The 143,141-nt window shown below is 38.6% G+C and overlaps 6 protein-coding genes across 15 annotated transcripts; 3 read left to right on the plus strand and 3 right to left on the minus strand.

Annotated features, from left to right (window-relative positions):
* Window positions 1-2,326: 2,326 nt before the first annotated feature.
* On the minus strand, window positions 2,327-23,029 carry LOC117303466 (axonemal dynein light chain domain-containing protein 1-like). Of its 3 annotated transcripts, XM_033787681.1 has the most exons (29): window positions 22,916-23,029; window positions 22,060-22,272; window positions 21,571-21,758; window positions 21,369-21,475; window positions 21,031-21,145; window positions 19,581-19,666; window positions 19,263-19,319; window positions 18,561-18,669; window positions 18,059-18,133; window positions 17,737-17,831; window positions 17,175-17,267; window positions 16,764-16,830; window positions 16,293-16,330; window positions 15,924-16,044; window positions 15,419-15,687; window positions 13,953-14,003; window positions 12,128-12,215; window positions 10,725-10,907; window positions 9,655-9,663; window positions 7,677-7,728; window positions 6,512-6,728; window positions 6,176-6,269; window positions 5,577-5,767; window positions 5,274-5,370; window positions 4,927-5,094; window positions 4,391-4,483; window positions 3,920-4,066; window positions 3,686-3,801; window positions 2,327-3,511 (listed from the first exon to the last, which is right to left on the minus strand). In XM_033787681.1, the coding sequence occupies exons 2-29, from the start codon at window positions 22,196-22,198 to the stop codon at window positions 3,124-3,126; spliced, it is 3,453 nt and encodes a 1,150-aa protein (XP_033643572.1). In that variant the 5' UTR covers window positions 22,199-22,272; window positions 22,916-23,029; the 3' UTR covers window positions 2,327-3,123. The 3 variants fall into 3 exon arrangements, with proteins under 3 accessions (XP_033643572.1, XP_033643574.1, XP_033643573.1); XM_033787683.1 differs by lacking the exon at window positions 13,953-14,003 and having other exon boundaries at window positions 12,128-12,218; XM_033787682.1 differs by lacking the exon at window positions 9,655-9,663.
* Window positions 23,030-23,094: 65 nt separating this feature from the next.
* LOC117303276 (gem-associated protein 4-like) lies at window positions 23,095-33,248 on the plus strand. The gene is made up of 14 exons (XM_033787436.1): window positions 23,095-23,676; window positions 24,212-25,211; window positions 25,602-25,698; window positions 25,821-25,902; window positions 26,211-26,393; window positions 26,699-26,806; window positions 27,442-27,594; window positions 28,307-28,676; window positions 29,359-29,480; window positions 30,240-30,318; window positions 30,641-30,723; window positions 31,073-31,271; window positions 31,458-31,591; window positions 32,675-33,248. The coding sequence occupies exons 1-14, from the start codon at window positions 23,242-23,244 to the stop codon at window positions 32,975-32,977; spliced, it is 3,348 nt and encodes a 1,115-aa protein (XP_033643327.1). The 5' UTR covers window positions 23,095-23,241; the 3' UTR covers window positions 32,978-33,248.
* A 53-nt stretch (window positions 33,249-33,301) lies between these two features.
* On the minus strand, window positions 33,302-37,189 carry LOC117303278. Its single transcript, XM_033787437.1, has 3 exons — window positions 36,473-37,189; window positions 35,060-35,161; window positions 33,302-34,439 (listed from the first exon to the last, which is right to left on the minus strand). The coding sequence occupies exons 1-3, from the start codon at window positions 36,941-36,943 to the stop codon at window positions 34,368-34,370; spliced, it is 645 nt and encodes a 214-aa protein (XP_033643328.1). The 5' UTR covers window positions 36,944-37,189; the 3' UTR covers window positions 33,302-34,367.
* A 471-nt stretch (window positions 37,190-37,660) lies between these two features.
* LOC117303097 (DENN domain-containing protein 1B-like) lies at window positions 37,661-73,111 on the plus strand. Of its 6 annotated transcripts, none has more exons than XM_033787179.1 (23): window positions 37,661-37,767; window positions 42,699-42,763; window positions 43,580-43,673; window positions 44,276-44,389; window positions 44,698-44,767; window positions 45,957-46,055; window positions 46,743-46,796; window positions 47,504-47,565; window positions 47,959-48,007; window positions 48,424-48,570; window positions 48,850-48,951; window positions 49,827-49,952; window positions 50,543-50,644; window positions 52,374-52,464; window positions 52,730-52,836; window positions 54,609-54,641; window positions 55,286-55,321; window positions 57,256-57,315; window positions 58,221-58,376; window positions 59,629-59,720; window positions 63,767-63,944; window positions 69,629-70,361; window positions 72,823-73,111. In XM_033787179.1, the coding sequence occupies exons 1-23, from the start codon at window positions 37,751-37,753 to the stop codon at window positions 72,846-72,848; spliced, it is 2,613 nt and encodes an 870-aa protein (XP_033643070.1). In that variant the 5' UTR covers window positions 37,661-37,750; the 3' UTR covers window positions 72,849-73,111. The 6 variants fall into 6 exon arrangements, with proteins under 6 accessions (XP_033643070.1, XP_033643071.1, XP_033643073.1 ...); XM_033787180.1 differs by having other exon boundaries at window positions 52,730-52,824; XM_033787182.1 differs by lacking the exon at window positions 55,286-55,321.
* A 4,800-nt stretch (window positions 73,112-77,911) lies between these two features.
* Window positions 77,912-90,058, plus strand: LOC117303488 (guanine nucleotide-binding protein G(t) subunit alpha-3-like). The gene is made up of 8 exons (XM_033787709.1): window positions 77,912-78,898; window positions 80,442-80,484; window positions 81,889-82,030; window positions 83,196-83,356; window positions 83,594-83,722; window positions 87,320-87,449; window positions 88,617-88,770; window positions 89,286-90,058. The coding sequence occupies exons 1-8, from the start codon at window positions 78,670-78,672 to the stop codon at window positions 89,471-89,473; spliced, it is 1,176 nt and encodes a 391-aa protein (XP_033643600.1). The 5' UTR covers window positions 77,912-78,669; the 3' UTR covers window positions 89,474-90,058.
* Window positions 90,059-100,176: 10,118 nt separating this feature from the next.
* Window positions 100,177-142,706, minus strand: LOC117303497 (protein crumbs-like). 3 transcript variants are annotated; one of them, XM_033787718.1, is made up of 21 exons: window positions 142,511-142,706; window positions 132,930-133,463; window positions 130,952-131,089; window positions 126,338-126,556; window positions 125,541-125,894; window positions 124,670-124,780; window positions 123,288-123,372; window positions 122,011-122,238; window positions 121,324-121,469; window positions 119,417-120,314; window positions 115,505-116,892; window positions 114,304-115,065; window positions 112,682-113,595; window positions 111,399-111,467; window positions 110,489-110,750; window positions 109,627-109,749; window positions 106,668-107,015; window positions 105,237-105,482; window positions 104,672-104,893; window positions 103,678-103,949; window positions 100,177-101,318 (listed from the first exon to the last, which is right to left on the minus strand). In XM_033787718.1, exons 1-21 carry the CDS (start codon window positions 142,575-142,577, stop codon window positions 101,100-101,102), a joined length of 7,605 nt encoding a protein of 2,534 aa, XP_033643609.1. In that variant the 5' UTR covers window positions 142,578-142,706; the 3' UTR covers window positions 100,177-101,099. The 3 variants fall into 3 exon arrangements, with proteins under 3 accessions (XP_033643609.1, XP_033643610.1, XP_033643611.1); XM_033787719.1 differs by lacking the exon at window positions 130,952-131,089; XM_033787720.1 differs by lacking the exon at window positions 106,668-107,015.
* Window positions 142,707-143,141: the final 435 nt, after the last annotated feature.

The raw sequence follows: 143,141 nt of genomic DNA on the forward strand, positions 1-143,141 counted from the left end.
GTTAATCTTAGTATTCTTTAAGTATTAAGTTTGACATCGCACGTTTATGTGATTGCTCCTGTTTTTTACAAATCTATTTATTTTTATATGATTTTACTGTTTTTTTGTGTATGAAGATATTTTACTGTGTTTTTCTGAGAGAGAGTTTCCAATGATTTTGTCTAGTTTAATGGGTAACTGCAGTATAACCTTCAGAGAGTTTGGAGTTGTTGGAAAGTACGAGACAAAACTTGAGTAATTTTCATCAAGTACATTATAGGAAAGCTCCACATTGAAGATTTTCCAAATTTGGCAACAAAAATGCCGAAACTGTACCTTTAGTGGGTATTATTACATTTTCATGACTTGGGTCATTTAACTTAAAGGAACGTTACAGAATTGGTAAGAAACAAAAATCGTGAAGATCACAGATTTTCATTCAAACTTACACGGTCTGATGATGATGGTACATGTACATGTAGTAGAAAATATCCCTTGAAATATTTCTGTCTGAAATGTCATATTTGATGAGAAATAAATAATCTAATTTCGTGTTTGGAGTGTATCGCTCAGGGAGCGTTTTATTTGTTTTTGTTTTGGCATCGATGCAATGCAACATTTGTAATCGGTTTTTCACTATTCTCTCGTGACCGAGATGGGCGATCGATCTCAAACTTCTACAGGTTTGTCAGTTTATGTAGGCCTATGTGGTGGGTTACATAAAGTGCTTACACTGCCAGCAACGTTTTTGCTAGCAAAACTAATTCTGTAATGTTCCTTTTAATAGACTAGCAGTTAATCTGCCTTGGGGAGTCAGCAGCAATACTAGTTTGTGCATGATCCAATTAAGTCCGCTGTTTGGATAAGAAATTACATAGAGATAACAGGTGTTAGTTGTCGGATGAACAGGATGTTTTAATCTAGCCTCTTTAATTAATGGAGCTTTTCAATAGTGAATTCAAAAGAAATTGAATTTGATGGAGATTTTGTTTTTATATTTTGTTTTTTCTGTTCAAAATGGCCGCAAGAAAGTACTACATTTGTGTAAGACAGCCTAACGATTGTACAATTTTGTTTGTCAACTAAACTGTTATATTTTTTTACCACTGCACTACTTATATCATACTTCTTTTTTACTACTTCTTACTCTTTGAGAATATTCAAAAGCATGCCATTTTGCATCTACAGTTTCAGGTAATTTTGGGTCATAATTAACCGTTCATCAAAATTGTTAATACTAATATTATATGTAAATGATTGACAAGTATATAACACTTTTTAAAATTTAGTTTTTAAGAAAACTTGAAAAGACGTGTGTGTGTTGTTGTAAGCTCTATACTAATTTGGATTTATGAATTTGGCTGAGGTTGTGAAATAAATTTTCTTAAAGGGCTATATAATACATATAATTATAAACAAAAGTCACCAGCTGCCAATGTTAATTCTTCTACTTCACGTATCTCAAACAACATTTTATAGTATAGCAGTACTTCTCAAAACACTATTATTATTTAAGTTGTAAATTTGTGTGTTGATGGAAAACACTGCATTTTTTTCCCAAATGAATATCCCATAGAAGAAAATCAATGCCTCTACATGTAGTAGCTACCGGGCAACCTCAGTAGTCTAGTTGGTAAGACACTGCTCTAGAATTGCAAGGGTCGAATTGCAAGGGTCGTGGGTTCTAATCATGCCCGTGATATTTTTTCACAGGACTCGGGGAAAGTACTGCGTATACAGTGCTAACACACGTAGGTGTATGGGTAAAAACCAATTTAATATTCTTTATCCCTCATGCAAATTTAACATCTCTTATTAAAATCAATGTTTGTTCTCAATAGAAGCGCACTGGACTTGAGCTCTGAGGCTTCTGATCACATAAAAAATAATCTCTCAGAATAAATAATTGTGCTGGTGGAAGTCAGTTTTTAATTCACAAAACAAACCGCATATCAATCTATATACAAGAATTGTACAAAATATAAATCAACAATTTATAAATGCATACGTACAAATGTTTTAGTAATCCAGGTGAAGTATTTCAAATGATCTTTAAATTGATTTTGTTTTGCATCCTGAAAGGCTTTCACAGATTTACAAATAACTTACAGGGTTTACAGAAGGTAGTGGTGAAATACTTCTCTTGAAATATTAGTCCATGAAATGCTTTACTTTTTGAGAAAACATTAAAACAATATCAATTCTTGATATCGAGATTTACAGATTTATTTTAAACACATGTCATGACACGGTGAAACGTGCGGAAACAAGTGTGGGGTTTTCCTGTTATTTTCTCCCGACTCCGATGACCGATTGAGCCTAAATTTTCACAGGTTTGTTATTTTGTATATAAGTTGTGATACACGAAGTGTGGGCCTTTGACAATGCCGTTTACCGAAAGTGTCTAATGGCTTTAAATGGATCGTCAGCTCTATTGGATAATCAGGCCCAGTCTGCAATCCAATTTTTTTTAAATATAAATTCAAAACAGATGTGCCAGAGTACTACTAGGCTAGTTTTTACTTGAAAACTGCAAAATCATGTCGTCAATTCCAGAAGGAGGAACATCAGGGTGATTTTTCATAACATTGCAACAACTTTTGCTCAATAAATTTGACTATACAATTGAAGCTTGACAAAACTTTGAATACAGTAAAAATGAAGTTGACATCTGAAAAAAAAATAAAGTATTCGTAGATCTGGACCCCCCAAAAATTGTTATTTTAAAATTTTTACATAATCCATTGTTCCTGATTAGTTTGTATCTGGATGACGTGTAATTCATGTACCAATTTGAAAAAAATTACCACACTAGTGTTGCATATGGATATGGACCATAGAAAGAGAACCTGGAGAACGCTAAGCTTGACTGCCCCTTGTGTCAGCTGTAGACACAGGTTTATCACACCACCTGAAACGTGTGTATGGCAAAATAATCATCATGTGAGCGCACATAGACAATGTCTAGGTGTGGTCATAGGGCAATGATCATGACGTCTCCTGTATGGCAAAACAAAAATGCCATCGATAAAATTGGTCTCACGATGAAATCGCACGCATAATGGCGCAATCAGCGTTCTCTGGTTCTATTTCTATGCTATGGACGGATTGCTGTATATACAATGGCAGAAGTAGACCTTCAAATCACTTGCCCTTTTTAGAGCGTGATGACCCCCGCGACCCCAAGCCTGACCTCGAAGATGAAGCTTGGGATGGAGGTCGTACCTGCTGCTGTTGGGACGGGGGTCTCCGCCCTGGGGTTGACGGTGGGGTGTCTGCCGCTCCTTGCTGTTGCGCTCCGGGGGAAGGAAGAGCAGGGGATGTTGAGGAGCTAGTTGGCTGAGGAGTGGTGCTGGCAGCTTTTACCTCACCAGGGATGGTGGGGGTCTCTGCCGCTTTCTCTGGGGTAGGGTTAGGGTTAGGAGTGGCGCTACTCCTCGAGAGGGCTCGTAGCTTCCCTTGGGTGTCTCGGAGCTCATCTTCAAGCTCGGCCATGCGGTCTTCGGCTTTTAGAGCTCGCTCTTCCGTTGCGCTGTCAAAGCAAATAAATGAGAGAATAGAATTATTATTGTTAGGCCTAATGGTTTATTTTATTTCAAATCAAAACGCAACCAAAAGGTTTATGCCATTCAAAGTTTCTATAAAGTTAAGAAAATTGAGATAAACAATAAACGTGTTAGCTGTAAACTACTTTGAATAAACTTACAGTAGCTGGGCTTGCAATGTCTTGACAGCCGTCAGTGCTTCGTAGGCTTTCTCTGTATCAGGAGTAGGGGTACGAGGGCCTGCTTCAGCTTGCAAAGCTGCAATACGGGGCTGCAACTGTGGGATATATCGGAAACAATTCAATGAGCTTCTCTTCAAAATTGTTTAACATCAAGTCTTTAACCCTTTTGCAGCCAGAAACGGATTGTACTAAAAATGCCACTCAAATATCTACCTTTGGAGGTGGTCCGTTGGGTTCCTCTAGTGATAGAGTCCGTACGTTATCATCATGACCTATGGCCTGAACCTCGCTCAAGTTGACCTCTTGACTGAGTGATGACTCTTCTCTTTCTGCAGGGGTCACTGCCACGGAAACCTGCTCCTGAAAAAAAACAGACAAACAAATATTGATTGTATACATCATTACAAGGATACATCAAGTGATGGTTCTAAATTTACACGTACCTATTTGTGCTCGATGTAAAAGGCATAAATAAGGGACTCAATGTGCGGTGAAGAGGTTTATTACTAGTGGTTTAAACCCAACGTGGCCTGGTTCTTGATAGTTTTACCAAGACAAAGTCGAGGTAAATTATCAAGAACCACTAGTTGAAAACCGATTCAACATACTTTGATTCCCATTCCTTAAAAACCTTTTCAGTCAAAAAACATCAACACTTATGGTCAAAAAGTAAAATAAATTTACCTTTTCTGCAGAAGCAGGAGTCTTGGGTTGTGTCTCTGACAGGACAGTTGGTGCAGGGGTCGCTGCGTCTGGGGTCGCCTCCGAGCCAACAAGCTGTTTGGAAATGAAAGAGACATCATGGATACAACAAAAAAATGAACTCAGGGCTCAAATTTAGGGGGAAAACCAACGAGACCCCATGGGTTGGGGCTGTATTGAGCATTTTTACTCCACCGGAAATAATTTTTATAAGACCAGAATCAAAAAGAGAAGACAAAAAATGTGTCTGTACAGTTAAACAAATGAGTAAAAATTGGAGTTTAAAAAAGGCGTAAGAGAACAAGTATCTATTTTTTTTCTAAGGGTAGGTAGACTTTACAGAATAAATAGGTAATTGTGAGACTCAAAATATTAAACAAACACGAGACCTCCAGACTTGATGTTCAGTCATTAAGGTCACTGCCTAACGCCAAAGTCGTCGGCTTTGCGGGCCTACATGTAAACTTTGAGCCCTTTCTACTCTGCTCGTCTTCAGGAGAATGCTTGACAATACCTACCTCAGCACCGTCAGGAACTTGAGAGATTGGCGCAAGCGTCACAGCAACATCGGACGTTATTTCTGTGCTCCCTGGAGTAGGTGCAATCACTGGTACATAGTTTGGATCAAGGCATCGGAGATCCTCAACTAGTATTGTTGAAGTGTGGATCCATTCTGCACACTCGCCCTTCATACCGAATGAAAGAAATAACAACAGCATAAAGTTTTGAGGCATTGCATGGTGAGGTAGCGAAGGGTGTGTTTTCACGGCTGTAAACAACAACAGTTTCGGTCATTGGACAGTGATTGACCAATGCCCAATGCAACCAAAACTTTATTGGCCAGAATGCGACTATGGCTACGTACCTTGAGTTTCTTTAAATCACGTAGTTCATGATCAGCATCTTCTGCTCCTTCATCCAGCCTCTTCTGCATTTCTTCAGTCACAATATTGGAACAGCAACTACATGATATAAAATCAAACAGACTATTGACAATCCTTGCTCAATCTAGTGGTTCAAACAAACCAATATATTTATACATTTATAGACCATAGAAGACCAAACTACAAATACACAAATTCAAAGAATTTTACTTTCATCATTTGTTGTTATTAACTGTCTATGAAATTAAGGAGGGTTTTTTCTTATAAAGGCCTCATCAACTCACCCTGTAATATAATTTGAGAATCGAGTCAACTTGTCAAACATCACCGCAGACTTTTCCTGAATTTGTGGAATGGTGTCCGTGGTCGCCATACTACTCTCCACAGCCTCTAGTGGACTGTCGGGTTGATTGGGTGCCAGACGCAGCAGCACTTGTATAATCCAATGGACCATTTCTGCATGGAGTGTTGCTACCTGTTGATATCGGGACAAAGATAAATTGTTGCATGGGTAAGAGCAGGGGCCAATTTCATAGAGCTGCTTAAGCAAAAAAATTTGCTTAAGCACGAAAATAGCTTGCTTATTTTACACATGTTACTGGCAAAAATTTCATGCCATATCCTTGCTTGTGACTGGTATTTAGCTGTTATTCACTTAGCATAACAATTGAGTGGAGTCTTGGCCGATAAACTGATTTTACTAAGCAAGGATTTTGTTTGCTTAAGCAAAATTTTGTGCTTTTAAGCTTAAAAGCAGCTCCATGAAATTGGGCCCAGAGAATTTTAAAGGCAAAGTATACCTTTGGTTTTTCCAAGAACTTAATTCAAAATTTGAGTCGGAGTGACTCAGGAGTGCCTGTCTGAAATGGTGTGACATACATACCTGTTCAACTAGCTTTGAGTCTTCACTGTCGATCCCATTGGTGGTGCTAGAAAGCCATTTCTGGGTGCTTCGGAAAACGTCATCCATCAGAAGTCTGTCAAGAAACCAATCAAATCATTCTCTTAACTCAAACCCAACAAGAACAATTCTTTGTTTGTTTGTTTGTTTGTTTGACTTATCTTGTTTTGATCTTTGTTTGATCTGTATAGTTTTATAACAAAATTTTAGTCTTATGAATTACTCCCAATCTTTGTTTTGTTCAGTGTGACCCAGCCTGCAAGCTTTTGCGTTTATGGGTGATGCCTCCATACATTTTCAGTCTGAATTGGAACTTACTGCTCATGAGGTTTCCCCGCTGCTTTTAGCTCCTCCTTCTGCGTGCTGCCGACGCACTCGGCTGTCTCTTCGATTGTGACTAGCCAATCACTGAAGAGCTCATAGAGTCGCATCCACTCCCCGTCGATTGGCATAGCGCCCCCGTTTAAGATGGAGTTAAGCTTGGTGTCCCAGCTCTCTAGGGCATTGGCGATTTGGATGAATCCCTTGGCAGAACCTAGTAAGTCCAGAGGGTAAACAAAAATCAATGAAATAATGGCTTCTGACGGGCACCCCCGAACAACAGGCATGTGAGTACCTATCAATGAAAAAAGAGGAAAAGAGAAAACTGGACAAGAAAAAAAGAGGAAAAGATACTATTCCTATACTTTTGTACACAGAAAGTGAAGAAAAAAAGAGGAAAGTCAAAACCCCCAAAAAAGGAAGTCGCACATGCCTGAAACAAAGATGTTGACAAAATAGGGAGACTGCCAACATGGCTAGATAAGCTCAGTTGGTAGAGTGCCGGCACGATAACCAGGAGGTCTTTGGTTTGAATTCCGCTAAATAATTTTCTCTGCTCAACCCCATTTGAAATAAAAAAGAAGACCTTGTACAGAAGTGGGGTGTCGTGGCCGAGCGGATAAGAGCATCGAATTCAAGCTCTGGTGATTCTGTTCAGCGGAATGTGGGTTCGAATCCGGTCGTGACACTTAGTTCCTTGAGCAATACATTTCGAGACCTCAAATTCTAAACTTGAGGTCTCGAAATCAAATTCGTGGAAAGTTACTTTTTTCTCGAAAACTATTGCACTTCAGAGGGAGCCGTTTCTTACAATGTTTCATACTATCAACCTCCCCCCATAAGCCACTTCGGAATTGCAGCTGCGCATGTCTGTTACTGCTGACAATGGGTTTTGCCTATCTCCCGTGACCTTTTGACAATACCCGCTGGTATTGTCAAATGGTCACGGGAGATAGACAAATTGCGTTGTCAGCAGTAACAGACATGCGCAGCTGCAATTAGAAGTGGCTTATTACTCGTTACCAGGTAAGGTTTTATGCTGATAATTATTTTGAGTAGTTACCAATAGTGTCCACCGCCTTTAACATATAATCTTGCTTTGCATATTTGGACTCTTTGAATTTCTATCTTTTGGCAACTCTGATTGAATAAATTTACTCACCATTTTCACCATTTACCCTGATGTGAAACTGCTTGTGCAAGGTATCACACTCCTAAGAATGATGGCAAAGATAGAAAAACAGAAAAGATTGTTACAATGATTATGACAATCTTTGCAGACCTTGAAGAACAAAATACACTTCTAAGTTACTCCGAATTTACTTTCTTGACTGAAAATACATAATTATTCCAAAGTATCCAGCAGGTATTGTTTCATTTGAAGTAAGTGCAACTTTGTATCATGTTGAAGCGATTGTGGAACGGCCAACCATTGTGTGAATGCGTGAATTTTTGAACAAAATCTGTCTGACAGCATAAACTCATCACCAAGGGATCATTTGTTGATTGTATCAACAATAAGGCAATATCTGCAGTATTGTTAAATATGATAAAATTTTTAGTAAAAATAATTCCAGTAAAAGAGGAATACATTATTAAATCTGCTGTGAAAATTTAGTTCAAGGAAATTGAGATAGAAAGTTATTGTTATTTCTCTGCAAAATGAATTAGCATGCAATGATGCAAGACAAATACACAACGCTGTATCCAGTGCCATGAACAGATGGGCCCCAGCCCTCTCCCTCAAACGAACATATTCTGCCACTAATTGCATCTGAGGAAAGAACTGAATCTTAAACGCAGAAAAAGTATGATAGTTTTAAAATATGGGGAAAACATTTTGAAAATCAAAGTAAAAAAAAGAAAAAAGATGGAGTATAATTCATTGTTAGGAAAGGAAAATGCAAAGTCGGGCTTACAATGAAGTATACACTAAAACTTACAGGTAAATTTACAGAGAAATGTTAAAAAAGGGAACAGAGAAATTTAATAAATTAAGAAAATTGACAATGAAGAATTTAACAGTTAGAAATTTGCAGAGGCACTTTAAGAAGGCAAAGGTGGACGATAAAAAGCAAACGTTTCTTTGTCAGTTATTTACCTGTTTCACGGCCTGTTTGTATCGTAGCAAGCATGCAGTGCAATAAAACAATAAGCATTAGAATTCATAACATAAGGGTGCATTTACAAATCGCAAACAAGACAATTATAGACATCCATTGATCAAAATCTTCAATATAAAAAAACATACTGCACTCACTGCAAAAATTATACCAACTTGTCATATAAATTGTTGACCATTTAAAAAATTTACAAACTTTGGTTAGTTTATATCACAGCAAACAATAAGACACTCACCAAATGAAAATTTGAATTTATGAAGGTTAAACCAAGACAAAGAGAACAAAAATATGAAAATGAGAATTTAACTAAATGATTTTTTTGTAAATGGGGGGTTCCACGACCCAATGTCATGAAGCATTAAGCACCTGGGCCCAATTTCATGGCTCTGCTTACCGTAAGCACAGAATCGGCGCTTACGAAAGCAGGGAATTATGTGCTTAGGGCAAGCGTATTTTACAGGTTAGTGGCGAATTTTGGCGTCTGCGTGTGCGTACTCCACGTAACTATGCATTCTTTGCTTACGAGGTTAGCACGGAAATTCAGCGCTTGCACGTAAGCGGGGAATCGTGATCGTAAGCGCATAACTCAGCGGTAAGCAGAGCCATGAAATTGGGCCCTGCTAGACACAGAAGAATCTTGCTTAGCAAAAACAGGTAACAGCGAACATTATATACAGTTTACATTGTCCCGACTGGAGCCCCACTCATCTTTTGGTTAGCAAAGAAACTAGTTAAGCAGTGTTTTCTGCTAAACGGCTATATGAAATTGGGCCCAGCTAGCAATGTTCTCTTTAGAGCTATAACACACACTTTTAGCTATAGAACAAAACCCATAGACAAACATGAACAAAAATTGCATGCAGAAAACATGGCAAACAAGTGTCAAAACATACACTAAAAGAACTATTTTAAGGAATATGCAAGCAAAATCTTAGCAATTTGGGAATTCTCTAACTTAATCAAAACATTTACAAATGTACAAATTCATTCATGCATAATTTCAATGTGACCTTTTACCTCAGTTAGCTGGAGTGAATAGAATAGAGTGCGCATGTTAAAAAAAAGGAGAAAATGAAGACAAAAATTATCAATAAAATATGAAGACATCAAAATTAGTTTTGATAAAATACTGAAATAAAAGAGGAAACAAGTTGTTCTGCTGAAAGTTGCATGTAGGACAAAGGGCACAAACAAATGATGGCAGTTACTTTACATTTATACTGTGTTAAAGACAGTAGACACTATTGGTAATTGTCAAAGACCAGTCTTCTCACTTGGTGTATCTCAACATATATGCATAAAATAACAAACCTGTGAAAATTTGAGCATCCTTCGGTCGTCTAAGTTGCGAGATAATAATGAAAGAAAAAACACCCTTGCCACACCAAGTTGTGTGCTTTCAGATGCTTGATTTCGAGACCTCAAATTCTAAACCTGAGGTCTCGAAATCAAATCCACCGAAAATTACATGTTTCTCGAAAAACTACGTTACTTCAGAGGGAGCCCTTTTCACAATGTTTTATACTATCAACCTCTCCCCATTACTCGTTACCAAGTGAGGTTTTATGCTAATAATTATTTTGAGTAATTACCAATAGTGTCCACGGCCATTAAACAGTATCCTACAAGGTATGCATAGCTAAGTTTTGAAGTATGAGACCTATTCCTTTTACATATAGCACTATTCAATGGTTTATAGGAGGTGCTGTGACCAATTGTGCAGCCAATCAAACCAGGAAGACTGGAGTCGGATTCCTTTTCTTTAACAAGTAGTGCACTGGTTTTTTGTGGCAAGCACAACACAATTCACTCAGGACCTACAGCTTGATGTCCCATCCAAAGGACAAAGCAGTTATGCAAAGTATTTTGCTCAAGGACAAAACTACAACAACTTCAGCTGAGTCCAATGCTTTTAACAGCTCGACCTGCCTTTTCTATATTGCTCTACAATCTATAGTTTGTATATACTCAGCGCCTTGAGTACCTTGTTTGGTAGATACGTGCGCTATACAATACTTCAATATTAATTATTATAAGCTGTACAAATTTAAAATACTTCCACCATTCAATCTTTGCGCCTCTCTTACCTTATTCAATTGTAGTAGTCTCTCATGCTCTGGATAATCAGATCCGTTCTCCGGCCGATGACGGTTGAAGATGTGAAGAGCCACCTCCGTCCACATCTCCACCTGTTTCTTAATGGTATACATGCCCTCCTCAAAACCCAACAAGATGTCTCCTCCATACTTCTCAACTTCTTTATTCAGTTGCTGCAGCAAAATATTAAGATAACAATATTTCAGCTTTACCCTTTGTAAGTTTTTGTGAGGCTGAGTAGCCATAACCTCAGTTTGTAAGCGTAGGTTCTTGTGAGCTTACTGTAGTTAATACTGGGTTGTATAATGATACAGAGACTCACGCTCGGTCGCTCTGGCTCCTCTGGTCTTACTTGTCACAAAAGTCCTCAGAATCACAGGTCCTTAGGTAGACTCAATGACGGTTATAAATGCACACTCAAAAGACTAATAAGTTGGGATTCTTATGCCTCATGGTGTTGATTATTCATACTCGGAAATCAGACTGATTGCATCACGCTACCCCGAAAAGCACGCCCGCAGTGGGCACTCTTAAGGTGCTAGTATCACATGACCCGGCACATTAGATTTACCCAGTCCTCCCGGCAGTGCTTCAACTGGCACTACATTACATTAGACAGACATTGTAGGGGGATTTTTAGGTAGGATCTGTACATGTGGGTGTTTTGACATTGTGGGGTACACCCACAAGGTTGTTAAAGCCATTGGACACTTTTGGTAAACAGTATTTTCCAAGGGCCTACACTTTGTGTATCACAACTTATATATAAAATAACAAACCTGTGAAAATTTAGGCTCAATCGGTCATCGGAGTCGGGAGAAAATAACGGGAAAACCCATCCTTGTTTACGCACGTTTCGCCGTGTCATGACATGTGTTTACGATAAATCCGCAATTCTCGATATCGAGAATTGATAATTGTTTTCATGTTTTCTCAAAAAGTGAAGCGTTTCATGGAATAATATTTCAAGAGAAGTCTTTCACCACTACCTTCTGTAAACCCTGTAGGTTATTTGTAAATCTGTGAACTTTTTTTCTTTTTTTCTTTTCTGTTCCGAAAGTGTCCACTGGCTTTAACAGGACAAATTAAAGAAAAAAGATCATGGATAACACCTGGGGATCAAGCCCACAATGTCTCTATACTTATTATGTCTGGGGCTGAGAAGCTTACCTGCATTGTTAGAAACTGCATTTGTAGGTTTTTGCTGGGCTGAGTAGAAACCTGCATTTGTAGGTTTCTGTATAGTGACCCGAAAATTGTAAGTTTTTGAAGGGCTATTCGGTGTTTGTAAGTTTTTGTGGGCTGAGTAGCTACCGGCAATTGTAAGTTTTTGTTGGGCTGAGTAGCTAGACTGCTATTGATATTTTCATTCATGGAGTACGTGTATACATACCTCTTCCCATGAGCGAATATCATTGTATAACGTCTGAATCATCTCCATCTTTGGTGCTTGGATCACTGTGTGGATGTTCTCACTACATCTGCTATAGGAAATAAAACACAGTTTACAATTAGCAGATTGAACATTGCGTTAGTCATTAGATAAAGGTCACCGTGGTCTAGTGGTTAGACTGCAGGACTTGCAAACAGACTGCAGGATTTGCAATCACAAGGTTAATAATAATAATAACCGTATTTATAACGCGCCTTTTGCCAGAGGATACAAAGCGCCAAGTATTATTACTGCAAGGAGTTTGAGATATAAGACCTAGTCCTTAGCAACCATGTAATGGTTTACAAGGTGCTGTGGCGCAGTATGCTGCCAATCCAGCCAGGAACACCGGGGCTAACCCCTTCTCTTTACGATAAGTGCACTGGGTTCTTTTACATTCGTTTACACAACACATGGGACAAACAGCTTTACATCCCATTCGAAGGACGAAGCTAAGTGTCTTGCTTAAGGACACAAGTGTCATGGCTAGGGATTCGAACCCGCACTCTGCTGATGAGAAACACCGGAGTTTGAATTCAGTGCTCATAACCACTCGGCCACGACACAATCACAGGGTTGTGGGTTTGAATCCTACCAAGCTAATCGGTTAGACTGAAGGGCATGCTATCACAAGGCTGTAAGTTCGAAACCTACCATGCTAACCGTTGATTTCACAATGACTAGAATACGTATCGTTGTCTTGTTTACTGAATAGACCGATCCATTAAGCTCCGCCCCATGGGGTATTGACCAATCATAACGTAACGAAGGTCCGACAAATAAGGTCCGACATGCGTGCGCGTATCTTGACGTGCGCGCCGGAGTTGTGCAGAAAGGCATTGGAGAACCCCACGTGTTCTTGCTCACATGTGCATCGTGGGCGGAGCCTACTGGATTGGTCTACTACAAGTTCTTGATTTGTGTCATAATCACAGACGTTAAACCAATGAGAGACTTTTTGGACTCTTGGTGGCAGCAGACTTACCAGGTAAAATCCATTGTTCTCGATAATGTACGCATGCTCAGACCTACGTAAACAGTGGAAATTTACCTGGTAAGTCTGCTGCCACCTAGCGTCCCAAAGTCTCCGATTGTATCAGAGAGATTGGCTTTTGCCAGCTTGGCATTTAAATACCCTTGTTGAGTTTTCACCCTTGTTGAGATAATGTAAACAAACAGGTCATGGACATATTTATAATGATGCCCCTATCTTCCACACTAAAAAGTTTGGCGTCAACCAAAAAGGAATGAAATAGTTGTAACTTTCCCTGACATGCCTGAAATCATTTTGTGCTGCGAGTGGAGCGTGTATGTAAAGGCATTAGGGTACAATTAGAAAGATTATTTTGTGAGATGCTCTGTGATATGTGATTAATCAGTTTGTAGAGGGTGGATTGAGTGGTGGACATGGTGGATAGTGTGATGGGTGGGGTGAGTGACGATGACTTTTTTTCAAAGGCAGCCAAGACTTGAATAACCAATAGTCTGTGCAAGGGGTGACAATTTGCTCTCTCATGGAAAACCAAAACTGAGTTCCTAAAAGAAACACTTGTACAAAACCCATGAAACTGTTGAGATCCATGGATACAACAAAATCACAAACAAACAAACAAACACTTCAACAACAAAAACAAACAAAGAAACACTAAGAACTGCGTGAAACACTTCAAGCCTCTATGGATGTCGCAATCCTAGTAAAGTTGATGAAGCTACTGTACAAACTATACATGACTCATCATGCATCATGACACACTGCAATCAGAAATGCTGAAAAGCAAAACATCACCTGGATTCTCTGGTAGTCGAGGCCGATACCAGACTGGCTTCCGTCTGAATGCTTGCGATTTAGGACAGATTAGAGTTCTTGTTAGTTTTTTATGACTCATTAGTATTAATTTTTTAAGGAAGAATTGCAAATAAAGGATTTGAGGCATTGCATGGTGAGGTATAAACATATATTTGGTTTGCGGTAACACCATGTGTGTATCTACTTGCCAGGTAGAGTTTGTTCTTAGAGAACTGTCTTGCTTAATTCTACTACCGCGGAGTAGATTGTTCGGGTGTTCGGGAGACTTCTCAGTTCTGAAAAGAACTGTCCTGCTAATTATTATCTATTACATGGGCAGATGGTATAGAAATAGGCTGGGACTACTACTTTAGCTAGTAGGATCGTAATTAACTGTACTCATGAATCTACTGAATAGTAGCTTTAGCCCAATCACTTGTGCAATATTTTAAGTCATTTTAATTTATCTACAAGTTTAGGTTTTATTTATTTATTTATTTCCCTTTAAATTTAATTTAATTTAATTTATTTTTTATTCTTAATATATATTTATCATTTTCTATTGGTTTTTAATTTTCTGCTTTTATTATTGCTTTGTGTACTATATTATGTTAAATCTATATTAATTTTATTGAGTACCCCAGATGTGGGGCAACAGATCTACGGATCATAGTGTGTATTTGCTTTTGTTGTCCCTTGCCCAACTTGGGGTATAATGTTGTCAATGTATTTTGTTTTGTACTGTTATGGCGAATAAAATAATAATAATAATAATAATAATAACTACCGCGGAGTCAGTTCTTGGGTTGGTCTCAACGTTTCGACTAGCTTGCTCTAGTCATCGTCAGAGAATTGAAATCTTAAACAGGTGGTTACTTAAGGTAAGCTTCATGTTTTTTTTAGGTTTTCCAGGGTTATCAGAGGAACACATAACCTCTCCTCTTGTTCAAGTCTGCGATTCTCCAAAGCAAAATCAAATAGGAGACTTTGGGCCAGTAGGTGGCAGCAGATATTGTGGGTAATTTTCCATTGTTTTTAAGGTACTATGAGCATGCACATTATTTTGATAAATGATAGATTTGCAAAGTCGGTTTGCTAGTTGCCACAATTAAAAAACTCAGTCCAGAACTTTCTGTGTTTAACAGTTTTATAAAATTGGGCTCTCTCTCAGGCAAACAATATTGCTTATTATCGTAATATCCTTTATAGACTTTAAGGTGATCATTTGAGTGCTGCATGCTTCCCAGGTTATACACAATAACTTGGGTGTGATCCCGGCTTCACGGCAGTTACAAATTATATGGCTTCTGACTGGCATCCCCAAATAAATCCGGAGTTTGTTTGTTCATTTCCTACTCAAGCCATCTTTTTCTTGTCCAACCCCAAATAATTAAAAATTTACCCAAACAGATTCCCTTCAGGCTCATTACTTGATATTTCAAAAAATAAATTGTTTAAAAACTCACACAACAAAAGTGTCAAACTCTCGTATCCATCTCTCGATTCCTTTCCGGATTGAACCCAGCCGACTGTGAGACATCTCGTCCCCTTGGCTTAGATCGTCGGCAAACTTGATGGTCAGTTGCCGGTGGGTCGCGATGTAGCCCTGTAGCTGTGATAGCTGGTCGGTATCGCGGTCACTCAGCACGATGGTAAAGTGATTGGCCAGCTTAGACCACGCCCTCTCGCTGATGTGAAGACGTCGGGCAGTAGAGAGTGAATTTGCCTCGGTGACCTACAAAGACAAAGCAGGATCGGTGATAATCGCAAACAAACATAGAATTCGAACTGCCTCAACAGGGCAATCGGTGGTCTAGTTGGTAAGACACTGCTGTAGAATTGCAAAGGTCGCGGGTTCGAATGATTAATGAAGAATAAAACTAAGGAGGGAGGTTGAGGGAGGAGGCTGGTTCAACCACTAAAGGGTTGAAAACACTAAGGACAAAATCAAAGGATGGGAAAGTAGGTTACCTTGAGGGCCAAGTTGTAGGCTGCTCCACTCCACAGTTCCTTCTCTCTGGAGAGTGCGATGACCTGGGTTTCAAGACGAGCTCGTTGGAGCTCGTACAACTCATGGTACTCTGCTAGTAGGCTACAAGAGAAAAAAAAATGACGGAAATCAAAGTGGTGAAAAACAAGTTTCAATTGTAAGCGACACAGTGTTCATGATGGTAAATCAAGCAAAACCAACAAAACAACGAGAGATTTTTCACTTTCTGTCAATATTTCTTTTTAATTCACGGCGCTTTACGATGGAGGCTCCAGACGATCAATTTGTTTTAATACACATTGGTAAACAGTCTAAGTTATTATAGAATCTTTTCAATCTTCTATACTTACCCAGCGTTTTTTTCTGATTCAGCTAGTGCTGCTGCGAGCTGTAAACAAAACATATAAATAATATAAATAAACTACCAGGGAAAATGAATGGGTTTATTTTTAAACAATTTAGGGTTGAGCAAGTGGCTTCGGATAGTTCAAGATATGACAGGAGACCACAAAATCAGGGCTAGATAGCTCAGTTGGTAGAGCGCTGGTGTGTTTATCCAGAGATTGCTGGTTCAAGTCCTGCCCTAATAAGTTTGTCTTCGTTCGACCCAAACTAAGTGCTTTACTTATCCTTGAAAACATAAAGCTCCAGCCGTCGATTTCACAAAACTCTTCCTAACTTAAGACTAATCTTAGGACCCCAGGAGATTAAGAGAAAACCCTGAAATCGGGAACAACCAGTGCTTTTCAAAGCTAGAGCCACTATCGCTTCAACAACACAAGAGATCTTGAAATGGTGTAAGATTTAACTGTGAAGCTCACCTCTTGCTGTGCTTGCTGGGCCTGTGAGGTCACGACCTTGTCATGCTCCCTTACATCGGACAGCTCACTGAAAACAAAAATCCAGAAATGCTGAGTTTGTGACTTGATTCATGTTGAAATATATCAAGTTGGTGCGTCAATACAGGGTCTTTTACATTATGTGCACATGGTCGACAGGGGTAAATTAATATTAGATACACTCTCACTGAACAAATAATTTGTTTGTAGAAAGTCCGCCAACATCACGCTAAGCCAGAGGTCGTTGGTTCAAATCCTGCTCTCGTAAATTTGTGTTCGTTCAACCCCAAGTCAAATAGCTTTTGAAGTGTTGTTTCATGACAAAGTCATTTGTCTTAATTTCAGGAATTTTTCCTGGGGGTGGCTTTGAAACAAAATTGATTAGCGGCTTACTCAGTTAGGTCTGATATGGACGTCTTGAAACGGAAGAGTTCTTCAGTCAACCTCCTGTCCAGAGCTCTCTGGGCCATGACTTCTTGATGTAGACTGGGAACAAGGTTGAGAAAAAAAGATGTGTTACTTGTTGGATAGCACATCACACATTTGCAAAGCGAACAAAATCAGTAATGATGCAAGTTACCACTTAACATCCAACTTAAGGTAATGCACATTGTCAAAAATGTTTGCGACAACAGTCTTTGGAAGTAAAACCAAAGTTGACTTTCTCATTCCAGATGCTTGAAGCACATTCAAACACAAAAAAAGAAAGTTATCATAGTACAACCATCTTGTTGTTCTCCCATTTAACCTTATTTGCCCAAAGTGAGGTTGGAAGGCAGAATAGCCTGGTCATGTTTTGGCATAATCTGGAATCTGTGTTCATGATTGATTTTGCAAATAGGAAGCACAACAAAGATGACAGCAGAATGAAGGTCTTTAAGACAACTGTAACAAATGTGATGAGACAATGAAAATTGGGGTAAGACGGGAAAAATCAGATTGATTTGGTTCCTACCTCTTGACTTGTCTTGGTACTTTGTCCAGCAGTTTGCTGTACCTCTGCCTGAGGTTAGCCAGGAGCTCCCCTCTCTCAGCACACTCTACACTAACCTGATTGCAGTTATATAAAATAAGGCGAACAGAAAATGTCAACAAACAGAAAGTAAAATTTTTAAATTTTTGAAATTCCAATAATATATCTAAATTCAGTACGCAGAGAGCTTTCCAACGAAATCCAACACTTGGTACGTAGTGATTCAGGACATGAATGAATTTTTGTTGAAATTTGCTGGGAAACCTTTGATAATGATGATTAGCATTAATATTAAACCACATACCTGTCTGATCAGCTCATGGAATATCAGGTTGTAAATATTTTGTTCCTTTTTTATTAACTCCAGAAGGTTGTGCATCTGAGTGAGTGGACAAAAAAATACAATCAAAGAAAATGCAGTCAAAAGTATCAGGAACCGAGTTGGTTCACAAAGACAATCAAATCAGAAGATTCAAAAACCAAGCTGGCCAAAAACAGCACAAATATCTCTCATAAAAACATCGGTTTCATTTCTCCGATTATGAATTGCACATATCACCAAATTATACAATAATACATATTCTAGTTGTTGTGAAATTAGCAGTAACATTGGTGGGATTCGAACCCACAATCTTGTGATTACAAGTCCTACAGTCTGTGTAAACACCTGTAATTTGGGACCTTCTTTTGTTTGTATTCTAACTTTTTGGCAACAGCTCCCTGTAGTTTTGCACACTCTTGAACTGGGGATATTCACCCAGCTGGGAACACAAATCCCACTATTACAGGTCCTCGGTTTCACCTACCTGTGTGGGTCCTTTGATCTCGATCTCTTCGTCGTCAATCCCGGTCTTCTTTAACATCAGATCTAATGTTTCTTTAAGCTGTAGGACTTCATAGCGACTGGCTGGTTTCCTGTGATAAACAACAACAAGATATAAGACTAATCTTTGAAGTACAGACTGTAGACCACTTGCCCTTTGATTACATCTCATTGGCTTTATGCGGTTTCTCCTAGCAATGCCATGTTTTATTAAAGGCAGTGGACACTATCGGTAATTACTCAAAATAATTTTTAGCATAAAAACTTACTTGGTAACGAGTAATGGGGAGAGGTTGATAGCACAAAACATTGTGAGAAACGGCTCCCTCTGAAGTAACATAGTTTTCGAGAAAGAAGTAATTTTCCACGAATTTGATTTCGCAACTTCAGATTTAGAATTTGAGGTCTCGAAATCAAGCATCTGAAAGCACACAACTTCGAGTAACAAGGGTGTTTTTTCTTTCATTATTATCTCGCAACTTCGATGACCGATTGAGCTGAAATTTTCACAGGTTTGTTAATTTATGCATATGTTGAGATACAGCAAGTGAGAAGACTGGTCTTTGACAATTACCAATAGTGTCCAGTGTCTTTAAAACATATGTAATACCATATCTTAGAGCCCTAGTACAAGACAGCTTTTACTGACAACTTTTTGGGGTAATCTTGAAATTTGTTAACTCACATTGAAGGGAAGGATATCTGGTTCTGCTCAGTGTCAATCAGCTTGGTGGTGTATTTGCTGAAATAGAAACAAACAAAACTGATATCAGCGACAGAATAAAAATCAAAACAGAATTTCCCGAAAAGTAAACAGGGAAAAAACCAAGAACAAAAAAACACCAGAATGCCGCACACTCTTCTATAAACCCAGAATGATATATATTGATATATAAAAAGACAAATGAATACACACAAGGTATAGCCTCAGAAAGATACCTAGAAAAAGAGCAAAATATTGTGGGACAAATATTGATTTGAAAATGTTGTTGACTTGACTTACTCATCTTGGAAGTCTAGATTCTGGACTCCCTTTGCTTTAACAACATGGTATTCTGAAGGAATCAAAGAGTCTGGTACACTCATGCCCTGCAGGGGGAAAACATGTTGGAAATTATAAAATGAACTGCATACTGATTAAATGACATTTAAAAAACTGTTATTATTATTATTATTATTATTATTTTATTCGCCATAACAGTACAAAACAAAATACATTGACAACATTATACCCCAAGATGGGCAAGGGACAACAAAAGCAAATACATACTATGATCCGTAGATCTGTTGCCCCACATCTGGGGTACACAATAAAATTAATATAGATTTAACATAATATAGTACACAAAGCAATAATAAAAGCAGAAATTTAAAAATCAATAGAAAATGCTAAATATATATTGAGAATAAAAAATAAATTAAGTTAAAAATAAATAAATAAGTAAAAATAACAGATGGGGTAAGGATAAACAATGAAGGGAAATAAATAAATAAATAAAACCTAAACTTGTAGATAAATTAAAACGACTTAAAATATTGCACAAGTGATAGGCGTTGATGGCGTTGATTAATTTATTGGGTTGTTGTTGGCTTAGGGGTTGAGATCACTTGACTCAAGTTCTGGTGTTTCTGTTCAGCAGAGTGTGGGGTTCGAGTCCTGGGCCCAATTTCATAGAGCTGCTAAGCACAAACATTTGCTTGGCATGAAATTTTGGCCTCCATAAAAACAGGATTTCCAACCAAATTTCCACGTGATTTTCAGGATAAGCAAACAACAGCTGAATACCAGTAATGGGCAATATGCATCAAATGGAAATTTTGTTGGTAATCATGTTTTTATCAAGGAAGAAATTTCATGCCAAGCAAATTTGTGTGCTTAGCAGCTCTATGGAAATGGGCCCAGGTCTTAACACTTCTGTCATTAAGCAAGACACTTTGGCCATTGCCATTTCGTCCGTTGGATGGGCAATCCGGTTCAAGGCTCAGTGGTTTCTATACCTGCATTTCATCTCTGTGGGCCCCAGTTTGATTCCCAGACCAGAGCCTTGCATGTGGATTTGGTTTTTAAGTTGGCCGTTTTAAGAACTCGCCGCTACCCCTTTATTATGAAAGAAGTTCATCAGGCCAGTAAAATGTAAACTTATTAAATGAATAAGGAGACGACGATCATCTCTCAACAGAGACGAGGGACAAACTTTCACACATAAGGGACCCCCTCATACCCAAAGTTCCACCCCGGGGAGGACACAATCGGCCGAACCAACATCCAGTGGCCGTAGCAGGAAACAGTACCACCAACTGACTGGTGGTGCCTCGTTCTGAGGATGACTAGTGAAACGTAAATGAAAATTACGTGAGTATTGGCTTTGTTTTCATAGAAAATTCATTTAATAAGTTTACCCTTTTATTCCCTTAATTTATACACGCTAAAGGCTTATTGGGCCAGATCTTACCTGGTCTTTGTCACTCTGCTTAACCAAGGCTCTGACAGAGCTAGCATCTTGTGATGGATCTACCTTCCCTGGAGTCTTATCAGCAAATGCCACGTCGTACAGGAATGAAATATCCCTAAACAAACCAAAACCAAAAGAGATGACAAGTTCAGATAAGTTCAAAAATACGTTTACCATCACACAATAGCCATCCCAGGGCCAACAAACAAGCACTCCTGGGCTACTAAAGCTATATACAACTTTTAACTAAACTGTGTAGAAAGCTGTTCTCCAAATTGTCGAGAGGTTTAAGCTAAAGGAGCTCTATAAATTTGGGCCCAGCGAGTATGTTTACAAACCTTCCCGCGCCAGTCATGGAAACTGGCTGATCGGTCAAATGCTGGAAGCGTCTTCTACGATTTGGAAAGTTCCACATATTAGCACTGGGGGCCCCCGCCTTGATGGCCTGATGAGAAGGGAAAAAAGTAAAACTTGTTATAAGAGAGTGGATATTTAAACATTTTATTTCTAGAGGGTGGTTTAGAGATTTGATCAACTCACCTTGTTCTTGGCCTTTTGTACACCCTTCTGTTTGAGCTTTTCCTTGACCCCAGGGGAGGGGATATTTGTCAGCGCATTGAGAATCTCCTCGGGGATGAACTCACTTTGGAGCGAGGTTGGCAAGGGTCTGGATCTGTCAATGGCATTGTCGCTGGATCGAAGATCTGGTAAGGGTGCGACATCTTGGGCTGTAAAACGTGATGGTTTGTAGGGAGTTAACTCAATATTTTCATTGTAATGCTAAATAAAAAGTTATTTTCAATCACAGCGACAAAGATTGAGAGGGCCTTCAGAGTACCTTTAATGATTAAAAGGGATTTTGCATGAATTGCATTTATTGCGATAATGGGGACTGTTTAATGATGACCAGAAGACATTCTGAGCAGTTGATAACACTTCCCTTTTCAGGGTAAAATAACTCACTTGTTTCAATTTCTTTTTGTTTCATTCCAAACTTGAATTATTTCACTACAACCTGTCACTATTTACCTTCATTCTTTGCAACAATGACTCTTGTTCTTCTGGGCGTCGGGCTGTTTTGACCCTCATCTTTGGGTTCTGCTGGGGGACTTGGTTCCCGTCCGCCGACATCACTCATCTCTTGCATTGAAGCAACTACTGAAGTCATCTTATCTTTGTTTTTGTTATGTACGGCTCACTCATAAATAATCATCAGTCTATGAAAGTTCTTGTCATAGGTAACTGTTTTTTTTAACACAAACAAAAAACGAAGGTCAATGTTTATTTTAATCTCGAACATAAATAACTTTGTATTAATATAAAAGCCATATCATATGTGTCATATGTGAGAAATGCAGGCCAATTAAATACACAGAAAAAAAAATCGACAAACAAATCTGACAATGACATGGATACTAATACTAATAAAGACCACCTGCAACAGAAGATACAGAAAGGACCACGGATTGCACTCATATTTATTATATCAGACAAAAACTAACTTTAAAAACTAAGTCTCTATCTATAACTAGACCCAGTGACTGGGGCGCTAGATTCCTTTTTTCGAAATTTTGACATTATTGGTCATCTTTCTACTCTAGCGATTAAGCCAAAATTTCGAAAAAAGGAATCTTGCGCCCCAGTCACTGACACTGGGTCTAATCTATAACTAAGTTTAAGAAAACTGCTTCAAATAATTCAGTTGCGGAAATATTATGTTGATGATGAATTGATGGAATGATAATGATGGCCCCTTGTTTTTTGGTGGCCTGCTCATTTGTGCCCCTTGCTTGGTGGGCCTTGTTGTGACGGTCCTACTACTTGCCGTCAACTCGCCCAAAGTATCGTTTTGAAAAGACGGAAAACAAAGCCTTATAAAACATACCTGTGTCTACATCATGAAGATATGTTGAAATTAAAGATCACAAGACAAAAGGTAACTTTTTTGAGGATTTTTCATAAAACACTTCCACACGATCAACTTGTTGTCAAGGGGGACATTTACGTTTACCGTATCTTAGAGTGGCGCCCTCTGCGTTAGAAAAGAGCCATGAACAAGATGGCGGCGCCCACTGACCAAATCAAAAAGTAACTCCGCTGCAATTTCAAACAGGTTTTTACTACATTTCATCACATTAAACTTGCAGAATAAATTACTGAGTTGACGCCTAACACTTATGCTTACATCTCAGCTATAATCTGTTGCCTTCTATGATGCATTTTGAAGCTGAAATCGCTCTTCTTCAGAGCAGTTTTTATTGCTTTACCGACTGCACAAACAAGGCATTGCCGTTGGAACAGCGGGTAAACGTCAACGCTGTGTGTCACGCAATAACAGAGGTAGTCCAAGGTCTGGACAGGGATCGGAGCGACGGTGAGCAACTGCACTGGCACTTCAAGCTTCATGCCATCTTACTTTGCAAGTTGCTTAAGAAAAAAAATAAGAAAAAATGCAGAAAAAACAGAATGGCAGAAGAAGAAGAGAGAAGAAAACCACATCCACATCCTTCGTTGACATCTGATAATGTTGTCGACTGTGCAATGAAGGGTTTTGATGGAGTTATGAGAGCGATACCAGATTGTGTTGATCTTGATCTCTACCTTGCAGTAGCCAAGAATTTGGAATGGGGACATCTTTGTTCACAGGTACAGCATACGTATTGTATCTGTTTTTTTTTAAACAATTGTCACATCATCCACATCATCTTCAGTGTAACTTGAAATTACGTGATAATAGTGAGTCCATGTAATCATACATGTACTGTCAAAACTGATGCTGAGTATCTAGTCTAGTAAAACAAGCCGACAACTGATGGCGCCTGATGACAACTGTCAACAGTATTAAACCATTGTTAATTAAATACCTATCTACAATGTATAAAAAAGAGAGTCATAAATATCCAATCATTCATTCTGTTCAAAACATTGTATATCAACTTAACTAGGAAAACGTTCCGAAGGGAGGAAATACAGGCACTGCATTAAAATTGTATTTGTAGTTGATCAAAACCTTTAGTCAGTTAAACATTTAGAGCACTTTTATTACTATTTATTATGAATTTGCATTAAGGCTACACATTGTTAAAGTAATTTATATTTTTAGAGAACATTGTTTTATTGACCCATCGGACTTGAAATTTCCTGTTTTACAAAATGAAATTCCTTTCATTCAACAACGCAGGTACTCCTCTCCCTTCATAGGGAAGTGGCCAAGGTGTTGCTTCAAGACATCTCCTCAACCTGCATCTCTGAGGGTCATCAGGAGTTCCTCATGAGTATCCTGATAAGTGTTCTCAGGCAAGTTCATCTCGACACTAAAAAACCTGAAATTCGCACCACAACAAACAAACCATCATGCACTGCTGCTGATGGTACTGGAGCTCTTCAACTAGTCATGTCTACCTGCCAGCAAATCCTCACAATGAAATCCGAGATTACCAAAAAGACAATGAGGTCTGAGGTGATTGAAGCCTTAAAGGAATGCCTCACCAACCTAGTCCAAGAATTGTTTCCAACAGAAAGACATCCAGAAGTTAACATTACAGATCCCACAAAACATTCAACAAAAGCACACCCATTACTGTCACTACTAAGTACAGGCTCAAACTGTCTGAGTGAAGTTTACTCTCTTCACCAAATCTGTTCAACAAATCTTGGAGATCATCTTGGTTCTTCTCCTTATAAAGAGGAAGTCAAAACTGCATCACTGGCAGACAGTAGTAAAGAGGAAGACAGTACAAAGTCTGTAAACTCAAACTCCTTACTAATGGCTGTGTCGACTTTGGTTTCTACTTTACGAGATATCCTACTTGAAGACTGGACTGACTTCTTCACGATCCCTTCTTCAGATGTCTTACTCTGTGAGGAAATGGCATCTTCAGTCAGTAACATTCCTCACCCACCGCTTGATGTGCCAAATGAGATTGCACGACTGGGTAGGAGTACCTTACAGTCACTTCAGAGGCTTGGACATCATCTTGATCAGCTGCCACTTGAAACCACACACTCAATTCAAAAACATTGTGATGATCTGATTGGCTATATCTCTGGTCAGCTGGACCAATGGGGAGATGTAGAGGATGAAATGACGTCAGCTGGTTCAGCGACTGATACATACAGTAGAAACACATGGCTGGAGGAAGCTATTGGCAAGGTGGATGGAAGATTAAATGAGTATGAAGGTTGGTTCACACTATCGTGCCTGATACTGCATGGAGGCAACAAAGGCGATTGCCTGCATGCCCTCTGGCCATTGCCTCACTGCCCTTGAAATGCTTCAGTTGAAATTTACAATTTTCCCATGGGTGCCATTTACCAAGGAGAAAATGCCTTGGTGCCTTTGCCCTTTTTCAAAACAGAGCATAATATATTAAATTGGGGTTGAACTATTTTTTCAATTTCTTTCTTTGAAGGTGCAAGTCGGAAGCCATACAACTGTTGGCTGCCATGTTGACAGGGATTACATTTAAGTTACGATACACCCAGGGGATTACCTTTTGCTATTTCACGTATCAAACTTTTATTGTTATTAATAAATCAAAATTAAGTCTTCCATTTTAATTTGCTTTCAGATTACCTTGGTCAGCTTATGTCATCCCATGACCTGTGGGAGGAAGAGTCATGGATAGAATGTCTAGAAAGGAACACTGCCATTTTGGCTAATCCAAGGTGTGTACTTACCCATAATCAGTTGTGTTGCTCATTGTTTTTTTTTCTCATTTCAAGAATAAAGAAATCACTACGAGTAGATTTGACTGACAATGATTCTGTTTTGATTTGGATACTTACAGGTTTGTCAAACAGCTTATTGACATTGTCATGGTGATGGATCAACAATATTTTTCTGAGGGTATAATTCAGAGAGTTTTAAAGGTGAGAAACAGTCCTGGGATTTCATCTTGGAAAGGGCAAAGCCATTTTCATGTTGAAAAGGGCACTTCCTTTGGAAAATCTAAAAAAAAGTCTGTGGGAAATTTGTGGAGGGGTATCTAGGCCAAGGCCTCTGTGTAATTCCAGGCCTAGAGAAAGTAGAAAAATTGTGTCAAATTTCTAGCAGTCCAGTCGTGTCCTGTGCAGAAAAACACGTCAGGCGGCGTGAAGTGGTTAATACGAGTAACAGTGGTAAAAAAGCTTAAATAATTCACAGTGATTTCTTCTTCTTCCGCATGTACTTTGTGTAGGTCTTCCTTGGAAGCTACGCACCTCTGCCGTTCTTGCTTCAGAACACACTCCGGGATCATCTTTGGACTCAGTCTGCCGGAGTCACCATCTTCACCAGACACCCCGTGCAGAACGTAGACCATGAGTTAACCTCCCTCTTTAACAGACTGGTCGCCTTGGCGCAGGGTCTGGAAAACACCGAGGTCAGAGTTCAACTAGCATTTTGTAATGTGGGACCTAAAATATGGTCATTCTATATCCCAAAAGTTCCATTGTAAAACGAGTGTAGATTTTCATCTTTGAAAGGGCAAGGCCATGTTCATTTTGTGCACTTCCATATCATTTAAAAGTCTGTGGTAAATAATTGAAGGGGCTCCAAGGCCAAGACCAGGGCAACAGAGGTCATGACGTCTGTTGCCCTCATCTAATACCAGGCCTGTACTGACACAACATCATGACCTTTTGGCACTCATTCATCGGTTTCTTGTCTCGTCATCTTTTACAACAGGTTTTCCAAGCGTTATCCTGCGTGGCCATACAATCTCCCACTAAAACCTTACATCAGGCTGTCCAGAGAGCAGTTTCTAATGCATCAGTATGCCAAGCAGTCTGTCAGGTAAGAAAGAAACATTGCCTTTTTAGCAGGCTTCCAAATAACCAACGGCACCCACAGTAATTGCTTAAAAGGTGCCCTGTGCTTTTTCTGTGGTGCCCTGTCCGAAGTTCCATTACAAATTCCTCATAATAAGCAGGATTCCTCATGCTTGGCAGGATTCGGACCCACAACCTTGTGGTTGCAAGTCCTGCAGTCTAACCACTGGTGCACCTTTAGTTAAAGGGACGGTACACGTTTGGTAACTGTCAAAGACCATTCTTCACACTCGGTGTATCCCAACATAAGCATAAAATAACAAGCCTGTAAAAATTTGAGCTAAATTGGTCAGCGAAGTTGCGAGCAAATGATGAGAGAAAAAACTCCCTTTTTGGACAGTTTTGTGTAAATTTCAGATCGGAATAAAAGACTTCTGGCTAGAAGTCTTTCATTATTTTAGTGAGAAATTGCTTCTTTCTCAAAATCTATGCTACTTCAGAGGAAGCCGTTTAATTTTTCACAATGTTTTATACTATCAATAGCTCTCCAATGCTCGTTACCAAGTCAGTTTTTAAGTTAATATTTGTTTAAAGTAACTACCCAATGTGTACCTTTAACCATGGTGCACACTCAAACTTACTTTTTGTATATACATGTAGGTTTTGCAGGCTATGCCCTCACTGGCGACCTTCAAACTTCATGGAGATCAGTGGCCATTACTGTGTCACCTCATCCTGGAAACTGGTGGGAACCTGTCAACTTCAACAAATGAGGAAGCAAATCTCTTACAGCTGGTAACCACACTACTGCAGGTGAGATTGCCATACAAAAATAGAGTGTCAGTGCATGTCTGTGCACACAATAGAATGTCTGGGCGAATACTTTTGACAGCCGTCCGTCTGCCAGCAAAAGATTGAGGGATCAATGAAGATGTTTGTGTTCCAATAATTCGTGTTGCATGTTTGTGTTGCGATATATCCATGATGTCACTCGACGTGAAGTGGTTAAACAGGATTTGAAGGTTTGTTTTCAGTGAGTCACCATTTAAAGGAACACGTTGCCTTGGATCGGTCGAGTTGGTCTATAAAAAGCGTTTGTAACCGTTTTTTTTATAAAATGCATATGGTTGGAAAGATGTTTTAAAAGTTGAATACAATGATCCACACAAGTTTGCCTCGAAATTGCGTGGTTTTCCCTTTACTGTACGAACTAACATGGTCAGCCATTTATGGGAGTCAAAAATTTTACTCCCATAAATGGCCGATCGTGTTAGTCGATGAGGTAAAAGGAAAACCGTGCAATTTCGAGACATGTTTGTGTGGATCATTGTATTCTACTTTTACAACATCTTTCTACCCATATGCATTTTATAAAGAAACGGTTACAAACGCTTTTCAAAGACCAACTCGACCGATCCAAGGCAACGTGTTCCTTTAAAGATGGAATTGGGAGGATTACCAGGTATATGGCCAGCGTAGTTTTGGCTACGTATTGCTAACACTGCGATCTATTTTTCTATTTCAGCCGTACAGACCGTTTCTGGATCCACTAGGTCCATTCTGGATGCCACCAGTTCTTTCTACTCGAGCAGTTTGCCAAGTGTGTGTTTTGCCAAATCTTGAAACCTCTCCACAAAATGGTGGTCGGATGGACATATTGACAGCTTTGAAACTACTTAAGGAGTTACTGAACATAAGAGACAATTCTGATGCGATGATAAACGTCCTAGGATCGTCACCGTTTCCCATCATGCTTTGCCTTTGTGACCTCCTCGATGGATGTCATCTTCTATGGGATGGTGTCGTCACGGCAACACAGAGTACTGATATGAAGGAAGTTGTGCTTTGCCTTCTGGGAAGGATTGCGAGAATCATCAAGGAGAAGCATAATCAAGGTAAGTAATGGACCAGAGGAGTTATTGACTGGTTATGAGAAATTATTGACTGCCCCAGAGGGCTTTATCACATGTTATGGACAAGCTATTCAGTGTTTTTGGTGCATATTAAGTGATGCGGAACTAGTGACCCCAGAAAGAATTGCGAGAATCATCAAAATCAAGGAGATGCGTGATCAAGGTAAAGTAATGGCCCAGAGGAGGAGTTATTGACTGGTTATGAGGAACTAATGTCTGTCCCACAGGGTTTTAGCACCTTCAATAGACTAGCTTATCAGTGATTTTGGTGCATATTAACTGATGAGGAACAATCTCAGGAAGAATTGCATGAAACATCCAAATCAAGGAGATGCCTGATCAAGGTGAAGTAGTGGTCCAGAGGAGGAGTTATTGACTGGTTATGAGGAACTAATGTCTGTCCCACAGGGTTTTAGCACCTTTAATAGACTAGCTTATCAGTGATTTTGGTGCATATTAACTGATGAGGAACAATCTCATGAAGAATTGCATGAAACATCCAAATCAAGGAGATGCCTGATCAAGGTGAAGTAGTTGTCCAGAGGAGGAGTTATTGACTGGTTATGAGGAACTTATGCCTGGCACACAGGGCTTTATCTAATTTCATGGACTATTTTTGAAATTATATCATATCTACATATTTGGGTACTGTTATCTTTCCCAGGCAATAACTGCGCAGAACATGGGGTAGCCTGGCTCTTGAACCGTGTCTCTGTCACACTACACTGGACGACATCTCTTTATGTGAATGAGTTAATGTCAGAGCTACTGCCTCAGCAAAAAAAGGTGAGGGGAGTGTTATTTCTGTCAAAAAAAGAAATTCATAAATACCTCAGACAGTTTCGCTATTCCTATTGGTGGAGAGTGCGTCACGTGGGGGTGTTTAAACCATTGATAATGACCAGTGTTTATAACGGTTGTCCGCGCTAGTCTTGATGCAAGACGTTTCATGTTACGGGTGATGCAGGCGCTGTCGGTGATTTGGCCACGCTGTGTGTGAAAGGAAAACCAGCGAATATGCACCAAGACTATACGCGCATGCGCACGAACGGAACCGGAAAACACGCGTGTACGGACATCGTACATGCCATTCAACACGTATACTAAACATACCATGGAGGTGGAAACATACAGAGCTCAAGCACTCGGAAACGGATAAGTTTTACAGTGTTTCTTACTTTATTACGCATTTTAACCAAAAAGGTATTTATGAATGGGAATCAAAGTGTGTTGAATCGGTTTTCAACTAGTGGTTTAAACCCACCGAGGCCTGGTTCTTGATAATTTACCTCGACTTCGTCTTGGTAAAATTATCAAGAACCAGGCCTCGTTGGGATTAAACCACTAGTTGAAAACCTCTTCACCACACATTGAAAATAAAAAGTGATGTTGCAAAAGAGCCTTGCAATCAAGCCCGTTTTGTTTTGCATCCCTGCAGTGATTCCAGAAGAAAGTCCCAAGTGTTAGCAATAGATTATCAAGAATCTCTTTTTTCTCAAACTTTGAACTCAAACTAACTTTGTTTTTTCGCCTCTGTTTTTAAAGACTATTCCAGAGTGCTTGTTCGACATCTGCAACTTCCCTGATTCTTCCTGGTATCCTGTAGCATCTGATGACACTTCAAGTAAGCCACTCTTGTCTATCTATAAAGAACAAATCAAAATTTAGTGTAGAGATGGCGTCTGGCGATTTGAGTAAAAAGGGTTGTCTACAATTTTAAGAGGCTCTGATATAAGATTGCTGTATTAAGGCATCCTTCGATCAATAAACTCAAATACCCCAAAATAATTTGAGCAAAAACAAGCAAGGCACCAATTTTAATAGTTTGCATTTTGTCCTTACCACCTTTTTGAAATTGGTCCCAGAATGATGAATTTCAATTTACCCGAATATAAGTGAGTTTAAATGTTTGTATTTCATTAACATTCTGAATCTCTCTTGTGTAGGAGCTCTACCTTTGGTCGAGACACTGACAGATTTACTACAGTGTAGTCGAGTTTCAGACAAAATGGTTGACATTTTGGTCCAGGTAAATATTTATTAAAAAACTGTTTACATATTTGCAAAATTTGCTTTCTGCAGTCAAAGGCGTGTAAACAAAACAGGAACCATTAAAATCAGGAAAGTTGTTGTACTTGTTCATGCATCTTTGATTACTCCCATAAGGAAACCAATTATTTAAATTTCCCTGTGAAAGCAAAACAAAAAAATATTATAACCAGGAGTTTTTGTTTCATGTTTTTTGGATAACTCCTATAAATAAACCAATTTGTTCAACTTCTTTCAGAAGCAATAGTAAAAGAAAACATATTTGTTTGCTTTTTTTGAAGACTGTCAATTTCATTATGCGTTTTTTATTTTGACCTTGTTATGTTTAGGGTCTTCAAGTGAAGGAGATTCCCCATCAGAGTTTCCAAGAGGCAATCACGCTGGCCCTTGTACAGGTGTTGCCCCACTGCATCATGGGAGAATGGCAATGCATCATGGGAATGCTGAAGCAACTTCTAGCCAATGAGATCCTCTGCGTGCCGTGCAGCACGCAGTATTTGACAGAACTTCCTATGGTGAATATTTCAGGTATTGAGCATGTTTGTGCAACTTTGATGACTAATTGAGCCCAAATTATCACAGGTGTGTTATTTTATGCATTTGTTTGGATACACCAAGTGGGAAGACTGGTTTGTGACAATGAGGGGCTTTGACAAACTTGTTCGGTGCCTTTAATTTTATTGTTTTATTTATTGTTATTTTGTCCGTTTGCAGGGTTCAAAGTTCACCTCAGCCTTTCTCAGCTGCTTCTATCGGTGATGCAACTTCTGACCAGCCCCTGCTGTCAAGACTGGGCAACCCCACAGCTTCTCCATCATGTGACCCGTTGCCACGTTAACACCATGCAGGTAATAAAACGGCACCACTGAAGTGGTTTGTAAGCACCATCACTTCAAAATCATCACGCCATCAGGCAAACTAGGGTCCATGTTGTGGACCAATTTGACAAAGTTCTTTGGCACACAAAAATGTGAAGCGATTTCCCTTACCTCAAAAAAATAGTTACTAGACAAAATACTATGCCATGTGTAATTTGTGGTTCCCTACGGTTGACCTTATGAAGTTTCTGTTGACGAAGCTCTGTGCAATTTGACTTTGACCTGAGTGAAATTACACTCTGACACAAGGAGCCATTTATGTGTAAGATTTGAAGATTGTCTGGTACAATGACGTGCTTGATCACAAGTTACTACTTAAAGGCAGTGGACACTATTGGTATTTGTCAAAAACTAGCCTTCACAGTTGGTGTATCTCAACATATGCATAAAATAATAAACCTGTGAAAATTTGAGCTCAATCGGTCATCAAACTTGCGAGATAATGAAAGAAAAAAACACCCATGTCACACGAAGTTGTTTGCGTTTAGATGGTTAATTTTGAGACCTCAATTTCTAAATCTGAGGTCTTGAAATCAAATTCGTGGAAAATTACTTCTTTCTCGAAAACTATGGCACTTCAGAGGGAGCCGTTTCTCACAATGTTTTATACCATCAGCCTCTCCCCATTACTCGTCACCAAGAAAGGTTTTATGCTTATAATTATTTTGAGTAATTACCAATAGTGTCCACTGCCTTTAAATTAGAATTCCTCAGACAAAGAGACAGTTGCTACAATGTATGTCACATAATTAGGAGCAATATTTTGTAGGGTTACGTCAGAAATGGTGAACAGCTATATGTCACAATGGTACTAGGGTTTGCTCATCTGGAGGTTGCAAAGGCTTGCCCCTAACCATTTGACTCAGCAACTGTCTGAGGAATTCAAATGTAAGCGGTACATTGCGACTTAGCAAGTCATTGGACTAGACATTATTCTAATTTAATTCTAAAAACGACTCATTATCATATGTAGACCAACGCTTTTCGAAAGTTATTTTATAATCTTGACTTCTTTCAGTATCTTTTTTTCCGTTTTATCACTTTCTCAACCAGAGTTTAACCCCTGAGATATTGACCTCTGACCTTCACAATGAATCAGCGAGCCTGTTTGTGATTGGTCAGTTCTTTTGCCACACATGCGAGGTGATCAGTGTACTACCAACACATGAACTGAAGGAACAAGTTTTCGTCTTGACATTGCAGTTCATGTCACATCTGGAGGAAATGATGAATCATTCAAAAGATGTAAATCAAGAGTGGACTAATCAGAAGGCACTATTGGAACTTGTAGCCAATCAGAAGCTAGCAGGGGAGCAGAAGAAAACACTTCTTCAAAAGATCACCAATATATCATAAATACATTTTTTGGTTGAACAAAGAAACATCAACTAGTTTGGGACTTGACCCGATGACCTGTACCAACTCTACAAACTGAGCTACATAACATGTATCTAGCCCACTGTATGGCGAATTCCCTTTTTTTGTCAATAGCTTTGTTTGGTGGTGCTAGTCAGAAGACATACAACCTAAAACTGCCATGTAGCCAGGGATCACCCCCAAGTTTATGATACACCATGGGAAGCGGCAGCAGATGCAACTTAAAGTTTCAAATATCAAGTATAAACACAAGGGAAAATGACTGGGTAAATTTTAAAATAACTGGGGTTGATCGAAGGACAATTTATTTATAATTTGGGTTATAATTTCACCCCAAGTTAATCTTGCATTGTTTACAACACAATCTGACTATAAAAACAATAAAAGAAAACGGTCATGACACATACTGTAATTTTACTTTATTTTTTTATTGAAAACAGCTTTTTTCCAGCTCCACTGCAACTTGGTAAATTTTACCTGAAAATATTTTGATTACAATAAATAAAACAACACCTGAGAAAGTACAAAGGACCAGTAAAAGCGAGCACTAAAATCTGAGATTGAAAATGGTTGAAATTGTTTAAAATTGCTGAAATTGTTTTCAAGGGTATGCCGGCCAGACTACTTTATGGATACATTGGAGGTAATTGCCTCCATTTCCCCTGGCAGTTGCCTTGCTGCCCTGTGAAATGTTCCTCTCAAAATTTACAATTCCCTCATAGTGACGCCCTTTACCAAGGAGAAAACTCTTTGGTGCCCTTGCCTGTTCAAAAACAAAGCGTCAGGTCTCGGTAGAACAATTAAATATTTGCAAAACATGAGATAACAGAAAATACACATCTGTTACAGTATGGCAACATGTATTGGATTTACTGTGGAAAACTGTAGCCAGTATCAGTGTTGGTTTCAAGATCCTTCTATCTGCGTTTGCATCAGCATTTTTTCCATCAACAGAGGGCGCAATTTACTTCCTCCATTGTATGACTATACAGCTGTACATAGACAAGATATTTCAGAATAAAACCAGTTGTTTCTGTTAATCAATGAATGTTTGTACCCTGTTTCTTTTTCCCCGAGTGAAAACCCACACTTTTAGATTAACGACTTCCTGTCCCAACAGGTGGACTTGGAAAGTCCGTGGGCGCCGGGTTTTTTCAAAACCTCATGCCCCGGTTCGAGCTCCGTTGTCAATTTGGAACAAACTGCACATTTTGTACTGGAGCCTATGCCAAAGTTTTGAAAAAGCCCTGGGCTCGATTTCACAATGTCCATCTAAGGATAATTGTCCATAACCCCCCCCCCCCCATAAAAATACAAATCTTAAAATAAATTTGAACACTTGAAATTGGGCCCTGATCTTGCAACTGGTTCACACATAGAAGGCAGTGTTGAATGTCTTTGTTCGATACCTTTCTAGAACATTCACATGACTGTATGGACACTGCAAGAAAAAACACACCAAGAAAGAAAATTAATAAATATGTACCGGTACTCCATATTGAATTGTAAACAATTCAAAAAACTGGGAACTTCCTCAAAAGTTTGTTATTGCCATTAATTTTAAGAGTGATTATAAAGCATACCTTCCCTTTTAAATGAATGATCTGTATCGAATAATTAAAGGCAGTGGACACTATTGGTAATTACTCAAAATAATTATTAGCATAAAACCTTACTTGGTAACGAGTAATGGGGAGAGGTTGATAGTATAAAACATTGTGAGAAACAGCTCCCTCCGAAGTGACATTGTTTTCGAGAAAGAAGTAAATTTCCACGAATTTGATTTTGGAGACCTCAGATTTAGAATTTGAGGTCTCGAAATCAAGCATCTGAAAGCACACAACTGTGTGACAAGAGAGTTTGTTCTTTCATTATTATCTCGCAACTTCGACGACCGATTGGGCTAAAATTTTCACAGGTTTGTTATTTTATGCATATGTTGAGATACACTAACTGTGAAGACTGGTCTTTGAGTGTTTGACAATTACCAACAGTGTCCAGTGTCTTTATTTGCTAAAATGCCAAACTTTCGTCATCTGTCGATGTCAATTTCATACTCACATGTCGACAACAACTGCCACAGCATTTGCCCCTAGCGATGTGATAGGGCTGAGTCAGAACGACATATCCTGTACTTGGATCTGTGTAAGAAACTTCTCCAGCCTGTTACCATGGAAAACAAGATAACACAATTTAGCTATTAATACAGTAACATAAACTCTTCAGGAATTGTGTTCGCCTGAAGTGCCCCATTGGGTAGATACATGTACAATTAAAAGCAGATGTACCCAAAAGACCCAATCAGTTCGCCCAACTGTTCGTCCTAGTGTTTTCATGGTGCACAGAAACCGCTGAAAATCATTAAGAAAAAGTGCTTGACCAAGAAACTGGGGAGCACTTTTTCAAAAAAAGTTGACATCTGTGGCCGTATGTTCAACTACTGGTATGACTGCAGGATGTCAAAGCTTTTTAATAGGAGTACAGTGCCCCAGTCCTATAATAACAATTTAAAAAGCAGATGCACACAAAAGACCCCATCAGTTCGCCCAACTGTTCGCCCTAGTGTTTTCATGGTGAACAGAAATTGCTGAAAATGTAGAAAAAGTGCTTGACCAAGAAACTAGGGAGCACTTCTTCTAAAAAAGTTGACATTTGTGGCAGTATGTACAACTACTGGTATGACTTCAGGATGTCAAAGCTTTTTAACAAAAATGACAGTGCCCAAGTCATATAATAAACAAGAGTATCTGTGACAATCGTACCCAAAGGTTCAAGCAGCAATCAGGTCTACTATAGATACTGACCACAACAAACTGGAACCATAAATAAGGGAATTAAAGGGTAGCGACGAGTTCTTACAGCACGGCCGTTTACAGCTGGCAGGGTCGAAGTGTCGCATGATAAAGGCCCTAGGGCGAACAGCTGGTCATTATCAACCGTTTAAACACCCCCACGTGACGCGCTCTCCACCAATGAGTAGCGAAACTATCTGGGGTATTTATGAATTAATAATAATTAATTCAACAACTATTGTATTAAAAACTAAAATAGACTCCATAGACCTTTTCGCCGCAAATGCTAATTGCGCAAGCGCTAACTGTAAAATGAGGTGATGCTGGTCTAGCTAGTGACCGCTAAAGTAAAGCTAGACCAGGCCCCTCATTCCACACTCAACGCGCACGTACTGAGCCGAGTATCGTCACACTATCAGAAAGTTCAAACATCATCCTCACTTATAGCTATAGGCAAAAGGAAGCAGACGTTCCCATTGGACTATACTACAGTAGTTGCGATAACGTAACCCTCCTCCTGACGGCCGCCAGGAGGAGGGTTACGTTATCACAACTAATACTAGGTATGCTCTTGTAGTAGTGTGATAGTGCACGACAAGCGTTTGTGTGTTTAATGCCAGCAAGGGGGTCTATTTACAAACTACATCAACCATGCATCAACTAAATTGCACTATTTTCGTACTTCGCAAGCCTCCTTATGTAATCTGTAAATGCTCCTCTCTTCTGTCGTTAATTTATCCAATGAAACTGCTGCATCATCAACGACGGAAGTCAACGGCATAGAAACAGAAGATGAATTCCTTGAAGACGAATTCCTGGCAGACCGATTCCTAGAAGACCGATTCCTAGAAGACGAGTTACTAGAAGACATTGAAGAAGAAGATCCTCCATTGTCTTTATTTTCTTCATTGTTTCCATCTTCCTTTCTCGGTGAATTCTGTTCCAAGACTTCGCTGTTCTCTGCTACCATTTTGCTCTTAGTTCTGATTGAAGACATTTTTACGGCGAGATTCGACCTCATCAGTTTAGATCTGTTCTTTGGAGCGGACAAACTTTTTGGTCGAGCAGCTGCTACATCTTGGAAGAAATATCTACAGAGTGAAAGAGGATGCCAGCTCTGCATCAATTTTGATAGAAACTGACAACGATGCATTTCATAACTGATAAAATGTATTTCAAAATTATTGACTCTGAGTCAAAAGTGTTTTGGCAGAATTACTCCTATTAGGTAGAACACTGGTTTCTGTCTGTAGAAGCTTGTGGGAAATCAAGATGGTTAAGATGGTGCCGTCCGGATGGATGGGAGGGACCGGTGGAAGGACTACTTCTACACGAACAGCTGATCGATTGTAATTTCTTAGTTGCCTTCATTCATTGGCCGTCGTTTTGATGTATGTGACGTTTGAGTACGTGTAAAGGCCGAGTTATAGTCGGTCGCGCGATGGTCGGGCGTCGGAAATCTAGACGCGCGATTATAAAAAGACACGGTTTTTAAGCCTCAGTCTTAGGATTGCGCGCAAGATTTCCGTCGCGCGACCATCGCGCGACCGACTATAAACCGGCCTTTACCCAACCCAGTTCGTAATAAAATAGACGACTGTTTTATGCACGCAGTTTTTGACATCGCGAAACCATTCTGGAGTGGGGGAGGAGGTAAAGTTGGTCATTTGGAAAAGCGGGAGAGGAAAATATTTGCAAAAATTCAAAACAAAAAGTTAAATTTAAAAATGATTAAGTCTGAAAAAACTTGTCTCAAATTTAAATAAATAGTAATTGAAGTGTTTTAGCTTCCTTAAAAAAATAAGTTGTTCCATCCATCTAATAAACGCCCTCGTATTGGACCATACCATTATCGTACAAGTCGAACAAAATGGCTGACAATATTGCGGAAAGGATGTGGATAAATAACTAGTTCACTGACGAAAGGAAGTTGCAATTTTAACCCTTTAGGACCCGCAACATGGGCTGCAGACTAAAGTAAGTCATCTGTCATAAACTAAACTTGTTAATAATGACCAATTAGTGGGGAAAAATATTTCTTTGTCTTGGTTTTAACAGTTGTTTTTCCGCACTTTCAACATGTTCAAGAATAAAATGTGTTGCAATATTGGCCGTCTACTGTCTTGGTGGGAGGGCGTGCTAACTTGAGTTTCAGCAATCATGGTTACTGACTTTCCATGGTTTCATGGCTGTTGACTGTCACTTGCTTGAATTGAAGTTTTAAAAAGGCAAATGACATGTCATTGTCCCCACTGTCGGTGTCATTGTCATGGAATGGGTGTAAACTAAAAGTGTAGTCTCAGAACCAGACAGGCATGACATTTTTTGACAGGTGATGTTGATTTTCACTGACTGACACAAAACCAAGAAAGACACAGACAGGACTTGTGTTTTTGTGGTGTGATGTTGACACAACACAAGTGACACAAACAGTAGTGTCAGTGAGTGACATGACATCCCTAGTCCTTACTAAATATGCTTGCCCCATCAATAGTGCCAAACGCTGGACTCACTCCGCTTCTTGGCCCGGATAACTTTCAGAATTCAGTATGCACCACCACCTTTTCACTAATTTTTACAAAAAGGAATATCTCATTTGAGGTAAATTAGTCTATTTTTCATATCAAATGAAAAAGTGGTGGCTCTTATGGAATAATTCTTTGAAGAGAAACCATTTATGCCTAGATTTTTCCCCAGTTGTCACTTACCTCAGCTCAGTCAATAAACTACAATTACATGCACAAAAGTATTTTGCAAATGTGCATCCTCCTTACGTAGGCTTTAGTTAGGTGTATTTTATGAACAAAATCAGAGAAATGGAACAGATCAGAATTTGTAACGACCCGCAGATGATGTTAGCTATTGCGCATGCATGCTGACATGACAGACAGCCCTGTGACCTTTGTGAATAATTGGTTGCACACACCAGACTGGATCCATCATATCTGCTGTATGATGAAATATAAGGGAAAAGTTTCCGTATCACGCCACCAACTTTTCATTCAACATGAAATAATAAAGTATCTAATTTACCTGAATGAGATATCTCTTTTTGTAAAAATTAGTGAAAAAGTGGTGGCGCCATACGGAAAGTTATCCAATATAAGATTACATACACAAGCTAGTAATATACACTGGTCGACAACATACAAATTGTATGCCGATTCGAAGAAAATCTTTTTACAAGTTACTCATAAATCGAGGAATATATGCTCTACGACGTGTATGATGCCCAATTCCGCGCTCTCGTGGTTGGGTTCATCCAAGGTGAAAGGGGGAGGGGAATGTTTTTTACCCTGACCCAACCCCAACCTTCCCCCACCCACAATTAACAATCCCAACCCTAACCCTACCCCTACCCCCACCCTACCCCTAATCCTACCCTAACCCTACCCCCACCCTACCCCTAACCCTAACCCAACCCTATATTCTAACCCTATCCCTACCCCCAAACCCTCACCCTGATCCCCCCCCCCTAACCACGCCACTGTAATATGCATGGTTGTGGCAAGGAATTGTCGTTCGTATCTTCCAAAATCATCACAAGAATGCTCTGGCAAGTTACACAGTAGGGCTCTTCAATAGGCAAGATAAATACAAGTAGAACAAATTCCACAAAGCCTTGTTTTAATTTAGTGGTCCTGAAAATCCCACAGTTTAAAAAATCCTATGAAGAAGAAGAACACTGATTTCAGTAAATAAATAAACGAGTAAGTAGCACACAGGTCAAGCTAAGAAGTTGGTGTTTACTACTTGTACTACATTTAATGTTTACACAATTTACGCTGATCTAGTGTAAAGGTTTGAGCCTAGTGATAACATAACCCTCCTGCTACGCCATCGGCAGGAGGGTTATGATAAATCGCAACTAGGTTGAGCCCTGTCTAATAAAGCACATTCAGCATTCATAAATACCTAAGACAGTTTATCCATTCTGATTGGTCGAGAGGGCATCACGAGGTGTTGTTTGAACGGATGATATAACACCAGTAAAAAGTGTTATAACATGGGCGTGACACGCGCGCTTGGACCTGTGCGTATAAGAAAGTTTCTTCATTCCTATTGGTTGAGAGCAACGGCCAGGACAGTTGTGCCACATCACGCGATACGCGGTACGCCCACATCATTCCCTTATAAGGAATTGTTTACCTGATCGGGCCGAGGGCCTAACCATTTCATTACTGGAGGGGTGTTGTGTTGAAAGAAATCATTGAATAATTATAATTTTTGCATTTATTTTACCTTTTGACCGAAAAGGTATTTATGAATGGGAAATAAATTATCAAGTCCAGGCCTCAGCGCAGGTTTAAACCACTAGTTGAAAACCTCTTCACCACACATTGATTCCCTTAATCATAAAGTTATAGATTCCAATGTAAAAACACGATGGCTGGCATACATGCACGCAAACTATGAAAATGAATAAAACTCATGAGCCATGACCAAATGGAATGATTTCATTGTTAATTCCACAAATGCAAAGTTCATATTTTTGAAAAGGGTTCATAAATTTTTATGTGTTCTATGATTGCAAGTCAGTAGTTCATTGGTAGTTCATTTTTGGTCAAAAATAGTTATGAAATGAATGAAAAGGTAACAAAACTCCAATTGACCACTTTTAACAGCAGAATTACTTGCAATAAATCTTAACTTTACTGCCTGTAGGCCCCTTTATTGTTTAATAATATAACAATCAGCGGAAAAGCCAATTCGTTTTTCTTGCTTCTGATCCCTGGCTATTCTGCAGTTCCAGATTGAATAGCTTCTGACTGGCACCCCTCCCCCCTGAACAAAGATGTTGGCAAAATAGGGAGACCACAAAACTTGCGTCTACATGTAGATAATGGTAGTTGCCAGCACGTTGATCTGGAGGTCATTGGTTCAAACCCCACTCTAGGCCAATTTTCTTTGTCCAATACCAGCATGTTAAAATTGAGTTACAGGTTCAAGTCTCCCTAGTAAATATTGTAATTGTTCAACCCAAAATAATAAAGAAAAACAGTTTATGTTTTCTTTCATTTGTCATGACTTCCACCTTCCGTATGGCAAAATAATTAGCAAACAAACAATGCAGTTAATGAAACGTTGCATTGCGGTGAGACTAGATCAAATGGGAAGTCTGTGGTAAAATTGTCAATTGTCATTACGCTTTAAAGTTTAAATTAGTCAGATCAATCAATTGCTAACAACTCACTGTGTATAGACCGTATTGAATAACCCCGTTTTTGCTAGGAAAGTTGCCATCTTGTTCAGTGTAGGGCAAACCGTATTTGCGTCTACACGCGTACACCAAAGAAGCACGCAGCGTTCCCGGTTTGATTTCTAGGGCACAAGCACACGCACACACACCCCCACGCACACGCTCGCAGACGCCATCTTGTAGGGCAAACATTTGAGCGGTGACGTCATATTCAATACGGTCTGTTGGTGTTTTTATTTGTTGGAATCAAGTCATCGCTAACAGCTGCAATTTAACACTTAACTGGCGGATGAGGCCTCAATTGGTATTACACTACACAGTATGTACAGATGGTTTTAAGTTCCTGTTAAAGGCAGGGTCAGGCATCAAATTAACCACAGCATTGCCATATTGGTTCAAGACTCTCCTGTTATTAATATCTCTCCATTGACCGCTGCCACAAGAAGGTAATGTACTTACACTCTCATCGTGATAGCAGTTCTCGGGGTGATAGCGATCTATGGAGAGAAATGTATACAAAATCAGGGGAGGCTTGAGCCAAGGCTACGTGTACAAATACAATTGCTGTGGTGCCCTGGGCTTTTGCTTTACTCAGTCACGGTATTCTGTTTTATGACTTTTTTTCCATTGGGAAAAAAAAACATTAGACCCCGTTTCTTTTCTGTTCACTCTCACAAAAATGAATTTAGCTGGCATTCAGCAAGTGTTTTCATAATTGACTTCCAATTTGAAATTGTACTCTAAGAACTTCCTGTTTTTGTCTTGAGAATCAAATGACCTACTTTGGTTTCAACCCAACTCCATAATATTAACATAAAATCAATGCAAAATGTGTAGTAGTTACAATGACATAATGTATTTATAATTTATGTGATGAGAGTCATAATTTTTGTAAAATATTGATTGAAATGGTTTGCCATTTACATGTAATGTACGTTGTAGACTTCCCCTGTACATTACATGCGACCCTTCAAGTCAGTTTTCTTCACACCACGCCTTGGGTATTACATGTACACTGAGGCCATGGCAGGGCTGTATGCTTCGTTTTTGAAAGGGCAAGGGCACCAAGGCATTTTCTTCTTGGTGAAGGGCACCCTATGATGAAATTGCAAAATTGTACTGGAGCATTTCAAGGGCACCAAGGCAATGACCAGGGGACACGGAGGCAATCGCCTTCGTTGCCTCCGTGAATAAAATAAATCGATATAGCCCAAGCTTATACACAGTAGGTACATTGTGTGTACGTTCACAATGTACATAATGTGGACATGCTGGGAAGTGAGGTATTTTCTGACTCATACTGAAATGTATCTTTAGGGATGTACGTATGTAAGTGATAGTCAGTACCTATACAAGTGCATGTCATGCTCTTAATCTAAAATTTGAAGAAGAAAAAATAAATGAATGCTTGAATTGTGCATTTGTGAATATGTGTGCGAAACAAATTTGAAACGTTTATAAAAGACGACTGTGACTATATGACTATGAGAAAATTATTTAAATCGTGTGTAATTTTGCATCATATAAAATACTAAACTGCAGTCGAAAGAAACTTTACAAGGGCACCAAGGCAATGACCGAGTGGCATGTAGGCAATCGCCTTTGTTGTCTCTGTGAACTTGTATTGGGCCTGGATTGGTGAAAAGGAAATGTGTAAACTTGACAATTGTTCAGAAGATGTTTGCCTTTTTTTCTCTCTTATTTCTAGGGAGAATCCAGAAGGCCTTTTTGTCGCATTCTTTGAAGTGGCTGCCCCTGTTGATAAAAAGTCGGGTGAGTGCTATCAGGCTTTTTCTCAAAACACTGTGTACAATGCTAAAAAACAATGCAAGGCTTCATGCTTCGCACTCCAAAGCCTCCCTCCCCCTTGCCAACCCTGGAGAACACTGATTGTTGGACAACGTAACATTGTACCCAACATGTATGACGTTCACAAGTTTGTATTATGAAAAAATTTCCACTCGGTGCACTAAGTACATACATGCACAGGTTCGTTCATTGTAACTTTCATTCATGCCGTTCACAATCAGGAAGTCAATCTGATGTGGCATTTATAAATAATGTTGTACAATGTACACGGTATTATTGTTCCCAGGTCCTCACAGGAAGTAGTTTTACATGAAGGCCTACATGTAGTTTGTGTATACATCAGGCAACTATTTCTCAAGACCTTTCCCAATTGCAGGATTTTCTCAAAACATTCTTGAGCATTGAGATTTTTTCTTGAAAGAAGTAAAGCAGGTGCAAAAGAGAGAAAGAAATAGACCGCATTTATCAAAACTTTTGAATGAACAAAAATTAACAGATTATTGTAAAAAGTCTATCTAATTGTCTTTGTAACACTAACAGCTTCAATGTACCTCTTATAAACTTGATGCTTGTCTTGGTGGTGAGAAGTTTCTGTTCCAGAAAAGAAAATACCCAAACAGAATCAAACAAATAAACAAAACAAGGCCCAAACAGAGGGATTCAATTTTTTTTGTTTTATTTTTCATGACAGCTGCTGGACAAGGATGTTCTATCATTTTGAATTATCATTCTTATTTGTTCTAACGCCTCCATCCCTTTCTGGCTCGTTCGTTTTTCTAGCTCCACAGATCGTATCCCAGTTCCCGGATGATTTTGTCGACATTGGTGTAACCAAAGAGTTGCCAAAATTCTGTTTCCCCTGTGACCTCAGTAGGTGAGTTGACTTAATTAATGTTCAAGCCGATTATTAGAACAGCTTTAAAACCAAACTTGGGGGGCTGGTCTCAATAAGAAATATGATAACAAAATTCTTCGGTCTGTTAGACCCCTTGCATATGACATTACAAGTTCAAACATGTCAAATAGTGCCCTGACTGAAGTGCATGTAAAGCACCTAATGGGCCCTGGCACTACATAAGCGCCGAAGTGCGCAGTAAGCAGCGCCATGCACTTGGGCCCAGGGTCCAATTTAATGAAGCCTGTAAGCACAAAAAATTGCTAAGCACAAACAAATTTTGCTAAGCAAAGATGGGTAACCAGCCCGAATAGCATCTATTTACCATTGCTGCCAGTAGTACCCCACTCACTTCTTTTGCTTAGAAAATAAACTTGCTAAACAGAACTTTCTGCGTTAACAGCTTTATGAAATTGGGCCCAGATCATTCAAATTGTTAGTAATCATTAAAATTGCAGGCCAGCTAATGGCATCTATCATGCAAAACAGCATGAGCGATATTGATGGCTCAAACAGTAGGAGGGTTAAAAACAATCATATTCATATTAAAAACTCACAGTAATTTCTTTTCTATTTTACAGGTATAATCCAGCAGGTCAGCATTTTACGTTTGTACTGACGGGACTCGACAATAAACAGAGGTTTGGGTTCTGCCGGCACCCGCCTGGCGCCAAAACATGTCTATGCATTCTAAGGTGTGCTATTCTTCCTTTTCTTTAATCCCTCCTATCTATTACATTGTGGATAATTTTGCGAAGAAACGTATCTCGCACAAAAACACTGTGTGTTGTGTGTTCAACCAAGCTATTTTAAGATATTTTGAGATACATCATGTACTTGTTCAACATTTTGACAAATTCAAACTTGAAAGTAATAAAAGTGTTTTTTCAGGAGATACAATGTTCCTGCAGTGACGTTAGTTTTACAACCTCTTAACTCCCATACCAGTTTGTTCTGATTCTTTCTTACCGCTTGTTTGTTTTCTGGTTTTACTTTTGCGTAGTTACTTGCCATGGTTCGAGATATTCTACAAAATTCTCAACCAAATAGCGGAGCTCAAGCATCATGATAATGTAAGTGCTGTCTCTTTTAAATCTCAATAAATTGTTATCAATTAATTGTATATCCTGGCTTGTCATGGCCGAGTGGTCAAGTGCACTTGATTCAAGCTCTGGTGTTTCTGACCAGAGAAGGTACATGTTTGGTAAGACCAGTGTTCTCACTTGATGTATTCCATCATTTAAGCATCAAATAACAAGCCTGTGAAAATTTGGGCCCAATTGGTCATCAAAGTTGCGAGAAAATGATGAAAGAAAAAACACCCTTATTGGACAAATTTGTGTGCTTTCAAATAAGAATAAAAGACTTCTAGCTAGAAGTCTTTTATTATTTTAGGGAGAAATTACCTCTCTCTCAAAAGCTACGTTACTTCAGAGGGAGTCATTTTCCACAAGGTTTTATACTATCAACATCTCTCCAATTCTCAATACCAAGTCAGTTTTTAAGTTTTTAATATTTGTTTTGAGTAATTACCAAAGGTGTACCTTCCCTTTAAGATCAAGTCACTACTCTTTCATTCCCATTCATAAATGCCCTTTTGTTAAAAAGCATAATAAAGCTTGAAAAGGACAATTTTAAGTTTCTGTCACATTATAGGGCTCCAGTGTGAGAAGGGTCAAAATTGCATTGACGCACACCGGTTGTACGTACGCGCACAAAGTATTTCTAGGGTTTTTTTTTCATTGAGTACCAGTGTATTCATTGTACTCATTATGCACTTGTTTAAATTAGTGTTGTCTCTTTTTCTTTTCTGTTTGAACTGTGTATGTTGTTATTAATCAAGAATCAAGTTATTTGAAACTTCTAGACACTGGACACTATTGGTGATTGTCAAAAACCAGTCTTCTCCTTTGCTGTATCTTAACATATGCATAAAATAACAAACCTGTGAAAATTTGAACTCAATCGGTCATCGAAGTTGCAAGATATTAATGAAAGAAAAATCACCCTTGTCACACAAAGTTGTGTGCTTTCAGATGCTTGATTTCGAGACCTCAAATTCTAAATCTGAGGTCTCAAAATCAAATTCGTGGAATACTACTTCTTTCTCGAAAACTATGTCACTTCAGAGGGAGCCGTTTCTCACAATGTTTTATACCACCAACCTCTCCCCATTACTCGTTACCAAGACAGGTTTTATGCTAATAATTGTTTTGAGAAACTACCAATAGTGTCCACTGCGTTTAATTTTTTCTATTCCAGAATGATGTCGCTGATCAGCTGATACTGAAGCTCTTTGAGGCTGAGGTTCCCAACGCCTATACACAGTGTCAGATCTCTATAGCTGGTGACGTCCCAGTGGTATGTAGTATTCACATAGAGTTATATATAAGAACTAGAGGGCGCACTGGTGATGCTTCTGGCACAAACGTGACGGGACATCAAGGAGACATGCGCGCACCATTCTGTACGCGCGTTGAATAAGAAACACACGTTGGAGTTTGTGTTTATTGAACGCTACGCGATGCTGTTTTTTCAACTTACAAAATGGCCACACAAACACACGCTTAGCAATGCCTGTTTGTTCAACTTAGAAAATGGCCGCAGGCGCGCATGCCGGGTCGCGTATATAGGCCAGTGCGCCCTCTAGTTCTTATATACATGTATAACTCTATGAATATTCATGATGTTTTATTTCTGTCCACGTCCGGAGCCCCCTTGGAATCAACTGGTCCTTTGTAGACCAGCGTTGCTACCATGGGCAGCGTGCCATATTGATACCTCTCGTCACTGACCGCGGGGTCCGATTTCACAAAGAGCTAAGATTGATCTTAACTGCAAATCAATCGTAGTTGCTAAGGAAAGTGTGATGTCACAATACAAATCACTATTGTAATACTGACCGTTTTGTATTGCGATTCGTTTTATTGCTTTGTGAAATCGGCCCCAGGTAGTGAAACGCCGCTTGTAGCCATTGGAAGTTTTAATGTTTTGTCAGACTATGAGATATTCAGAAGTTTATTTTTGTGCTCAATTTTTTTTTTTCAGGAGATGAAATTTGCAGGTCCAGATAGCAAAGCATTGCCTAGAATACCTGACAATGTAAGTAGACATAACTCATGTCTAGTTCCATGTAAAATCAAATCTTACATTGCATTTTATTCACATGTATGAACCAGACTTTACCAGGTAAAGAGTTGAGAGTGTCATGGCCGAGTGGTTAAGAGCATCAAATTCAAGTTCTGGTGCTAAGTCACCGGAGTGTGGGCTCGAATCCCGGTCGTGACACTTGTGTCCTTGAGCAAGATACTTTACTATAATTGCTTCTCTTCACCCAGGGGGAAATGGGTAACCTGCGAGGGTAGAGGTTGATATTGTAAATGAAAAAGCTTTTGGAGCGAAATAAACTGTTGCCCAGGTTGTAAACTCCCAAGGGAGCTGAGAAACATTATAAGGGATGTTATTGGCCCTATGACCAGGGCACTAATGTAAAGCGCATTGATACGGTTATTGTGAAATGCGCTATATAAGAATTGGTTATTATTATTATTAAATGTCCATTGTTTATGTAGCTCTGATCATATACGCACATTACAGAGACCAATGGATTTACCTGGTAAGTCAACTGCCATGAAGCGCCCCAAAAGTTCCCCATTAAAGGTTGTGGAGGAAGAAAAACATTTAAAGACTGCTGACCAATCAGCAGCCAGTATTCTAACTTGTTTGGATTGTGAAAAAAAAAAAGTTCACTTAACATCAGGAATTAAAAAAAGTTTACAAAACGATTTGATTTCTTTCTGTATCAACAGCGGAACATGGTGGAATACTTCAGTGCAGTCAACCCCCTGAACATGATGACACTATTTGCTAGGTAAGACCTCTGGATAAAAAACCTAAATGCAAACGAAACAGGTTTTGCATTTGATGTTAAACTTTCAGTTTTACAAAGGCCATGTTTTCACTTTTGGGTGCAGAGCTCCATGGCTTTATGTTGAAGCCCTGAGCTCTTGAATTAATACATACTTGGTTTGCGGTAACACCACGTGTGTATCTACCTGCCAGGTAGATTGCGTTCTTCAGAGAATACACACATGGTGTGTCACCCTAGACCAAATATATATAGATACCTCACCATGCAATTCCTCAAATCCCATAGGACTTGCAGGCATTGTGATCATAACCACTCCTGAACCCATGACTTTAGACACGGCCCATCTTGTTCTTGTTGTTAACTACTATTGATTGTTTCTTTCTCATTTTACAGTCTTCTAAACGAAAGGAGGGTCTTAGTTACTTCAGAAAAGCTGAGTAGGGTAAGAACACTTCCCCCCTGTTTTCTTTAGACTGAGATCAGGATAAAGAATATTATATTATGTTTTTACCCTTATACGCATGTGAGTGAAGCACCTTGTAATTTCAAACTGCCAGGCAATCTAAGCGGTCCAGTTGGTAAGACATTGGGTAAGAACACTCCCCCATGTAATGGTTTACAAGGTGCTGGTGGCACAATATGCAGCCAATCAAACCAGGAACACCTGGACGAACCCCTTCTCTTTAAGAAAAGTGCTCCTAAAATGTGCATTACACAATTCACAGGACCTACGAAATCTACTCCAGGGCAGTAGAATAAACAGCAAGACAAGTTCTCAATGAATAATCTACACAGCAACTAGGTGGTGTTTATTGCAAACTGAATATATACATTGTCATTTTTTATTTTTATTTTCAGTTAGCAGCGATAGTTCATGGATCTGCGTCCTTACTTTACCCCCTCTATTGGCAGCATATCTACATTCCAGTCATGCCGGCTCATCTCATCGATTACTGTTGCGCTCCGATGCCGTTCTTCGTTGGTGTTCATTCCTCGTTCATGCCGGTAAATTTACCTTTTTTTTTCACCTCATAAATATGTTTTAACATATTTAACAAACATTTGAGATTTTGAAACATTATTTTCTTGTCCAGCTCCCACAAGTTAATTTCATTTTAGATATTTTCTTCTTGTAGCCTCTGACCAAGAGTGGCTTTTAGCAAAAAAAAAGAGAAAAAAAAGAGAAAAAAATGCATGGAAAAAAGATGAAGTGGAAAACAACTCTTTGGATGACCAGACATTGAACTTGTTGTTAGCTTGAGGATGCATTTGTTTGTCTTGCAGCAAGTGCGCAAGATGGCGCTGGATGAGGTGGTTATACTCAACGCAGACACCAACAAGATTGAGACGCCATTTGACGATCTTCAAGCATTCCCCCCAGAAGCTGTGAGTTGTCTTCCATGTCTTTTTTGTTTTTCTTCTTAAAGAAATCATCCTTATTTCTCATTACAAGGGAAAGTACATCATTTAAATATTAATTTAACCAGTTGACACTGGTTGATTCCAAATTTTTAAAAAGGATGGAGAATTCAATTTTGTGGTGTACTGATTTTCCAAAAGATGCAGTCCTCATGTGAGTGGACAAACAATTACTAGAAAGTTGCTAAAAGTCTTTAGCCCCACATTAAAATGGTGTAAACTGCCATCATATTCAATACTCCCCCAGTGCAATATTTTGTCAAAATTCTAAACATCTGATGACATATTGCCATTTTTTTTTCAATTTCTGTTTTCCCAGTACTTTCCCAAGGTCTGCGAAAACAAACCACAGGCATGTTACTTATTTTTCACAGTACTTAGTATACAGTGCTTACCGGATGGGTGTATGACAGTGATGAGATTGTTTAGACATTTGGCTGAATTCAGACTTTTTATGTCGGCCTGGTGAAGAAAATCAGATTATTTGTTATCCCCTCAAATAAAGAAATCCTGCTCATTGGTGTACTTCTCTAGTGCTTTGGATACTGTTCCAAAAGCGCCTTTGAAGTTATAACCACAGCGATTACCAAACGGTAGAAATGGCATCATTACAACATACCTTTGAATTTGTATCCAAGTTTCAGATTTTTTCAGTAGTAATGACTCTCACCCCTGGTGTATGGGCAACAAATAATATTGTTATCTCCAAGAAAATTTTACATAACTTCTTAAACATTTTGAGCTATAAGCTCTTGTGGATTTCTACCCTGAATGTCATCCCTGAGGTTTAAAGGCCTGTTTGAACTTCATGAGATGAAAAACTAAACTTTCTTTGTTCTCAGGTGAGTGAGCTGAAGAAGAATCTTAAGAATGAAAACCTCTTCTATGGAGACGGAGTAGCCAGGTCCTTTCTCAAGACACTTGTTTATCTACTAGGAGGATACAGGGAAGCAGTCAGGATCAAGACTGTAAGTTATACATCTTAAAAAATAATAATAATAATAATAATAATAATAATAATAATAATAATAATAATAATAATAATAATAATGGAAATTTATATAGTGCCTATCCATGTTACCATGCTCCTTGGTGCTGAACAATTAAAAGAAAACCTATTAAAGGCAGTGTACACTATTGGTCATTGTCAAAGACTAGCCTTCACAGTAGGTCTATCTCAACATATGCATAAAGTAACAAACCTGTGAAAATTTGAGCTCGAACGTTCATCGAAGTTGCAAGATAATAATGAAAGAAAAAACACCATTGTCACAAGAAGTTGTGTGCTTTCAGATGCTAGATTTAGAGACCTCAAATTCTAAATCTGAGGTCTCATAATCAAATTCATGGAAAATAACTTGTTTCACGAAAATGACGTTACTTCAGAGGGAGCCGTTTCTCACAATGTTTATACTATCAACCTCTCCCCATTACTCGTTACCAAGTTAGATTTTATGCTAATAATTATTTTGAATAATCACCAATAGTTTCCACTGCCTATAAGGGATGATTTCTAGAGGTAGATGATTGATTCTGAATTTGTTATTGTTGTTTGTAGGGCACTGAGATCGGTTTTGATCAGGAGGTGTTTGTACAATGTAGATCACGCAACATGCAGCCATTCTTAGAGAAATTATTACAATTGCAACATTTCACTCAGGTAAGATAAGTCTGTCTCACTCACTCAGTCGACCCAAGTTGTCGCGTTACAGCATGTTTGAGTCGGGCTCTATGTCTGACATGCCACACAACGCTATCCTGCTTACAGCTGATTAGCTCCTCCTTGTTGACTACTCCTGCGTCTTCAATCGGGGTCTTTAGCATGGTCTTGGTGGGTCTTTCGGGGCCGTGCATGCCGTGAGTGGGCTCCCACACGATGAATTTATTGGCTGGTAGCTCCTACGGCGCTTATTGATCTTCTGACTCATGGGGGGGGGGATGTTGCTATAGAGAAGTCTGTCTGTTTCAATTCAAAGAGAACTATGAGACCCATAAAAAGGGTTTACAATTTGCTGTGGCCTATTCATCGGCTTCTGCCAAAAACGCCAGACAAACCACTTCTTTTTGGGATTTAGTGTAACTGGGGTTTCTGAAGCACAGTCAGACCATTGGAAATCCCTCATTGACCTTACAATGATATTGAAGTCTTATAATATAGCGCACGTATCTACCAAACTAGGTACTCAAGGCGCTGAGTGAGTATATACAAACTTTCAGAAAGATATTGCTGTGATGAATTCTGAGACCCAATTATGTAGCACTTATATGGGTTTACAAGGTGCTACGGCGCATGAAGCAGCCACAACCAGGAACAGCCGGGGCGAACCCCTTCTCTTTCCGATAAGTGCACTGGGTTCTTTTACATGCGTTACACAACACATGGGACCAACGGCTTTACGTCCCATCCGAAGGACGAAGCAATGGTAAAGTGTCTTGCTTAAGGACACAAGTGTCACGGCTGGGGATTCAAACCCACCCTCTGTTGATCAGAAACACCAGAGTTTAAATTCGGTGCTCTTAACCGCTCGGTCACGACACTGCCATGCCTGATTGAACTGGGTTCTTTTGCTTGTCCTGACTGGGACTCAAACCTGCACTCTGCTGATCAGAAACACCAGAGCTTGAGTCCGATGTTTTTAACCGCTTGGCCACGACAAACCATAACAAACGTTTTCCTGCTTTCAGTGTGGGTTCATTTCAGAAAATACAACCTGTTTTTCCAGCCATGAGTTGTTTTTTCATTGTTAAAAGTTTCTTTTACACACCCATATACATGTACAGACACTTTCTATAGACATTTACAGATTTTAAAAAGGCTACTATTTTTTTTTAAGATGGGGATTCTGAAGCCAATCAAACTGTTGGAAGTCCGCTATATGATCCGCCTATCATTAACCTACGCCTGGTTGAATAGAAGACATCCAATAGAGATTAAAGGAACACGTTGCCTTGGATCGGACGAGTTGGTCTTTGGAAAGTGTTTGTAACTGTTTTTTATAAAATGCATATGGTTGGAAAGATGTTTTAAAAGTAGAATACAATGATCCACACAAATTTGCCTCGAATTTGCGTGGTTTTCCTTCTACTGTGCGAACTAACACGGTCTGCCATTTATGGGAGTCAAAAATTTGACTCTCATAAATGGCCGACCGTGTTGGTCGACGAGGTAAACGGAAAACCGTGCCATTTAGAGGCATGTTTGTGTGGATCTTTGTATTCTACTTTCTCAACATCTTTCTAGCCATATGCATTTTATAACAAATGGTTACAAAAGACCAACTCGACCGATCTAAGGCAACGTGTTCCTTTAAAAGGCCTAATCACTATTTGTCTTGACAAAATCTGTGTGTTGTTTTTGACTGGTTTATTTCTTTGTACTGGAATGTTAGTTTATAGATGCGAGAGTGCAGCTGATCAAATCAGGGATGCCCATCAATGATCTCTTCGAGGAGGAATTGGAGATTGCTAAGCAAGACGGAAGTAAGTATCATGACCAGGGTTGGATTGCATAAAGCTGGCTAAGCACAGAAAAATCTTGCTCAGCAGAAATGGGTTACCAGCCAAGATACCATGTAATGTGTATATTGTTTGACTACTCTGGTTCCCTGTTATTTTTTGCTTAGCGGATAATTTGTAGAGGTGCATCCTAAAAATTTCAAACAAGTTCCTGAGGAGGACACTGGAAGATTTGGGTCAAGACAAACTGATCGGTGTTTTTTTCTTTTCTTTTTTCTGTTTAAACTAGGTCTCTCCAGCAAGAATTTGAAGGAGACATTGAGGATGCATCTTATATCGGCTAGAACCGATGGCAAAAAAATGTTTAAAGATGCTCAGAAAAAGGTACAACAGAGGGTGAGGTTTCTTTCTGCTTTCTTATCCATCATATTGTGTCTCTTATTACATATAACAATATGCTCTTGTTTTCATGAGGAATTGCTTGTAGCCGTTTCTTTATTTTGAATTTCTGGGGCCTCAGATTGCGTAAATGTTGACGGCTGCTTGGAGAAAAAATAGAGGCATAATAATTTTCAAAAACGTTTTTCAAATGTAGTTAAAAGTTGTGCATGTTTTTTTTTCTCTAAAGATTGGTGCCGTATTGCGCATTAATTATTGTGTAAAAGTCTACATCATAATTTGTGTGCATGTTTTTATTAAAATTCATAATTATGCTTACTGCATGAATGTCAGCTAAATATGCATGAAATAGGGGCCAAGAGCACGCAGCTGCTGCCCAAGCATTGCATACCAACATTAACTTAACAAGGAAATCTTGCTTTAATAGCATAACAAAGGCCCTATTTCAAAGACCATTTTCAAAATCATGGCTTTAAGGCAGTGGACACTATTGGTAATTACTCAAAATAATTATTAGCATAAAAACTTACTTGGTGATGAGTAATGGGGAGAGGTTGATGATATAAAACATTGTGAGAAACAGCTCCCTCTGAAGTGACCTAGTTTTCGAGAAAGAAGTAATTTTCCACGAAATTTGATTTCGAGCTCAGATTTAGAATTTGGGGTCTCGAAATCAACCATCTAAAAGCACACAACTTCGTGTGACAAGGGTGTTTTTTCTTTCCTTATAATCTGACAACTTTGACGACCGATTGAGCTCAAATTTTCACATGTTTTTTTTTTTGCATATGTTGAGATACACCAATTCAATTACAATAGTTTTCAGTGTCTTTAAGCCTTGGATTCTTTCGGGTAAAATAACAGAGCAAAGGGATAACTCGACCATTTGAAGTCCAGTGCGAACAGGGAACCTTCACCCAGGTAACTTAACTGAGTCCAACGGGTAGTTTAAATTCGTTTTGCAACTGGGTCATGCACTTCACCCAAAGTAATTTGCTATACAGTAGTTTTCTGCTGGAAGAAGTGAAATTTAACCCCGGGGTTACCAGCCAAAAGTGTCATGCAGTGAACCATGCTGTGGGGTGAGTTCTTCTGACACTTCCTCTTTTGTTAGCAAAGTGTTTCCATCAACCGTTTCGCAAATACCCATTGCGCAAGCGCTAACTAAATGAGCTGCATTCTGGTCTACCTAGACCAGCATGCACCGCATAATGCCCAATGCACGCGCACAGAGTATTTGCGATAAGGTCTTTGTTGGCTTTATGGTGTGAGGCTTGGTTGCACTTGTATGATGTGACATGCTGCTTTTGTTGCGATTGGCCGTTTCCTTTTATTTGAACATTTTTCCGTATTAATTTTTAAATCCGTCCTAATGTCACTTTTGTAACCCCCTTCCTCACCCCTCTTCCCAACCTCCTTCATTATCTCTGCCTTAACTTTCTCCCCAAATTAATTGTGAATTTGTATCTCGCCCTTGTCCTTCCCGACAAACCTACCCCCCCCCCCAAACCAAAAACCTCTTCCCTGCCATTACCCCATACATAATCCCTTCCCTTACTCCTGCCTACCCCATTCCCCACCCCCTCTAATCCTTTCACTTGACCCTTTTCTTATCCCTACCCTTCTCCTGCCTAACCTATTCCCTTATCCCCACCCAACCCCTGTCCTTGCCCCCTACCTTACCCCCTCATTATCGGTATCCCGCCCTTGCCCCATCTACCCCTTCCCTTCCAAACTTACCCCTCCCCTCTTCCCCACGGTACCAACAGATGATACAAGCCCATGGTTCAATAAGACCAAAGGTAGGTAAACTCCTTCAGTCTTGCTTTTTAACATCCAGTCAATGCATCACTCACTGCTGTAGCCACATCATTTTCATCAAGTCATTGTGTCAAGTGCACAGACATACTTTTTTTTCGAAATGAGATTTATCGTGAAACGGGGACGGCCACTTTAAGGTGAGAGCTACACTTGGCTGATTTGGGCTATCTACCAAAATCGTCAAAATTGTCACCGTCATACCTGTCATGTTCCCTGTTTGCAATAACATTAACCAGTACTAACTCTTGCTATACCAGAGGGATCCGACTATGCAAGAAATACATGTTGTTAATGGCCTGATGTTTGGACCTTAGGGTTGATGCTAGGATAAGAACGTCAGGCCATTAATTTTTTTTTTTTTTTTTTTTTTTTTTTTTTGCAATTACAAATAACTGTTATTCTATGAGATTTCCTGAAACTTTCATAAATATTTAGACAAAGATAACAGTTAATACCTTTTCTAAAGACCTCTTCTTGGAGGATTTAACTGTTTGCTGTTTGTGTTTAACCATGTCATTATTTGACCACTTTCTCTCATTTTTGTCACTCCTCTTTCCTTGCACTCATCTTCACCGTGTGTCTCCATCCCTTTTCCATTTCCCCGACGTGTCATCCTCTCTCCCAGGCTAATCCTGCGGCAATGAAACAGAAGCTGAAAGAGGTAAAAGGAAATGTTACAACTTAACTTATTAGCGTCACTTAAAGGCACTGGATACTTTTTGGTAATTGTCAAAGACCAGTATTCTCACTTGGTGTATCCAAATCCCAACATATGCATAAAATAACAAATCTGTGAAAATTTTTACTCAATTGGGCATCGAAATTGCAAGAGAATAATGAAAGAAAAAAAAACACACTTGTTGCACAAATTTGTGTGATTTTTACATGCCTAATGAAAGGCTTCAGAAGTCTTTTAATATTTGAGTGCGAAATTACATCTTTCTCACAAACTTTGTTACTTTAGTGGGAGCTGTTTCTCACAATGTTTTTGCTATCAACAGCCCTCCATTACTCGTTACCAAGTAAGGTTTTATGCTAATAATTATTTTGAGTAATTACCAACAGTGTCCAGTGCCTTTAATGGTGTTTACTCCTCGTTTATTATCCACAAGGTAATATGCTAATCATTAGTTGGTAGCCAATGCAGGTAGAAAAAGGGATTAGTTTTTATCTTTGCTGAGTTATTGTGTTTATGTATAAATAAATTCTGTTTAGCACCTCTGGCTAAATGTATTAACAAAATAGTTAGACCACCAACGTTACAGCTAGATAGCTCAGTTGGTTAAGCACTGGCACGTTAATAAGGAGGTGGTATGATCAAGTCCCCAAACCAGTCTGTGAGCCTACCTTTAGAACACGATGATGTGTGGGTACAACTCTAATAACATTCTTTATCCCCGGTATAACATTAACATCTTAACATTTGTTTGTTTGTTAGTTTTTTTGTTTTTTGTTTGTTTATTGCCAAATATCGCAATATATAATTTTCAAACATACATGCATTTAGGTACACAATGGGTGATAAGTGGAGGGCACCAGGAAAACGCCTAGGCTTACGCAGGGCTTGGTCCTTCAATCTGTATCGTTCTCCTTCATTTCTTCAGTAGTACACTAGCCTTTCATCAATCCATTCATGAAACATTTAAAGACACTGGACACTATTGGTAATTGTCAAAGACCAGTCTTCTCACTTGGTGTATCTCATCATATGCATAAAATAACAAACCTGTGAAAATTTGAGCTCAATTGGTCATTGAAGTTGCAAGATAGCTAAGAATGAGAAACCACCCTTGTCACACGAAGTTGTGTGCTTTCAGATGCTTGATTTCGAGACCTCAAATTCTAGTTCTGAGGTCTCGAAATCAAAATCGTGGATAAATACTTCTTTCTCGTAAAGAGGGAGGGAGCTGTTTCTCACAATATTTTATACTATCAACCTCTCCCCTTTACTCATTACCAAGTAAGGTTTTATGCTAATAATTATTTTGAGTAATTACCAATAGTGTCCAATGCCTTTAATAGCAGAACTCACCGAGCCATCATCTTATTCATACTTCTGAGTTTGAAACCCAAATTTGCTTCATTGTCTTCTCACCATTGGGTTCTTGGCTCATGTAGTGATCAATTTCCCTTTTCTGAGAGTCCTTGGCTTCATAACCAGATTAATAAATGAAATGTTTCCACATCCAGTTTTTCAGGTGCAGCGACCACCATCCTTTATTCATGTTTTTGAATGTAGAGAATCTATACAGACCAAACCTAGCGATGGCAATTAATATTTTATTGGTCGGGGGACCTAGGTGTCTGTGGTAGAATTTCTTCACGGATGTTGATTTAGATTGTTATGGGACTTGATGAAGAATCTTCCTCCATTTTTGATGGGAGTTTTGCTTTTGTTTGTCGAGTGCTTCGGAGCTGACTTCATACACCAAGATTTTGAAACCTTATGTATTGTAGAATGCAAGAAGTTTTTCAAGAGGGGTAGACGGGTTTTTGTTAAAGTATTGTATCATCTTTTGTACCCCACCTGCGGGAAACAGAATGTCTAATATTATTCCTTGATTGTCGATTCCTTGTTTTTTGTTATTTCCCCAGACTCGGGACTTTGCCAACAAGCAGTTGAGCGGCATGAAGACTAAACTCATCAAGGGCAAGGTTTGGTTTAACCCTCCTACTGTTTGACCATTCAATATCGTCCAATGTGGTTTTGAATAATAGTTTATTCTTATTTATTTGAATTGAGAAAACAGAAATAGCTGTTCCAAACTACTAACCAACCAAAAGTACCTATGGTATATGAATGCAAAAAAAATAGTTAATGGCCTGACGTTTCGACCCTAGCAGAGTCTTTTTCGAACGCTGTTTGAGTTTATAACACACCTCTTGCTGGTTCTGTATTCTGGTTGGCTGAACACAGTCAAACGGAAACGCCCATATTATAAGCAGCCTTTGTCAAGTAGGGAATGATAACTTGTGAGATTCAGGGATGAGATTGTTCAGACTTTTGGCTGAATTCAGACTTTTTATGTCGGCCTGGTGAAGAAAATCACACAATATTTTTTTCCACAAATAATGAAATCCTGCTCATTGGTCTATTTCTCTAGTGCTTTGGATGCTGTCTGTTTCCAAAAGCTCCTTGGAATATATAACCACAGGGGTTACCAAACTGTAGAAATGGCATCATTTCAACATACCTTTGAATTTGTATCCAAGTCTCAGACTTTTTCGTTAGTAATGACTCTCACCCCTGGAGATTACATTCCTGGGCAGGATTCGAACCAGAGTTCACAGGGATGGAAGACTTGGCAAGATAACCACTTCGGCCAAGCTGTTCCTCTTGATAATGCAGATTCTATATAGAAAGGTTTGCGTTAACACCATGTAATGACTATCTCTAATGAGTTGAAGGGTGGTTCAACGGTGTTTTTCAGGACCTGGTGTTACCGCAAACTTTTCTATATCGTATTTCCACCATGCAAAATTTTAAATCCTACTAATGCAGTTTCTGGAAAAAATTTGTTAGAAATAACGTTGATTTTTGTTTTCTCAAATCATTGAAGGAAACTGAAGATCTTGACCTGCAGTCTAAGACCAACCACCGTCACACCACCTACCTAGACATCTCTTTACCTCTCCCTGCCTCTAGCGCACCTACGTCACCCTCAGTCAGCCCAAATCAAAGCCCGCTCAGTATCCGAAGTCTGGATGTAAGGAGGGTAAGTCCTACCAAATCTTTAGGAGTATTAAAGACACTGGACACTATTGGTTATTGTCAAAGACCAGTACTCTCACTAGGTGTATCTCAACATATGCATGAAATAACAAACCTGTGAAAGTTTGAGCCCAATTGGTCATCGAAGTTGCAAGATAATAATCAAAGAAAAAACACCCTTGTCACACGAAGTTGTGTGCTTTCAGATGCTTGATTTCGGGGACCTCAAAATCTAATTCTGAGGTCTCAAAATAAAATTTGTGGAAAAATTACTTCTTTCTCGAAGAGTATGTTACTTCAGAGGGAGCTGTTTCTCACAATGTTTTATACTATTAACAGCTCCTCATTGCTTGTTACCAAGTAAGGTTTTACGGTAACAATTATTTTGAGTAATTACCAATTTTGTCCACTGCCTTTAAGTATTAATTAATTAATAGAATTGGCAGGTATTTTATCAGACTCCAAGTCAACATTTGAAAATATTTTTCTGTGTGTCGCAATAATTTTACACTGAGGGAAGTTTATTCATCATTATTATTAAGCAATATTGAATTAAAAAAACATAAGACCAACTTGACTGGCTCGACACCACTGGCATTGGGCCTACAATCTAGTGTCAAACTAGAGCCTTGATTATTACATGTATGTGTTAACAAATAGGAGGGGGGGTTTCACCATGTTGCATATTGAGCACCCAATGGTCAATATGTGGGCAGAGGACATTGACCTCTAATTGGTGAGTATGGCGGTGTCCTTTGTGGCAGGCTAGGGGTCAATATACCTTGTGCATACACCGTGTACAAATTACACAGGCATGCAACTCTTCCGGGTTTCCGCAGAATTCCGCGTCTTTTGTTTTTTTGTTAGCCTAATATATGCCTGGCAACAACAGTGTACAACTACAATCATGTAAAACAAGCCTAGTACATGCTAACGATGCACCCAAGAGCATAATAAACCTCAACATTTTCTAGGGTACCATTGTGGGTATCATGTCCCGTGGTGTTTCGGCTGCCTCGCTCCGCACTTGCGTTGTGCCTTTGAAAATTGTCCTTTTTTTTTTCTTTTCAACGGGCAGTTGCATGCCTGAATACACCAGCAGGAAGAGAGGGCACTGTGCCTCTTTCAATAACTCTGTAATTCGAAAGAAAAACAAAAGGGCTGTAAAATTAAACTAAGGATCTTGGTGTTTTGCAAAAAAAAAAAAAATTAACAATGCAAATATTTAAATGTATTTTGTTTTATCTCTCAAACAGAAAACAACAAGCGTGAAATCTTCGGAGGGATATTCCAGTCGACCAATGACTATGGCTGGAATACCGATCCCAAATCGCCAACTGTCAGATGAGTACGTCTTATTTTATATTATCTACCCAAAAAATTGTTCTCAGTTGGTCATCAAAGTTGCAAGAGATATAAAAGGAGAACACGTTGCCTTGGATCGGACGACTTGGTCTATACAAAGCATTGTAACCGTTTTTTAAAATATAAAATGCATATGGTTAGAAAGATGTTTTAAAAATAAAATTCAATGATTCACACAAGTTTGCCTCGAAAATGCGTGATTTTCCTTTTACTGTGCGAACTAACACGATCGGCCATTTGTGGGAGTAAAAGATTTGGCTCTCATAAATGGCCGACCGTGTTAGTCGACGAGTGTGGATCGTTGTATTCTACTTTTACAACATCTTTCTATCCATATGCATTTTATAACAAACAGTTACAAATGCTTTTCAAAGACCAACTCAAAAGATCCAAGGCAACGTGTTCCTTTAAAGAAAAAACACACAGGGTGCAACAATTTGTGTGCTTTCAGATGCCTAAAAAAGGCTTCAAGCCTGAAGTCTTTTGATATTTGAGTGAAAAATTACCTCTTTTTTAAAACTAACATTACTTCAGAGGGATGTTCTGTACTATCAACAGCTGTTATGCTTACAATTATTTTTAGTAGTTACCAATAGTGTCAAGCGCCTTTAAAGGATTGGGTGTAAATTTTCTTTAAGCCAATCCAGGATTTCAGAAATTTGGTCGCCTTAAGATTTATCTCATTAGCATGTTTGTTTATCACCAACACCTTAGTGAAACTAAAAACTCGTTAAGATTTTTAATGAAACCCATTTAAACTAATTACTAAGCTATGCTAACTCAAATCACACGGGACATGAGGACGTATTTAAATTCAAATCTTTGTTTGGTTTGTGTTATTTTACTAATAAATAAACTGAAGGTCTCCGAATTTAAAGCAATCCGTAAGGATGGTGTTAGGGCTGTCAATTGTTCTCAACGAGGACAAATTTATTAGGGCCTCTTTAAAAAATAATGGAATATCTTATAAGTATGTCTACCGGATATGTAACAAAGAGCACCGCTTTGTTGTTTACCCCGTTAACGAGTTTGTAAATTTTGCAAATCAGCTTGAGAAGGGAAAACTGTTAAAGACTTCTTGTCTCCAAGGAGTGGCTCGTTAATAAAAAACTAATTACCGAGCGTCTACCGAGCGTCGCTTATTCACGTCTCATGGGGATATCTGGTTTTTTTATTATTCAGATGTCTTTATGATTACAGATGCTATGTCAGATTTTTGGCCCCAAACATTAAAAAAAAAAAAAAAAAAAAGTTTAACTTTTACTTTTAATGGTCAGGAACCCTGAAAAAAATTTAAAACGTTTCTTATAAAAACACATAAGAATTGGTCACGTGATATATTGTCGGGATACCGACAAAAACAAATTTTGAGCACGTTATTTCACTGCTGCTACTAATAATTGGCGGACTTCTTCAAGCAATGGCTCAAATGAAAGCTTGTAACTTTCTCGACCCCCATCAAAATAGCTATTGAATTTTAAATCAAAATTTTTGGGTCAAATCGGCCAAAAATCTGACATAGCATATTTAATGTGTTTGAACAAGTGCCTGCTTGAAGGCCTTTGAAGCCACTGATTTTTTATTTTATTTTATTTTTAGAAGCTCATATAATTGTATACTGGTTCTGTACACTTTTGTCAATGCTTCCGTTTTTTAAATTTTTTTAAAGGGGGGGGGGGCCGGGGTTTAGGGCAAGAAACATAAGTTTTTCACACTTGCATGAAAAATACTGAGCGCTTTGATAAAGAGTGTGATAAGCCCTATATAAAAACAAAGTATTTATATTATTTTTCATCGGTACAAGCTGCAAGAAAAAAAAATAAAAATTATGATAAGAATCCCAAGTGCTTTTACAATCAGAAAGATGAGTAGGTATTACATCTGTGGCTAGGATGTTTTAGAAATATAATGGGGTTATGGCGGGGGTGGGGGGGGCGGGAGATTGGAGAGAGGTTTCTAAGGTACTTATGTGATTGTTCACCGTGACAGGTTTGTTTCGATGTAGAAGTAATCTTATTAATGGGGCAGTGAGTGCAGCGTCCTCTTCTTTAAAGGCACTGGACACTATTGGTAATTGTCAAAGTCTAGCCTTCACAGTTGGTATATCTCAACATATGCATAAAATAAGAAACCTGTCACAATTTGAGCTCAATTGGTCGTCAAACTTGCGAGATAATAATGAAAGAAAAAAAAAACCACCATTGTCACACGAAGTTGTGTGCGTTTAGATGGTTGATTTCGAGACCTCAATTTCTAAATCTGAGGGCTCGAAATCAAATTCGTGGAAAATTACTTCTTTCTCGAAAACTATGACACTTCAGAGGGAGCCGTTTCTCACAATGTTTTATATCATCAACCTCTCCCCATTACTCGTCACCAAGAAAGGTTTTATGCCAATAATTATTTTGAGTAATTACCAATAGTGTCCTCTGCCTTTAAGCCTTCAGGGGGTTTTGGAGAGAGAGGTTCAAGGAACTAGTTTTCGCTTTCCGTAAAGGTCTCGTAGAAACGGCTTGTGAAATAGGTTTTCACCCCTAGGGTGCCACTAACTTGATGTTATTACAATAATACATATTGCGGTCGTAGTCAGATAGTGAAACAAAAATAATACAGAACGAGATTTAAAGGATTTGAGTACTTTTTGTAACACGATGTCCACAGATTTACATTAAACTTACACCGTTTGAAGATAATGATAGTAGAAAGCTTCCCTGAAAATATTAGTTGCTGAGGTGCTGTAGTTTTTGAGAAATGAGTTAAACGATGTCATGAAAACATGTTTTTACATGCTATGAGACAAAAATTATTTTCATGACATTGTTTTACTCATTTCTCAAAAACTACAGCACCTCGGTAAGTAATATTTTCAGGGAAGCTTTCTACTATCATTATCTCCAAACTGTGTAAGTTTAGTGTAATTCTGTGGACATTGTGTATGAAGGGTTGCCCTACAAAAAGTACATACATTAGACCCTTTATACTCTGCGCTTTTGTTGTGCCTGCAGGAAAAATAAAGAAGCTTTTTTCTTCGAAAATAATATGACAGACTTTCTTTGCAGTCTGCTGTTCAATGCACCAAGGGCTATTCCATGCAGGCATGTGAATTCAGGATCTTCTCAAAAAATGTTGGAGAGTTTTCACAAATTTTGCTGAAAAAAAAGAGTCAAGCTGTGGCCAAAGGGAGAAAGCAATGTTCCATATGCACGATGTCTGTTGACCCGTTTGTAACATTTGAGAGATTTCAAGGCCTACGTATTAGCCTATTTTTAGGATAATCCAACATTCGTCATATCTCATCCCTGTTATGTGGTGTTGTAATTTAAAGGCAGTGGACTATTGGTAATTACTCAAAATAATTAATAGAATAAAACCTTACTTGGTGACAAGAAATGGGGAGAGGTTGATGGTATAAAACATCGTGAGAAACGGCTCCCTCTGAAGTGCCATAGTTTTCGAGAAAGAAGTAATTTTCCACGAATTTGATTTTGAGACCTCAGATTTAAAACTTGAGGTCTGGAAATCAATCATCTAATTGCACACAACTTTGTGTGACAAGGGTGTTTTTTCTTTCATTATTATCTGGCAACTTTGATGACCAATTGAGCTCAAATTTTCACAGGTTAGTTATTTTATGCATATGTTTAGATACACCAACTGTGAAGACTATTTTTTGACAAATACCAATAGTGTCCACTTAGAGCGTCCCCTACCTCAAAAAGGGAATATAATCTCCACCTCAACCTCAACCTCAGGGGTTTACACCCATGAGAACCTCCATACAGCCTTGTGACAATGCCTAGAGCAGGCTCGTCAAAAATAATGAAGCCAATCAAAAACTCACTTCACATCAGTGAAATTAGTAACAAGAAGTTCCCTCAATGCGCTTAGCAAAAGGAACAGTGTGGCTTAAAAAGTTGACTAGACCAGAATTCTTTTTACAAGTTAAGTCTGAATTTACCATGATAATTTTCACGTTTTACAACAGCATAAGTCTGAGTTTACCAATACAAGTTTCACGTTATCCAACAGCGCAAGTCCGCGTTTACCGCCCAAGAGTAAGACGAGATCATACCAGTCGTTTGATCCCAGCGCCTTGGAGGCAAGCACGCAGGAAGAAGACCCACCCTCCGACATGAACCTTCTAGACGATCTCCAGGAGGTGCTGCAAAGCATCTCAACAGGACAGATACCATCCGCCAAGGAGAGGGTAAGAACTCAAACTTTAAGGCCGAGTCACACTGCAGCGATAACAAAAACAGTAACAATCACTACTCAAATATCTATTGATTGAATTGCTCCACGCAGAATGTGCCCACGCTTATTCAACCAATAGGAGACTTTCCAACGCTAGGCGGCAGCAGACATACCGGGTAAATTTCCATTGTTTACGTAGTTCTGAACATGCGCATAATTCTGAGAACAATGGATTTACCCGGTAAGTCTGCTGCCCTCTATCGTCCCAGAAAGTCTCCCATTGTGGGCGTGCATTTTTCACGTTCTCAACTCTGTCCTTGTAATCAGGGCTTGTTTGACCGGGCCTTTAGTGGCTTCCTATACGTGTAGTTTTCCAACTTAAAGGGTCTATGTACTTTTTGTAGCACAAAAAACACAATGTCCACAGATTTACATTAAACTTACACAGTTTGAAGAACATGACAGTAGAAAGCTTCCTTGAAAATATTACTTGCTGAGGTGTTGTAGTTTTTGAGAAATGAGTAAAAAAATGTCATGAAAGTAATTTTTGTCTCAGTGATCATGAAACAAAAATTATTTAAGCATGTAAAAATGTATTTTCATGACATTGTTTTACTCTTTTCTCAAAAACTACAGCACCTCAGCAGGTAATATTTTTAGGGAGCTTTCTACTATCATTATCTTCATACTGTGTAAGTTTAATGTTAATCTGTCGACACTGTTTTGTGTTACAAAAAGTACCCAAATCCTTTAAATAAACAAATTATGCAAGTTTGTCCCAAACAAGGTTTGAAAAAGCAGCTCTTGGTAAAAGAAGACGGTGTCAAAGATATAAATAACTATCCCCGGCCTACAATGTAAACGTTTTTGAAGTTTTAGTTATTGAAGAGCACTGTGTTCTGTAAACAGTGACGACTTGCTCCAACTTTGCCGGTGCCCTCGTACTTTGAGTAAATCCCCAGCAATCAGTGTCAATCATTTCTAGAGATTTCCTGATAATCTGACAACTAGACAGCTCATGATAATCCCCATTCTTTTGATGAGGAAGTGCTAGATAAGACCCCTGTCTTTATCTGCAAGGATTATAAAGACTGGCACTGGTCTTAAAGCCCCAATGATATAAGTTGAAAAAACTTGCAATGGTGTACATGCTTTCAATTTCTGTGTTGCGATTGGTCTGCTTCGAAGTGATGTAGTTTGTCAGCTACCTACACCACCAGCTGTTAACTGTACTTTTGATCATCTGCTGCTGAGCAACAGAAAAGTAATACAATCATATGATAATAACTCAAACTTATGAATGTCAAATATCAAAACCCTAAAATAGATTGTTATTCTCAAACACAACATTGCTGAAATGGTTGTGTGTTATTTGAGCACTTGGGAAGAATATCTTGATCTCTTAAATGAAAACTAAGAAGCCGTTGTTGCTTTAAAGCATCAAGAGACTGCGTAAGTCTCTGGCGTATTTGAAATTCTGGCTTTGGTCCAGACTATACTGCGATTTCAAGTTGTGTGATTCAGTTTATAATAAAAGTAATAACTATTTCTTAATAGCGCATTTCACAATAATTTATCAATGCGCTTTTGGTGCCCTGATCATTGGGCCAATAACATTCCTTTAATCCTTCTTAGCTCCCTGGGAGTATACAGCCATGAGCTGCTGTGGCGCCCCAGTGTTTTTTTAAAACACCATATCAACCTCTACCCTCGCAGGTACCCGTTTATACCCCAGAGTGAAGAGAAGCAATTGTAATAAAGCATCTTGCTCAAGGACACAAGTGTCATGACGGGGATTCAAAACCACACTCCGATGACTTCAAGGATTTTGGTACTTTTTGTAACACAAAACACAATGTCACAGATTTACATTACAAACTTACAATGTTTGAAGATAATGATAGTAGAGTGCTTACCTTAAAACATAACTTGCTGAGGTGCTGTAGTTTTTGAGGAATGGGTAAAACAATGTTACAAAAATTATTTTTTACATGCTAATATTAATTTTTGTCTCACTAAATCAACAGTTATTTTTGTGTCTTACAAAGTAACTTAGGTTACAAATGTACGACTGCAGTCAAGTGATCATACGATCTCACTTTTCATTACATTCTAAAGCTGCGTTACATACATTTTGCACCTTGCCAGATAGGGTTACTCTCAGTTTGAGCCTGTGATTTCCTGTGTTTGACAAAGTGTACTTTGAAAGAGCTGAATTTCAAACTAAGCACCAGGCAAAGAGGAAATGGATCCAGTTTCTTTGGCTCGTGTTCGGCTTCTGAAATGGAAATGAGAATGACTTGAGGGACTCCTCCGATGCCAAATTCTAATCTGTTTGTACTAGCTTTCCTATAGATAAGTTGAACTAGGAACTGGTGTCTTATTCAGGTTGCAATAAGTATTAACATTGATTAAAGAGAAGGTACACGTTTGGTAATTACTCAAAACAAATATTAACTTAAAAACTGACTTGGTAACGAGCATTGGAGAGATATTGATAGTAAAAACAAATTGTTGGAAACAACTCCATCTGAAGTAGCATAAATTTTGAGAAAGAGGTGATTTCTCATTAATCATTAATCATTAATTTCTCATTTCTCATTAAAATAATAAAAGACTTCTAGCCAGAAGTCTTTTGATTCCTATCTGTAAGCACACGAATTCGTCCAACAAGGGTGTTCTTTTCTCTCACCATTTCCTCGCAACTTCGATGACCAATTTAGCTTAAATTTTCACAGTCTCGTTAATTTATGCTTATGTTGAGATACACCAAGTGAGAAGACTTAACCAGAAGAATGAAACAGAGAAAGAACAGAATAGACCGATCCAGTAGGCTCTGCCCACGACGCACGTGTGAGCAAGAACACGTGGGGCTCTCCAATGCCTTTCTGCACAACTCTGCCGTGCGCACCAAGCAAACGCGCCTGCATGTTGGACCTTAGTATCGGACCTTCATTGCCCGTGATTGGACAGTAGGCAATGGGGCAGACCTTAATGGATCGGTCTATTACTAACTAAGCCCACTTGAAGGGGAAATGGATCCAGTTTCTTTGGCTTGTGTTCAGATTCTAAAAAGGAACTGAGAATAAATTGATTAAAGCCAGTGGACACTTTCGGTAAACAGTGTTGTCCAAGGCCCACACTTCGTGTATCACAACTTATATATAAAATAACAAACCTGTGAAAATTTAGGCTCAATCGGTCATCAGAGTCCGAAGAAAATATTGGGAAAACTCACCCTTGTTTCCGCACGTTTCGCCGTGTCATGACATGTGTTTACTATAAATCCGTAATTCTCGTTGGCGAGAATTGATAATTGTTTTAATGTTTTTCTCAAAAAGTAAAGCATTTCATGGAATAATATTTCAAGAGAAGTTTTTTACCATTACCTTTTGTAAACCCTGTAAGTTATTTGTAAATCTGTGAACTTTTATTTTTTGTTCTGTTCCGAAAGTGTATAATGGCCATTCCCTGGCCAGTCCACTAGTTTTATGTCGCTCATCGATGATGTTGTTCTTTCCATCCAGTGACGACTGGATTAGTTCTCTCAAGGCAATTAATACTCAGTTTATTCAAAAGATATTCAAACCAATATTCTCTGTTATCACAGGAAATCAAGAGCTGTGATTTTATACAGTTAATTCCCGTTAATCCCGATTTAATTTAGTCATAGTTTTGCAGTGGGCTTTGGACTTAGTTTTCCCCGCCGAAGGGAAATTTACTTCAAACTTGTTAATACAGCAACTGATTATCCCAGAGATACTTCATATCGGGACTGGTGTTGAGTAGGCGTGTGTTGTTTTGGATTAACTGGCGACTTATCGGCAATAAAAACCAGCCGAGTTTATATTTTATTATTCCTGTCATCCTCTCATGTTTGTTGATTATCTTTTTCGCTCCTCGAGGGGAAAAAAAGGCTTTAAAAGCTTAAACCTATGGTTGAGGCCGCCAGCAATATCTTTTGGGACACCAAATGTATGACATAAAATGTATGAAGGCATATTATATGCACAAAATAGTTAATGGCCCAGATGTTTTGACACTAGCACAATCCCAAAGAATGAGTTATCGTTTCATACGCTCTCCTGAGAGCCCATTTCCTTCCGACATCAAAAAGCAATTTTCTTGCTATTGCCGTATCCCGTGCTGGAAGAAACTTGTTATTCCACTAGCCATCATTATTCATATAATAACCTGCTCCTGAACGTTCCACGTTGCTAGCACTCCTGGGGTGATCACTTTTCGACTCAGACAAGCAGATATACTTCTTCTTAATTCAAAACTCATCTCAAAACAATTGCGGCACAATTGTGAATAAAGATCTGACGCACAGGATTAATTTCACACTGGCTCATTAATAAAAAGCCAAAGTAAAGCTGGGCTGGCTTGATATTCATTTATTCATTTATTTCTTTTTGTTTTATTTTGTGTCGAAATTTGATTTTCAAATTTACTAATTTTCTTTTTACGGAATCCCTATTCTTGCTTACGAATTCCTAAGGGATTACCATAAGTATTACATTAACAGTTTTGTAACGTAGCGACCTGGATTATTTAATGCGATTACTAGTTGAGATTTTACCCTGCTTTGGAATTGAATTCTCAAAATTCCCACATAAAAATGCAATTATAATGTGTTGTCTTGTTGATTCTTTATTAACATGAAGAACAAAAAGTTGAACTAGGAACGTGTTTCTTTTTAAAGGCAGTGAAAACTATTGGTAATTACTCAAAATAATTGTTAGCATAAAAACTTAGTTGGTAAAAAGGAATGGAGAGCTGTTGATAGCATAGAACATTGTTAAAACCGGCTCCTTCTGAAGTACCTTATCTTCCGAGAAAGAAGTGATTTTCCACGAATTTCATTTCAAGACCTCAGAATTACATTTTGTAGTCCCAAAATCTAGCAATTGAGAGACCACATCGGGTGTTTTTTCTTTCATTATTATCTTGCAACTTTGATGACCAATCGACCTAAAATTTTCATAGGTTTGTTATTTTTGTGCAGTGAGAAGACTGGTCTTTGACAATTACCAAGTGTCCAGTGTCTTTAAACATTGATAAATGAATAAGGTCCCAGGTAACTGAGTCATCAACAGAAAAACCAAGATGTATTGCATTGATCTTGTGGCAAATAATTTTGAACACATAAAAAGGTAAAATGGGAACCGGGGTCAATTTCACAAAGAGGTAGGACTAGTCCTAACTAAGGACCAGTCCTAGGAGAAATTAAAAACGTATGGCTAGTCCTAAGTTAGGACAAGTAACTCGTCCTAAATTGAGATAAGACTAGTCTTAACTCTATTTGAAATCTACCCCTGGTGTATCATTTAGGTTGCAATAAATATAAACGTTGAATAATGAATAATAAGTAATCGGGTAATAAAAAGTATAAAAAATGTCAATACAAAATTTTAAAAAATTTTATCTTTTGGCAATTTTTTGCAATGTTTGAATACACTGGTAAGGGGATTTTATGGTTTCATTTGTAGGGAGTAATTTGAACGGAGTTCATTTGACATTATTGATTTCAATTCCAATGATTGGATGATCAGGTTGGTGTAGAGGTATTTTTTCGTACCTTCCTCCTTTTGAAACCGGGTTCAAATCACTCCAGGGGCACTACTTATTACATCTGTTCGGTTTTCCTCCTTTGCTTCACAACCAACTGAATTGATTTCTCATTCACTCCTCCAGAAGCTATCAGCGGATGATACACCGGTTCCGATGCCGCGACGGAAGAAAGTTGAGCGCCCACTCATCCCTCCCCCGCCCATTCCTCCAAGGCGAGAACGCCGGATGGGCCCCACATCAAACGAAACATTGATTGATATCAGTAATGGTGATAGGACTCAGATCCATGGTGACGGCTCCACCGTGGTGCAGAATCCACTGGGAGTCGACTGCGAGGATAACACCCTTGCTTTCCAGTCAGTCCACGTGAACAATAATGCTGGCATGTCCTACATGCAGGAGGAGATCCCGCGAAACACGTCAGCGACAACCCTCCTGTCGGATTACGGACTCAACTTCGGTGTACCACTCTCTGTCGATCAAGAGAGGGCGCCATCATCCACGCATAATCTTTGCGTGCCGGGTCTCAGAGCCACCAGCAGCAGCCCAAACTTGGAGAGCTACACCTCCAGCAGGAATCCCTCCCAACAGGTTCTAGTAGAGCAGCCTCCCGCGAGTACCCTTCCTGATCTACTCTGTCCAGCCAACACCTTACCAAGACAAACCATGAACCTGGTCCCAGTGTCGAGTGGACAGGAGAGGCTGCTGGCCAAACAGACACTCGGCCAGTACCAGGTTCACTCTCACATACAGCAAGTCCCGCTACAGCCTGCTGCCGCGGCTGAGAACCCGTTTCAGGCCGCTGCCGGTTCCAAAGATCCGTTTGCTGACCTTGTTTCAATCCAACGACAGGGAGGTAAGTTTTCATCTTAAAATGTTTGATCCACAATTTTTCTTTCCAAAATTCTTTTCTTTTTTTCTGATTTGTTTTCGTCAGTTGATATGCTGAGGTACTGTTGCTTTTGAGGAATGAGTAAAACAATGTCACAAAAATAATGTAAATATGTATGCTAAAATAATTGTTGTCTCACTGACTGAGACGAAAATTATATGCTTGACCTGTTTTACTCTTTTCTTAAAAACTACACCACCTCAGCAAGTAAAATTAAAGGGAAGCTTTCCAATATCACTATTTTCAAAATGATAATCTGTGGACATTGTGTTTTGTGTCCTACAAAAAGGAACCACACCCTGCAAGTATTGATTAGTCTTTGTAGTGAGAGAGTGTGAGGACTCTTGAGATAAAACAAAACCTGATCTAAATGTAATTGGAACCCGTAGGCTAGACACGTAAACAATTTGCAGTCTAAAGCCTGCTTCTATTAAGGACTTCCAGCATGTCTAGTAGTGTTCCAGTTGGCTGGATTTGAGGAACGTGTGTTGGACACTGTGGTGTACCAGATGGCAGCTTAAAAAGATTTTTGAGTAAATTCTCTTTCTCTACTTAATTCTCGGTGGCATGCGCATAATGTTGTAGCTTTTACCTAGTCTAGCGGACAAGACTCAAGTTATGGTCGTTAAGTCATCAGGGTGTGGGTTCGAATCCTAGTCATGACACTAGTGTCCTTGAGCAAGATGCTTTGCTATTGCTTCTCTTTACCCCTGAGCAGTCTTCAATGTACAAATATTATATAAAGGTTTCCTGCGAGGGTATAGGTTGAAAATGCCTTCAGAGCACCATGGCAGCTGAAGCTGTCAAATGCACTATAAGAACTAGTCATCATCAAACTTACTCCATGTTCCTAAAACTCGTCTGGCAAGTTACGGAGACCTCCGTGCCTTTTCCAGCTGCATACCGCGTCTCTGGAATTCCTTTGCCAGACGAGCTGAGGGACACACCTGATCTGTCTACATTCAAACACAACCTCAAAACTCATCTGTTCTATTTGTCTGCTTGCTAGCATCCGGCGTCTTTGAATGGTACCTTCCAGATACTGTGCGCCTTATAATTTTTTTTGTATTATTATTATTATTTATTATTATCATTAGTACTATTATTTGTATTGTTCTTCTTTTCTTATCATTTCACCTTCTGGAAAATTTTAAGCCGCAAATTTTTTTTTTAACAACGGTGCTTTTACCTCTTAAGCTAAATTTCCTGTCTTACACAATTTGCTGAAAAAACAGGACAAACAAAAATATGTGTAAGGGTTTTTAAATAAATAGACTGATGAATTAGATTTAAGCTTGATGGCCATCAGAGAGTCGCTGACTAAATAATGTTTGATTTTAGATTTATTGGTCTTCTTTGGTTTCCTTATTGATGAGCCTATTATTTCTATTTTTGAAGCTGTGGAGAATTGTTTTATTCAGGAACGTCAATATACATGAAGCTTTAGAGCAGAGGCGGTGTGTTATTTTTAAAGTTGGAATCCATTAGTAAAATGCAATCATTTATCTTGTGTGTACCAATAGCAATGTCTGAGTGTTTTGTAATGATCATACATACATATATGAATGAAGATAATGATAGTAGAAAGCTTACCTTAAAATAATAGTTGCTGAGGTGCTGTAGTTTTTGAGAAATGAGTAAAACAATGTCATGAAAATACGGTGTACATTTTTACATGCTAAAATAATTTTCGTCTCATGATCACTGAGACGAAAAATTATTTTCATGACATTGTTTTACTCATTTCTCAGAAACTACAGCACTTCAGCAAGTAATATTTTCAGGGAAGCTTTCTTCCATCATTATCTTCAAACTGTGAGTTTGTGTGTAAATAGACATAGAGCCTTTAAAGGCACTGGACACATTTGGTAATTACTCAAAACAATCATTAGCATGAAAACTTACTTTGTTAACAGCAACACAGAGCTGTTGGTAGTATAACACACTATGAGAACAGCTCCCTCGGAAGTAACATAGTTTTTGAGAAAAATGTAATTTCTGACTAAAATAATTGATTGAATCTGAGCAAGACTTTAGGCCTGAAGACTTTCTCACAGGCATCTGAAAGCACACACATTAAAGATGCTTTTCCTTTGATTATTTTCTTGCAAACATTCACAGGTTTTCCCAATTTGTATGTTGGGATACACCAAGTGGGAATACTGGTCTCCGACAATTACCAAGCGTGCCCAGTGCCTTGAATATTTTGGGGACAAATTTGGATTGAAATCGATAGAAATCCTGAAAGCCTCTAGTATTTTTCTTTTGTTTTGTTTTCTACTTATAAATGTTATTTTGTTTTTTCTTGTGAGGCGCTGTGTTAATTATAGAGCGCCATAGAAATGTTTATTATCATTATTATAATAATTATTATTAGAGATTACTGTCCTAATTGACATCAAGTGTGTGTTTTTTTTCCCCCCAGTAACGAGCCCTACGTGGAAAAAGTAACACCATTCAAGAAGGATGGCCATGCTGCATTATGAACTACTGACCTTTGGCAAGCACCTTTAGTTAACCCTCCTCATCCATAGTAAGGTATCCCCCTATAACAAATATGACGCTGTGCATCATTAAAGGTAGGCTTTCGCTCTCTATTTTTTTTTCTTCTCGGAATTCCCTTCAGGATACAACCCGGGCCAACTTTCATGGAGCTGCTTAAGTGCAGAAATTAGCTAAGCACAACAAAATAATGCTTACCAGAATGAGGTTACCAGCCAAACTACCATGTCACGCGTACAATTTGCGGCTGGTATCCTGCTTACTACTTAAAGCCATTGGACACTTTCGGAACAGAACAAAAGTTAAAAGTTCACAGATTTTCAAATAACTTACAGGGTTTACAGAAGGTAATGGTGAAAGACTTCTCTGGATATATTATTCCATGAAATGCTTTACTTTTTGAGAAAACATTAAAACAATGTCTATTCTCGATATCGAGAATTACGGATTTATTTTAAACACATATGTCGTGACCTGGCGAAATGTGCAGAAACAAGGGTGGGTTTTCTCGTTATATTCTCCCGACTCCGATGACCGATTGAGCCTAAATTTTCACATGTTTGGTATTTTATATATAAGTTGTGATACACAAAGTGTGGGCCTTGGACAATACTGTTTACCGAAAGTGTCCATTGGCTTTAAGCAACCTGCTTAGCAGGTTTATGAAATTGGACCCTGGCCTCCGGGGGAAGGGGAAGTACAGAGATCTCTTTAAAGGTGATGCAACTTTCTTAATTTGTTTAGACTTTCCCAGTCTCGTGACTCAAGTTCACTCCAAACCGCCCCAAAATTTAATTTTGAAAATTTACACTTTTTTTCAGTATGAGACCTCAAATGTGCAGTAGACGCCTTGGGTGGCACCTACAGCCTGGTCTGCAAATGCAAATGCAGAGCAAATTTTTATGTCACATGACTGTTTTTCGCAGCGAATTGTCACTCAAACTGTTGCGAAATATATGTTGTAAATTGGTGGCGTCAACATTTGCATTTGCAGGATGTACGAACCGGGGTTTAGCGGGAACTGAAACCCAAGCTGTACTTTTGAAAACGACCAATTGTAACACAACTGCCTTTTAATAAAAAATCAAGCATTAACATGGATCCCCAGAAGGTAATTTCTTAATCTCAGTATACCATGATTCAGTGGGTCTGGAATCCTGACCCAAGGGATTGCAATGCAGGCATTGTAAAGAGACTAACATGGGTCCTGGTTTTATTTTATAATATCCAGACGTTTTTAGTGCTGTATAAAAATTATGAATGACTCTTGTTGATTATACAGAGCATGTAGATTGAAATTAATTTATGAATTAATATTTTGTAGTAATTTGAGTTTTCCTTGATTGAGTGCAACCCTTCATATATAGCTCATTTTTCCTCCCCCAAAAACAATTTTGTTTGCCCTTCCAGAGATTGCTTAGCAAAAGAAATTTGCTAAGCAAGGTTTAGCAGGGGGCCAGCTACAAGCATGCTACAAATGCATCAAAATGTGGCTTGTAAACTATGTTCCGTAGTGAAGGGGGCTGCCTGTGCTTCTGTGCTTAGCAGCTTCACAAATTTTCCCCAATTCATGGCTCTGCTTACTGCAAATTGTTTGCACTTAAGCTGCCGATTAACGGTGTGACACTGTGGGCTGTGAGGCTTCATTGGGGTTGTGTCGTCATTATCAATGCAGGCCTGTGGTAGTACATGGAATTACCAACTCTTACCCAGTTACGCGCTATTTGTGGGTATGATGCGTAGAGAGGGCGCACACAAGCAGACTGGTTGAGAGTTGATAATTTGGTGTACAGCAGCCACAGGTGACGCTGCCCCTTTAAGTTCCGTTTAGCAGAAACAAAATATTACCATAGTGATCATTTGATGTGAAATACTAAATGATTGGTTTCCATGGCATTGTATTTTAGCTCTAAAGAGCAGTTGACGCAATGTTTGTATTGTCCATGCATTGTTTTATTTCAGGGGGACAAGGTTGAGGGGGTGGTTTTAAAATTAGAACAGTATTCCTTTTTTGAGGCTGTATTTTTTCCTATTAAAGTGGTGTAGTAATTACCCAGAAGGGGTTATTTTATTTAACGATCTACATGTATACAACAAGATTGCATGTTAAGTCACTGTGACTTTATTCACCAACTATAAAAATCTATTTATGAAGTTCAATACATGGAAGATGGAAGAGCCCTAGTGAGGTCTTTTACATAATGGAAGGATAGACCCTAGGAAGTGTTCATTTGTTCAACTTTGACCCCACTGATCAATTATTTAGAAATGTGAATAATAGAGCCACAATGACTGGTTACCACAAACCTGGGCCCAATTTCATAGAGCTGCTAAGCACAAAAATGTGCTTAGCATGAAATTTCTTCCTTGATAAAAACAGGATTGCCAACCAAATTTCCATGTGATTTTCATGATAAGCAATCAACAGCTGATTACTAGTAACAAGCAATATGAAACAAACAGAAATTTTGTTGGTACTCAAGCACTCGGAAAGGGATACGTTTTACAGAGTTTTTTACTTTATTATTTAGAGATACTGGTACTTGGTTTTATTAGTATTGGTCGAAAGGGGATTTCTCTAGGTGGTATTTTAGCGGAGTGGATCTTTTCTCTTAAAGACAATCTTAGCATACCGATCGAAACGTCACTACATTATTGAGGACCACTGGTTGTTCTGTTCATATAGCCACTACAGCGCTTAGAGATACTGGTACTTGGTTTCACTGAGACACTGGTACTTTGTTTCACCACAAATCTTTTTAGCCAAAACGGAAACTGGAACAAAGCCGATTACCTTTTGGTTCATATTTAATTTGTAGTTCAGCAGTTATGATTGTTTTTTTTTTAATAGATGAGGCGAGGCAACCTTTTTTCCTGAGAAAATGTGGCATGAGTTGATTAATAAGACCCTTCACTGCTTGTGTTGGGTTTAGATAAAAATCTGAAACGGTTGGTAACGTTTTCCAGCATGTTGACCAACCATTCATAAATACCTCAGACAGTTTCGCTATTCCTATTGGTGGAGAGCGCGTCACGTGGGTGTGTTTAAACCCTTGTTTGTAACCGGTTGTGAGCGGAGACTCTGCGCTAGTCTTGATGCAAGACGTTTCTTGTTACGGGCGATGCAGGCGCTGTCGGTTTGCTCTATGGTGACTTGGCCGCGCTGTGTTTGAAAGGAAAACCAGAGAATATGCACCAAGACTATACGCGCATGCGCACGAATGGAACTGGAAAACACACGCGTACGGACATTGTACTGAACATACCATGGAGGTGGAAACATACAGAGCTCAAGCACTCGGAAAGGGAGAAGTTTTACAGAGTTTCTTACTTTATTACGCCTTCTAACCAAAAAGGTATTTATGAATGGGAATAATAGGGTAGCTACTAGTTCTTTCACGGTCGTTTAAAACCTTGCATGGTCGAATTGCGTGGTCGAAAGGCCCTCGCCTTCGGTTCGGGCCTTTATATCACACTGCAGTTCGACCATGCCTGTTTTAAACGACCGTGAAAGAACTAGTAGCTACCCTATTATTCCCTTATTCAAAACCATTCAATTCAACTGCATGGGTTTTTGGAGGGTTTGCAAAATAGTTCACCCAATTCAGCCCTATAATATATGACTCTTCCTCTGTGCTGTACACAGATAGGGTCACTGTAGTATAATACCTAAGTGTAAGGCCACATGCTATCCTATTGTATGACTGCATAATGTATCTGTGGTCAAAACCAAATTGGATGATATTGAATTGTGAAATTGTAGTAGGGTTAAATAACAGAAAGATTGTTAAAAACTACCCTCTGTACATCAGTGGAAAGTATGTGGTGTAACTTTTTAGTTGGTGATTATTTATTGGTTGTTTGTTACTTGTTTGTTTAAAGAAGGATCACTAATATAGATTTAATGAAATATTTTATAATTATGTACAGTTTTTAGATATTTTTTTGTTTATATCTCAACACAAATGTATAAAATTCAACCCAAGAAAGGATCATATTGAATAAAATTGTAGCCATGGAACTGTATTTTATTATCATCAAAATGTTATAATTTGTTGTCGTTTGATAACAATACTGATAAACATGACTTGAACTTCCATAAGATTTTCCAACATTATTGCGGTTTTTATTTTATGAAAAGGGCGTTAAAGGCAGTGGACACTGTTGGTAATTGTCAAAGACCAGCCTTCTCACTTGGTATATCTCAACATATGCATAAAATAACAAACCTGTGAAAATTTGAGCTCAATCGGTCATCAAAGTTGCGAGATGATAATGAAAGAAGAAAACACCCCTGTCACACGAAGTTGTGTGCGTTTAGATGGTTGATTTCGAGACCTCAAGTTCTAAACTTGAGGTCTCGAAATCAAATTCGTTGAATAATACTTCTTTCTCGAAAACTATGGCACTTCAGAAGGAGCCGTTTCTCACAATGTTTGTTTACCTCCAACCTCTCCCCATTACTCGTCACCAAGAAAGGTTTTATGCTAATAATTATTTTGAGTAATTACCAAGGTCCACTGCCTTTATTATCACGAGAGGAGTGACTCGGTCTTGAATGCTAATTGAAAGGCACTTGAAACGACCCCCTCTGAAGTAAAGACGACTTCAGCCGAAGCCTTTTATTTTGCATCTGAAAGCACTCAGATGCAACAAGATTTTGTGCTTTTATTAATAATATATAGTGGCTTCTTACAGTGGTCAGGTCTGTCACGTAGTGTCGCTCATGGCGCTCAAAATAATTACCCCTGGTCACTGGGCCTTAAATCATTCCTTAAATCTATTATTCTCTTGCAACTTCGATGACCAATTGAGCCCAACTTTTCACAGAAGTTGTTATTTTATATATTATGTTTGGATAAAGGACCGTTTTTAACGAACGTTTCAGACCTCGTTGCATACCTCGTTGCATACCTCGTTGCATACCTCGTTCTAGACCTCGTTCCAGACCTCGATCCAGGCCTCGTTTCAGACCTCGTTCCAGACTTCGTTCCAGACCTCGTTCCAGACCTCGTTCCAGACCTCGATCCAGGCCTCGTTTCAGACCTCGTTCCAGACTTCGTTCCAGACCTCGTTCCAGACCTCGTTTCAGACCTCGTTCCAGACCTCGTTCCAGACCTCGTTCCAGACCTCGTTCCAGACCTCGTTCCAGACCTCGTTCCAGACCTCGTTCCCAACACGATGTCCAGTTGAGACTCAACCACATCGCGTAGGAATCCGAAGTATAATTCGGTATAAGAGCATAGCCTGTGCATCTGACGTCACACTTCGGAGGCTCGTGAATTGCGCTTTAGATCAGCCGTTGAGCGACGCCCTTAATCACGTTCGACCTCGCATCATTTCACATTGACAAACCTGGAGATTTGCAGTTAAAACCGACGTACACGTGTATACATAATAGCCAACTTGTCATTATCCTTGCGTAGAAGGACACAGACTAGTCTATATAAGACTCGAATCGGCTCACTCACTCTTGCCAACGCCCTTAATATTGGATGCGAGTACTGGATGTAACGATGAGAAAACCCCACGAGACTGTAAACCTATAAAGCTAATCAGGTGGTTTATAACCAGCAAGATCTTCGGTGTTCATCTTCAATCACCGGAATGACATTATGCTGATGAGATCAATCTGAAACCCACGTTTAGAGGGGCTTCACCTTTCAGTGATACTATACGAGAGAGGAAGTACGAGAAAGATAGCAATCAGAGTGGATTGAGGCGGCTTGTGGCGACGCATCGGGTGTCAAGCATTTCCAAAAGCTTGCACATGTTGAGATTTGCATCCACGCTGCGCTTTTCGGTGAAAGTCAACATAAATTGTACGGAGTGCCGAGCGATGGGCTCTGGGTCCAGCGCTGTGTCGTCCACTGCTAAACTTCGCCGACGGAGGGAAATTTTAACTCAGAAGGAATCCGCTCAGAAAAACCGGGAAATCGATAAATGTCTGATGGAAGATAAAAATAGGATGCTGAAAACAGTCAAATTGCTGCTTCTTGGTAAGTCAGATAGTTTTTTCTTTTTTCTTTTATTAATATTGATAACTACATAATTTAACATTCACTAAAATAAAATAGTTATAAATAGTATCAGGATTTTGCTGAGCATCATTGGGTACTCTAGTTAGTTGCTCAATGTTAGGCATACATAGCTGCTACCCACTTCAAACAACATTAGATAATGGGTGTATGATAAATATATTGAGGGGAAAAAATGAGAAAAAACTAAAATGATTCTCCCTTCTCCCTTTTCCCTCTCGGAGTTTAGAGACTGGAGTCTTCGCCCATTTTCTGCGTTGTGAAATATCTTGTGGAAAAGTTTCCGTTTCCTGTCACTAATTTTGTACTCGTTATGAAATAAAATAGTTATAAATAGTATCCAGTTTAATGTGATATTCATTTTGGGAAAATAAGTGAAAATGCGGTGGCTGGATACGGAAAGTTTTCCGTCATAATGCTGTATCCGACTGCAACTTTTTCACCCGAATTGACCCCTAACAAATTGAAGCGTTTTGTGGTCGTGCGGTCACAGCATCAAACTCTGAGGTATCAGTGTTGGTTTGGATCCCGCTCGTGACATTTGTGTTCTTGAGCTTTGATACACTGATCTTAAATGTCACTTTATGTTTAGTGAAGAATTAAAAAAAATGAACTGATACGGTGGGATTTTCCATTCATGTGTTTATGTTTATAGATAAATGTTTATTCTTGTATTATTTTTTCTGACTTAAAAATTCATTGTCTTCCTTCCCCTAAGTTAAAAGGTTTTTACCTCGATTGTTATTTTGGTCGCTGAGGACATTCTCCCTCTTAAAGGCAGTGGACACTATTATTTACTCAAAATAACTATTAGCATAAAACCTTACTTGGTAATGAGTAATGGGGAGAGGTTGATGGTATAAAACATTGTGAGAAACAGCTCCCTCTGAAGTGACGTAGTTTTCGAGAAAGAAGTAATTTTCCAAGAATTTGATTTCGAGACCTCAAAGTCTAAAATTGAGGTCTCGAAATCAAGCATCAGAAAGCACACAACTTCGTGTGACAAGGTTTTTTTCTTATAATTATTATCTCGCAACTGCGACGACCGATTAAGCTCAAATTTGCTCAGGTTTGTTAATTTATGCATATGTTGAGATACACCAAGTGAGAACACTGGTCTTTGACACAATAACCAGTAGTGTCCAATGTCTTTAAGTTTTATTTTGAGGATAACAATATTTCTTGTGAACGAAATATTTTATTTTGTGTGCTCGAAATAACGATTCTAAAACATATTCAAAATATATTAAAACATAATATAACATTATCAAAATACTTGTTTGTTCCCTCAATTTCTTATTGTGGTTTCTCAAAATTAGTTAATTCCCTCCATTTGTATTGATTTATTACTTTGTATTATGTCCTCGAAGTAACATTTTAATGTAACGATACTAAGAAAGGATCAGTGGGTGGGCCGCCCCCTCTCGTCTGAAAAAAAATCTCCCATTCCAAACGAAATTCAATGCTGATCAATTGTATTTTTTTTAAATAATATTTGAAACAGGTGCGGGGGAGTCCGGCAAAAGCACGTTCGCCAAGCAAATCAGGTAATTATTTATGAAAATGGAAAGATTTTCCTGAGCATCATTGAGTACTCTAGTTTGTCGCTCAATGTGATGAACATACACAGCTGTTACCCACTTCAAACAACATCAGATTATGGGTGTATGGTAAGTACATTAATTTTATGAAAGGAAAATGAGAAGAAACTAAAAAAAATGATTCTCCCCTCTCCCTTTTCCCTCTCGGAGTTAGAGACTGGAGTCTTCGCCCATTTTCTTCGTTGTGATTTGCTGCACGCCAAAATGAAGCACTGCCCAGAAATATAAATGAAAATGCATTTAAGGACCACATTGCAATAGGTTTTAGCACTTTGGACGATGAAAAAGCATTTTAAAAACGAAAAGAATGAATACTCCATCTTCAAGGAGAGTGATATTCTTCAAAAGCTTTTATAGTTGAACTATACACGCTTAGCCGATATCTCCGATTGCTAGTTTTAGTTGTATAGAAATAGGCTATAGTGAGTGTTTGGCAGGTTTTGACGTCGTTGCATAACTATTTCTTTTTACAGTCAATACGTTGATCCCTTTACTTAATTACGGTTAAAGACCAACTTGCACGAATTTGGCTGCAGGGCCTAAATGAGTTTGCTGAAATTCATCAGAAATGTTTTAAATCAATATGGAAATTTAGTTTACATAATACTTTAAAAACAGATTTCAATTGCAATACAAACAATCATATTGAACACCCTTGTATGTTTTTTTTTAAGAAAGATTCGCAATAAGCCACACTACGCCATCAACCATGTCAGCTCCATTGTGTGAGCCACTTTCGCGACCGTGTTCAAAAGAGATATCGCCGAAAATCCAGAGCGAACACCTCCCAGGAAGAACCCCATTTAGAGAGGGGTGGGTGGCTTTGAGAGGGGGTGGCTTTGAGAGGGGTGACTTTGAAAGGGTTGACTTTGAGAGGTGGTGACTTTGAGAGGGGCGACTTTGAAAGGGGTGACTTTGAGAGGGGTGACTTTAAGGGGTGACTTTGAGAGGGGCTACTTTGAGAGGGGTGACTTTGAGAGGGGTGACTTTGAAAGGGTTGACTTTGAGAGGGGTGACTTTGAAAGGGTTGACTTTGAGAGGTGGTGACTTTGAGAGGGGTGACTTTGAAAGGGGTGACTTTGTAAGGGGTGACTTTGAGAGGGGTGACTTTGAGAGGGGGTGACTTTGAGAGAAAATGCTCAATTCGAGAGTAACGCTTCTAAAACTAAAATTTTGGGTTATATAAACTGAAATATTTTTTTTCATCACCGCCCCACTCCAAATGAAATATTTCTCAAAATGCTTTATACCAACGAAAGCTTCTATATGCTTCCAACCAAACGTCGTTATTTCAATAGTGATTACCAAACGTCTTCTCTTTAATGTGTGAATTAATGTTGATCTTCATAGATTGATTCACCATGCTGGATTTAATGACACCGAGCGTCTAGCCTACAAGCAAGTCATCTACTCAAATCTTATCAACAGTCTGCGCAATATAATCGACGCTATGTCAACGTTGGGTATCGATTATCATGACAGTAAGCGACGTGTAAGTGTCGTATGGTTTGACTTTTAAGTATCAATTAATTGATAAACCGGAACTCGAAATCATGTTTATGCATGCAGTACATGATTCGGTTAAAGTCAGAGGGGTAAATTTTACAAAGAGAGTCCTAACTGTAGGTTTTGTCGGTCAATTTCGGCAAATGAGCAGCCAATTTAAGCACCAAGTTATTCTATTCAAACGCTAGTGAAAAGGGTCATTCGATTTCGTTTTATGATTAATTGCGTCATTCGATTTAACAATAAATAATCATTCAATTTAATAATTTATCAAAGCAGCATTCAAATTCGCAGACGCTTCTTGAGGCGTGTGTCACGAAAAAGGAATGACGATACGCTAAATTGAACAGAGTGTTTGACTCGACTCAAAATTAAATTGAATGGCCGAATTCTGAACCTGAAACGCAGTAACAACTGGAGAGGCAAAACTGTTTTAACTCGAACGCATGAAAATGAAACTGGCTGCTCATTTTCTTAAATTGACCGAGAAAACCTATATTTAAAGTGAAAACAAAACTAGGGGCTGAAGGTAGGAATTGATTTTCCTTTTAAAGCCTTCCAGATTATAGGATGGAGGGAAACATGCACCAGGCAAGGAGTTCGAAGAAATGCATTATGCGTGAAATAAAGCTGTCAGAATGGCTGCTTGTTCTCAACTCAGCAAATCAAGTGTGTATGTGGGGGAGAAAGTAAAAAAAGGACAGTTTCAAGTTACTGCAAAATAAATGACTTGACTGAAAGTATAATACTATTCTCAAGTATCCATGACCGGGTTTTGTTTCATACAAAATAAGAAAAAAAAATTGTAGCATTTTGAAGTGGCGGTCAGACAACCATATTTCGAACGCGTGAGTTTTGAATAGAGGTGTGTCTGACTGTTTATAATCGCCGTTGTTCTAAATTTGTTTCTCGAATCTGATCGGGATTTTTTTTTTAGGGTGTAGAGCATTTTATGGTTAAAATGATTTGCACACCCTACTCTAAATATAACTGCTATAGTTTATAATCTTTTTTGTATTTTGTTGGTGTTTTGTTTTTGAGCTTTTTACAAATGTTTTGACATTTACATTTTCAATTGTTATCTTTTTGTATGGACAAATAAATAATTGAATTGATGATGGTTGTCTTCGTTTTTTGCGTTGTTTTTGCAGAAGGACGAGTCTTGCTTTCGATGTCAAGCGGAATTATTTGACATGGATGCAGACTTGACGCTACCCATGGCCCATAACATCATGGAGCTATGGAGAGATCCAGGAGTGGCACAGTGCTATAATAGATCTAACGAATACCAGCTCCTCGATTCGACAGCTTAGTAAGGATGCCTTCACTATCTTCCTACACCCCTCCCAAAACCCCTCCCCAAACCCCTCCCAACACGTCCCCACACCCCTCCCAACACGTCCCCACACCGCTCCCAACCGTTACGTTACTTGAGAGGGAGCCGGCGTTTTCCACAATGTTTTATACTATCAACTCTTCATTACTCGTTACCAAGTATAGTTTTATGCTAATAGTTATTTAATAAATGAATTATTTGACTTGTCCACAGTTATATCGAGAACGTGTATCGTCTAGCGGATCCAGACTACCTCCCTACCGACGAAGACATCGTTAGGTCCCGTCTAAGAACCACGGGTATCATCGAGACAAGGTTCAACTTTAAAGGCTACATCTTCAGGTAAGCATCTTGGCCCCGATTTTTAAAGAGATGCTTAAGCACAAGAATAAGCTAAGCAGAACAAAATGATGCCAACCATAAGGTTGACAGCCGAAATACAATGTTACATGACTGGTATCCTGCTCATTTCAGCTAAGCAGGAAATAGATATGGGCACTGGTTTTTAACGCGTTTGTTTTATAAATAATTTAAGATTATTTACCCCATTTAATTCAAGTCAAACTCAATTTCTTTTAATGATGAATACACAATAACAAATTAGAATGTCAGATACTACGAGAGAAAAGGTCTTAAAAAAAACGTTCTTATAGGAACACGTTGACTTGGATCGGTCGAGTTGGTCTTTGAAAAGTGTTTGAAACCGTTTGTTATAAAATGCATATGATTGGAGAGATATTTTAAAAGTAGAATATAATGATCCACACAAGTGTCACTCGAAATTACGTAGCTTTCCTTTTACTTTGTCGATTAACACGGTCGGCCATTTATGGGAGTCAAATTTTTGACTCCCAATAAATGGCCGATCGTGTTCGTTCGCAAAAGTAAAAGGAAAACCACGCAACTTTGAGGCAAATTTGTGTGAATCATTGTATTCTTACTTTTAAATCATCTTTCTAAGCATTTTGCATTTTATAACAAACGGTTACAATCGCTTTTCAAAGACCAACTCGTCCGATTACAACGTGTTCCTTTAACAAAATGTATTCGGGCTATCAAAACATCGATATTATTAGCAGCACTGTTCACAAGTCCTGAATGTCCTTAATTGATCGCTCACAGACCGTTAGAATTTGTTTGCGACCCCCCCCCCCCCCTACAGTGATGGCGTCTTGACGTCTTAGGCTAGAGTGTATATTTCCTTAAACTCGATCCTTTTACCGTCGCCAACCCATCATCCACTTCCCGACCGGAATTTAAAGACGTTTTTGTGCTTCAATTCTGATTTTTGATTTTGGCTCCAGACGGTAGTCAAATAGCACTGCTTTGATGATGTTGTAAGTTCCTATGGATGGTCGTCTCACAATTATGATGTGTTGATATGATAAAGTTTTAATTACTTTTAGACTCATTTTTGAAGTGCCCCTTAATTGCTTCATATCTGCCCGTGGAGGAATTGATTGTGTCTATAAAACTATTTCTGTTTTGACACTCTATTTATGAAGTGTACATTATTTTTACGAATCTTAAGGGAAGGTACCCTATTGGTAATTGTCAAAGGCCAGTGTTCTCACTTGGTGGATCTCAAATGCATAACATAACAAACCTGTGAAAATTTGAGCTCAATTGGTCATCGGAGTTGGGAGAAAATTATGAAAGAAAAAACACCTTTGTTGGACGAACTTGTGTGCCTTCAGATAGGAATAAAGTACTTCTAGCTAGAAGTCTTTTATTATTTTAGTGAGAAATTACCTCTATTTAAAAATCTATGCTACTTCACAGGGAGCCGTTTCTCACAATGTTTTTAACAACTCGCCAATGCTCGTTACCAAATCAGTTTTGAAGTTAACATTTGTTTTGAGTAATTACCAAACGTGTACCTTCCCTTTAAATATCTTTTCCTTTTGCTGCAGATAAGTACATTATGAATCTATAGATCAAGTCAGAATAAGGTACACGTCGAACTATTAATAGATTTCTGCAGAGCAACACTTTATAAGAGCTTGTCATTCTAAAAGTCCTGAGTTGATATTGAAAAACACGCTTAGTGGATTGAGGAGACTTCTTGCTTTAACTCTGTGATTATGGAGTGAGATTTTTTGGCTGTGATAATGGTATGTAGAAAAAATAAGATGGGAGAAAATAAGACGCTAGTTCTTTATCAAGTTCTTGACCTCGCATAGTTTCTCCCCCTCGGGGGGAGAGCCCCGGCCTATGTGAATGTATTCGCGATTGAAGTGCACTGAGTTCTGTAAATATAGTGACATCCGCAAACCTTGCCCCTTTTACTTTGAATCAATCCTCTGCACTCAGTGTCCATCATTCCTGGATGATTTTCGTGGGGTCGATTTCACAAAGAGTTAGGACTCGTCTTATCTCGAGTTAGGACAAGTAGGAACTAAGGATTAATGTTATGGTCTGCATGCTACAGTGCAGGTTTGGAAATCGGTTGAAGTCCTAAGATTAGTCTTAAGTTAGGAAGAGTTTTGTGAAATCGAGGGCAGGTAATGTTATCCGTGTATTAAATGAACTGCTTGGGATATGTACTGACGTCACACCTCGAGGCTCTTGAATTACGCAAGAGAGCTGTCGTTGAGTTCACGTCCATTTAATCATTTTCATCATAACATTTTCATCATTGGTTTATGTTTGTTGGATGTAGAAAAAAAATCGCTATTGTGCGATTTAAGAGACTTTTATCAAACTTCTCACAGTCACTAGCCTTTTGAAAACAAATATACTTATCGGGAACAAAACTGAATTCAACCTTGGGGCGTCTCCTTAAGAAAATGTTAATCTCCTTCGACACAATGTAGACTTGCTGAAGTGGTTCAGCATCACGGACGGAAGGATGAAAATCACAGCCAGAAGACAAATTCTGTAGCTTCATCTCTTTAATAATCTGCCTTGAGTGTTTTCGGCTATCCAATATGTCTCTGTTCCATTTCACTTGAGTACCTTAAAAATATAGATAAACAGCAACAAAAGTAACGCAGCTTTTGGAAAAAGCACCTATAATTTTAAAATTGTTACTCGTATTGTAAACATGAATATACCAGGAGACGGGAAATTCAATTACGGTGATTTTGACACCCCTATTTGTTACGATTGGTCGAGTATTGTTGTCGTGGTAAGTGATTACAGGTGAAAAGTGTCAATTTTCATTGTTGCAGTAACTCCTATTGACAAGAACAGCTTTTAAAAACTCCCGCTATTAGCTTCACGCTAAATCAGAGATCAGAGATCAATCATGTCAATGTGAGTTACTGCAACAATGGAAGTGGGCACTTTTCACCTGTAAGCACATACCGCGAGAACAATACTCGACAGATTGTAACAAACAAGGTGTCAAAATCACCGCAATACAATTTTTCCGTCTTCTTGTATTTTCATTTCAAGAATACGAGTAACAATTTTAAAATTGAAGGTGCTTTTCCAACAGGTGCGTTACCTTTTGCATGCTGTCTTTAGTTCCTCTTACAAGGTTCCGTCATGAAAAAGAGAGAACTCCACAAATTGTAGATTTTCTCCCGAAGACAAGAAAAAAGAAACACCATAAAGAAACAAGAATCAAACATATTGAAATTGCGTTTCGCGAATAATGTGTACGTCATGCTATAATGCCGCGACGCAGAACGCACCAGCATGTAGTATTGAAGTTCTATATTTTATAATGTTAGGAGATTGGGACACTTTTTCGCAGCGTCGATTCCAAAACAATTGTTCCCGCCCGTCCATCCAAACATCTTTATTTGTTTATGTTGAGTAAGGCAGACGACTGGAGTTTCTCTGTCTGTTTTGTGTTTAATGTCTTTACCACTTCACTCGGCTTAAATCAATGGAATAGTCCACATTTCACACATTGAAACTATTCTGAAATATTGCACTCATATAAATGCATCCAATGTTGTTCCGGTGTCCACTAATTCTCGTTTCTAGGTTGTTAGACGTTGGCGGTCAGCGGAATGAGCGGCAAAAGTGGATTCATTGTTTCGATGACGTCACGGCCGTTCTCTTCACCGTAGCTATCAGTTCCTACGACCAGGTCCTCCGCGAGGATAACGCAACAGTAAGTGTTTGTTTTACATATTGATGTTTGTCAGTGTTCATCTGGCCATGAGCGCCTGCATTGGCGGATACCGGCGCTATAAAAGACTTCGATTATTGTTATTATTATTATTATTATTATTATTATTATTATTATTATTATTATTATTATTATTATTATTATTATTATTATTATTATTATTATTATTATTATTATTCTTCTTATTATTATTTTGTGTTGCCCGTTTGTGACAGTTGTGAGACCCGTTTGTGAGAGTTTGTGACAGTTGTGTTCATCTGGTTATTTTGTGTTACCCGTTTGTGAGGGTTGTGTGACCCGTTTGTGACAGTTGTGTGACTCGTTTCTGACAGTTGTGTTGCCCGTTTCTGACCGTTGTGTCCGTTTCTGACAGTTGTGTGATCCGTTTGTGACAGTGACACTGCATGGAGGAAGAATCTTCCTCAATGGTCACTGCTTCGGTCACTTTCTCATCATGAAGCCCCTTCCCTCCCCCTTTTTGGACCCTAGGTGGCAGCAGTCTCATACCAGGAAGGCTTAACCGTGTTCTTGTGTGTGTGCTCAGTACAAATCTAAAAGGTTACCACCTAACATTTTATATATCGTACATATCACTATACTTGTTCATGTTTATGTTAGTCTATATGTGTTTGTGTTTGTCTGGGAATGCCTAACCAACTTTTGACTTCTCTGATTATGATGACCCCATTTCCAACTCTCATAAATTGTTTTAGTTTTAGTTTAGTTTTATTAAACTTTACTCTGGCATAAAAATATAAATATACAAGACGATACAAAGAGAAACAATGCACCAAAAAAACTTAAAAATACCAAGCCAGTGAGTGGCGAGGAGGAACAGGTGACCAGCACCTCTACAAAGCCGTCCTGTCACAAATGATGTCCCCTGAAACCCACCCCATAGTTAAAAACCATCCATCCCACTACATAAAAAAAAAAAAAAAAAAAAAAAAAAAAAAGGTGGGGGGCGCTTGAAGGCGGGATTTACAGACGACGACAAGAGCAATGGCAATGTGACATTAGGCTTCTGTTCTCTATTATTGTTAGTTTGATTATCTGTTGGATTGGAAATAAATGTCTTGAAATGAAAAGACATTGTCCCAACCCCCCCGCTGTACTTGACTCTTCTGTTTCTTATTTCTCATTCAACAGTCTAGGATGGAGGAGAGCCTGATGCTCTTTGCATCTATCTGTAACTCCACCTGGTTCTCTAAGACGGCGATGATCCTCTTCCTCAACAAATGCGACATCTTCAAGGAGAAGATCAAGAAAGTACCGCTATCTTGTTTCTTCAGTGAATACAAAGGTGAGCAGTCAGAAAAACTATTACAAAAAACACCTGCCATATTTTTGTATTTCAAGAAATTCAATTGATCTGGGGCCGTATGTAATACAAGAACTGGTTCACACCAGGTTGGTGTCTTCTGAAGAGCAGTGGCTTTGTTGACCAAGCGCAAAAATGACATTGTAACCATGGAAACAGAGTGATAAAACCTTATTTATGAAGTGTGTTTTTTTTATGACCATAACCGCGGAATACTGAATTATACATCTTTATCTTCACAGCGTGTTTGCTCGTTCTATAACAGCATAGTCCTTTAGGTTGCATAAGTACATATTTCTGTGTATACACATGTATCGTGTAGTTGCCGTCTCTGTCGGGAGACCTGATTGAATGACGATATAATCCCTGGCAAACGTACACAAACAATCTTCTTTCCTTTTTTATCAATCGGGAACAAAGAATTTGATTCTTTTAATGAAAAAAAGATGGCGTTCAATTCAAAAGCTGATAATATCCACCCTTTTAACTTTTTGCAGGACCCAATGATGCCAAACCCGCCCGAGAATTCATTTGTAGCGTATTTAAGAGACCGAGCAAACTCAAATCCAGGGAGATCTATCACCACTTCACGACCGCCATTGACAAGTCTAATGTTCAGTTTGTGTTTGACGCCGTCACAGACGTTATTTTAAAGAGCTCGTTAAGGAATGCTGGCATGTTCTGAACTAGACTAGCCTAGTCATCTACTCTTGGAGACTTTTGAAAGCAACTTTTGCATTGGCACTCTACTGAAGACATTTGGAGCATACTGAGCTCATTCAATGCCATGTATGGGAATGTTAGTTTTATTTTAACTGCCTCAAAAGGCATGTAGTACGCACGCGCACAAGCCACAAATCCCTGGAGCTAACAACATTGAAGCACGCTTGACGTAAGGAGTTCCCTCCTGCACAAGTAAGCGCCTTGACGTTAGAGTTCCCTGCTTACGTAAGCGCCTTGACGTAAGGAGTTCCCTGCTTACGTTAGCGCCTTGACGGAAGGAGTTCCCTGCTTACGTATGCGCCTTGACAGAAGGAGTTCCCTGCTTACGTATGCGCCTTGTCGTAAGGAGTTCCCTGCTTACGTAAGCGCCTTGACGTAAGGAGTTCCCTGCTTACGTAAGCGCCTTGACGTAAGGAGTTCCCTGCTTACGTAAGCGCCTTGATGTAAGGAGTTAATGCTTACGTAAGCGTAAGAGCCATGAAATTGGTCCAAGGTCTGTGTAAAGGAATTATTTAATCATTTTATAACATGAAGTTCTTAATATTAAACTAAAATAATAATTGAATAAAGGTCTGTGTTTCGTGTGCAAATTGGTTGTTGTTTATATAAAACGCAAATTGTGAGTTGGCTACCACCGATGAGTGTAAAAGAAAATACATCATCATAAGGAATGAGCATCAAGGCTTACCCCTTGGTATTGGATCTGAACTTACATGAAGCAACTAAATGAATGGGTAGCAAGACCTACCCCTTGTAATTTTAGTACAAATGACATGGATCATCTAAAGGAAAGAACAGCAAGGCTTAGCCCCTTGTGATATAAGCCCAAACGACATGGTCATCAAAAGGTATGAGCAGCTTTTGACCCCTCTGTTGGCTAAATGATATGACGCACCAAAACCTCACTCGATTGTAGCTTACCCCTGTAGCTACACGCTCTAAATAATGGCTGAGAGCTACGAGACCCGAGTTCAATTCCCGCTGCTGTCTCTTTTCTCTTTTGCTTTGACGTAGTGAGTGAATAATATAAGTAGTATTAAAAACCAGCTCAAACACCAGCGGGCACTGTGGCGACACGGTGTACTGGATAGTTCAATTGCGTGCTATCCAGAGCTGGGACACCGGTTCGAATCCTACCCGTACCAAGAGGGACATGACTTTTACTGCTTGCACCAGTAATGGATTGGGGTCCGTCATGTCTATCCCCAAATTAGGTGTGGATGAATTTACCGTGTGGGAGAGTAAAGGAGGGACCGGGACTGCAAATCCCTTAAGGGTTCTAATGGGTGATCACCACGCTGGTTTCGGCCAGACTTTGAGTCCCCTGAACGCCTGGTCGTCACTCTGACTAACTCTTTGCACAAAATTACTTCTTTATTAACTTTAACAAGTTTACCAAAACATAATGTATAACCAATTTGAGCCTACACAAGGCCTATATATACTTTTTCGGACAAAATTTGAAAAGTTCAAAAGGCCTTGTAGACTTTTTCGAGCAAAATTTGACACTCACAAGGGTATAGCCTTGTAGAAAATTTGACATGTTATCAAGGCTTTTTGAAGAATAATTTGACAAGTTCACAAGACCCTTTAGACATTTTCAAGCAAAATTTGACATGTAGACTTTTTCAAGTAAAATTTGACATAATCACAAGACGTTTTCAAGCATAATTTGACATGTTCACAAGACCCTTTAGACATTTTCAAGCAAAATTTGACATGTAGACTTTTTCAAGCAAAATTTGACATAATCACAAGGCTTGTTATCTTTTTCAAGCACAATTTGACATAATCACAAGGCTATAGCCTTGTAAACTTTTTGAAGCAAAATTTGACATAATCAGACTTTTTCAAGCAACATTTGACAAAATCACAAGGCTTGTAAACTTTTTCAAGCAAAATTTGACAAAATCACAATGTAAACTTTTAAAAGCAAAACTTGACAAAATCACAAGACTATAGCCTTGTAGACTTTTTCAATCAAAATTTGACATAATCACAAGGCTATAGCCTTGTAGACTTTTTCAAGCAAAATTTGACAAAATCACAAGCCTTGTAGACTTTTTCAAGCAAAATTTGACATAATCACAAGACTATATAGCCTTGTAGACTTTTTCAAGCAAAATTTGACAAAATCACAAGGCTAAACTTTTAAAAGCAAAATTTGACATAATCACAAGGCTATAGTCTTGTAGACATTTTCAAGTAAAATTTGACAAAATCACAAGGCTTGTAGACATTTTCAAGTAAAATTTGACAAAATCACAAGACTATAGCCTTGTAGACTTTTTCAAGCAAAATTTGACAAAATCACAAGGCTATAGCCTTGTAGACATTTTCAAGCAAAATTTGACAAAATCACATGGCTATAGCCTTTTAGACATTTTCAAGTAAAATTTGACAAAATCACAAGCCTTGTAAACTTTTTCAAGCAAAATTTGACATAATCACAAGGCTAAACTTTTAAAAGCAAAATTTGACATAATCACAAGGCTTATAGTCTTGTAGACATTTTCAAGTAAAATTTGACAAAATCACAAGGCTTGTAAACTTTTTCAAGCAAAATTTGTCAAAATCACAAGGCTATAGCCTTGTAAATGTTTAAAAGCAAAATTTGACATAATCACAAGGCTATAGCCTTGTAGACTTTTTCAAGCAAAATTTGACATAATCACAAAGCTATAGCCTTGTAGACTTTTTCAAGCAAAATTTGACATAATCACAAGGCTATAGCCTTGTAAACTTTTTCAAGCAAAATTTGACATAATCACAAAGCTATAGCCTTGTAGACATTTTCAAGTAAAATTTGACAAAATCACAAGGCTGAACTTTTAAAAGCAAAATTTGACAAAATCACAAGGCTTGTAAACTTTTTCAAGCAAAATTTGTCAAAATCACAAGGCTATAGCCTTGTAAATGTTTAAAAGCAAAATTTGACATAATCACAAGGCTATATAGCCTTGTAGACTTTTTCAAGCAAAATTTGACATATTCACAAGGCTTGTAGACATTTTCAAGTAAAATTTGACAAAATCACAAGGCTATAGCCTTGTAGACTTTTTCAAGCAAAATTTGACAAAATCACAAGGATGAACTTTTAAAAGCAAAATTTGACAAAATCACAAGGCTTGTAAACTTTTTCAAGCAAAATTTGACATAATCACAAGGCTATTCCCTTGTAAACTTTTTCAAGCAAAATTTGACATATTCACAAGGCTATATAGCCTTGTAGACTTTTTCAAGCAACATTTGACAAAATCACAAGACTATAGCCTTGTAGACTTTTTCAAGCAAAATTTGACATAATCACAAGCCTTGTAGACTTTTTCAAGCAAAATGTGACATATTCACAAGGCTTGTAGACATTTTCAAGTAAAATTTGACAAAATCACAAGGCTATAGCCTTGTAGACTTTTTCAAGCAAAATTTGACAAAATCACAAGGCTATAGCCTTGTAGACTTTTTCAAGCAAAATTTGACAAAATCACAAGGCTGAACTTTTAAAAGCAAAATTTGACAAAATCACAAGGCTTGTAAACTTTTTCAAGCAAAATTTGTCAAAATCACAAGGCTATAGCCTTGTAAATGTTTAAAAGCAAAATTTGACATAATCACAAGGCTATAGCCTTGTAGACTTTTTCAAGCAAAATTTGACATAATCACAAAGCTATAGCCTTGTAGACTTTTTCAAGCAAAATTTGACATAATCACAAGGCTATAGCCTTGTAAACTTTTTCAAGCAAAATTTGACATAATCACAAAGCTATAGCCTTGTAGACATTTTCAAGTAAAATTTGACAAAATCACAAGGCTGAACTTTTAAAAGCAAAATTTGACAAAATCACAAGGCTTGTAAACTTTTTCAAGCAAAATTTGTCAAAATCACAAGGCTATAGCCTTGTAAATGTTTAAAAGCAAAATTTGACATAATCACAAGGCTATATAGCCTTGTAGACTTTTTCAAGCAAAATTTGACATATTCACAAGGCTTGTAGACATTTTCAAGTAAAATTTGACAAAATCACAAGGCTATAGCCTTGTAGACTTTTTCAAGCAAAATTTGACAAAATCACAAGGATGAACTTTTAAAAGCAAAATTTGACAAAATCACAAGGCTTGTAAACTTTTTCAAGCAAAATTTGACATAATCACAAGGCTATTCCCTTGTAAACTTTTTCAAGCAAAATTTGACATATTCACAAGGCTATAGCCTTGTAGACTTTTTCAAGCAACATTTGACAAAATCACAAGACTATAGCCTTGTAGACTTTTTCAAGCAAAATTTGACATAATCACAAGGCTATAGCCTTGTAGACTTTTTCAAGCAAAATTTGACATATTCACAAGGCTTGTAGACATTTTCAAGTAAAATTTGACAAAATCACAAGGCTATAGCCTTGTAGACTTTTTCAAGCAAAATTTGACAAAATCACAAGGCTATAGCCTTGTAGACTTTTTCAAGCAAAATTTGACAAAATCACAAGGCTGAACTTTTAAAAGCAAAATTTGACAAAATCACAAGGCTTGTAAACTTTTTCAAGCAAAATTTGTCAAAATCACAAGGCTATAGCCTTGTAAATGTTTAAAAGCAAAATTTGACATAATCACAAGGCTATAGCCTTGTAAACTTTTTCGAGCAAAATTTGACATATTCACAAGGCTATAGCCTTGTAGACATTTTCAAGTAAAATTTGACAAAATCACAAGGCTATAGCCTTGTAGACTTTTTCAAGCAAAATTTGACAAAATCACAAGACTATAGCCTTGTAGACTTTTTCAAGCAAAATTTGACAAAATCACAAGGCTGAACTTTTAAAAGCAAAATTTGACAAAATCACAAGGCTTGTAAACTTTTTCAAGCAAAATTTGTCAAAATCACAAGGCTATAGCCTTGTAAATGTTTAAAAGCAAAATTTGACAAAATCACAAGGCTTGTAAACTTTTTCAAGCAAAATTTGACATAATCACAAGGCTATTCCCTTGTAAACTTTTTCAAGCAAAATTTGACATATTCACAAGGCTATAGCCTTGTAGACTTTTTCAAGCAACATTTGACAAAATCACAAGACTATAGCCTTGTAGACTTTTTCAAGCAAAATTTGACATAATCACAAGGCTATAGCCTTGTAGACTTTTTCAAGCAAAATTTGACATATTCACAAGGCTTGTAGACATTTTCAAGTAAAATTTGACAAAATCACAAGGCTATAGCCTTGTAGACTTTTTCAAGCAAAATTTGACAAAATCACAAGGCTATAGCCTTGTAGACTTTTTCAAGCAAAATTTGACAAAATCACAAGGCTGAACTTTTAAAAGCAAAATTTGACAAAATCACAAGGCTTGTAAACTTTTTCAAGCAAAATTTGTCAAAATCACAAGGCTATAGCCTTGTAAATGTTTAAAAGCAAAATTTGACATAATCACAAGGCTATAGCCTTGTAAACTTTTTCGAGCAAAATTTGACATATTCACAAGGCTATAGCCTTGTAGACATTTTCAAGTAAAATTTGACAAAATCACAAGGCTATAGCCTTGTAGACTTTTTCAAGCAAAATTTGACAAAATCACAAGACTATAGCCTTGTAGACTTTTTCAAGCAAAATTTGACAAAATCACAAGGCTGAACTTTTAAAAGCAAAATTTGACAAAATCACAAGGCTTGTAAACTTTTTCAAGCAAAATTTGTCAAAATCACAAGGCTATAGCCTTGTAAATGTTTAAAAGCAAAATTTGACAAAATCACAAGGCTTGTAAACTTTTTCAAGCAAAATTTGACATAATCACAAGACTATAGCCTTGTAGACTTTTTCAAGCAAAATTTGACAAAATCACAAGGCTAAACTTTTAAAAGCAAAATTTGACATAATCACAAGGCTATAGTCTTGTAAACTTTTTCAAGCAAAATTTGACATATTCACAAGGCTATAGCCTTGTAAACTTTTAAAAGCAAAATTTTACATAATCACAAGCCTTGTAGCCTTGTAGACTTTTTCAAGCAAAATTTGACAAAATCACAAGACTATAGCCTTGTAGACATTTTCAAGTAAAATTTGACAAAATCACAAGGCTTGTAAACTTTTTCAAGCAAAATTTGACATAATCACAAGGCTATAGCCTTGTAGACATTTTCAAGTAAAATTTGACAAAATCACAAGGCTTATAGCCTTGTAAACTTTTAAAAGCAAAATTTTACATAATCACAAGCCTTGTAGCCTTGTAGACTTTTTCAAGCAAAATTTGACAAAATCACAAGGCCTTGTAGACATTTTCAAGTAAAATTTGACAAAATCACAAGACTATAAGCCTTGTAGACTTTTTCAAGCAAAATTTGACATAATCACAAGGCTAAACTTTTAAAAGCAAAATTTGACATAATCACAAGGCTATAGCCTTGTAACCTTTTTCAAGCAAAATTTGACATAATCACAAGGCTTGTAGACATTTTCAAGTAAAATTTGACAAAATCACAAGGCTATAGCCTTGTAAATGTTTCAAAGCAAAATTTGACATAATCACAAGGCTATAGCCTTGTAGACATTTTCAAGTAAAATTTGACAAAATCACAAGACTATAGCCTTGTAGACATTTTCAAGTAAAATTTGACAAAATCACAAGGCTATACATTAGTTCAAAATTTTGCTCGAAAAAGTCTACAACTAGTACAAGGCCTTGTGAACTTGTAACATTTTGCTTGAAAAAGTCTACAGGGCCTGTTGAACTTGTCAAATTTTGTCCGAAAAGTCTATAAGGCCTTGTGTAGGCCTACTTGGCTCAAATTGGTTATACATATGTTTTGGTATATACTTGTTAAAGTTAATAAAGTTAAAGTAATTTTGTGCAAAGAGTTAGTCAGAGTGACGACCAGGCGTTCAGGGGACTCAAAGTCTGGCCGAAACCAGCGTGGTGATCACCCATTAGAACCCTTAAGGGATTTGCAGTCCCGGTCCCTCCTTTACTCTCCCACACGGTAAATTCATCCACACCTAATTTGGGGATAGACATGACGGACCCCAATCCATTACTGGTGCAAGCAGTAAAAGTCATGTCCCTCTTGGTACGGGTAGGATTCGAACCGGTGTCCCAGCTCTGGATAGCACGCAATTGAACTATCCAGTACACCGTGTCGCCACAGTGCCCGCTGGTGTTTGAGCTGGTTTTTAATACTACTTATATTATTCACTCACTACGTCAAAGCAAAAGAGAAAAGAGACAGCAGCGGGAATTGAACTCGGGTCTGGTAGCTCTCAGCCATTATTTAGAGCGTGTAGCTACAGGGGTAAGCTACAATCGAGTGAGGTTTTGGTGCGTCATATCATTTAGCCAACAGAGGGGTCAAAAGCTGCTCATACCTTTTGATGACCATGTCGTTTGTGCTTATATCACAAGGGGCTAAGCCTTGCTGTTCTTTCCTTTAGATGATCCATGTCATTTGTACTAAAATTACAAGGGGTAGGTCTTGCTACCCATTCATTTAGTTGCTTCATGTAAGTTCAGATCCAATACCAAGGGGTAAGCCTTGATGCTCATTCCTTTAGATGATCCATGTCATTTGTACTAAAATTACAAGGGGTAGGTCTTGCTACCCATTCATTTAGTTGCTTCATGTTAGTTCAGATCCAATACCAAGGGGTAAGCCTTGATGCTCATTCCTTATGATGATGTATTTTCTTTTACACTCATCGGTGGTAGCCAACCCACAATTTGCGTTTTATATATCGGGTGCCATTTACCCTTCGGGTGTACACGACGCCATGGACCCGGTCAAAGCTAGCGTGCAACAATTGTATAGTGTACTTTGCCTGAAAAAGTGTACAAGGCCTTGTGTATTTGCCAAATTTTGACTGAAAAAGTGTACAAGGCCTTGTGTATTTGACAAATTTTGACTGAAAAAGTGTACAAGGCCTTGTGTATTTGGCAAATTTTGACTGTAAAAGTGTACAAGGCCTTGTGTATTTGGCAAATTTTGACTGTAAAAGTGTACAAGGCCTTGTGTATTTGGCAAATTTTGACTGTAAAAGTGTACAAGGCCTTGTGTATTTGGCAAATTTTGACTGAAAAAGTGTACAAGGCCTTGTGTACTTTGCATGAAAAGGTGTACAAGGCATTGTGTAATTTGCCTTAAAAAGTGTTCAAAGCATTTTCACTTGGCAAATTTTGCCTGAAAAAAGTGCTCCAGGTTATAGCCTAGTGTACTTGAAATTTGTGTACAAGACTATAAGTGTACAAGGGGTAAGCATGTTCCTTTGTAATACAAAATAAAGAAATAATTCAGACACTTTGATCAAATTTTGGGAGTACTAAAATATAATTTATGCATGTGACAATTAAAACACTAATTTTGTAACCAACGTATTTACATCCATCAAAAATATTGTCACAAAAATCTAATCAGAATCACTCATACTTATTTTAAAAAAGCAATAGGATTCATCTTAAAGGATTTGGGTACTTTTTTTCGAAATGTCCACAAATTTACATTAAACTTACAGGGCTTGAAGATAATGATAGTGGAAAGCTTCCCTTCAAATATTACTAACTAAGGTTCTGTAATGCTTGAGAAATGAGTAAGACAAGTCACAAAATAATTTATGTCTCGGTGAGACGCAAATTATTTTAGCATGTGAAAACCCATTAACCAGTTATGATATTATACCATAAACATAACATAAACATGGCTTGGCTAATACTCTAAATTTTACTAAATTTGTTCTACAAGACATTTTGTTTAGTTAGAAAATACAACTAAAAACAAACCATAAAATTGACTATGTAATTTTCGTATCCATGTTTACCACCCACCCCCAAAATCAACAATTTTCTTGGCATCTCAGAATCTGTTTAAATATTCCAATAATGAGATTTGACAGATACTAAAATGAGATAATTAATTACATTTAAAATCAGCACCTCTAAATATTATGCATAAATTTATCAGGAATATAAAAATTTGATTCAACCATTGAAATAATGTTCTAGTAAACTTCATCAAACATTTTTAGTAGTACTGCATTAATCCTCACCAAAGTACGATATTTACAAATCTTATTTGCTTAGTACAAATCATTCAGAAAACAAAACATTTATGTCTAAAAACAATCAACATGTAGTTAAGGCTTGCCCTTGACAAGAACGTTTTCAATTTTCAGTTTCATTGGAATTGTTTGGGCACTTTAAAAAGTCGATTAAAAAAAACAAGTGAAAATTTAATCAAGAATGATTACAATTCTGACCCAGAATGACTGACAATTTGACCAAGAATGAGTGAAAACGTGACCCAAAATGAGTGAAAATTTGACCCTGAATCTGTGAACATTTGACCCAAAATTAGTAGCAATGTGACCTGGAATGAGTTAAGATCCAACCAGAATGTATAAAATAAATCAGAATATGTACAAGGAATGACGCAACAATGTGTGGTTTTGTCACGAAGAAAATTTGCCAAACATATTTGACCTGACTTGGGCCCAGTTTCATTGACCTGCTCCAACAGAACTAATGCTTTTAAAACAATTGTCTGCTAAGCAGAAATAAGCAGGACACCATTCACAATTTGTGCATATGACATAGTAGGCATTTCTTTGTTATGCTTAGCTCCTTTTGTTTGCTTAAACTAATCTATGAAATCGGGCTCAGGTGTGGAAATTAAACCCAAAGTTAAACGCTTAAGATTGTTAAGATCAATCATGAATGTGTATAATTACTTCAATGTCTAAAACTCAATAATGAATTCGAGAAATCTTAAAACATTACTTAGAAAAAGTTTGACTTAATTACTTTGAAAACACCTGACCGTATACAAACTAGTTTCTTTGGTTGGTTATAACATCTTATTAAACTATTTTATATCTATAAGATATTTTGAGCATTGTACTAGCAACTGCAACTTTTACAATATAGAAAATGTTATCTGGTTAGCTACAAGAACAAGTGAGTAGTACGTACAACACAGCTTTACAAAAACAAGCTATTTACAATTATAATGTTTAAATTGATATTAGACTAAAATTGACATTAGACTAAAAATTATTGATATAAAAAAAAGTTGTGGCACCCCTCTGTGCCTTAACAGCCTTACAATTATTGAGGGATTGGCAGGAAACCTTGTGAAAATACAAAGACGTGGAATGAGCAAAGTCAACAAATTAGCAGACTTTCTAAATCTGAAATTCTTCTTGCTTTATTAGGGACGATAATAAGAAAAATCTTTTGTGCACAAGCACCTTGTATGCTGAAAGCAAACTTGCTGCCTGTTCAGGAACAAAGACGTTTTGCTACATGTATACTATCCCTTATACAGCAACAAGCATTTCACATTTTGAAGTTTGCACAAATCTGTTGTCAGCTTTGCAAAGAATTATATTTTCAGGGCAGTTGAGGAATTGGCATGCCATGGAGGTCTTGACCCCTAAGGGTGGTTTTTATGCAAAGTGGATTTCAATAGATTAATCAAGAGGAATGTCTGTGTGGAATTACATGATGTAAAAGATGGCCCTACGTTAATAATTGAAACAGCAAGACTATTTGAAAACAAAACTGAATAAATATCAACAATTTAAGATACACATGTATATGTATCTGCAAACTATAAATTCCCCATAGAAAACCCCCCAAAATGTTAATCAAAAAAAAAATGAGACATCATTTCCCAATTTTAGAATTGTAAAAAAAAAAAAAGCGAAACAGGAGTGAGTTGATAGGAATTAATCAGTTAAAACCAACGTTTTAAAAATTGGAAAAAGCATTATGCGCGAGAACAGGTGTTTAATATACATATATAAATATATTTACATTGAGTAAAAGTTCATTATTATTGCGTAAATTTGTGTGTTTTTTCGCTTCTTGTTGGCAGATTTTGGACGGTGAAAAAGGCACATTCTATGCTGCAGGCAGATTTGCAATCTAACTTGCAATAAAAAGCATCGTCTAAAACCAGTACAAAATACGCAGCTAGACAAACTGAAGACAAATTTGTTAAAACCACACAAATGCAAAACCCACGAGGCACTAAGTTGATTCCTAATTTCAACCCAAGCGAAATGCAAAGTGAACATTTCTGAAAAAGTAAAGATCTTCCTTCACAGTCTAGGTTCCAATATTTTGCCATTTGAAATTCTAAACATCCTTTTAAAATTGTTATTAATCTTTAAAACAAGAAATCTGGAGTAAATCATAATACCCTCTGAAAAAAAGTCTTTTAAAAATTTCACTTTTTGACATGGATCATAAAAATCCGTTAAAAATTGATGGGATGCGTCCATTAAAAGTAAAATTACTCAACTACTGCCAATATAGAGCTGATATTTTACCACCGAGATTGCCTAGTAGCTAGAGGCAGTGGTTACTGCAACATTTGAGATATTGATAGGAATAGCAACAAAGGAACCCAACAAGACATTAGCAGCATTCAAATGATCAACTAAAATGACGGTATGAGATTGGCTTATCGACCAAATGATTCATGGCTACGTCTGATGAAGTGGCGTTGACAACGGCTTCCACTCCACAACGAAGATTTATAATAAAAATCAAACACTTACATTCACACACTGTCGATATCCCTTCACAAGTTCAAAACAATCTATGAATATTTAAATAAGTCTTTCCTCGTTGGGTAGCTTGAGAATATTATCCATCTCCACCCTGGAGCCTGAGATCTCCTGCCGACTGGGACTGTACGTCCCTCTTGTTGCCCTCTTGTTCTTGACGTTGATGAGAAAGACGCCAAGGACGATGATGACAATCAGAAGGACGATGGCACCTGCGGTTACTCCACCAATCAGAGCCCAGTTGGTCTGATCACCGACGAACTACAAGAAAGACATAACAAAGAATTCATGAACAACCCTCACACTAAGTTACCAGAGCCCAGGTTGGTCTGATCACTGATAAATTACCAGACAGACAAAGAATTCATTAACAACCCTCACACTATGTTACCAGAGCCCAAGTAAGTCTGATTACCGACGAGCTACAAGATTAACAAAGTATTCATGAACAACCCTCACACTATGTTACCAGAGCCCAAGTAAGTCTGATTACCGACGAGCTACAAGATTAACAAAGTATTCATGAACAACCCTCACACTATGTTACCAGAGCCCAAGTAAGTCTGATTACCGACGAGCTACAAGATTGACAAAGTATTCATGAACAACCCTCACACTATGTTACCAGAGCCCAAGTAAGTCTGATTACCGACGAGCTACAAGATTAACAAAGTATTCATGAACAACCCTCACACTATGTTACCAGAGCCCAAGTAAGTCTGATTACCGACGAGCTACAAGATTGACAAAGTATTCATGAACAACCCTCACACTATGTTACCAGAGCCCAAGTAAGTCTGATTACCGACGAGCTACAAGATTAACAAAGTATTCATGAACAACCCTCACACTATGTTACCAGAGCCCAAGTAAGTCTGATTACCGACGAGCTACAAGATTGTCAAAGTATTCATGAACAACCCTCACACTATGTTACCAGAGCCCAAGTAAGTCTGATTACCGACGAGCTACAAGATTGACAAAGTATTCATGAACAACCCTCACACTATGTTACCAGTGCCCAAGTAAGTCTGATTACCGACGAGCTACAAGATAGACAAAGTATTCATAAACAACCCTCACACTATGTTACCAGTGCCCAAGTAAGTCTGATTACCGACGAGCTACAAGATTGACAAAGTATTCATGAACAACCCTCACACTATGTTACCAGAGCCCAAGTAAGTCTGATTACCGACGAGCTACAAGATTAACAAAGTATTCATGAACAACCCTCACACTATGTTACCAGAGCCCAAGTAAGTCTGATTACCGACGAGCTACAAGATTGACAAAGTATTCATGAACAACCCTCACACTATGTTACCAGAGCCCAAGTAAGTCTGATTACCGACGAGCTACAAGATTAACAAAGTATTCATGAACAACCCTCACACTATGTTACCAGAGCCCAAGTAAGTCTGATTACCGACGAGCTACAAGATTGACAAAGTATTCATGAACAACCCTCACACTATGTTACCAGAGCCCAAGTAAGTCTGATTACCGACGAGCTACAAGATTAACAAAGTATTCATGAACAACCCTCACACTATGTTACCAGAGCCCAAGTAAGTCTGATAACCGACGAGCTACAAGATTGACAAAGTATTCATGAACAACCCTCACACTATGTTACCAGAGCCCAAGTAAGTCTGATTACCGACGAGCTACAAGATTAACAAAGTATTCATGAACAACCCTCACACTATGTTACCAGTGCCCAAGTAAGTCTGATTACCGACGAGCTACAAGATTGACAAAGTATTCATGAACAACCCTCACACTATGTTACCAGTGCCCAAGTAAGTCTGATTACCGACGAGCTACATGATTGACAAAGTATTCATGAACAACCCTCACACTATGTTACCAGAGCCCAAGTTGGTCTGATTACTGATAAATTACCAGACAGAAAAAGACTTCACCACAACCCTCATACTATGTGACCCAGTAAACACCCTTTTAGTTTTTCCTCCTCTTGCCATAACAAGTCACAATTTTTAAAAATAGACCCATCCCATAAAATATGGCTAATACACACTGTTGGTTGGTATCAACAAATAGATGTGTACTTAGCAAATGCGTCTACGTCACACCACTATCATCCCCATATGAAAAGGCACAATGTTCCTTCATTTTGCAAACCAAATTGTTAGTGCACTCCCGTGAGGTGCAAATTTACATACCTCATGGGAAGAGTATTTTATGACACACCAGAGTTCACAAATTCCAAGACCCCTCTCCAATTTAAGTAGTTGTTTTTGAAATATTTCTGAATATTTTTGAAATATTTCTTGCCTTGTCCAAAAGTACAAATCTCCCCCTTCCATTCTTTCTCCCCTACCTTGCTCCTTCAACCCCCTCTCCTCATACCCTTCATACGCCTCCCTTTCAGTCCCTCATGAACCCCCTTTCCCCTTCAACCACTTCTCTGCAAAGACACTACGCTCTCCTCCAGATACTTTAAAGACACCGAAGTTGCGAGACAATAATGGAAGAAAAAAAACCCTTGTCACACAAAGTTGTGTGCTTTCAGATGCTTGATTTAAGTAAGTTTTTATGCCAACAGTTATTCTGAGTAATTACCAATAGTGTCCAGTGCCTTTAATCGCCTTACCTTATCACAGTTTTTATCTTCATAGTTGTCAGCGCATGAGCAAACGTATTCAATTGTCAGACCATCCGGTGTGATGTAATAAGCGCATGAAGCTTGATTCTTACAGGGTTTGAGGAAGAAACAAGGATCCTCCAAGAGGCAGGTGTTGCCGACGTAACCCGCTTGACATTCACACTTGTAGCTACCAGGCTGATTATTACATGTGCCGTTGTTCAGGCAGGGAGTGGCGTCACATTCGTTTATGTCCATGGAGCAAGTGGGACCATCGTATCCTGAGATGGGAGAATGAGGAATATTTATCACAAGTTGTATGACGCTTGTCTTTAAGTCTCTTCATTGGGCAAATATTTGCTGCTAAGGGTGTTGCTAAGGATGTGCCATACTTCAATGCATAATGAAGCGGTGATCCAGCCATAAATGTAGCCATAGTCACCAATTCGAACATGGTATTAGGATTAAGTAAGGTTTGCGGTGACACCATGTGAGAAATCTCTTCTGTGTAGTAGTGGTGGCTCTGAGAAGAGTCGTTTTCTGCTCAACGTTTCGATCAGTTTTTTTCTGACCATCGTCTGGAGAATGCTGGTTTATGGCATTAGGATCTTGGAGAAAATGAAAAATTACCTGGTGTCTGCTGCCACCTAGAGTCCAAAATCTGAATTTGCTAAGGGATATCTTCACTCGGCCCCAGCGGCCAGTCGGTCTATCCAGGACCGCTGGGATGGGCTAATCGCTTGCACAGATTCTTGTTCAGGAAGTACGTCATGCGTACAGTGCATAGAAATATGATGGGACTGCGCATTATTAAACCAATGCCAGTGCATGATACATTTGCCCATCCCAGTGCCTTTGGTTTAAAGCAAGGCGCTTGGGACGAGCGAAAGGGATATCAGGCCATATCCAAAATGGCGGTTTTGGCTACAGCTATGACTCTGACCAAGATAACTCTTTGTGAAACCCACCCCTGGTAACTTAAAAATTCATGAACAGATCTTACCAATGCCATTACAATCACACAAGAAACTGTTGACAGCATCAGTACAGCTGCCGTTGTTAAGACACGGATTACTTAGACACTCATTGATGTTTGTCTCGCAGTCATCCCCGCTGTAACCAGGAGCACAGGTACATTCATAGCCATAGTCTAGATCCTTGCACGTTGCATTATTCTGACATGCACCGCTGGCACAGTCTGGTAACTTCACTTCGCAGAATGTACCTGTTGGAATGGATGAGAAGAATTCAGTGAGAGATTGAAAGTTGGAAATAAGAATGTATTCTTGAAAAATGTGTTCTCAAGCATGTCAAGAGTGTTCAAAGTTAAGCTTTCAGAAATAACTATTGAGGCTTGATGCAACACGATCGTTTCTCAGATTCAAATGTTTTGGGTAAAATTATCAAAACTGTATTACTTCCAAGAGAATTCTTTCTCAAAGTAGCTTACACTATCACCAGCTGCAGTGCTTCTCACCAAGGTAGTTCATTTTACTTTTGGAGTGGTTAACAATCTATGACCCTGCCTTCAATATTCTACACTGTGACTACTATAATCTTAACCTCACCTTCCCATCCCGGTCCGCAGACGCACACAAACGTCTCTCTAGTACTAGTGCAGTTACTGCCCTCGTTCTGACATGGGTTGCTATCACACCAGTTAATCTCCAACTCGCAGTTGGTGCCATTGAATCCAGTTGGGCAGAGACACTGAAAGCTGAAGCTTCCGTCATTGAGATAGGTCTGCTGGCACGTACCACCGTTCTCGCAGGCTTGACCTGTTGCACATGGGCCTCTGTACTGACACTTGGGGCCTAAATTAAAGGGGGGGGGGGGTCAAGTGATGGGTGTCAGTACATAGGTTAAAGGTCATGGCCCTTATGAGGGTCAAGGGATAAATGGATGGTGATTGATATGAAACCAATAGTTCGATGTGAAAAGAACAAATAAAAACTTGAATCTTTTAAGGCAAGCAAACATCTGTGCAAACAACCAAATTCTACCGCATTTCACACATAAATTTCACATAGAAAAAAAATGGAAAACAAAAAAACAGTTGATGACTTGAAGTTTCAGTATATACATATTTTTTTAAATCATCTGATGAAGAAATTCAGTTGCAACTACAAAGAATCTTATGATATGAGAGAAAAAAAACATCCCAGTGTTTAAGTATTCATTACTTTTGTTGACTATTAATCTATTTTTCAGAGGATTTTAACGGGGGATTTTTCTAGCTCTCGGCCATTTAATGCAGCTACATTGTTTTATATGCGTTCATTCATTAACTACTCAAAAGACAGACAAACCATACAATACAGAACAAAAACACAAACACATCTATGGAGAATGCAAAGGATGTCTACAAGATTGACCAAGAAATAGAGGAAAGCTTGATTAAGTTTTCCAAGATGATGATAGATTATGGAAATATTTCTCTTTGCTTAAATCCCAAGAGAAGTCAGAATGAATGAAGAACAGAAAATAGTGTCGAGTGAACTGAAATTGAGATGTGAAAAGAAAAACCCTTTTATGGTTGGAGAGGGGCTGAGAAGCCTTAGAAGGCAAATGAGGTTGGGTAGAGGTGTAAGATGGGAGGGCTTTGGGTGGGATAGACGGGAGCTGATGATTGGAGTGGGGTGGGTGACTTGTGATAGCTTTAGGGTAGGTGGGATCTGGGGTTGAGGTAGAGATAGGGATACAACAATCTCTGGGTGGGGTGGGGTGGGGGTATAGGGTGGCATGGGTGGGTGTGCCATGGAGTTTGGATGAACCATGGACCGGGGAAAAGGGGTGTAGGTCCGAGGGAGTGGGTGGTGGAGTGGAGAAAGAGGCTTGGTTATTCAGTGGAGTGTGGATATCCAACCTATCAATCTAGATTATAAAAAATGTTCATTGCAATATGAACTTCCCAGACATCCGTCACATTTCCATCATAACATGAGGCATTAGTCGTCCAAACACACAGTAAATAACAGAGAGAGAGGTTGATGGTCTACCTGTAACAAACTCAGTGCATGAGCAAATCCAGCTACCACCCCCATCACCAAGCTGGCAAGTGCCGCCATTGTCACAAGTCACACCGGAACAATTGGCCACACTGCATGTCAACCCCTCATACCCAAACGGACAATGGCAAACAAAGGACTCTGGAGGATGGGTGGAACAGTTGGCGTGATCTTCACAGGGGGAGGGGGAACAGGGGGTGAATTGGCACCGGGAACCATAAGTGTCTGGAGGGCAGGTACAGGTGTACCCGCCCTGGGTGTTATTACAGGTGCCCCCATTAAGGCAGATTGGGGCAGTGCCGTTTTGGCACTCGTCAATATCATTGGAACAATTTCGGCCTAGAGGTGTTGCATGGTCAGGTAGGGGAGAAAAAAATGGAAAATAAAACGGGTAAGAATATTCTGAATTTTTGTTGTTGACAATTTGGTGTTAATAAAGAACAGCGCAAAACTTTTTGTGTTAATAGTGGGACAAAATACATGCAACGCTTCCAGGAAATTTGGTAAAAGAATTTAGATTGGAAATTTGAATTTAATGGTTTAATTGGTGTGCCGATGGATAGTTTGGTGATGTTAGAAAGAGTTTACGAGGAGACTAGGCATGAAGTTTGGGAATGAGGTTTAGGGATGAGGATTAGGAATGAGGTTTAGGATGGGTGAGAAACAAACGATTGCTAGCCGGCAATTTCTCACTAGGTCACTGAAGACATTTCACGACAGACGATGGACCTTTTAAACAACTTGACATCACAGGATCAGAGTTCACATTTAACCCTATTCAAAGCCGGTTCTTAAAAGATGAATCAGTTTGAGATGACAGACAAGCAGTTGAAAGTTACATGTACATGGACAAAAGGCAAACAAATAACATGGAGCATGCTGTGTGAGCAGAATGCTGGCTGAACAACAAATCATGCAACATACACCAAACCCAAAAAACAAAAAACGAACGAACGAACGAACGAACGAACGAACGAACGAACGAACGAAACGAACGAACGAACGAACGAACAAACAAACAAACAAACAAACAAACAATCTGTTACAGAGTGAAAGTCACATTACACACAATCACACTTGAACCTTTACGTCAAGACAAATGACATCACAAAGTGTGCATGTGTACTGCATGCAAACAAAGAGCATGTTGTGTGTTTCTGTTCATGCAGTTGCTAACATATTGCTGGCATGCAAATCAGTGCTGAAATAAAGTCATATTATTACACACAATAAAACCTTTACATCAAGTCTCAACAAATTTGGGCTGGGTTTGGGGGCTCTTGAATTGCCATGCTCACAATTTTTTTTGGGAGTACTCGTATACAAATTGTGCATGTAAGTGTTATTGAAAGATGCAAACGCCAAGTCACAGAAGATGTGCACTACACTATACAGGAACATTGGCTCCTAAAATGGCACAACCAAGATTTTTGTGATGTTGCGTTGCCAGGTGAATTTAGTCACAAAGGTGGATAAAAAAAAAAAAATCATCTTTCTACCCTTACTTTTTTTTTCAATGTTGTGTAAATTAATTTTATTCCAGAATAATTGTAAAGAGTTCGATATTTTAAAAAGTAATAAAAACTAAACAGACAACTTGAATTTCCGAAGAAAAAAAGAAAGAAGGAAATCCCCAATATTAGATCAATTTGTAGATCGTCGTTTTATTGTTAGTGGCAGGCAGTGAAACATGTACTCTAGCAGTGTGTGTGCAAATGTGCAATACATGCAATCAATAAGTCAAATACAGCAATCAAAATAGTTTCTTGATAATCAAATAAAATGCAATCAATAATAGACGGATTGCAATGCGCTTCGTTTAGCGCCATCTTTGATGTAACAATGGAATTCAAAGTGTGTACACGCTATTCACGACCATCAGCCAGTGATGGCTCTTAGTGCATTCACATTCATCAAGGATGGCGGCCGATGACGCATGTTGCAATTCGTCTATTGTGCATTGCCTAATTTTATTTTTTTTTAATATTTTACTGTATAACATGTATATTGACGCAATTTAGCCATTAGCTACAAGAACAATTTTAATAAACCATCAATAATAAATTTGTGAACACCGCTATCACACCATGTAGCCATCTTGTCTGGCTCCATATTTGTTTATACATTAACAACTATGATTGGCATACTCAAAAAAGGAACCCGACTATTTCTCACTTCAAGCGTCATTTTGGATTCAAAGCGTTATATTGGAGACAAACAAAGATGGCTGGGGTAAGATAAAGGTTTCTACAGCGGCACAAAATTTTATAAACATTTTGGCGTGTTTGTTTCCAACAAGGGACTTCAAGCAATAAATAGCACATGACATTTGAGCTGGTAACCTGTTTTTGCAATACATATCGAATGGCATTTCGGCTGGTAACCTCTTCCTGCAACATAGTTTTGACAAGCCCTAAGAGCCCCCTCGCCTATGTAAACGAAAATCTACTATTGGCTGAAAGTTGTGCCCAACAAATACAAGCAAGCACGTTTCCTTTGTTTAACCGCGGTCAATGCAGGGGATCTATCATGTTTCTTTATTGCATTTGAAATTTGTTTGCCTAGTACTGGTCTATGAAGTGAACAAATTCAAATAATCTTATAATTCAGGACCCTATATTAAGCAGTGCATAAAACCAGGGCCCAATTTAATAGAGCTGCTAAGCAAAACAATTTGCTTAGCGTGAAATTTCTTCCATGATAAAAACAGGATTACCATCCAAATTCCAAATTTTTTGCATACTGCTTGTTACAGGTATTCAGCTAATGTTTACTCATCCTGAAAATCATGTGGAAATGTTGTTGGTAATCCGGTTTTTATTGAGGCAGAAATTTCATGCTAAGCAAATTTTTGTGCTTAGCAGCTCTATGAAATTGGGCCCAGGTCTATTTATTTCTGACATTAAGTAAAGAGAATTCAAAGCTTGTATGAAACAATGCAGGGACTTACCCCCGTAGTTATCAGTGCAAACGCAGTTGTACTCCCCAATCAAGTCCTCACATGTCGCTCCAAAGTAACATGGATCCGGATCACACTCATTGATGTTAGTTTCGCAGAACTGACCCTCGTATCCTAACATGGAAAAAAACATGTTGCGTCAAATCATTGTGTCTCTTAAAAGGAACACATTGCCTTGGATCGGTCGAGTTGGTCTTTTAAAAGCGTTTGAGGCCGCTTGTTGCGAAATGCAAACGGTTAGATAGACAATTTAAAAGTAGAATATAATGATCCACACAAACATCCCTCGAAACTGCACGGTCTGCCTTTAACATCACGAAGAAACACGATGTGGAAAACTATGTGGAAAAAAGGCTTCCCTTTGAAGTAATGATGGTTTTAATCAGAGATGCAACTGGTATCCACCGTCACCTCGCTAAATGTAGATGTTTGACATTCTTGTGGAAATAATGTGATTTTTTTGGGGGCTGCATTCTCAGCAAGTAGCACTGTATCCAGATGAAACTTTCACAGTGACTTCAACTGATGTTTTCTTTATAAATTTGCCTTTAACTCGGCAATACAATGACAGAAAAAAAATTATAACCCGATCTTAAAGGGACACATTGCCTTGGATTGGACGAGTTGGTCTGTAAAAAGCGTTTGTAACCGTTTGTTATAAAATGCATGGTCGGTAAGATGTTTTAAAAGTAATGTAGAATACAATGATCCACACAAATTTGCCTCGAAATTGCGTGGTTTTCCTTTTGCTTTGCGAACTAACACTGTCTGTCATTTATGGTCAAAAATTTGACTCCCATAAATGGCCGACCGTGTTAGTCGAGGAGGTAGAAAGCGTCAGAACCCATCTCACCTGATGCGCAATTACATGTAAACTCATCCACACCATCCTGACATGCTCCACCATTCTGGCAAGTCACACCATTACAATCATTATCATTTATCTGGCAGAAGTTCCCACTATATCCATCAGGGCAGTAGCATGTGAATCCCTCATTATCTCCGTCATTGTCACAGGTAGCTCCGTTGGTACACTCGCTGGAAAGGCAGTAGTTTATTTCATTACCACAGTCGGAACCGTCAAAACCCTTGGGGCATTGACACATAAACGCAGGCTGGAAAAGAGAAATGTTCAGAAATGAAGAAAAACAAAAAAAATTAAGTAGGATTTGAAACTTTGCATGGTGGAAATACGATATGGAAAAGGTTTGCGGTAACACCATGTATTGACTATCTCTAAATGAGTTGAAGTGGTTCTGAAAAGACACGTTGTTTCAACTCTAGGAAATTTTATGAAGATCAAATATTTTTAAAAACATCAAAATAATTTTGGTTTGAGCAAAAGAAAAATTTAATAGAACCTGCAACCTCTGGATTAATGTGCCATTGTGGCAGGAGAATCTGTGCCCCCCCCCCCCCCCCCGGGATTCTGACCCCCCCCCACCCCCAAAATGGCTCCCCAATATACAAATGATCTTCTGAGAGCGTCCTCTTTTGAATCCTCCTCATCCATCCCATGTTAATTTCACATGAAGTACAGAATCTCTGGCAGACAGAATTACGTGGGACACCGGCACTCCACCAACTGAGCTATCTAGCCCTATGTTGGTGGACTCTGTTCTTTATCAGTATCTTTGGGTTGCCAGTCAGAAGCCAATCATCCTGTAACTGCTGTATAGCCAGGGGTCACACCCAAGTTTACGATACAACCTGGGACGTGGTGGGAGATTTCTATGTCCAGATGAAGACGGTTTGGTACTTACCCTTGATCCATTGGCGTCTTGGCACGTTGCTCCATTCTTGCAGGGATTACCGGCACATGTCTCATTGATCTGTGGATTACAAATAACCATAAGGATTAACAACAGATTTATGGTCGGTCATGTGGGAACATCATCATAAGCCTTTCTGAGGTATGGCGGACGTGATACGCACGCGTCACACGCAGCGACTGATGCCACGCTCACCATGTTTGTGGATATTAGGTTTACGTGTAAACGCCGCGTGTTAATTGTAGCGCGACACTGTTGAGATATAGGCACTTCCAAATACCTATCCAAATTCTCTCTATCTTTCTCTCACTCAAAATTTCATGATCCTTCTTCCATAAGAACCTATGTGAGACTACTGCCACTCCCTAAAGTCTTGCATACCACGACGTCATGCAAAGTAGCTCAATCCTTCAATACACCAATACCTAATTATTCACACCAACCTGTGTGACCAGACAAGTACAAAGGAAAGTGAAGGCACTGACCTCCGCACTTCTTTTTATAAACCAAGTTACGAAATTAGCATAATAACAAGAGTTCACAACCTTTGGGGAGAAAAATGCATATCCATTAGTGGATCTGCCCCTGTAAACTTAAACATACATATTCATTAGTATATCTGCTCCTGCAAAATAAACACCATACATTAGAATGGGGGGGTAATTCTGACAGCCTTAAATGCGCACTTCACAGAATTACACACGTTCTATTTCTAGTGGTCAATACGCACAAATTTACCCAAACCTTATAGTGTTGTAGCATTGTGTCCGCCATACCTCAAAAAGCCTTATAGGTACCTTATACGTACATTTAACGTTATGAGTACCATAGCATTACATGAAGGCTACTCTGGTGCGTTTTCGTGGCCATAACAAATAACTGTTTCAGTTGAACTTGCCATTTGTTGATCACTGGCCGTTGACCGAAACAGTTATTGGTTACAGCTTATAGTAGTAGAGAGACTTTGAGGCGCTCTTCAGGTGTGAAAAGTGCTTTATAAAAACTGGTTATTGTTATTATTATTATTACAGCTGCGTAAAAAGCACCCCTGATAGGTGTAGATGTATATTCCATTTATTCGCAAATGCAAATGAGCCGAGTACCAGTCACAGCAATGTACAACACATTGATCATTTGGCTGGTAATCGGTTTTTGCTTCAGTAACATTTACTTATAAACCCAGTAAATTTGTCTGCTTAGCAGTTTCAAGACATCAAGCCCTTTTAAGTACTCTAGCTAAAATATCTTAACCTGACAAATTAAGAGATTCTCACCAGAACATCACATAACCTGCCAGTGTACTCGTCTAGACAGGTGCAGTTAAAGAAATCCACTCCATCAAGGCACGCTGAACCTTGGAGACATGGGTCTGGATCACACTCATCGATTTCACTGCTACAGTCCCGTCCCTCGTAACCAGGTTGACACGTACAGGTGTAGTTATTAATCTCATCAATACATGTTGATCCCGCTGCGCATGGTACCGGTGAACACTCGTCGATGTCGATCTTGCAGTGAACGCCCTCGAAGCCAAGGATACAAGAGCAATAGTAGGTATTCCAATTCGGGACACAGGTACCTAGATTGAAGCAGGGGTTGTAGTCGCAAATCAACGGGTCACCGTCGCAACCATACACAACATTAAGAACATTGGCCTCAAACTGGTCCACACTTGTTGAGTTGATCGTTTCTCGGTCGAAGAACGGTAGTAGCATCCCACCAACACGGACCTCATCGAGACAGCCATCAAAGGTACTAAAATTGATAAAGTACTCGCTGTTGAAGATGGTTGTACCGGCGACAAAGATGGAGCTATCTGCTGAGAGGACGACATTGGTGAGAGGGTTTAACGCAGTGTAATTTTGACCTACGATGTTGCCGTCGACCGAAACCTCAACCCTGGTCATTGTGAATCTGACTTCGATATCGTGCCAGTCACCATCATTTATAACAACTGAGGATTGCACCACGCCCGATTCACCGAGATTGAAACGGACAGCGACCATACCACCCATGAGGTAGATGGTGACAAAGTTATCTAAGATGCTGCTGGAGGAATGGAAGATGATGCCTGCTGGGAAGAGGGTACGAGCTCGGAGTGAGATGGTCTCCAGGTCGTTCATTGCGCTGATGTTTGGTCTGTAGCTGATGAAACTGTCGTCTCCATTGAAGGTTGCTTCAACAACACCTGAGGACATCAAAACCAGAAAGAGTCAGTAACAAAGATATTGACGAAATAGAGAGACTGTCAAAATAGGGCTTGATAGCTCAGTTGGTAGAGCGCCGGCACACTAATCCAGAGGTCTTTGGTTCTAGTAATTTGTCTCTGTTCAACCCCAAATCACTTAATAAATCTGTACATACTTAAAGGTAGGGTCAAAGATTGGTGAACAAAAAGCTTACTTGGTGAGAAGCACTGCAGCTGTTGATAGTATAGGCCTTAAGCTACTTTGAGAAAGTATTCCCTTTGGAGAAATGTAGTTTCATTTTTGGGGTGAAAATGTTTGAATTTGACAAGGGTTGGTGTCCATTCACAACTGCTGCGACCAGATATGTGGTACCAGATATGTGGTTGGTACCCACTGTCATCTCACTAGTTTTGGATGGATTTAATGTTCTTGTGAAAACATTCTACAAGAAGGATCCCCTTAAGGGGATGCAACTTATATTTTTCAATGTAAATCAAATAGTTGTAATCATTTAGCTCAGTTGTTCGGGAATAATAGAAAAATAACTAGAATAAAATAAAATTAAGTTGGAAAAGTTTTGATGGATTTTATGTCATATTGTAACCAACAGGACTGTTGCCAAAATATTTTGTGGAGTGGTTTTATACCTATAGCCTTCTAACCAAAACGAAAGGCTTTGAAATAAGTTGGATTTAAATTTTACTTACATTCGTGCCCATCAGGTAGATCCAAACATTCAGCACCATCAGGGCATGGGTTTTCAGAACAGATGGTCAACTCCGAGCAGTTCTTGCCGCCGAACCCAGTCGGACACAAACATTCAAAGTCATTCCAAGTGATCTGGCAAGTTCCTCCGTTCTCACACGGTGAATCTTTACATGTGTCGTCACTCTCGCATCCATTGATCAGAACGCTGGTGTTTGTCGTCATCGGGAAGGTTGGAATGATTACGTCTGGAATGCTGAGCGGCTCAAACTGAAGGGAGTAGTTGTTGTATTTGACATCCCAAAGGCATCCTTTGAAATAAGTATCAGTTGTGATGGCAAGTGGTGGGGGGACGCTTGTGAAATCACTCACTCCGCCGACACTGAAAACTGAGTAGCCTGGCTCGGATGCTCCGCTTGTTAATAGGGTAGAGCTTGAGGACTCATTGACTTTGAGTGTGAGTTCAGTTCCCTGGGCTGACAGCATCACATTATTATAGTCACCATTGGAAAGTCCGTCTCCTGCACTGATCTGATGTGAGCTTCCATTTTGTTTTAGATTAACCTGTAGCTGTTGATTGACGAGTTCAACAGCGATGAAGCTATCGGTGGATGCATCCCGAGTGAAGAGGATCAAACCGTTGGGTTCTCGTGTTCGGAACGCTAGGCTGATGGAGCTGTAGCTGGTAGAGAGGGTGCCGTCAGCTGTGAACTCGGCGTAGCTTACTGCCGTGTCTTCAGAACGGAATGTGCCGGGTATGAAACCTCAATGAAAGATACAAATAATAACCAAGAATAAGAACAAATAAATCATTGGTGACTTGGTTGAATATGGCTCTGCTTGCTGCTGAATTCTGCGCTTGCGTATTATGCACCATACTTTGTTTACAAGGCAAGTACCAAATGTATGCGCTAGCTGTGTAAGCAAAGAATATCTGGTAACATCAGGCACAAATTCTCTTCTCACTGCAAAGGTCATGGGTTCAAATTCCACCCGAGTGATTTGCGTGCGAGATTTTTTTTTCACAGAACTTGGGAAAAGGCCGAGTATAGTGCTTTGCACACATTGGGTAGCTAAATAATATTCTTTATACTCATTTAGAACAACCAAACGGGTAGTTTGAATGAAAAAATAGATGAAGTTGCTTAAGTTCTAAGAAAGGCGGAATGGTAAATCAAAGTGTCTCAGTTAACTTTCACTTACTATAACCACAGGCGTCTCCAACATATCCAATGAAACAATCACAGGAAAAACTCAGCCATAAATCAGTACAAGCTCCATTTGCATTACATGGATCTGGGTCACATTGCTTCACTCTGACGCACCCTGCTGGAGCCGCACGGGTCAACGCCTCCGGCAAGACATACCCACCAGTTTCCTCATTTATAATGTCCTGCATGCAGCCTGTGAAAAACTTCCCAGAGTTTGAGAGTGCAGAGACCTTGTCGGCGGTATCGCTGGGGACGCCGCCGACGTACATAGAATCAAACGTGACTTGATAGTTCTCAGGTATGGGAGCAACTTGTTGGCAAATACCCCCAGAGCATGTGGCATCTCTGCGGGACCGCGTGGACGTGTGGACTGTGACTGAAAGAGTTATGCTGGAGCTAGTGATGATGACCTTAACTGTATGGTACTCGCCGTCATTAATAATCTGCCCAAAGTTGTTGATTTCTATGGCAGCATCTTTGCCGTTGCCGTACTTCAATACCAAGTCTCCGTTGAACATCTCGAGCAGGAAGTACAGATCACTATCACCCGTGTACAGAAGCACTCCATCAGGGAGGGTGGTCTGTAAGGCCAGAGAGTAATCGAGAGTCGTTTTTCCATTGGTACCCGTATCTCTCAAGAAGGCACCTTCTGTGTCGAAAGCAGCTGAGGTTATGACAGTGCAAAGGTTACCGGTAAAACCTGCATCACAGATACAAGTGAAGGAATGTACTCCTGAAGTATCATTGTAAGCCGGTACACATGTAGCGCCGTTTGCGCAATCTGTATTATCGATACACCCTATGAGTTCCACAGCGCAGTTCTTACCACCGTACTGGTGAGTGCAGGTGCAGTCATAATCATTAATGAGATCAGTGCACGAGGCACCATTCTTACACGGTGCCGGTTCACATTCATCAATCTCGATGCTGCAGTCAACACCTTCCCAGCCGCCGGCACAAACGCAGATATAACCGTTGACGCCATCGTTGCATGTCGCACCGTTAAGACAGGGCCCTGAAGCACATTCGTCGATGTTAATCTCACACAAATCACCTTCGTATCCAGCCAAACATCTGCATTTAAACCCGCTAGCGTCGGAGTAGTTGAAAGCTCCGGGGAACAGGGGATCGTTCTTACCGTACAGACTCTGATCAGATTTCTGTAGACACTGTCCTCCATTAACGCATGGTCCACTCAGACATTCATTGATATCATTCTCGCAGTTCACCCCATCATACCCCTCATGGCAATAGCAGGTGATTATCTTAACTCCGTCAACACACGTTCCTTCGTTAAGGCAAGGAGTAGATGCGCAATCATCGATGTCATTCTCACAATTGATTCCCTTATAGCCAGTATCCGCGCAGTCACAGGTGTAGCTGTGGACAAAATAGAAAAGTTAAGAAACACTCAAACTATGAAAATTAAATATTCTGTTTGGCTGAGAAGTTTCTCTCACTGACCATCTTCCTTATCAATGCAATACCTCTATAAACAACGGAATTAACAAATATTTATAAGATTAACTCAACATGGGGTATTCATCATTCAAGTCAAAAACACAAGAACACTGGACTTGTTGGATCATGAGTTAAGTGGCCCACATGAAAAAATCACTGGAAGCTGGCCAGCGGTCCAGTGTACATTTGGAGCCCTGTACTTCATCAACAATTCAAACAGTAAACATGCGCAAACACAACATTGAAACAACGAACTAATAAACATCTTTAAGTCAAATGATGCTAAAGGAATCAAAAACTGTTTCGCTGTGATTAAGATTTTCTAAATATTCTACTTTCACAACTTAAGATCAAACTGCAATGCAGTAATTCTTTAAAATGTCAGAGAAAAACGTTGAATATAAAAACCAAAAGTGACACTTCTTAAACTCAAAAACAAAAAGTGAACTTGAATGATTCACAAAATATAGCATGCTTTCAAAATGCCACAGTTTGGATATGAAAAGGTTAAGTTTACATTTAGTGAAATGTGAAACCAAACAATAATCAATTACTTTAACAAACATGCCTGGAATTACAACAACAGCTGATGATAAAAGCCAATCAAAAATTATAAACACTTCACATCGGATGACAAGTTAATCAGCAAGTTATTTGAGGAAAGATTTAAAGCAGAAGTTATTTAACAACTTCATATTTGTGTTTGCTGGCAGCCAGAGAACTGATGTTTTTATCTACCCCAACTTTTCTTTGTGAGATGCTTTGTTCCACTCATAATACAAAGAGTGACACCAAGTGCTGGAAACCATGCCTTGTAAAATCCCTTCCTGTTGGATAGGCTATTGTGTAAAACCCTGGGGTGCGTTCCACTCGCGCAAACGACTCGCAGCTGTTCGCGCAAATGTTTTTTTTATCTATTGAATGATTGGTGCGATTGTTGCTGCAATAGTCCTCTTTTTGACATCATTACATCAACTAATTAACTTTGTTATTCCAAATCTGCATTATCATCCACCTAAAATACAATGTAATTATGTTTGTGACAAAGAAATAATACCGTATGCTTGTCTGTCATTTTAAAAACCACTCGCCAACACCTCAGAAGTATGTCCGCCTAAAGTTGCCAACGTTCGTCAATGGTGGCGGCGAACAACTCGTTCCATTTAAAATTGTTGGCGAATGTGCGCAACTGTTGGCAACGTTTGCTCGAGTGGAACGCACCCCTGATTCCAGACATTTGTCCTACAAATGTTGCATACAAAAATGGATAGGCTGCCACCATTTTTTCATCCGTATATTTGGCTCAAAGGGAGGTACATGTACCCTTGTAAGTCTGAGCGTTCCAAGATTCCAGCGTACCGTAGTAGGTTTAGTTCTATGAATCACGGTGAGTGCCTATGCAATATTCTCACACAAAAACAACAAATCCCAGAACTTATTCTGAGAAACTTTGCCGTCTTTCTTTTCACAAGTCAGGTATTTTATTGTGGTAACGATATTTTCAAAAGGAAACTTGTTACTCAAGAAGCTCGAAAACTAATCAAAAAAAAAAACAATACCGCAGGTTAGGCATAATTTAGTTTTCAATAACGATGTGAAGTGGTTTCAAACAAAATAACAGAAATAGTATGATGCAACATGAACTACTACACGTCTAGATGACACCACTCACCAATGACAAGCTGAGGATGATCTACTGTACTCAATGGTATAATAAAATATAATTATGAGCTTGGTCAAGCAGAGAAGGGGGAAGAAAAACAATACATAGATCAACACAATTCCACCTGGGCCTAATGTCATAGAGCTGCTGAAGCACCACAACAGGTAGCTAAGCACAACAAAATTATGCTAACCAGAACAAGGTTACCAGCCAAAATACCATGTCACAAGTACAATATGTGATTGGTAACCTGCTCATTTTATGCTAAGCAGAACAGCTCTATGTGATAGGGCCAAGCTTTCACTGTAATGAGAGTAAATTTGTACAGCATTTTTTTTTGCAGATAGCCAGGCTTTTTTTTAACACAGATACCAATTGTGTGTGCTTCAAAATAGTAAATGACAACTCAAACCCATACTGATCAGAAACACCAGAGCTTGAGTCAGGTGCACTTGACTGCCAAGGGGTGGGTTTCACAAAGTGTTAATACTAGTCTTATCTCGTGTTAGGACGAGTCACTCGTCTTAACTTAGGACTAGCCTTGGGTTTTTAATATCTCCTAGTAGTCCTAACTTTTTGTGAAATTGACGTCAGGTATGACACACCAATTTCCCCTTTACTAGAAAGCTTCTTACATCCATCAGATTCCTACAACCACCAAACCTTTGGGAGAATTGTTATTTGGCATGTACAGTTGAAAACAAGCAAAGTCAGGGTGTGGATTTTGGAGGTACAGTACTTTTGATTTATAATTGAGAAAAATTAGTGCTTCCAACTTACCCGTTAACAGCGTCAGTGCAGATGCCTGTATTGCATGGTTGGACGGCGCATTCATCAATGTCTATCTCACACAGTGTACCGGCGAAGCCTGGTGTACATGTACAATCAAACTCATTCACTCCATCATTACATGTGGAGTTATTCTCACACGGGTTGGACTCGCACTCATCGATGTTAATCTCACAGAATTTCCCCTCAAAGCCCAAGACGCAGGTACAATTCACATCTAAGATACCGTCGACGCATGTTGCGCCATTTTGACACGGATCGGAGTCGCATTCGTCTATGAATATCTCACAGTCGCTTCCGGAGAACCCGGGTACGCAGAAACACTGATATCCATCGACTCTATCTTGACATACCGCCCCGTTGAGACATGGTTTGGGTTCACAATCATCAATGTCAACTTCACAGAGGTCTCCTGTAAACCCAGGGGCACATGTACAGTTGAAAAACCCAATGAAATCATTGCAGACGCCCGAGTTCATACAGGGATTTGAATGACACTCGTCTGTTTCAGTCGCGCAGAGTGGACCTTCAAACCCGATAGGGCACGCACATCTAAAACCATTAACCTCATCGAAACAGGTCAGGCCTGCTGTGGCGTTACAATCATGATTCACGCAGTCGTCGATGTTGAATTCACAGTCTGTGCCGTTGAAACCAGGAACGCATTGACAGGTGTAAGTGAAAGAAGGGAGTGGTTGAGGTGTGACACAGGTGGCGCCATTCTGGCACGGGGTCTCGGCCACGCAAGCGTCGTACATTATATCGCAAGTCTCGCCCATGTAATCAATGGTGCAGACGCACAAGAATGCATTCAACAGATCTTCACAGCGGGCGCTGTTCTGACATGGATTTGATTCACATTCGTTATAGTCGGTTGAACAATTCTTATCTGTGTTAAAAGAAACGGAAATGGAGAAGTTTAATACTTTACAAATCCAGTCATCACAAATCATCACTACTGCACCACCTCAAGACCTCTAGCAGTATCTCAAGGAATACACCCAAATGACATATTTTCCCAGAGCTGCCAAAATTTGCATCTTTCAATCAAGGAGATTTTGTACAACAATCAGGGAGATGTTTAGAATTTAGAGATTGTCAAACTTGTTCATCAGAAAGATGGAAAGGTTTCATTATATTCTGGAAACTTTCTGCAAAATGAGGGAGAGTTTGCAGCTCTGCTTTCCTTAAATGGGCTATGTACTTTTTGTAGGACAAAAAAACATAATGTCTACAGATTTACACTAAACTTACACAGTTTGAAGATCAGTGATAGAAGAAAGCTTCCCTGAAAATATTACATGCGGAGGTGCTGTAGTTTTTGTGAAATGAGTAAAACAATGTCATGGAAATAATTGTTGTCTCAGTGATCATGAGACGAAAATTATTTTAGCTTTTAAACGTATTTTCATGACATTGTTTTGCTCATTTCTCAAAAACTACAGCACCTCAGCAAATAAGGTACATGTACGCTTTCAAATAGCATTATCTTCAAACGGTGTAAGTTTAATGTAAATCTGTGAACATTGTGTTTTGTGTTAAAAAAAGTACCCAAATCCTTTTAATAAAGAAGTTTTGTGATGAACTAATAATACTGCTTGACAAACTTCTTTGCTAAGCAAAAACTGAGCGGGGCACCAGTCACAACAATGCAAACTGAATGTAACTTTGTGCCAGGTTACTTTCTGCGCTTAGCAAGTTGTTGTGCTTACAGGCTGATTGAAATTGAGACCATAAGGCCAGGCATAAAAGTTCTATCTAGAGTGTTTATAAGAGTGCAAACATTTGTGTTTCTGGTCGCAATCCCTTACGAGTTGGGGGTTAACTGCTTTTGGGATCTAAATGTAGATAAATGGAAAAAAAAAAAAAAAAAAAAAAGTAAGCTAATTTTAACTTACCAATAAATCCAGGGATACAGCTACATTCATAATCATTGAGCATGTCATTGCACGTGGCATTGTTCTTACAGGGGTCAGGGAGGCACTCATTGATGTCATTGTCACACGTGTCACCGTCATAGCCAGGTACGCAGGTACAGGTATAGCTGGGGGAAGGATTGAAACAAATAGTTAGTTTCTGCATGTTCCACGATCCACGATATGTCTATGTGTTGTGTTGTCATTCTGGCTTAAAGGCATTGGACACTATTGGTTATTTCTCAAAATATTTGTCAGCATAAAAACTTACTTGGTAACAAGCAATGGAGAGCTGTTAATAGTATTTTGAGAGACAGCTCCCTCTGAAGTAACGTAGTTTTTGAGAAAGAAATTACTTCTCACTATAATATTAGAATTGATTACAAGACCTCAGCTGAGGTCTCGAATCCAAGGCATCAGAAAGGACACAACTTCATGTGACAAGGGTCGTTTTTATCCATTATTCTCTTACAACTTCGACCACCAATTGAGTTCAAAATTTCACAGGTTTGTTAATTTGCGCATAATACGTTGAGATACACCATGTGAGAAGACTGGTCTTTGACGATTACCAAAGGTGTCCAGTGTCTTTAAAAAAAGACTCTGCTAGGGTCGAAACACTAACAAACTTTTGCATTTAAATATTTTAAAAAACTTTTTGGTGCATACCTGTTAATACCATCTACACAAGTTGCTCCATTCTGACATAGATCCATCAAACAATCATCTATGTTATTATCACATAGCGTTCCATCATAACCAGGCAGGCAGGTGCAGTTGAAGCTGTTATCATTATCATTACAGGTGGATCCCATGAGGCATGGTGATGAGAAACATTCATCAATATTTAGTTCACAGTTGGTTCCATTAAAGCCGGGGAAGCAGTTGCATTCATACCTGAAAATGGGAACAGAGTATGACAAGATTAGACAATATATAGTTGGTTTGCGGTAACACCATGTGTTTGTCTACTTGCCAGAAGATTATGTTTTTTTGATATCTTGCTTTTTATTCTACTTCTGCAGAGTAGATTTTCAATATTCGGGAGACATCTCAATTCTGAAAAGAATTGTACTGCTTTTTAACTACAACCCGAGTGGAAGGTTGAAAATCTTAAGCTTTAATGGATCAAGGGGACTTCTCGTTATTAGCTTCATAACCGTGGAGTGAGTTCTAATTGAAGATTAGACAAAGGGCAAATAAATTCCTGCAGGCAAAAAATTTGACAAAGCTCACCCCTAAAGCCCCGGTCACACAGGCCCCGATAATGAGAACTAAAACGAGAACGATAAAAATACACTGCGTGGAGCAATTCAACCAATAAAATGCGTTCTCTTTGCGTCGATTATCGTTTGTTAGTTATCGCTGCAGTGTGGCTTGGCCTTTACCCTTCAAAATCCATCCTTATCCCCGTTGCCAAAATGAAGGATTCAGAAGGACTGAGGGCTATAGGCCTAAATAGCAATTGCTTATTACTGGGGTCAGGCATTCCAATTTCATCTTAAGTCCAAACAATTTGAGTTTGAGTTGAACAAAGAAATATTGACTTGAGTGGGATTTGAACCTGTGACCCACTGATTAAAGTGAGAGTGCTTAATAAACTCGGCAATCTAAGCCTAATGTTGGTAGGGTGCCTATTTTGTCAATATTATTGTTATGGGGTGCCAGTCAGAAGCTATACAACCTGTAACTGCCCTATAGCCAGGGATCACACCCCAGTTTGTGATACAACCTGGGATGCGGCAGCCAGGAGATCACCTTATCTTGATATCCAAACAATTTGGTGTGAAGTGACATTCAAGAGTGAGATATTGGTGGATTGAGGTCACCAGACTGCAAGACGGCCTCAGGAGTCAAGGACAAAGGACAACAAGTTTAAATAAACAAAATTATGGAAGCTGCAAACTGAAAAGCTGGGGAGGGGTAGTACTATTATGCAAACTTACATATTGTCTCCGTTGACGCAATCTCCATTGACGCATGGTTGGACTGAGCACTCATCGTAGTCTATACATACACCAGATGAATTGACTGTATAAAGAAATCAAACACGTCATCAAGTTACAAAATAACAGCAGAATAAAGCTTGTAAAAAGTAAAAATGGGCCCTATACGTGGTGCTGTTTTGCCGAAGGTTGAGACCACATCAAGGTGAGGGCTACACTGAAACCAAATCAACTGTCACCAGGAACTTGTTGCCACCTACTTCTGGGGCTGAAACAGGGTAACCCCCTTCACAGTCTGTGAGGATGTAGGCATGGGTATCAACCACTATAGGAGTCTGGGCTCGATTTCAAGAAGCAATAAAATCCATCATATAAGACAAATTTTCAGTATCACCATAGTGATTTGCATTGTCACATCACACTTTACTAAGCAACTACGACTGATTTGCAGTAACGATCAATTTTAGCTCTTTGTGAAATCGGCCCCTGGTTGGGATCAGTGTTGTAGCCACAGTGGTCAGTGCTGGGCAGCCCTGCCCAGAACTCGCAATTTTTACCCAACACTCAGAGCAAAATACATTGTGCCGCCCAGCACCGATCAAAAAATATTGTCCACTGTGCATTGATCTGAGACATGATGATAAGGAATATCAAAATATCAAAAAGCAAGGAACACCATCAAAAGGCCATTCAACTTATTCCAAGGCCCCATACAAGAACAGTTTGAAAACCTTGCCTAACTTCAGCAATAAAAAGGCCCCATTAAAGCCATTGGACACTTTCGGTAAACAGTATTGTCCAAAGGTCCACACTTCGTGTATCACAACTTTTATATAAAATAACAAACCTGTGAACATTTATGCTCAATCGGTCATCGGAGTCGGGAAAAAATAACGGGAAAAACCACCCTTGTTTCCGCATGTTTTGCCATGTCATGACATGTGTCTAAAATAAATCTGTACTTCTCGATATCGAGAAATGATATTGTTTTAATGTTTTCTCAAAAAATAAAGCATTTCATGGAATAATATTTCAAGAGAAGTCTTTCACCATTACTTTCTGTAAACCCTGTAAGTTATTTGTAAATCTGTGGAATTTTTATTTTGTTATTTTTGTTCCGAAAGTGTCCAATGGCTTTAAACATGAAAAATTTTGTTGATCTGTTGATCGCCCTTGGTGGACTTCCGAAAAATTGAATTTAAAGCCCACCACACACTTTTTGGTCAGGCTCTAACCGTGGTTGGTAGAGTAGAATGCAATAATTAACCGATGAGCAAGTTTTTCTAGCACTGCCCCTGATTTTGATTAAGAAGAAGTAAATGAACGGGGTCAAAGGAGCAAACTTTGAGACTTCAGTTGTCAAGAAGAGTTGTTGTTCTTACCTTTGCCAGGTTGGCATTCACACGTGTACATATTGATTCCATCCACACATGTAAATGTGTCTGGGCAGGTTACGCCAGCGCAATCGTCAATGTTTGTCTCACAGTTTGTACCTGAAAAAGAGTCAGAAATGACAACAGCTCAGCATTAGTATTTGAATCTGTTTCGCGATCATCAATTTATCTTGGCTCTCTCATTGAACCACTACACAGTGGTAGACATGGACTCTGCTCAAGTTTACACATTACCCTACTCCGAGTCCACAGTCCCAATACATACAGCATAGTTAATGACTATGCATTCCAGGCACATGAACCTCAACTCTATGAATGAACTTCCACAGTGCATCCATTGCCTGCCTTCATTGGACGATGTTAAGAAGGCTCTGAAAACTCATCCAATTGAACAATGACCTACATATTTAACTGCTTTCTTTGGAACAATGAAGATAGTTGTAGCACTTAAAGACTATCTAATTACGTAAAAAAGCTGCATGAGCTTTTGTTTTGTAGCAACAACTACTTCATCAGATGTAATATTGATGCGTTTGTTAATTTTTAAGACTATTCAGCGGTGTGTGACCATCTTTAATGAGTTAGAATGCTCTATAAATGTAGATAAATAGATATCGTAGATAAAATGGTTTATTAAAAAACTGTCATCGCATCACAAAGGCTGAATTACAACAATTTTACATTCATTAAAAAAAAATGAAACTGAAATTTTAAAACCTTGCACATTGAAATGTAGTTATTTGACTGTATTGTAAGGTCTAGAAAAAAATATGCTAATTACCAAAATTTTAAAACCTTGCACATTGAAATGTAGTTATTTGACTGTATTGTAAGGTCTAGACAAAAATATGCTAATTACCACCAAAGCCGCCCACGCACTGACAAATGTAGCTATTGAACAGCTCCGAGCAACTTCCCCCATTCTGGCAAGGGTCGGACACACATTCATCGATCTCAACTCCACATACATCCCCAGTCCAGCCAGGCAAACAAACACAAGCAAAGCTCCCTGATAACTCCACGCAGGCAGCGTTGTTCAAGCAGGGTCGAGCGTCGCACTCATTGACGGTTTCAGAGCAGAAGGTACCAGTGTAGCCGGTACCCGTGCAGTTACAGGTGTAGGAGTCGATTCCGTCGATGCAGCGAGCGTTGTTTAGGCAGAGATTGACCCTGCATTCATCAATGCTGATGGCACAGTTATCACCACTAAAGCCTGGTGACGATAAGAAAGAGTAAAGAAATTTGTAGGGACACAACAATGAAGTTAGACTTGTGGACAAGGCGTTAAATGTCTGTCGCGGTGATAGAGTTCCACTCTCCCCGTGGTACATGTATTCTCGCGAGACTGCTGGCCCCGCGAGACTACTGCTATCACGACTACGGTCCCATAAAGTCGGGCAACTACCAGTGATTTCACGAGAGCACCGCCACAACTCGTCTAACTAACCGCGTGGGACCATTAACGTCTTGTCCGCAAGTCTACAATGAAGTCCATAATACTGCATTATGTTAGGCAAAAGGCTAAGCGATTGTTTACCCCACAAAAAGTAAGTGAACCAGGCTTAAGACGGGACCCTTTTAAAAATTGGTTATTCATACTGATTCATAAGGAACCAAACTAAGATGGATGAGGGTATAGGTTGATGATTTGCTTACCTGGTACACATAAACAGCTGATGCCGTTTGGGTCTTCAGTACACGTCGCATTGTTCATGCACGCATCAGGAGAACACGCAAACGTCTTGTTGAATTCACACAGCGGGCCCTCGTACGGTAAGGTACACACGCAGAATGTGGAGTTGCCGATGTCGTCCTCCTTGCATATCCCATCATTCAAGCAATCCAGACTATACTGTGGGTTCAGACACAATGGTCCTAAAAAATATCCCCAAAACAAAACGGTGTTATTAAAAACATTGGACAACTTTTGAAACAACCTTAAGTATAACCTATACATATCAGTCTCCATGTTCCTAGTCCATGTACCCAGTTTCCATGTACCCAGTTTCCATGTACCCAGTTTCCATGTAACCGGTTTCCATGTACCCGGTTTACATGTACCCCGTTTCCATGTGTACCCCGTTTCCATGTATACCTAGTTTCCATGTACCCAGTTTCCTTAGTGTTGTGAGTTTGAAATGTTACCCAGATGCAATGTTTCAACCACTGGATATGAACCATGATGACGTTTTGGCCAAAACACGGCACCAAACACAAATTCCCATTAAAAAGTTAATGTACATCATTACAGGCCTGAAATTACACTGAGGGCATGACCCTTGTTGCCCCATTTTTGGCCTTTGTGCCCTGTGAAATATTTCCCAAAGTTTTTCCAGCAGGGTGCCCTTGCAAAATGGCCTTGCCCTCTCAAAGATGAAATTCCATGCCTGAATTGATAAATAATGTTTTTTTAAATTTAGCAAAAAGCCCAACATCTATTAAAGCCTGATGTACCAAATGAACAAAATAGTCTGGTACCATTTCATGAAAGATAATTTACACCTGCAATCATGATTGTGAATACAGACAACCCATCCAAGATGATCAATATCAAGTTTTCTTTTAGGTTTTGTATTTTTTTTTGTGGTGAACTACAGAGTAAACATGCCCCAAAATAGTGCTGTCCCAGATTCTATAATAATAGACAAAGACACATCAACGTTGAGTATACACAAACGCACTATCATGCCATCTACAGTTCAGTCACAACAAAAACAAAACAAAAATCCATGCCTATAATCATGGAGGAATAATCAACTCCTAACTGTACAAACAAATTCATTTGAAGTGGGAAGAAACTTTTATAACAAATTTTCCCCATCCCAAACCCTCAAAAGAAGGAACATCAAGACACCCCTCTCCAGTCAAAATGTGACCCTTTTCCATCATAATTTGTTTTTTCGTAAATCACTCTTCTTTTAAATTTGACCACACCCAAAATTGTCTTACATTTTTCATGGCAATATTATATCTAAACTACAAAATCACAAACTACCTGAAGTCTTTTGCTGTCTTTTGTACTTTACACTTCACACATGCTATTATACTATTTATGGAAATTTACCCACCAAGTCCCAATAACTAATTACTCATTGAACCTCAGGATTAATTCCTCCATGTGACTAGACCATGTGACCTGCGATGCAAAATTTTACAAAAGAGCTATAAAAAAACTCACTTCCTGCTAACACAGGCAGAACAGGTAAACAGCTTAAAGAAGGAAAACATAACACCTGGCTATAAAATGAGAAAGCAGTTGTTGTTTTTCTTTTTTTTCTGATATGAAAGAAACTCAAAGTGTTGCTTTCTTAACTCAGGTGGTAATTAACGACAAATCTCATAGTAACAGGAACTTGCCCTGGAATGTAAAAGGTCACTATTTTTTTGTCAACAAGGTGACTTGTCTCTTGGGACCACAGTAAAGTGTAAACAAACCAGGATTTATAACTCTTACATAAAACTTCAAGCCAAACAGCTCTTGTATTTTAACAAAGAGAGCGTCTCCTTTTACAAAACAAGCTAGACGCTTCAGCGCACAGCAACCCAAGTGTTTTATTTGCATTTTGAGCCATAAAGAACCATCCAGCACACAAATGAAAACAACACTACTGGAAATTAGCTACCAGCTGCAGCAAGAATGTTGAAGGTTGAAAGGATTGCAATTGAGGTTTTTATTAAGAAATAAATCTCAGCAGTTCTTTCTTAAGAAGATTATCTTGGATGAAGGGTGTTCTATTTTGTTAATAGTAAGGAATCTTCTATCAATCAGAGATGAGATTGGACAAATATGTGTAAATTCCTGAAAGATAGCTTGTGGGTTTGGGTTCTCCTTATTCTAGCAGAACTGGAGCCTCCCAGATGTTACAATTCTGGAGGTTTACAGACTCCGGGCATCACAAGAAATACAAAACTACAGGTTTGGACATAATGTGACAATCTTTTTCCCTTGAATTTGTGACTGATTTACTTCTTTAAAGACACTGGACACTAATGGTAATTGTAAAAGACTAGTCTTCACAGTTGGTGTATCTCAACATAGTATGCATAAAATAACAAACCTGTGAAAATTTGAGCTCAATGGGTCGTCAAAGTTGGGAGATATTAATGAAAGAAAAAAACACCCTTGTCGCACCATGGTCACACGAAGTTGTGTGCTTTCAGATGCTTGATTTCGAGACCTCAAATTCTAAATCTGAGGTCTCAAAATCAAGTTCGTGGAAAATTACTTCTTTCTCGAAAACTACGCCACTTCAGAGGGAGCGGTTTCCAACCTCTCCCAATAACTCGTAATCACGAAAGGTTTTTTGAGTAACTACCAATAGTGTCCACTGCCTTTAAAAGAATTTGAAGGCTCAATCAAGTAGGGTTTTTTGGGGAGAAAATACTGAGTAAATGTCTCTCTGCTTATGTGGTACTTTCCAAAAATTCGTCCAAATCATAAATCACAGTATCCTAAACGCATTGGATTTCCAAAAAAAAAAAAAATTATCACCAAATTTGAAGTAAAGTATTAAGGTGTGGTCACTGTGGAATTAGTGCATTTATTATTAATTTGCCAGTGCGTTGCCTTTTGCTGCGTTTGACAGATAATTTGTTAAAATCCTCATGCAACTAAACATGCAAGTTATTTTTAGCATTAAATTGATATTAGTCTTGATCTACACCCAGCTTCTCTATTACTATATAAACTACAACAATTTGCTCCAACTATCCATCATAAAAATTTTCTAAACTAAACTTAAAAAACCAACCCAAGGACACAGAAATCCAGCCACTTATTTGTCTGGCCCAAAAGCATATCTACAGAAGATTTCTCCCAGCCTTTGATTTTCAATTTAGGATCCATCCCTTTTGACACCTGCTCAACAGTTTCAATAAAAACACAAGTAGCTTTTTCTAAAGAGTTGTTCCTCAATCTATGTGGACAACAAAGCCGTGTTCCTTAGTAAACAAACTCATTCTGAATACCACCAAATATGGAGCTAAGGTTGGATCCTGTCTGGCCCCCATAAGATTCAGTTGAATGATTCACAAAAGAATTGAATATTTTTTTTTCTGCTTTGAATAGTGGTTTGTTCACTGTGACTTGTGTGAGAAGCCCTGTTTAAATGTACATGGTTATGAACCCACAGCCAACAAAGTTTGCCTTTACAAATTGATCGAACCAGGAAACTGTTTATGTATACATGTAGTATCAACAAAACACCAAGCTCCACACCTGACCAGCTTGCTGCTGTGGTGGTGTGGACAAAATGAAAAAGCCATTCAACACATCGCCTTGGAATCTCTGACATAACATATTTCTACCTCCATGGATATACTATCCCTATTCCAAACTAACTCATAACAATGATGCTATTTGCCCATTGAAGTTAACTTATTTTCCCCAATTATTAGTAAAAATGAAACGCATTTAAAGATGTAATTCCACATGAATCGCTATTCCATGACCGTTATTTCAGGGTTTTCGTTGTGGAAAACAGGGTTTTGTTGTTTCCATGTTACATACTGTATCATTGATTATTTCAGCCAGGTGTTTTGGTCCACGATGTGAATTTATTCCTCATTATGACCATCTGACTGTAAGCGCTGCATTTTATTCAATGGCAGCTGACTTGAAAATAAAAATCCAAAGTTCATTAAAAAATTGCACATGTACAGATTTTTGTAAATAATAGACAATGAACCAAATTGTCTGCTGCCATAACAGTTGAAGCATTGAAAAAGTTCTGGAAAATAATACCATGCATTGGCACTTTTGTTTTTAGACAGCACTGTGAAGTTGTTTTACAAAAGCAAGAGGTGGATCAATAAAGCCAAGTAAAAACAAACACCAGTTGATTATCCAGGTTTTTTAAAACGAGGATAAGGGACTTTTAATTTTGTTTTCTTTCAAACTGGCCACCACTTTTTCAATTTAAAGTCACCACTTACTTTATTTAGTCAAAGATTAGTAACTTTAAGAGAAATACACAGACAATTTGTCTTTTTGAAAGAAAATAAAAAATAGTTAAAAAAGGATGCGGCCTCATAAAATGAAAAATTGGAAAACATGTGGAATACATCTTTAAATAGTAGGTTGGGGCTGAGCAATATCATCATTGATTGACCTGTTAGCAGATGAAAACAACTCAAAGTGCATTTGCGCAAACCATCCACGCTATTGTTTCCATCTGCGCGCAAAGTTCTCAGCTCGCCCTGTCCCTATGCAAGGAGTCGCATGATTGGCTTGCTAGCTAGCTGGGGGGTTTGACTAATCTGCATGTGTACCTGTGTCCAACTCACAACGATCACCGGTGTAACGGGCCGTGCATTGGCACGTGAATCCGTTCGGTGTTTGAGCGTTGCTAGAACAAACACCCTGGTTTTTGCACGGATGGCTATAGCATGGATTGAGCTCTGGCGGGTCTAGAAGATACAAAATAAAAATCAGAAACAAAAAAAACCACAAATATGGACAACTAGGGAGAGGGATCAAGGATAGAGATTAGGTTAATCCTAGATTAAGAGTAACTTCAGAGCAGTGTCAGGTTGTGCAACCAGAACACTCACACATGAAAATTCTAAAAAATTGTAACCTTCAATAACCAGTTCACAAAATTTGATTGATTGGTTACATCAAAAATGGATGTTCAACATCAAGATGCCACTGCCTGACACAGCTCCTTGAAGATAATCTTATCTATGGGTTATCCTACCAATGGGGGAAGGGGGAGAAAGATACATTGGCTAGCCAGCAATTCACAAACCTCCATTGCCTGAGCATGGTAAGTACTCCAAAATTGAATGATCATCAAAACTGACTTAATGAGAAGCACTGAAGCTGTTGATAGTAGGCCAATAAACTATTTTCAAAAAAGATTTCCTTTTACAATAATGGTTTGGATAATCGTTCACCACAAGATCTGAATCTGAGAGACGATTCATGAATGCAGGAAAGAAACGTTTCTGAAAGTTTGTGTTCGTTCCCAAACGCTGCTCCCAGATGCTTTTGGTAGCCACTGTCACTTCGCTAATCCGAGGATCAATTGGATGTCCACTGAAATTAGTTTTTGCTGCTTATGCAGTGTATTTTGCTAAATCTCTCACGTGTGACTTTTGTTGAAATTTTCTTGATAATTTTGCCTAAGCATTACGTAGAAAGAAAATTAAAGATGCCTGCAGTGCCAGTTTAGCTTTTTTGCCTACCACCAACAACTGTTTTGTTTGTGAATTGCGGCTTACATGTATATAAGGGAAAAGAGAGTGCAGTGACAGAGAGATAAATACCCAGGGTTAGTTTTGTACCAAATAAATGAGGATGAAAATGAGTTTGTAGAAAGTGGGAGCCGAAGTAGAAATAAGGAATACAGAACCAAGTTACCAGAGTGGGAAGAAGTGAAAAGAAGATATGCACAGAGCTTCGACATAATACTTGTTTTTGTTTGGTCTACAATGTAAAAGAAATTAACATAAACAAAAAAAAAAGTCTTGCTTTTCTTTTGTTTGAGTGTTACTTGTTGGACATCATTCAATCAAAACTGATAAGTGTAATTACTTTTCAATCGTTTTACTTGTTAACCCCTCTTTGTTTTTAATAGTACATGTATTTGAGAGAATGCAACATTTTTCTACTAGCCACAAACATCCCAGACATTTATTTCCTTTGATAACTTGACCCTAAAAGGTCCAAGTTGAAGGGTCAACATTTTATCTTTGAAGTACTGTGAATACAATGCCTTGAAATGATATGTTGGTTGAAGTAAGGTATAGCCCAGAGGTCTAAAGTGTATGTAGCGTGCAAAATGAATGAACACAAAAGTCTGGATCACAAGAAATGTCCTATGATAATCACACACACAATGTTCAGTCAACTTTAAGGAAGATTTACTTTAAGTTTCAAGTTTTCAAGTTTTGAAAGGAAGAACAAAACACTTCAAGTTCACACACAAGCCAAAATTCAAAATTCTTTTCAACTTTACACTTAAAGACTTTATAGACAACTTGGAATAGTAGGGTTTGGGTTTGAAGTAGTACATTGAATCAATAATTTTAATTTGGATTGTTTTGTTTTTGTTTGTTTTGATAGTTGTTAAGTGCCGGGGATAAATTAATGGGAGTAAATGAAATGTTGGTTACATTTCCAAAATTATCACAATTGTGCACATTTAGTAAACAACATATTACCAACGAAACCATACTTCACAATGTGCCAATAAAGGGGGTTCTCCATACTTGGGCACCATCATCATGGCTACTTTATACTTACTACACCCTTGTTGCGTTTCTAACGGACACGCCCCCCACTCCACATTGTTCCAACTCTCCGCATTATCAAGCAGTAACCCAGTAACCTGCTCAATGCACCCGTCAAAGTTCCTCCCTAAAATAACCCTGCTTCCACCGGACAAATCAATCGCAAGAAGTTCACTGTTTAACGTCGTGGTGGCTAACGTCGTCACGTTGTTACCGACCGAAAGCTGGATGCTCCCGAGTGTGTATTGCAATTTTAAAAGTACCCATCCCGAATTGGTTGCGTAGTTCGGTCCCACATCCACAGATTTTGAAAGCATTCCAACCGTCCAGTCGGCTTGGAGAAACCCGCTGGGGTTGATGGAGAGGGTGAATGAGTCTCCATTGGAACCAGTTTGGGTCAGGATTTCTCCTGAGTAACAAGTTCTGAAATTAAGCCACGTTCCTGGTGACGTTTGAAAGTCCAGTACAGTGTTGACTGTAACGTTGGATGTACCGTTGAAGTATGCTTTACTAGCAGGCAGCTGGGCGTGAGCTTGGTTGAAGAACCCTACAAAGAAATCATACGGTAGTTTAATTTAATTTTGGATTGAAAAAAGACAAGACAGGGATTGGAGAATCCTGAACAACCTCTGGCATTATGGTTAAATTTAAAGTTTTTCAAGAGCAGAAGCCACAGTACTCAACACCAAGACTAATTGTTGTAGCACGAAAATAACAGGTTTTTCAACGAGCAGACATGTTGCAAAATCTGAATTCTGAAAGAAATCTGAAATTTACCACCATAAACAACACAGTCAACGTAATAGAAGACCTTACAATATGCTCCTTGAAAATATTTTTTTTGTATAGAAAACATCATTAAATTTTAATTTCTGTATTCAAATATTCTTTTGTAAATGTCCCCATTTCCCCCAGTCTTCAAGGCCCTTTTTCCCCTGTACAATTTCTCAATAAACCTTCTGACATTCCTGGTGTGGAAAGGCAATTTTTTCAGGAAAAATATCCTCTCCCCTTAAGTAATTAAATTTTAGGGTCTGCCAATGTACACATCACTAGAAGTTGACTTTTCGCCTGCCATTCTTCATGCAGCCTTATAAGAGGATCATCATGCAAGAATTTCATTTTAAAGGCAGTGGACACAATTGGTAATTGTCACAGACTAGCCTTCACAGTTGGTGTATCTCAACATATGCATAAAATAACAAACCTGTGAAAATTTGAGCTCTAACGGTCATCGAACTTGCAATAATAATGAAAGAAAAAAACACCCTTGTCACACGAAGTTGTGTGCGTTTAGAAAGTTGATTTCGAGACCTCAAGTTCTAAATCTGAGGTCTCGAAATCAAATTCGTGGAAAATTACTTCTTTCTCAAAAACTATGGCACTTCAGAGGGAGCCGTTTCTCACAATGTTTTATACCATCAACCTCTCCCCATTACTCGCCACCAAGAAAGGTTTAATGATAATAATTATTTTGAGTAATTACCAATAGTGTCCACTGCCTTTAACAGACATGTTTGCTTTTAGCACTGCCCTGCATGTACTAGCCAGTCATTTGATCTGTCCTTGATAGGGCGTGCCAAGAAATGTCTAACCTTTGTAATTTAAAGCTTTAATGCAGGACTGGTGGAACAGAAACAATAGTTGCAGGCAGTGTTTATGTTTTTTATGATCAACCATAAAACATGAAATAACAAAGCTGTAAATATTTGGGCTTGAGCGAGTCTGAGGAATATAGTGAAAAAAAAAACATGTGAACACATTGCTCTTACATGAAGTCTTAATTTTGGTCACCAAAACCAGCTGATTTAATTTTTTAAGTTTTCAGATGTAAGTACTGTTGAAATATACCTATAGATGTATGTATTACTTTATTTCAAAGAGAAATCTTTCACAGACAAATTTGTTCAGTATGAAATTCATAATTCGTAAGCTTTCAGACTAAATTGTCTAACAATGTTTTTTATCCTTAAAGGGAAGGTACAGGTTTGGTAATTACACAAAACAAATATTAACTTAAAAACTGACTTGGTAACGAGCAGTGGAGAGCTGTTGATAGTATAAAACATTGTGGGAAATGACTCCCTCTGAAGTAACGTAGTTTTTGAGAAAAACGTAATTTCTCACTAAAATAATAAAATACTTTCTAGCTAGAAGTCTTTTATTCCTATCTGAAATATCACAAATTCGTCCAACAAGGGTGTTTTTTCTTTTCACAGGCTTGTTATAAATTTTATGCTTATGTTGGGATACACCAAGTGAGAACACTGGTCTTTGACAATTACCAAACGTGTACAGTGCCTTTAATACCAATCCTGTAGGCCTTTTTTACCTTACATATATATGTAAATGAAAGTATTCAAGAAATTTTTGGTAGAAGTTAAATTTAACACATTATTGGCCCAGCAGTTCTATTTTCCATGTATACAATGTAAGTATATTTTATAAATAAAATATAGTGGCCTACATAAAAAAAAATCATGGCCAATTGACAACTAATTTTGACCACACCCTGAACCTTGATTCATGCAAAGTTCATCTTTAAATAAATCTGTTATTTAATTCTTCAGAAGACGGAATACATGTCATGCATTCCATATGGATGTAAAGTTACTTATTAACGAGCTACGGTATTAATTTACAATGTACAGTGGGTATCAGTGAGATCCCTGAAACATCAACAACCAACAGAATGAAATTGAAACAGAATATGTAAGTGGAGATTATCGTGGCCTTTGAGCCGTGGCGGCGAGACTGCGTTTCTAACAACCTGTCATAATTACTGATTAACCAGTAGTTATCATATCAGAATATTTGGCTCAACGCTACAATAAGCCAGTCTGAAATATGGTGGACACAATATTACATCCATGACACTGTTGTTAGGTTTGGGTAAATTGGTCTGTATACACCCAAACCTAAGGCCGAGTAAAAAAAGGAACATTTTTAGCGTTCAGGTTTTTAACAAAAAGGAAGGAGGGGCTTTTTATTTTTTATTTCAAGATGGCCGCCATTCTTTTTAAAATGTCAAATATCCATTGTTGTTTTTTACTGCTCAAACACACAATTACATTAATGAAACATTTTGGTAAAGACAAGACATTCAGATTGTGTTGGCTGAGATCGTTTAAAATAACCTTTTTTTCATAAAAAAAATTAAATTAAAATAAAAATTAAAAAAATAAATAAAATAAAATGTGCATAAAAAATGTGCATAAAAACAGAGCAGCCTTTACAAAGGAAGAGGGTGGGGACGCTAAACGTGTTTCTTTTTTTACTCGGCCAAACGGTGCACTCCCTTTTTGAGGTATGGCGGACGTGATAGGAGCGTACTGTTTGGTTTGTGTGTATACACACAAATTTACCTAAACCTTATAGTGTTGTAGTTCATTGTGTCTGTCATATCACAAGAAGGAAAAAATGCTACTGGCTTGAGACCAAATGTCTGCTACATGTCCAAGTGATTTATTTTCTACGGTTGGGTTTGAATTTTTACATAACACATTATGTACACAAAGGACCACTGGTCTAAAGTCCAGTGGTTTTAGTGTTAGGCTGGTGGTAAAACTGAACATATCCTACAGTCTACTGCCTTTTTAGAATTAGAATTAATAACAAACTTTTTATTTTTCGGCTTTTCAAACTATTATTCAAATTTCATCTTCAACAAAATCAAATACCCAAAAGAACGAACTGTGTGGTTGTAAAAATTTTAGTATGATCGTGTGAAAACTGTTTATTTGTACAGTAGACATTCTGAGTTAGAATAGAAGACCAGTGGGCTGAAAAAGCACTATTGGAAAATAAGCCTAGTTGGAAATGTCTAAAAATTTAAGGCTTGCTGTGTTGTATTAGAGAGGGTGTTGGCTAAATGGAAACTCTACTTTACTCAATATTTCCCTTGATGTCACTAGCAGTAATGGACTGATGTTAATTTTTAACAGACTGGTCAATTTCTCCATTCCAGCCTAGGTTGATACATTGATCTGAACCATGAAAATCAATATGGCTGCTCGCTAATCAAAATTCATAGACCAGGCTACCGTTTATTTGTACATACATGTACACACCCATGTGTACCATGAATCTACATTGTAAAATTATCATAAAGATAAAGAGCCAGTTATAATATTCAAAGAAAAACTGGCAGTTAGTTATAAGAAAAAATTTTTAACAATTCTTTGAAAAATGCATTATTTTACCCTAAAGAAATTGAAGAAATTCGATTTTTTTTCCCCGCAAGTTTTGAACTCTCTCCTCTAAACATCTTGAAAGTGGTTTGATTCTGTAATTTAGTAAGTAAGAATTGTGTCAACCACATTTTGTATGGTCATTGTTTCTGAACACAACATCAAGACATTTATAAGTTTTTTGTCTGGCCAAAGGAAATACAAATTTATATGCCGACTTTCATACTCAAAAGTATGCACATTAACTTGGTTTTAATATGTAAATGATCAGAAAATTTGCTTCAAGGTGAATTCAAGCATGGATTAATTATAGTTTATTGCTCCATGGTTGAAGTTGCAGTTGATGTTTCCTGTTACAATGTCGTTTGTGGTAATTACAAAGGAAGTATTACTTCTTATGGACCACTTCCTCTATTGCACCATTGTGCTAAATCAAGTCAGCACTTTGCATTATTGGTTTACGCCATGGAGATACATGTAGAAATAGAATTTTATTATTGATATTTCCCTTTTATTTAGGAAGTTGGTTTGTCTTCATTTTTAAAAATTGTATATATATTTTTTTTCTATGCAAGTCGCCAGACACACAAGGCCTGAAGGCCACTTCAAGGTGTGGGCTACAATTATTTTTTTCCGGAGGCCGTTGCTAATGCCACCTACTCATTGGGCTGAAGGTTACCCCTTTTACAGTCCATACAGATGTAGGCTTGGGTATGGTAGCAATGATACATCCAAATAGAATTTGCAAGAAACGAACAGAACTATCCTTTCTTCCTCCTTTTGGTTACTTTGTTTTAAATGACAAATTTTCAAAGTAGTCAAGTAGGTTTTGTTTCCTGGGAAATTGTGGTGATAATTTAGAGGCTAACCCATGCCCCTGCTTGAGATAACCATGGAGGTTTCTACAAGTACCTCCATGTGATAACAGAGAGGTTAGTGGACTTAGCACAGTGGCGGCCATTTTTGTGTTGTGTGTGAAATAAGCATGGGGCTAGCAGGCCCGTATGCTTCGTTTTTGAAAGGGCAAGGGCACCAAGGCATTTTCTCAAAGGGCACCCTATGAGGAAATTGTTCATTTCTACTGGAGCATTTCAAGGGCACCAAGGCAATGGCAAGGGGCAACGGATAACGGATGCAATCACCTCCGCTGCCTCAGAGAAGGATCAGGCCTGGGCTAGGGTTATATAATTTACTGGGATTTTTATTATTTCTGCGAAAACAGGGCCTAAACCTATCTGTAATCATTGCGTGTGTTAACAGTCTGTATGAATATCTACATGTATGAATATTTGTTTTATGCTTAGTTTCTCCAGGTCCCTAAAACTCTCTATAGATAACGCAGCCAGTCCGTTGAGTCAACAAAAAACGACTTGTGACAATGTGAGTATTTGATTTAATCTCACTGAGATCTCTTGAACAATAGTGAGATTATGTTAAGGATTTAACTTTCTGCTGAATGGGGCTTTTGTCTCAAGGTCTCCCTTTGGTGGATCATGAGCGAGGGAAGCACACTGCACTCTCACGTACATTTACATGTTTAATCCTTACACATGTGAAGTCTTATCATAAAGGGTTATGTGACTGAGCATTATGAAACGATTTATTGCAAACCCCAATATTAGACTCACTTTAATGACTGGACATGGAGTTCTCATTTTACAATTGATCAGTTTATAATTGACCACCTGTTCTTCATCATTGAAGTACACAACAATATTCAACTTTGCATTCTTCCAAAGAAGTGTGATAATAGGCCTACATACATGTATGATAATCCAGTGCCAGACAGAAACCCAGACCCACCTTTAACTACTTTGCCAGTTGAACAGAATGAGGGTGTTTATTGCCCATTACACAACTATGACCTTGTACAACAGCAGACACTGAAAAATGGGGGCTCAAATTTACGAGGTCCTTTGTCAGTTTGATCATGGTTTGATGTGTCCTTTTGTAGTAAATTGCGTGACTTCAATGCTTGAAATTAGGGTGGGGGGGGGGGCACTGGACCCCATGGCTTGTGTACCTTAACATTTGAACTGGGGGCCCATGTAAATTTTTCCACAAGAACAAAATCAAAATGTTTGTATAATATGTGTATACAATTTCTTCCTCTATGCGCACACACAGATTGTCATTTGATTGAATTAAGACACGACCCAGGTATCATCCTTTCTTTTGCCATGCATACTTGGCCCGATTCTCAACAACTCAATATAGGAGGCCTACATGTTTGTGGATCACTATAAGACGCTTTGCAGTGTTGTCTGGAAACTAATATTTTTTTTGTCAATTTGGAAAAAATGGGTTTCAAAGATCTGAAAGGTATTTATCAGAACCGATGTCAACAATCAACAAAAAATGAATACACAAAATTAAATGAAATAAATACAAATTGCGATAAATTCAATTGACATGACTACTGAACTTGTCTCGTCTGTGAATCAACTCAGGGGCTAAACCACTGACCTAGGGTAGCCTCGGGTTGTCCGTTCATACAGTGTCTTGTGAACTCTTTTCTATAAATATTTGACATATTTGTACAAGTACACACATGTATAGCCTACTAGGCCTACACACAAGTTTCATAGCCCTGTATGACCTGTAATTACCACAAGTGATGGAGTGGAATGTGAAGTAGGCCCTGCTTATTGTACCCTAAAACCATGGTTGGACTCTCTGACTTCCCACCATGGCCATGCAATAGTACTAGGTTAGTCAGTAACTAGTAAACATATAACTTGAACATATGTAATACAAATGTATGTGTGCGTACAAAATAAGATAGTGAAATTATCTGGGTAAATACTAGCTTTGGGTTTTTCAGCATTGGTGCAGAGTAGTCTGTAATGTTGAACCTTACAGACTAGGCAGTTTGGCTGGTTGAAATAGTTGATTAAATAAAATTACTTTGTCAGTTTCACTTAAAAATTAAAAATAGGCCTACATTTTCGACCCCAATAAAAACATTTAATATCAATTTTAGTCTAGTATCCAGCAAAATTCATAAACAAATTTTGAGGTAAAACTTACTTTGCAATTGCAGACTTTGGAAACACAACTTAAAAACTTGTTCAAGTATTTTTCCCGACTGCCGAATTGGTTGAATCTACATAAATACCTGACAGCTACACGATACAAATTACACCGTTTTGAAACACCAAAGTTCTTTTCATAATGATACACAATCGATGCCCAATTCAAAACTAGGAAAAGACAAGTTTTTAAATCATTATTTTAAAACTGTAGAACATTAACTTTCTGTGTATTCCATAAGTACAATCCACCATCTGGTACATTTGGCGAACTTTATTTAACTCTACAAAATACCCATAATGGTTTTTTTTCGACAGCTTCCTCAAGGCCATTATAAATCAATCATTAAAAAAGTTTTTTTTACTAACAATTTATATTGCTTTTTTTTTTCTTCCAGCGAGTGCTCTGCAAGATCAAAACAAAATTATTCCTGTTTCTAACTAGTCCCAGATCCAGAGTATACGAGTGTTACAAGAAAACCTTATAAAATAAGGTCAGTGAAAAAGCTGGTGGACTAGTAAGATGACAAGCTAGCTGGTCCAGGCTAAACTCCTACTACTACTAGTACTAGTAGTAGAACCATGATGAGGCTTGTTCCGCTATCGTCTCCACGATGGAGATGATAGTGGAAAGAACCGCATCATACATAGTACTTTTAGTAATTCTAGGAGTAGTCCTGGCGGCGCCCTGGCTTACAAGTCGCTGAAAAACGTTAGAGCGAAGTCAGCGAACTGAAGAAAGTTAGTTTATCCTGGTGTCATGTGTTTTCAGTAGGATAAACAGGAAAATTTTTCACAATCAAAAACTTAATGTTTTTTTTTTCAAATCATCTATCCAATTTTTTAACAGTAACACTTACACTTCATGGTGTGTTGAAATTTTTAAAGTTTTGGTTTTACGTTGCGAGAGACAGTCCGCCATTAACAGTACTTATGCATGCACGACATTGGAGCAACGTCATATGTTTTCACACCTTTCATTGGTTGGTATTTTATTGAATATTCAGAAGCTAGTATGGCGTGCAAAATAAATCAAAAATATTATTCAATTACTACTTAACAAATTTAATTACATTTTTGTCCTAAGGCATTATGGCTACTGTCTAATTACAATCCAGAGATATCATAAGGCATGAAAGTAAAACACCCCACCCCCCTTGAAGCACACACACTTCATAACAATCCGTTTTCCCCCATTTCAGACCAGTAATGTTTGGTTTCAGGAGATAAGAAACCAATCTATGATATTTTCTCTTTAATGTAGACTTTATATTTATTACGCTTATTGGAATTTATTACAGTATGCAGTTAATCAAAATAAAATTGTTGTCGTTTTCACCTAAAAGACTTTAATTTTTCCCAATATTGGCACACCATAGAATCCCAAATAGTAACCACCTCACGTGATCCATCTAGTGACTGAAGCAGAATGAAACTCAATCTAGCAGATAGTAATTTTGTTTTGAACTTTTGAGGTTGGATGATGTTTCTTTGACTCATTTGAATGTTGGCATAATAATGCACTAGTGATTTGTACCAAAAATCAATCATTTTATAAATGTTTGAGCATAACCAACGACAGGAAACTTTATTCTCAGCATGATTAAGCCTGATGAAAATACAGACCGTGAGTAAACTGCATAGCTTCTGTCACCGGTGCAGCTTGCACAATCCCGCGGTAAACGGGAATCAAAGTTGGGGTTCGAAAACATTATGAGGGTCGATAACGTATGACGCTACGATAGATGATAGTTGATAACAATGTAAAATTGTGGAAGACGAAGGGTTACGATTAGCGCATTCATGTGGCGAGGACTAGTCCTACCTTAGGACTAGTCATAACTCTTTGTGAAATCGACCCCTGCTGTAACACTAACCAACAGTGCGGATAACTTTCTGTATGGCGCCACCACTTTTTCACTCATTTTTACAAAAAGGGATATATCAATCAGGTAAATTAGATACTATATTATTTTATTTCGAATGAAAAAGTGGTGGCGCCATACGGAAACTTTTCCAACAGTGCTACTGCTATTATTAATATTAATCGTTCGTGCTATAAAATAATTTATTAAAAAAATGGAGGAAGGACATGATATAATGAAACGTCAGCAAGAACCAAATTCAAATGCAACTAATGACTACCGTGATCAATTCTTAGTTGACATGACACATTTTTTAAACTGCTAGAAATACAATTCTTACGAGCTTCTTCTTCTTCTTCCGTGAAAGAAACAAGCAAACTTTCTGGTTTCGTGTGTGTTATCGGCTATCGTACGGGAGCATCGTACGGTTCAATGGTGCACATACAGCGATTCGCATACAGCGTACACAGAAACGTAAAAATCCAACCACCGAGAGTTTAAACTTACCAAAAGAAACGCAGATAACAGCAAATAATGTCAGCATTATGCTGTCCTTCCCCTGACCAGAATCCATAGTGTCTCTCTGTCTGTTCCCTGAACATAAAAAGAAGTCTATCCTGGTTTAAAAGCCGCCATTTGGAGACATAAAACGTAAAGGTTCCATGACACTTTGACCAGTGTGTGCACCGAGCGGTTGGCAGCAGTTGAATTGTGGTGGTTTAAAGACGGTAGAACGATCCGATAAACGTTAATGCAATTTCAACTTGTCGTCTGGTTCCATTCGGGAATCGATCACTTTTCTGATATTTATTATTGATTGATAACAAATAGTGTACCTCTGAAACCAAATATTTCGTGATATTTCTTGCAACGAAATATCATTAACAGAGTAATTGTGCTTCCTTGGGTCAAATAAATTCCAATCTAATGGAAATTTTGAGCTGCAAAACTCTGAACTTTGTAGCAAAATTATCGACTCTGATAATTATCGAATACGACCGTTAAGTTCACTCGTAGGATCGGGTTCAAAGTGCAAAGGTGTTGTGGGTGGAGTCGTTTTTAGTGTTGGGCGTTGATTTTCGTTTCTCGAATTGTGTACAATAGTTTTGTCTCAAATAATATGGAATTGTTTTGTTCT

The sequence above is a fragment of the Asterias rubens genome, chromosome 19 (genome assembly GCF_902459465.1).
Source record: "Asterias rubens chromosome 19, eAstRub1.3, whole genome shotgun sequence".
In the NCBI taxonomy this organism is placed as follows: domain Eukaryota; kingdom Metazoa; phylum Echinodermata; class Asteroidea; order Forcipulatida; family Asteriidae; genus Asterias; species Asterias rubens.

What these genes read in the sequence shown, in the direction of transcription:
- LOC117303278 (XM_033787437.1), bottom strand. Translation starts at nt 36,943, where the DNA reads ATGCATCGTTGTCAGTTTCTATCAAAATTGATGCAGAGCTGGCATCCT. An exon ending in TACATAAGGAGGCTTGCGAA is followed by an intron (nt 35,162 to 36,472) that starts GTACGAAAATAG and finishes CCATGGTAACAG; the next exon opens with GCTGGAGAAGTTTCTTACAC. An exon ending in GTGGCAGTTGTTGTCGACAT is followed by an intron (nt 34,440 to 35,059) that starts GTGAGTATGAAA and finishes TTTTTCTTGCAG; the next exon opens with TGTCCATACAGTCATGTGAA.
- LOC117303488 (XM_033787709.1), top strand. Translation starts at nt 78,670, where the DNA reads ATGTTGAGATTTGCATCCACGCTGCGCTTTTCGGTGAAAGTCAACATA. An exon ending in AGTCAAATTGCTGCTTCTTG is followed by an intron (nt 78,899 to 80,441) that starts GTAAGTCAGATA and finishes TATTTGAAACAG; the next exon opens with GTGCGGGGGAGTCCGGCAAA. An exon ending in CTCCTCGATTCGACAGCTTA is followed by an intron (nt 83,357 to 83,593) that starts GTAAGGATGCCT and finishes ACTTGTCCACAG; the next exon opens with TTATATCGAGAACGTGTATC.
- LOC117303466 (XM_033787681.1), bottom strand. Translation starts at nt 22,198, where the DNA reads ATGACTTCAGTAGTTGCTTCAATGCAAGAGATGAGTGATGTCGGCGGA. An exon ending in CTCCTGCTTCTGCAGAAAAG is followed by an intron (nt 4,067 to 4,390) that starts GTAAATTTATTT and finishes GTTTTTTTTCAG; the next exon opens with GAGCAGGTTTCCGTGGCAGT. An exon ending in ACATTGCAAGCCCAGCTACT is followed by an intron (nt 3,512 to 3,685) that starts GTAAGTTTATTC and finishes TTGCTTTGACAG; the next exon opens with CGCAACGGAAGAGCGAGCTC.
- LOC117303097 (XM_033787179.1), top strand. An exon ending in CTAAACTCATCAAGGGCAAG is followed by an intron (nt 57,316 to 58,220) that starts GTTTGGTTTAAC and finishes AAATCATTGAAG; the next exon opens with GAAACTGAAGATCTTGACCT. An exon ending in AATCGCCAACTGTCAGATGA is followed by an intron (nt 59,721 to 63,766) that starts GTACGTCTTATT and finishes GTTATCCAACAG; the next exon opens with CGCAAGTCCGCGTTTACCGC.
- LOC117303497 (XM_033787718.1), bottom strand. Translation starts at nt 142,577, where the DNA reads ATGGATTCTGGTCAGGGGAAGGACAGCATAATGCTGACATTATTTGCT. An exon ending in GTGCGTGGGCGGCTTTGGTG is followed by an intron (nt 124,781 to 125,540) that starts GTAATTAGCATA and finishes ACTCTTTTTCAG; the next exon opens with GTACAAACTGTGAGACAAAC. An exon ending in ATGCACTGAGTTTGTTACAG is followed by an intron (nt 105,483 to 106,667) that starts GTAGACCATCAA and finishes CCTTTAATTTAG; the next exon opens with GCCCCAAGTGTCAGTACAGA.
- LOC117303276 (XM_033787436.1), top strand. Translation starts at nt 23,242, where the DNA reads ATGATGCATTTTGAAGCTGAAATCGCTCTTCTTCAGAGCAGTTTTTAT. An exon ending in GGGGACATCTTTGTTCACAG is followed by an intron (nt 23,677 to 24,211) that starts GTACAGCATACG and finishes TCAACAACGCAG; the next exon opens with GTACTCCTCTCCCTTCATAG. An exon ending in TAATTCAGAGAGTTTTAAAG is followed by an intron (nt 25,903 to 26,210) that starts GTGAGAAACAGT and finishes TACTTTGTGTAG; the next exon opens with GTCTTCCTTGGAAGCTACGC.